Source organism: Pseudorca crassidens, chromosome 3, assembly GCF_039906515.1.
Source record: "Pseudorca crassidens isolate mPseCra1 chromosome 3, mPseCra1.hap1, whole genome shotgun sequence".
In the NCBI taxonomy this organism is placed as follows: Eukaryota; Metazoa; Chordata; class Mammalia; order Artiodactyla; family Delphinidae; genus Pseudorca; species Pseudorca crassidens.
This window is the reverse complement of record NC_090298.1, coordinates 138,222,615-138,366,793: the sequence shown is the minus strand read 5'-3', so window position 1 is coordinate 138,366,793 and position 144,179 is coordinate 138,222,615. Positions and strand designations below refer to the sequence as shown.

At 39.2% G+C, this 144,179-nt stretch overlaps 1 protein-coding gene across 5 annotated transcripts; it reads right to left on the bottom strand.

Moving 5' to 3' along the window:
* Window positions 1-37,273: 37,273 nt before the first annotated feature.
* CNOT6 (CCR4-NOT transcription complex subunit 6) lies at window positions 37,274-104,119 on the bottom strand. Of its 5 annotated transcripts, XM_067732629.1 has the most exons (13): window positions 103,736-104,116; window positions 91,069-91,182; window positions 67,847-67,901; window positions 66,903-67,089; window positions 64,624-64,709; window positions 51,113-51,217; window positions 50,962-51,030; window positions 49,807-49,964; window positions 48,845-48,999; window positions 47,948-48,102; window positions 46,795-47,025; window positions 43,517-43,719; window positions 37,274-41,361 (listed from the first exon to the last, which is right to left on the bottom strand). In XM_067732629.1, the coding sequence occupies exons 4-13, from the start codon at window positions 66,914-66,916 to the stop codon at window positions 41,149-41,151; spliced, it is 1,389 nt and encodes a 462-aa protein (XP_067588730.1). In that variant the 5' UTR covers window positions 66,917-67,089; window positions 67,847-67,901; window positions 91,069-91,182; window positions 103,736-104,116; the 3' UTR covers window positions 37,274-41,148. The 5 variants fall into 5 exon arrangements, with proteins under 5 accessions (XP_067588730.1, XP_067588728.1, XP_067588727.1 ...); XM_067732627.1 differs by lacking the exon at window positions 67,847-67,901 and having other exon boundaries at window positions 37,274-41,325; window positions 103,736-104,119; XM_067732626.1 differs by lacking the exon at window positions 67,847-67,901 and having other exon boundaries at window positions 51,128-51,217; window positions 103,736-104,118.
* Between the last annotated feature and the right edge of the window lie 40,060 nt (window positions 104,120-144,179).

The window sequence follows — 144,179 nt, the reverse complement described above, 5'->3', positions numbered from 1 at the left end:
TGTAAGTAGTGACATGTGGGTGGAGCTCTGCACAGGAGAAAGATTGGTGTGGAAGGCCTTGGGTCAGAAGGAAGGAGGGACCTGGGGGGATGGGTGGAGGTAAAGAGGAGAGGTTGGCAAGACCCCATCCTATGGGTCCTGGGAGCCCAAAATTAGGAGTTGGTTTCTTGTTTTAAGGTGAAGTTTAGAGAAAGTGGTGATGAGCTCTGACTTACATTTATGCTCTGAGAAACACACCTCTTGAAGGAGCAGAACAGGACCTCCTGGGAGCTGGGTGAGGCCTGGGTGGGGAGAGTCTGGGCTGTGAGGGGCAGAAGAGGACAGCTTTGGAAGACGCCAGAAGGGCAGAGGAATTCTGTTCTTAGTTGGGTCCTTATCCAGGTTAGATACGTGCAAAAATCCCTTTTCCTAAATGGTCTTCTACAAGAGCCAGTCCTAAGACCTGCTCCACCCACATTGCCTGAGGCCCAGGGTGTTCTCAGTCCAGGAGGAGGGTCCAGGCGCCTAAGTACCAAGTGAAGAGCCCAGAGGATGAGCAGAGGATGGGGACACAGAGCCTGACCCACACCCAAGGAAGGGTCTTCCTGGCTTCCTCAGGACTGGGAAGTCCAAATGGAAGTCCAAATGGAAGAAGAAATAGTTCAAAAGAGAGGAGAGAGCCAGCACTGGAAGCACCCAGGATCTTCTGGATGAGGTGGTAGTGCTGATGTCCTGGGGGAAGACAGAGGGACACCCAGAGTGGGTAGGTCAGGACTCCAGCCCTGTCAAGCTGGGCTACAGAGTCCCTGACCTTGATGTTCACTGTCAGTAGGTGGAACCCAGGAAACAGCTTCCAGCACAGACACTGGCCTCCCCCACCCCCATGGTGGATCCTCCAGGCCACTTGTCCCTAGGAGGCCTGGGCCAACTCTTGAGGCTGGGCACCTCAGCCCAGATAATCAGCTACAGAGAGTGTCCAAGGTGCTGGCCAGTGCCCATGTCATGGGGTCCACCCCACCAGATGTCCACATGCAAGTTCAGAGAGGGAACTTCAGCATCACCAAGAAGGAGGCCTGCCCTGTGGACCCCTGAGCAAGACCTGGGTGCCATGAGACTCCAGGTAGAGAGCCTGGGCCAGGCTGTGCTCTGAAGGCTGTTCACTGCTGAGAGTGGAGAATGTGGCACCCTGAGGCTGGGTGGCCCTGGGCCAGCCACTGCCCCTTAGGGCCTTAGTTTCTCATTTGTGACTTGCCACCTTGATGATGAGATAACAATTGAAATGCCCCTAGGAGTGACCACACTAAGGAGGAAGCCCTGCCCTCACCAAGTCATGTCCTTCAAAAGCAACATTAAAAGTCAACTGGGAAAGACACTGTCTGCAGTGGTATCCAACCCCAACACCTCCTCTCCATGGACTCACCCACCTACCCATCCCCCAGATACCCACTGCTCAATCCACCCACCCATCCATCCACCGACCTGTCCATCCACCCACCCACCCATGCATCCATCCATGTATCCATCCATACATCCATACATCCATCCATTTCCCCACCCATCCATTCATCTGTGGCTGAATAAACGGGAACTCACCCCACCCACAAATGCCCCTTTCAGGAATCCCAGAGACCTTTTGGGGCTTCAGCCAGGGAGGATGGGGACAGAGTGATTCTCAGCTAATCAGTGAGGGCTTCAGTGAGGAGAACAGACAGGGGAGGTGGAAAGCCTGTTTTTAGAAGGATTAGGGTCAACCTGTTGTTAAAAGAAGAAAATGTATCCCTTGTATGAGACCAAACTGGGGAGTTCAAGAAGTCAGTGAGCAGCCTCTGAGGATCTGCTGGAGCAACTGGCTGCAGGTACCACTGCAGGGCAAGTGAGTCGTTCCTGTCCTGGACCGCAGTGGAGTGGGTGCACCTCTGTCTCTTCAAAGCCAGATAGAAACCTCTTTACTTCCCAGCTGGAGACATAGGCGGCAAAGTTTGTCATAAGCCAAATGTGGGGGGCAGGAGGGATAATGGAGGGGCTGAGGGAGGAACACAGAGAGGTTGGGGAGAGAGAATTGAGGGCTTTGGAAGGTGGTGGGGCAGCATCTTTGAAGGCCTCGGTCACCCTCCATGGGACACGGGGTCCAGTTAGGCAGGTCAGAATGGCTCCCAGGGTGATATCTCTGGGCTGCTCTGGGCTACTGCCAGAAGTCCATCAGAGCTGGTTTGCATGCAGCAAGACAGCCAGGTGTGGACCACCTGGAAGGAGGCTGCTCCCTCTCCCCAGAATGGAAGGCCTGGCCCCCTTGGGCACAGATAGGTATCATGGTTTCCTCCATGGCCTGGAGAGATGGGAGTAACAGAAGGGATTGCTATTAAACCCTTGGGTTTTAACCTGTTGAATCAGCTTCAAAGAGTCCTCACTTTGGGATGGCAGGGAACATTTCTGTCTGTGGGTTGGGCTTTGATCTGCAGTCTGGGCTGGGACATCCCCTGGGGTTTGATCCACAAGCTCCCATTCCTCACCTGGCAGGCAGCTGCTCCCAGTCCCAGTGTGTGGAGGCAGCACAAGGTGCTGGTCAGTGGGGGACCTTCCAGTCCTGAGGGGCAGTAGAAGGCATGGGAAGAGAGCCAGGTGTGCAGACACACCTGGAACTGGCCTGGGGACCCCTGGCAGGTCACTGACTTTCTCTGAGCTGCCTTTCTTCTGACTCGTAAGGGTAATACCATTCCATTTAAAGAATGACTGCTGGCTACACCTTCAGTCCATGGATTGTAGGGCCTCACTCTAGCCCAGGCTGAAACAGGTGGACTGGACTTAATTATACAGGACACAACTTGGCCACAACCACTGCAGTCAGCACAGCCACTTAGAGCAGTGCAACCTGGAGGAACCTCATGGGAGATCTCTGGGGATAGTGGCTTGTCTCCCAAGCCTGAAACAGTGTCTGAGGTTTGGTACTGCTGGCTGCCAGCTTGTCACCCCAGGGGAGACACCTATCTGAAAAACCAGAATTTCAGTCTTTGCTTAAGCCATCACTTTCACCAATGCCGGGAACCCACACAGCAAAACCATGTGGATGGCAGCTGACCCTGTCCACCCTACCCACAGCAGGGTTTTGCGGGGAGGAGTGCCGTGGACAGGAAAGAGGAAGAAGGAAGTAGTTGAGGGAGCCCGATCAGTATTGACCCAAGGGAAGCTGCCCATGGAGACAGGAATAGACATGTTGGTAACACAGTTCAGAGCCCCAGGGCCCAGATGACTGAGCTATGAGGAAGAGAAAGGAGCCCACAGTGGGTTATTGGGATAGATTCATGGCATAACCATGGGCAGGACACCACAGCTCTGAGCCCCGCAACCCTCCTGCTCTGGCCCTGCCCCCAGCCTTCTTACCTTCAGCCATTCCAACTTGTATAAGAGAAAGCCCCAAAGCCTTGCTGGGATGGCCTCATCTGGGCTCCCAGGAGAGCCCTGAATATGTCGACCTGAGTCATGGTGACTGCTCAGAACAGGAGAGGGAGGGGTCTCCTGGTTGGTTGTTGTGGCAGTCCTGGCCCAGGAGGACTTCTCTGAGAGGGGACAGGGTGGCCATATGGGCAGGGGGAGTCTCTGAGACCAGGCTATGGCAAAGGGGCCCCAGGATCCTGGGAAGCCCCTGAGGACTGCCCAACCATGCCCAGCCTCCGTGGGAAAGGAGCACAGAGGAATGAGGAAGGGCACCATGAGGGCTGTTTCCAGGCTTGTGTGTGCACTGGCTTCAGATATTGACAGAGGAGAAGTTTATACTTGAGGAATATCACAGGTACAAGGAGAGTACACCATAGTGAGTTATCGTAAAAAAAAAAAAAAAGTGGGCATTAAAGACCCTCCAACGATGTGCACTAACCAAGGCACCAGCTGCCCACTGGTGTGAAAGGTGCAGCTGGGTCCGCCGACCCAGAGTGTCCATACTCCTCACTGAGAGGTGGAATTGGTGCCCACAGTCCTTTCCATTTTTCTTAATAATTTACTTAGCCAGGTTCTCAGACAGGGCTCAGAAACACAGATGCTGGTCTGACAGAAAGAGAATGAGAAGAGAATAAGAGAGCTCCTGGGACCTCACGGGAAGTGGGTGCCTTGCAAGGTGGCCCCAGCCCAATGTGAAGGGGCTGCTGGCCTTGCTGCCTGTGGCACAGCACAGCGACAACTGCCAGACACCCTCCCCAGGTGTTTGCTGAAGTCAGAGCCACAGGGGAGGCCCAGGCAGATGCTGCTGGCTTCTGCTCGCCTCTGCACCCTCGCCCTGGGCCAAGTGGGCTCCAACATCCCTCTGGGCACCCTCTACTGACCTGGAGGGGAGGAAGTCATGCAGATCTTGGAGGATGTGGTGGCTTGAGAAGTACCCTCAAACTATCCAGCTCTTAATTCCTGAACCTTTGAATGTTACCTTATATGGAAAGATAGTCTTAGCAGATGTGCTGAAGTTAATTAGCTTGAGATGAGGAGATTATCCTGGATTATCCAGTGAACCCTGAATGCAATCACACGAAATCTTATAAGAGGGAGGCAGAGATTTCACACACACACATATAAAAGGAGGAGGCAATGTGACCATGAGGCAGAGATTGGAGTGGTGTGGCCACAAGCCAAGGAATGCTGGCAGCCACCAGAAGCTGGGAGAGGCCCATAGAGCCTCTGTGACAATGTGCTAGGTGTTCTCCAGTTACTTCTACTCAGGGTTGATGGCTTCTCTGTGAGATACATGAGGCCCAGAGCTGAGGATCAGCGATGTACTTAGGGCCATGGAAAGGTTTTCATTTTAATTTCTCTTTAAATCAAAAAAATGTCAGAGTAATGAATACATGTATATAAAATAATGGATCCAGCCTGGATTATATTTTTTTAATTGAAGCACAGTTGATTTACAATGCTGTGCTAATTACTGCTGTATAGCAAAGTGATTCAGTTATACATATATACACGTTATTTTTCAAATATTCTTTTCCATTATGGTTTATCATAGGATATTGAATACAGTTCTCTGAGGTATACAGTAGAAACTTGTTGCTTATCCACTCTATATATAAAAGCTGACATCTGCTAACCCCAACCTCCCACTCCATCCCTCCCCCAATCCCCTTCCCCTTGGCAACCACAAGTCTGTTCTCTATGTCTGTGATTCTGTTTCTATTTCATAGACAGGTTCATTTATGTCATATTTTAGATTCCACATATAAGTGATATCATATGGTATCTGTCTTTTTCTTTCTGACCTCACTTAGTATGATAATCTCTAGGTCTATCCATGTTGCTGTAAATGGCATTATTTCACTCTTTTTTATGGCTGAGTAGTATTCCATTGTATATATGTACCACATCTTCTTTATCCATTCATCTGTAGATGGACATTTATGTTGTTTCCATGTCTTGGTTATTGTGAATAGTGCTGCTATGAACATAGGGGTTTATATATCTTTTTGAATTATAGTTTTGCCCAGATATATGCCCAGGAGTGGGATTGCTGGATCATATGGCAATTCTATTTTTAGTTTTCTGAGGAAACTTCATACTGTTTTCCACAATCATCCTGGATTATATTCATCTTTATGCTAACACAGTCATAAACTGTATTTTTTAAACAGTTTTTATGGAGGAAGACACCCACTTACTAAGGCAAAAGTGCCCGGGGCCCACAAAAGACACAATGCAGGCCTTCCTCCTCTTATAAGTAATTGTCACGGGGGCTTCCCTGGTGGTGCAGTAGTTAAGAATCCACCTGCCAATGCAGGGGACACAAGTTCAAGCCCTGGTCCTGGAAGATCCCACATGCCATGGAGCAACTAAGCCAGTGCGCCACAACTACTGAACCTGTGCTCTAGAGCCCGTGAGCCACAACTACTGAAGCCTGTGTGCCACAACTACTGAAGCCCACGCACCTAGAGCTCCTGTTGCTCTGCAACAAAAGAGGCAACCGCAATGAGAAGCCCATGCATCGCAATGAAGAGTAGCCCCCAATCGCCACAACTAGAGAAAGCCCACGTGCAGCAGCGAAGACCCAACACAGCCAAAAATAAATAAAAATAAATGAATTTAAAAAAATTGTCATGGACGTTCCCATAGGGTATTTTTGTTGGCATGTCTGCTTATATTTGTAGGACTAATTTCTTGAATTAGATTTGCACAGAGCGAGAGTAATGAGGTCCGAATTTGAAGAGTCTAGATCCCTGAGGTCTCTTCAAATCTCAAGAGGGATTTCTATTGTCTGCAGGCCTTTGTAAACACTGGCAATTTTTTCCCCTAAAGTCTTCTCTTGTCTTCTATCAATAAATCATTGAAAATTTCAGGACAACTTTAGTCATTACTTGTTTGGGAAAACGTGGGTCTTGCTTTATCTGTGCTTGATTTGACAGTGGTCATTAGAAGTGAAAAGCTTTGCTCCCATCAGTGTGAGGAGAGCAGGAGAATGGAGCTGCTAGGGAGACACCAGAGACATTTTCAAATTTAATTCTTGTCATTTCCCATTAAGCATAGTAATTTCAACACATGTATTCACTTTACTCTCTCCCAAATTTCTACAGAAAATGGACTTAACAATAATTGTTTTAAGTTGTAAATCCACAAGGGCAAAGAAAATTGGAGATAAAACAGTGACAAAACATGCCAACAAATTCTTGAAAGATAAAAAGTGGATAGAGGTCTCTTCAACTGAACTGATTATACACATGCAAAAGAATGAAGTTGGACACATACGGACGTGTGCTCACTCTCTCTTGCGAGAGCACCAGAATCACAACTAACTGCTGAATGATAATTGACAGGAAGACACTGGAACTCACCAAAAAAGATACCCCACCTCCAAAGACAATGGAGAAGTTGCAATGAGATGATATGAGGGGCACAATGAGAATAAAATCAAATCCCATAACTACTGGGTGGGTGCCTCACAAACTGAAGAACAATTATACCACTGAAGTCCACCCACTGGAGTGAAGGTTCTGAGTCCCACATCAGGCTTCCCAACCTGGGGGTCCAGCACAGGAGGAGGAATTCCCAGAGAATCAGACTTTGAAGGCTAGCCAGATTTGATTGCAGGACTTCAACAGGACTGGGGGAAACAGAGACTCCATTCCTGGAGGGCAAACACAAAGTAGTGTGCACATCGGGAGCCAGGGTGAAGGAGCAGTGACCCTGTAGGAGACTGAACCAGACCTACCAACTAGTGTTGGAGGGTCTTCTGCAGAGGTGGGGGGTGGCTGTGGCTCACCATGGGGACAAGGACACTGGCAGCAGAAGTTCTGGGAAGTACTCCTTGACATGAGCCCTCCCAGAGTCTGTCATTAGCCCTACCAAAGAGCCTGTAGGCTCCAGTGCTGGGTCGCTTCAGGCAAAACAACCAACAGTAAGGGAACTCAGCCCCACTCATCAGCAAACAAGTGGATTAAAGTTTTACTGAGCTCTGTCCACCAGAGCACCACCCAGCTCTACCCACCACCAGTCCCTCCCATCAGGAACCCGGCACAAGCCTCTTAGAGAGCCTCATCCACCAGAGGGCAGACAACAGAAGCAAGAACTATAATCCTGCAGCGAGTGCAGTGAAAACCACATTCACAGAAAGATAGACAAAGTGAAAAGACAGAAGACTATGTACCAGATGAAGGAACAAGATAAAACACCAGAAAAACAATTAAATGAAGTGGAGATGGGCAAACTTCCAGAAAAAGAATTCAGAGTGATGATAGTGAAGATAATCCAGGACGTCGGAAAAAGAATGGAGGCAAAAATCGAGAAGATGCAAGAAATGTTTAACAAAGATCTAGAAGAATCAAAGAACAAACACCTAGAAGAACTAAAGAACAAACAGAGATGAACAATACAATAACTAAAATGAAAAATACACTAGAAGGAATCAATAGAAGAATAACTGAGGCAGAAGAACGGATAAGTGACCTGGAGGACAGAATGGTGGAATTCACTGCAACAGAACAGAATAAAGAAAAAAGAATGAAAAGAAATGAAGACAACCTAAGAGACCTCTGGAACAACATTAAGTGCACCAACATTCACATTAGAGGGGTCCCATAAGGAGAAGAGAGAGAGAAAGGACCGAGAAAATATTTGAAGAAGAGATTATAGTTGAAAACTTCCCAAATATGGGAAAGGAAATAGCCACCCAAGTCCAGGAAGTGCAGAGAGTCCCAGGCAGGATAAACCCAAGGAGAAACACGCCAAGACACATAGTAATCAAATTGACAAAAATTAAAGACAAAGAAAAATTATTAAAAGCAACAAGGGAAAAATGACAACATACAAGGGCATTCCCATAAGGTGAACAGCTGATTTCTCAGCAGAAACTCTACAAGTCAGAAGGGAGTGACAGGATATATTTAAAGTGATGAAAAGGAAGAACCTACAACCAACATTACTCTACCCGGCAAGGATCTCATTCAGATTTGATGGAGAAATCAAAAGCTTTACAGACAAGCAATATCTAAGAGAATTCAGCAACATCAAACCAGCTCTAAAACAAATGCTAAAGAAACTTCTCTAAACAAAAAATGGAGCTGGAGGAATCAGGCTCCCTGACTTCAGACTATACTACAAATCTACAGTAATCAAGACAGTATGGTACTGGCACAAAAACAGAAAGATAGATCAATGGAACAGGATAGAAAGACCAGAGATAAACCCACGCACATATGGTCACCTTATCTTTGATAAAGGAGGCAGGAATGTACAGTGGAGAAAGGACAGCCTCTTCAATAAGTGGTGTTGGGAAAACTGGACAGGTACATGTAAAAGTATGAGATTAGATCACTCCCTAACACCATACACAAAAATAAGCTCAAAATGGATTAAAGACCTAAATGTAAGGCCAGAAACTATCAAACTCTTAGAGGAAAACATAGGCAGAACACTCTATGACATAAATCACAGCAAGATTCTTTTTGACCCACCTCCTAGAAAAATGGAAATAAAACCAAAAATAAACAAATGGGACCTAGTGAAACTTCAAAGCTTTTGCACAGCAAAGGAAACCATAAACAAGACTAAAAGACAACCCTCAGAATGGGAGAAAATATTTGCAAATGAAGCAACTGACAAAGGATTAATCTCCAAAATTTATAAGCAGCTCATGCAGTTCAATAACAAAAAAACAAACAACCCAATCCAAAAATGGGCAGAAGACCTAAATAGACATTTCTCCAAAGAAGATATACAGACTGCCAAAAAACAGATGAAAGAATGCTCAACATCATTAATCATTAGAGAAATGCAAATCAAAACTACACCAGTCAGAATGGCCATCATCAAAAAATCTAGAAACAATAAATGCTGGAGAGGGTGTGGAGAAAAGGGAACCCTCTTGCACTGTTGGTGGGAATGTAAATTGATACAGCCACTATGGAGAACAGTATGGAGGTTCCTTAAAAAACTACAAATAGAACTATCTTATGACCCAGCAATCCCACTACTGGGCATATACCCTTAGAAAACCATAATTCAAAAAGAGTCATGTACCAAAATGTTCATTACAGCTCTATTTACAATAGCCCGGAGATGGAAACAACCTAAATGTCCATCATCGGATGAATGGATAAAGAAGATGTGGCACATATATACAATGGAATATTACTCAGCCATAAAAAGAAACGAAATTGAGCTATTTGTAATGAGGTGGGTAGAACTAGAGTCTGTCCTACAGAGTGAAGTAAGTCAGAAAGAGAAAGACAAATACCGTATGCTAACACATATATATGGAATTTAAGAAAAAAAATGTCATGAAGAACCTAGGGGAAAGACAGGAATAAAGACACAGACCTACTAGAGAATGGACTTGAGGATATGGGGAGGGGGAAGGGTAAGCTGTGACAAAGCGAGAGAGAGGCATGGACATATATACAGTACCAAACATAAGGTAGATAACTAGTGGGAAGCAGCCGCATAGCACAGGGAGATCAGCTCGGTGCTTTGTGACCGCCTGGAGGGGTGGGATAGGGAGGCTGGGAGGGAGGGAGACGCTAGAGGGAAGGGATATGGGAACATATGTATATGTATAACTGATTCACTTTGTTATAAAGCAGAAACTAGCACCCCAGTGTAAAGCAATTATATTCCAATAAAGATGTAAAAAAATAAAAAAATAAAAAATAAAAACACTCTTTTAGAAGTAAAAAAAAAACAAAAAAAAGAAACTTCTCTAAGTGGGAAACACAAGAGAAGAAAAGGACCTACAAAAACAAACCCAGGGCTTCCCTGGTGGCACAGTGGTTAAGAATCCACCTGCCAATGCAGGAGACACGGGTTCGAGCCCTGGTCCAGGAAGATTCCACATGCCACAGAGCAACTAAGCCCATGCACCACAACTACTGAGCCTGTGCTCTGGAGCCCCAGCTACACCTCCTGAGCCACTTGATACAACTACTGAAACTCATGTGCCTAGAGCCCATGCTCCATAACAAGAGAAGCCACTGCAATGAGTAGCCCATGCACTGCAACGAAGAGTAGCCCCTACTCGCCACAACTAGAGAAAGCCCGTGCAGCAATGAAGACCCAATGCAGCCAAAAATGAATAAATAAAATAAATAAATTTATTTAAAATAATAACCAAAACAATTAAGAAAATGGTAATAGGAACATACATATCGATAATTACCTTAAGTGTGAATGGATTAAATGCTCCAACCAAAAGACACAGGCTCGCTGAATGGATACAAAAACAAGACCCACTGTCTACAAGAGACCCACTTCAGACCTAGGGACACATACAGACTGAAAGTGAGGGGATGGAAAAAGATTTTCCATGCAAATGGAAATCAAAAGAAAGCTGGAGTAGCAATACTCATATCAGATAAAATAGACTTTAAAATAAATAATGTTACAAGAGCAATCCAAGAAGAAGATATAACAATTATAAATATATATACACCAACATAGGACCACCTCAATACATAAGGCAAATCCTAACAACTATAAAACAGGAAATTGACAGTAAGACAATAATAGTGGGGGACTTTAAAACCTCACTTACACCAATGGACAGATAATCCAGACAGAAAATTAATAAATAAACACAATCTTTAAATGACACAATAGACCAGATATATTTAATTGATATTTATAGGACATTCCACCTGTAAACAGCAGACTACACTTTCTTCTCAAGTGCACATGTAACATTTTCCAGAATAGATCACATCTTGTGTCACAAATCAAGCCTCGGTAAATTTAAGAAAATTGAAATCATATCAACATCTTTTCCAACCACAACGCTATGAGATTAGAAATCAATAACAGGGAAAAAACCATAAAGGACACAAAGGACACGTGGAAGCTAAACAATGCGTTACTAAATAACCAAGAGATCATTGACGAAATCAAGGAGGACATCAAAAACTACCTAGAGACAAATGACAACAAAAACACGATGACCCAAAACATATGGGATGCAGCAAAAGCAGTTCTAAGAGGGAAGTTCATAACAATACAATCCTTCCTCAAGAAAGAAGAAAAATCTCAAATAAACAATCTAAACTTGCACCTAAAGGAGCTAGAGAAAGAAGAGCAAGCAAAACCAAAAGTTAGTAGAAGGAAAGAAATCATAAAGATCAGAGCAGAAATAAATAAAAGAGAAACAAAGAAAACAATAACAAAGATCAATAAAACTAAAAGCTTGTTCTTTGAGAAGATAAACAAAACTGACAAACTTTTAGCCAGACTCATCAAGAAAAGAGGGAGAGGATTCAAATCAATAAAATTAGAAATGAAAAAGGAGAAGTTATAATGGACACCGCAGAAAAACAAAGCATCCTAAGAGACTACTACAAGCAACTCTATGCCAATAAAATGGACAACCTGGAAGAAATGGACAAATTCTTAGAAAAGTATAACCTTCCAAGACTGAACCAGGAAGAAACAAAAATATGAACAGACCAATCACAAGTAATGAAATTGAAACTGCAATTGAAAATCTTCCAACAAAGTCCAGGACCAGATGGTTTCACAGGAGAATTCTATCAAACACTTCAAGAACTAACATCATCCTTCTCAAACTCTTGCAAAAATTGCAGAGGAAGGAACACTCCCAAACTCATTCTACAAGGTCACCATCACCCTGATACCAAAACCAGACAAAGATAATACAAAAAAACCCCAAAAAACAAAATTACAGACCAATATCTCTGATGAATATAGGTGCAAAAATCCTCCACAAAATACTAGCAAACAGAATCCACCAACACAGTAAAAGGATCATACACCATAATCAAGTGGGATTTATCCCAGTGATGCAAGAATTCTACAGTATACACAAATCAACCAATGTGATACACCATACTAACAAACTGAAGAATAAAAACCATATGATCACCTCAATAGAGGCAGAAAAAGCTTTTGACAAAATTCAACACCAATTTATGATAAAAACTCTCCAGAAAGTGGCCATAGAGGGAACCTACCTCAACATAATAAAGGCCATATACAACAAACCCACAGCAAAATTTTCATTTTCATTGGTGAAAAATTGAAAGCATTTCCTCTAAGATCAGGAACAAGACAAGGATGTCCACTCTCGCCACTATTATTCAACATAGTCATGGAAGTCCTAGCCATGGAAATCAGAGAAGAAAAAGAAATAAAAGGAACACAAATTGAAAAAAAGTAAAACTGTCACTGTTTGCAGATGACATGATACTATACATAGAGAATCCTAAAGATGCTACAGAAAACTACTAGAGCTAATCAATGAATTTGATAAAGTTGCAGGATACAAAATTAATGCACAGAAATCTCTTGCATTCCTATACACTAACAAAAGATCAGAAAGAGAAATTAAGGAAACAATCCAATCACCATTGCAAAAAAAAGAATAAAATACCTAGAAATAAACCTACCTAAGGAGGTAAAAGACCTGTACTCAGAAAACTATCAGACACTGATGAAAGAAATCAAAGATGACACAAACAGATGGAGAGCTATACCATGTTCTTGGATTGGAAGAATCAATATTGAGAAAATGACTATACTACCCAAAGCAATCTACAGATTCAATACAATCCCTAACAAATTACCAAAGGCATTTTCCACAGCATGAGAAAAAAAAAATTTACAATTTGTATGGAAACACAAAAGACCCCAAATAGCCAAAGCAATCTTGAGAAAGAAAAACGGAGCTGGAGGAATCAGGCTCCCTGACTTCAGACTATACTACAAAGCTACAGTATTCCAAGACATCATGGTACTGGCAGGAAAACAGAAATACAGATCAATGGAACAGGATAGGAAGCCCAGCGATAAACACATGCACCTATGGTCACCTAATCTATGAAAAAGGAGGCAAGAATATACAGTGGAGAAAAGGCAGTCTCTTCGATAAGTGGTGCTGGGAAAACTGGACAGCTACATGTAAAAGAATGAAATTAGAACACTCCCCAGCACCATACATAAAGATAAACTCAAAATGGATTAAAGACCTAAATGTAAGGCCAGACACTATAAAACTCTTAGAGGAAAACATAGGAAGAACACTCTTTGACATAAATCACAGCAAGATCTTTTTTGACCCATCTCCTAGAGTAATGGAAATAAAAATAAACAAATAGGACCTAATGAAACTTAAAATCTTTTGCACAGCAAAGGAAACTATAAACAAGATGAAAAGACAACCCTCAGAATGGGGGAAAATATTTGCAAATGAATCAATGGGTAAAGGATTAATCTCCAAAATATATAAACATTTCATTCAGCTCAATATTAAAAAAACTAACAACCCAATCAAAAAATGGGCAGAAGACCTAAATAGACATTTCTTCAAAGAAGACATACAGATGGCCAAGAGGCACATGAAAAGCTGCTCAACATCACTAATCATTAGAGAAATGCAAATCAAAACTACAGTAAGGTATCAACCCAGACCCGTTAGAATGGGCATCATCAGAAAATCCACAAACAACATGCTGGAGAGGTTGTGGAGAAAAGGGAACCCTCTTGCATTGTTGGTGGGAATGTACATTGATACAGCCACTATGGAGCACATTATGGAGGTTCCTTAAAAACCTAAAAATAGAATTACCATATGACCCAGCAATCCCACTACTGATCATATAGCCAGAGAAAACCATAATTCAAAAAGACACATGCACCCCAATGTTCATTGCAGCACTATTTACAATAGCCAGATCACAGAATAACCTAAAGGCCCATCGACAGACAAATGGATAAAGAAGATCTGGTACAGACATACAATGCAATATTACTGAGACATAAAATGGAATGAAATTGGGTCATCTGTAGAGATGTGGAAGGACCTAGAGACTGTCATACAGAGTGAAGTAAGTCAGAAAGAGAAAAACAAATATCGTATATTAATGCATATATGTGGAATCTAGAAAAATGGTGCAGATGAACTGGTTTGCAAGGCAGAAATAGAGACACAGATGTAGAGAACAAATGTATGGACACCAATGTGGGGAAGGGGTGGTGGTGTTGGTGCTGGTGGTGGGATGAACTGGGATATTGGGATTGACATATATACACTAATATGTATAAAATAAATAATAAGAACCTGCTTATAAAAATAAAATTAAATTAAATTAAAAAAAATTAACTCAATAAGGATCAGTGATGAGACATCCCTGGCGGTCCAGTGGTTAAGGCTTCCAATGCCGGGGGCACAGTTTCGATCCCTGGTCAGGGCAGTTCTGCATGCTGTGCAGCTCGGCCCAATAAAGAAAAAATTAAAATTGATCAGTGACCAATCAAAATTGATCAATATAAAGAACTCTAAGACTCACAACAACAACAAAAAACAAACAATCCAATTAAAAATGTGCAAAGGACTTAAACAGAAATTTATCCAAAGAAGATAAAGAAATGGCCAATAAGAACATGAAAAGATGATGTTTGCCACCAGTCATTAGGCATATGCAAATTAAAACTATAATAAAATACCATTTCATAGACATTAGGATGGCTACAATAGAAAAAAAAACAAGAAATAACAAGCGTTGGTGAGGGTGTGGAAAAATTGGAAGCCTCATACATTGCTATATTTATATAGCCGTCCAGGTCCTCTGGAAAACAGTCCAGGCCCTCTGGAAAAGCAGTTAGGAAGTTCCTCAGTAAGTTAAACATAGAATAACCATTTGACCCAGCTATTCCACTCCTGGGTATATATCCCAATGAAGTGAAAACAGGTACTCAAATAAATACTTGTACATACATGTTTATAGCAGCACTATTCACAATAGCCAAAAGGTGGAAACAGCTCGCATCAATGGATAAGTGGGTAAACAAATTGCAGTATATTCTTACAATAGAATGTTATTCAGCCATAAAAAGAAATGAAACACTGACATATGCTACAGCATAAATAAACCTCCAAAATACTATGCTAAGTGAGAGAAGCTGGCCAATACAAAAAATGTCGTATAATGTATGATTCCATTTATATGAGATATCCAGAATAAGCAAATTCATAGAGACAGACATAACCAACTGCAAGTCGCCAGGGGCCGGGGAGGAGGCAGGATTAGGGAGGGGCTGCTTAGTGGGTATGAGGTTTCCTTTTGGGGTGATGAGATGTTCTGGAGCTCGATAAAGGTTATGGTTGCACAACATTGTGCTGCTGAATGGTTTGCTTTGAAATGGTTATTTTTATGTTATGTGAATCTCATCTCAACAATAATTTCTTAAAAACTTTATTAGATGAACAAAAGAACAATCATTTCCTGAGGGTTGGAAGGTGGAGGGATTAGCAGCCCACAGTCTGCACAGGGACTGCCCCGTGCAGGGCTCAGGGAGGCCATGCAAGGGCTGGAAAAGGACTGGCCAGTTGACGGTCCTATGAGGGGGGAGGAGCTGAAGGCCCATGTCCCCCTCCCACCCCACACAGCCAGCTGACCTCCAATGTCCCATCCTGGTTGGAGCCTGTGGTTGACTCTCTGGGGAAGTGGAGGGTAATGGGACTCATACCACCCAGAAGAGAACAAAGGGAATTCCCAGGACGGGACAGCCATGAGAACCCCTTCACCGGAATGGAGCAGGACAGAAGTCTTGACAAAGCCATCTCCATAAACAAATCTACATCCCATAGAGGACCCTGGTGATGAAGCTTTCCACTGGAGAGTTTGGGAAGAATCAGCAATTAGCAGCAGGGAAAACTCCACAAATAAAACATGAGGAACTTGTGTTTAATATCAGAAAAAAAATTACAAAAAATGTTTTTAATGTAACCTCATTAAATACTTTAATTGCCCTTCTCATCTCAGATGTAACATATATTTGCTTGCCCTGGCACCAAGAAGCAAAGGTGAGAGCCAGTTAGGCACACAGTGATGGTGGTGTGGCTCTGGTGAAGAAGGTCATGGAGGTTTAGATCCCAGCACACCCTGGCTCTGTAATTCCAGGTCAACTCTTCAACCATCTTCCCTGGCTGAGCCCCGGCCCTCATTAATTTATTTGATCCAGAAGGTCAGATAAAGCACTAGAAAAAGTCATCTGCCCCTAGTGAAGCCGCTTTTAGGATTGGGGTGCCATTAGATGGGTTTTGGCCAAGAATGCAAGGAATTCTGTCTTGCTTCAGCTGTCCATTTGGGACCCCCAAGGAAGCAATGGCAAAGAAAAGCAAAACGCCAGTGTATTTTGGGTCCTGAACTCATAGGTCTGGTATGCTGGATTGGAGCCCAGAGCCTAGACTGCAGGTCTAAGGAGCTGCTTCCCTGGTCTTGTAGCTGTGAGAGAGAAGAGCCAAGGCACAGAGAAGGTCAGCACTGGATGAACAACATGCACCAGGAAAAAGAGGAAGAGCAGTGGGCTGACTACTGAGGGGACCCACCATCAAACCATCCAAGGCAGGGAACTGGCTGGCAGGAGCCATCTTTTGGGGGAGGCAGTGGCTGGGGTGGGGGCAGGGAAGCAGAGGGTCCGAGATCTCTTTCCCCTGTAGGAAGACTTGGTCCATCTTTTTCTTTCTTCTGTAACCCACTCTTTCTCACAGCTAAGGGTGTGACCTACTGGGCCTGGGGCGGTGTCAGGACCTACTGATCCTGGCCATTAGGGACATGGCTGTGGCTCCTGGTATCCTAAAGAAAGCTGCTTAGATGCAGCCCGAGAGCCGTGAAATGGGTCAGTGATTACGTCGACTCTGAGGACCTACTAACACCGAATTCTGCCATGTTCCAGTTCTGATTGGGAATCATGCTCAGCTGTGTTGTCCAAGCTCTATAGACAGGGTTGCTCTTTGACAACCAGACGACAAAGGGGTCTGTCTGAAGCCGACAATGCCGCGACCTGCAGTCTGCCATTTGTAGGAGTGTAGTCCTTTCTGCAATCCCCACAACAGAATGTCAACTGAAGAAAGTCCTGACTGAAATCCCCACGGCAAATGGCGGTCTGACCTCAGCCCTCCTTGGTCTTTCCATGTGGCCCTCCTGGGCCAGAGACCCCCCTGTACCCACCACTGCTGGCCCACAGTGGGTCTGGGGCACTTCAGCTGTGGGTGGACCTCAGCAGTCGGGGGCCCCTGGGAAAAACTGACACTTCTCCCCAACCCCAAGCTGGCATGAACCATACCTGCTCTTGCAAGTCCCATGTCCCCAAGTCTCAAAGGGACAAGAGGGCATATAAGAACTTTCCGGCACCAGCCAGCACCACCCTCCCAACACACACACACACACACACACACACACACACACACACACACACACACACACACACACACACACACACACACACACATACAGTGAGGAAATTTTACTGACAATTCTCAGCTGCCCCAGCCACTTCTCCTTAGGGCAAATATTCTCCATCCCAAGCAGAGGTGGTGCTCCTGGGAGGGGACATAGAGCAGGGGACTCCACGTCCCTGTCTTGGGCTGAGAAAATGGCAGGAGATTCATGTTGATATGGGGAAGAGGAAGGTGGGGAAAGACAGAATCTCCTCAGTTTGAAACTGGGAGAAACCTCTCAGCTGTGTCCACATTTTCCTTATCCGCCTTGTGCTATCGTCCTCACTTACCCCAGAACCAGTCTCCGCTTTGGGAAGCCCTCAGGACTTCGTTCATGGCGCCTCGCCATGGGCCCCTGACAGTGGTTCTGCTTGTCCCCCTCTTCCACTCCAGCCGGTCCTGACCCTTCTGCCTCCGCACCTGGGGCACCAGGCTCCTCATGCTGGTCCGTCTAGTGCCCTGGAGGAACCAGGACATTCCTCTGCTTACCACCTCCCAGGGCTCCCCATCCCTCTGCGCACGAAGTCTTGCTCATCCCTAAGGTCTTCAAGCCCTGTGGGGTCTGCCCCACCTGAGCCCTCAGGCCTCCTCTCATGCCCCTGCCCACCCCAGTTTCTTTTCTTTACCCAACAACACCAGGCTCTCCCACCCTTAAGCTGGTGCAAGCACGGGCCCTAGTATGGGAGCATTCGTCTGCTCTCTGCTTCATTCTTTAAGGCACAGCCCAGATGTCCCTTCCTCTGGGAAGCCTGCCCTTGCTTGCACAGAGTTCACCTTCTCTCCTTCCACTCTTTTTTTTTTTTTTTTTTTTTTGCGGTACGCGGGCCTCTCACTGTGTCCTCTCCCGTTGTGAAGCACAGGCTCCAGACGCCTGGAGTGGCCAGGCGTCTGGCCATGGCCATGGCTCATGGACCTAGCCACTCCGCGGCATGTGGGATCTTCCTGGACCGGGGCACAAACCCGTGTCCCCTACATTGGCAGGCGGACTCTCAACCACTGCGCCACCAGGGAAGCCCTCCTTCCACTCTTAAGCCACCTCCTATGTCCTTCTGTCCAGCCACCTCCTTGCTGGGCACCAGCTCTCTGCTTATACAGCTGCCTCTCCCAATCGGCCAGGCCTGCCTGGATGCAGCACAGGCCAGCTGTCAATGAGGGAGGGAGTGGGTGGCCAGGGATGCTGGTTAGGCTGTAAAGGCGCCCTGGGCACCTCCTGTAGGGGACACGCATTCAGCAGGCCTCCTTGGGGCCCCAGGTCCAGGGGGGCAGTTCATCTTGTGGATTTAAAAAACTATTCACAGCCTAATGTTTCATTCAGTGGAAATTTTTAGGACTTAAGCCCAGGAGGCAGCATCTCAAGTAACCCTGAGAAAACTGCTCTGAGGAGGCGAGGGGGGAAACCTGGTTATATAGAAGTTTTGCAACAAAGGGCAGGTGGTCTGACCATCAAGAGTTTATTGTAAATTAAAGAAAACCAGATATCCCAAGTTAAGGAATTTAGCGCTTTTCTATATATGGGAAGATGCAAGAGTCTGAGCTCACTGAAATCATTCCTTTGATATGTGCCTCAGCTATCTGGGGCCAGTATCCTGTATTTTCACATCCTGAGTTTCCTCAGGGCTCACTGTAGGAGTGGCTGCAGTCTGATGGCTGCTAGATGGCAGGTATTCTTTCCTTCCTGATTTTCCTCAGGGCTCACCAGCTCACATTCCTGGTGGCTGCATTTGCTGATGACTATGACATCTTTTGTTTAATGATATGGCAGGAAATATTCCATTTCTCAATCTCTACTTGTGTTTGCAGCTGCTGCTTTCTTCGTGAACTGCATAGCCAAGCCCGTGGCCCCACCTTCGGCTGCCCTCTCCCCTGCCGTGGAGACCAGGGCTGGGGCTGCGGCCAACCACTTTCTCAAAGACTTCAACCCTCTGAAGTTCATCCTGGCCAGCCTCCACTGGAAACCCAGTGGAGCATCTCGTGGAGGGCTCCAGGAAGTGTGTGGCTGAGCTGGACCCTGAGGCCATGGGGGCCCTGAAGGCTCTGTGGTAATGTGGGCACCCTCCCCGTGCCAGCAGCCCCCGCCAGCCATCCTCCAGCAGAGTGGAAGTACTTCACTCCTCAAAATCCTACAAGAGGCATCTGGGTCCTATGTCAAGGAAACCTCATTTCCCACCCCCAGGAGAAGCTAGCTGTTCCTGGGCAGGAATCAGGATGATGGTCATATCTGAACGGCAGCGGGGGCTGTGGAGGCCCGGAGGGGTAAGGTACTGGACGTACCTATCACAGGGATGCTGCCCATGCCTGTCCCAGCACAAAGTATGTGTCATGACCCACCTGGGAACCCTCCCTAGAGTTGCAGCTGTACCTTCCTCCCTGAGGTGCTTCAGGTGTCTACGGCCTCTCCTCACTCTCCCAGTGGCAGTGGCTGGAGGGGGAGCACACTCAAGCTTGGCTTCTCCTTTTCAGGGTGCCCTGACATTCTCTGGCTGAGCTGAGGCTGGACTATCCCAGCCTGTGGACAAGATGCTGCCACCTACAGGCTGGGGACCTGCTGCCCAGCCCTGAGCATTCGTACCCTTCCCCTATTCTCTCAATACACATGGATAAGAGCAGCTTTGGGGTTGATGTCTTCTCACCTTTATGCTAATTCCCGTTCCTCTCCCTGCTGTGAACAATAGTGAAGGAAGAGGGGCCTCAGCCTGGGGCTAAGGCTGTGTTGGTCCCTACACCTCAGGAGGTACACCATGCCCTCAGATTATGTGTGTGTGTGTGTGTGTGTGTGTGAGAGAGAGAGAGAGAGAGAGAGAGAAAGAGAGAGAGAGTGTGTGTGTGTGTGTGTGTGTGTGTGTGTGTGAGAGAGAGAGAGAGAGAATTATAATTGACATGTGGTAGGTGGCATAGAGCCAATAATGAAAGGTGACAGGGATCAGGCAAGCATCTGTATTAAACTGGATTTGAAAATTAACGAGGAAACTTTTTCCCTGTTAGGCTCATTATTTTTTAAATTAATTAATTTGTTTTTATTGGAGTATAATTGTGTACAATGTTGCATTAGTCTCTGCTGTACAGTTAAGTGAATCAGCATTACGTATACATATATCCCCTCCCTTTTGGGCCTCCATCCCACCCCACCCCACCCTGATCTCACCCCACCCCACCCAGATCCCACTCATCTAGGTTGTCACAGAGCACCAAGCTGAGCTACATGTGCTTTATAGCAGGTTCCCACTAGCTATCTATTTTACACATGGTAGTGCATTTATGTCAAACCTAATCTCCCAATTCATCTCACCCTCCTCTTCCCCACTGTGTCCACAAGTCCATTCTCTGCATCTGCATCTGTATTCCTGCCCTGCAAACAGGTTCATCTGTTTTGTTTCTAGATTCCACATATATGCATTAATATACGATACCTGTTTTTCTCTTTCTGACTTACTTCACTATGTATGACAGACTCTAGGTCCAACCACATCTCTAAAAATGACCCAGTTTTGTTCCTTTTTAAGGCTGAGTAATATTCCATTGTATATATGTACAACATCTTTATCCGTTCGTCTGTTGATGGGCCTTTAGGTTATTCTGTGATCTGGCTATTGTAAATAGTGCTGCAGTGAACATTGCGGTGCATGTGACTTTTTGAATTATGGTTTTCTCTGGCTATATGCTCAGTAGTGGGATTGCTGGGTCATATGGTAATTCTATTTTTAGGTTTTTAAGGAACCTCCATAATGTGCTCCATAGTGGCTGTATCAATGTACATTCCCACCAACAGTGCAAGAGGGTTCCCTTTTCTCCACAACCTCTCCAGCATTTGTTGTTTGTGGATTTTCTGATGATGCCCATTCTAACGGGTGTGAGGTGATACCTCATTGTAGTTTTGATTTGCATTTCTCTAATGATTAGGTGATGTTGAGCAGCTTTTCGTGTGCCTCTTGGCCATCTGTATGTCTTCTTTGAAGAAATGTCTATTTAGATCTTCTGCCCATTTTTGGATTGGGCTGTTTGTTTTTTTAATATTGAGCTGAATGAAATGTTTATATATTTTGGAGATTAATCCTTTGTTCATTGCTTCATTTGCAAATATTTTCTCCCATTCTAAAGGTTGTCTTTTCATCTTGTTTATAGCTTCCTTTGCTGTGCAAATGCTTTTAAGTTTCATTAGGTCCCAATTGTTTATTTTTATTTCCATTACTCTAGGAGGTGGGTCAAAAAAGGTCTTGCTGTGATTTATGTCAAAGAGTGTTCTTCCTATGTTTTCCTCTAAGAGTTTTATAGTGTCTGGCCTTACATTTAGGTCTTTAATCCATTTTGAGTTTATCTTTATGTATGGTGCTGGGGAGTGTTCTAATTTCATTCTTTTACATGTAGCTGTCCAGTTTTCCCAGCACCACTTATCGAAGAGACTGCCTTTTCTCCACTGTTTATTCTTGCCTCCTTTTTCATAGATTAGGTGACCATAGGTGCGTGTGTTTTATCTCTGGGATTCCTATCCTGTTCCATTGATCTATATTTCTGTTTTCATGCCATACCATGATGTCTTGGAATACTGTAGCTTTGTAGTATAGTCTGAAGTCAGGGAGCCTGATTCCTCCAGCTCCGTTTTTCTATCTCAGGATTGCTTTGGCTATTCGTGGTCTTTTGTGTTTCCATACAAATTGTAAAAATTTTTGTTCTCATTCTGTGGAAAGTGCCATTGGTAGTTTGATAGGGATTGTATTGAATCTGTAGATTGCTTCGGGTAGTATAGTCATTTTCACAATATTGATTCTTCCAATCCAAGAACATGGTATAGCTCTCCATCTGTTTGTGTCATCTTTGATTTCTTTCATTAGTGTCTTACAGTTTTCTGAGTACAGGTCTTTTGCCTCCTTAGGTAGGTTTATTCCTAGGTATTTTATTCTTTTTGTTGCAATGGTAAATGGGAGTGTTTCCTTAATTTCTCTTTCTGATCTTTTGTTTTAGTGTATAGGAATGCAAGAGATTTCTGTGCATCAATTTTGTATCCTGCAACTTTACCAAATTCATTGATGAGTTCTAGTAGTTTTCTGGTAGCATCTTTAGGATTTTCTATGTATAGTGTCATGTCATCTGCAAACAGTGACAGTTTAACTTCTTCTTTTCCAATTTTTATTTCTTTTTCTTCTCTGATTGCCATAGCTAGGACTTCCAATATATGTTGAATAAAAGGGGCAAGAGTGGATATCCTTGTCTTGTTCCTGATCTTAGAGGAAATGCTTTCAGTTTTTCACCATTGTGAATGATGTTTACTGTGGGTTCATCGTATATGGTCTTTCTTATATTGAGCTAGGTTCCCTCATTGACCACTTTCTGGAGAGTTTTTAACATAGATGGGTGTTGGATTTTGTCAAAAGTTTATCTGCATCTATCAAGATGATCATAATGGTTTTTATTCTTTAATTTGTTAATATGGTTTATCATATTGATTGATTTGTGTGTATTTAAAAATCCTTGCATCCCTGGGATAAATCCCACTTGATCATGGTGTATGATTCTTTTAATGTGTTGTTGGATTTTGTTTCCTAGTATTTTATTGAGCATTTTTCCATCTATGTTCATCAGTGATACTGGTATGTAATTTTCTTTTTTTTTTGTAGTATCTTTGTCTGGTTTTTGTATCAGGGTAATTGTGGACTCATATAATGAGCTTGGGAGTGTTCCTTCAGCTGCAATTTTTTGGAAGAGTTTGAGAAGGATGGGTGTTAGCCCTTCTCTAAATGTTTGATAGAATTTGCCTGTGAAGCCATCTGGTCTTGGACTTCCGTTTGTTGGAAGATTTTCGATGGCAGTTTCAAGTTCATTACTTGTGATGTTTCCTCATATTTTGTATTTCTTCCTGCTTCAGTCTTGGAAGGTTATGCCTTTCTAAGAATTTGTCCATTTCTTCCAGGTTGTCCATTTTATTGGCATGTAGTTGCTTGTAGTAGTCTCTTATGATCCTTTGTATTTCTGCAGTGTCCTTTATAATTTCTCCTTTTTCAATTCAAATTTTATTGATTTGAATCCTCTCGCCTTTTTTCTTGATGTGTCTGGCTAAAGGTTTATCAATTTTGTTTATCTTCTCAAAGAACCAACTTTTAGTTTCATTGATTTTTTGCAATTGTTTTGTTCATTTCTATTTCATTTATTTCTGCTTTGATTTTTTTTTTTTTTTTTTTTTTTTTTTTTTTTGCGGTACATGGGCCTCTTACTGTTGTGGCCTCTCCCATTGCAGAGCACAGGCTCCGGACACACAGGCTCAGTGGCCATGGCTCACAGGCTTAGCCACTCCATGGCACGTGGGATCTTCCCAGACCAGGGCATGAACTCGTGTCCCCTGTATCGACAGGCAGACTCTCAACCACTGCACCACCAGGGAAGCCTTCTGCTTTGATTTTTATGTTTTCTTTCCTTCTACTAACTTTGGGTTTTGTTTGTTCTTCTTTCTCTAGTTGCTTTAAGTGTAAGCTTAGTTTGTTTATTTGAGATTTTTCTTGTTTCTTAAGGTAGGATTAAATTGCTATAAACTTCCCTCTTAGAACTGCTTTTGCTGCACCCCATGTTTTGGGTTGTTGTGTTTTTGTTGTCATTTGTTTCTATGTATTTTTTTGATTTCCTCTTTGATTTCTTCAGTGATCTCTTGGTTATTTAGTAGCATATTGTTTAGCCTCCATGTGTTTATGTTTTTTTACAGTTTTTTTTCCTGTAATTGATTTCTATTCTCATAGTGTTTGTTTTTGTCAGAAAAGATGTTTGATATGATTTCAATTTTCTTAAATTTCCTAAGGCTTGATTGTGACCCAGGATGTAATCTATCCTAGAGAACGTTTCATGTCCACTTGAGAAGAAATTGTATTCTAATGCTTTTGGAATGGAATGTCCTATAAATATCAATTAAGTCCATCTGGTCTAATGTGTCTTTTAAGGCTTGTGTTTCCTTATTAATTTTCTGTCTGAATGATCTATCCATTGGTGTAAAGTGGAGTGTTAAAGTCTCCCACTATTATTGTGTTACTGTTGATTTCCCCTTTTATGGCTGTCAGCATTTGCCTTATGTATTGAGGCTCTCCTCTGTTGGGTGCATAAATATTTACAATTGTTATGTTTTTCTTGGACTGATCCCTTGACCATTATGTAGCGTCCTTTCTTATCTCTTGTAATGGTTATTTTAAAGTCTGTTTTGTCTGATATGAGTATTGCTAGTCCAACTTTCTTTTGATTCCCATTTGCATGGAAAATCTTTTTCCATCCCCTCACTTTCAGTCTGTATGTGTTCCTAAGTCTGAAGTGGACAGAATATATACAAGTCCTGTTTTTGTATCTATTCAGCTAGTCTGTGTCTTTTGGTTGGAGGGTTTAAGGTAACTATCAATATGTATGTTCCTATTACCATTTTCTTAATTGTTTTGGGCTTGTTTTTGTACGTCTTTTTCATCTCTTGTGTTTCCCACCTAGAGAAGTTCCTTTAGCATTTGTTTTAAAGCTGGTTTTGTGGTGTTGAATTCTCTTAGCTTTTGCTTGTCTGTAATGCTTTTGATTTCTCCATCGAATCAGAATGAGATCCTTGCTGGGTAGAGTAATCTTGGTTGTAGCTTTTTCCCTTTCATCCCTTTAAATATGTCCTGCCACTCCCTTCTGGCTTGCAGAGTTTCTGCTGAAAAGTCAGCTGATAACCTTATGGGGATTCCTTTGTATGCTATTTGTGCCTTTTCCCTTGCAGCTTTTAATATTTTTTCTTTGTATTTAATTTTTGTTAGTTTGATTAACATGTGTCCTCAGCACGTTTCTCCTTGGATTTATCCTGTATGGGACTGTCTGTGCTTCCTGGACTTGACTATTTCCTTTCCCATGTTAGGGAAATTTTCGACTATAATCTCTTCAAATATTTTCTCAGGCCCATTCCCTTTCTATTCTTCTTCTGAGACCCCTATAATTCAAATGTTGGTGCGTTTCACGTTGTCCCAGAGCTGAGACTGTCCTCATTTCTTTTTATTCTTTTTTCTTTATTTTGCTCCACAGTTTTATCCACCATTATATCTTCCAGCTCACTTATTGGTTATTTGGTCTCAGTTATTCTGCTTTTGTTTCCTTCTAGTGTATTTTTCATTTCAGTTTTTGTGTTGTTCATCACTGTTTATTTGTTCTTTAGTTATTCTAGGTCCTTGTTAAACATTTCTTGTATCTTCTTAAGCAGTGCCTCCATGCTATTTCCGAGATCTTGGATCATCTTTACTATCATTACTCTGAATTCTTTTTTGGGTAGATTGCCTATTTCCTCTTTATTTATTTGACCTTGTGGGATTTTACCTTGCTCCTTCATCTGTAACATATTTCTCTGTTGTCTCATTTTGTCTAACCTATTGTGTTTATGTTCTCCTTTCTGCAGGCTGCTGAGTCATGGTTCCTCTTGCTTCTGTTGTCTCTCCCCTGGTGAGTGAGGTTAGTTCAGGGGTTTGTGTAGGCTTCCTGGTGTGAGGGACTTGTGCCCATGCTCTGATGGGTGGAGCTGAGTCTTTTCCCTCTGATGGGCAGGGCCACGTCAGGTGGTGTGATTTCAGGTGTCAGTGAGCTTAGTACGACTTTAGGCAGCCTGTCTGCTGATGGGTGGGGCTCTGTTCATATCTTGCTTGTTGTTTGGCCTGAGGCGTCCAGCACTGGAGTTTACAGGCCATTGGGTGGAGTTGGTTCTTGATGTCGAGATGAGGACCTCGAGGAGACCTCACATTGATTAATATTCCCTGGGACCTGAAGTTCTCTGTTAGTCCAGTGGCTTGGATCTGACACTCCCACCACAGATACTCAGGCAGAAAGAAAAAAAGAAAAAAGAAACAAACAGAAAAGAGCAGAACAATAACGAAGAATAAAAAATAAAATACAATTAGAAAAATAAAAAATATATTAAGAAAAATAACAACAAAAATGGAACAACAACAGAACAAAACAGCCACAACAGCAAGAAAATAAAGAAAATTTTAAAATAAAAAATTAATTAAAAGATAAGAATAAAAAATAATAAAAACTAAACTAAAAAAAGATAAAAAAATTTAAAACTCCCTGGTGCCTCCTGTATCAGTGTCCTTGCCCCCACAGTGAGCTACAGCCAACCAACCCCTGCCTCCTCAGTAGGCCTCCAAGACCTCTAGGTGGGTTTCTGGATGTGCTGTGTCAGCCCCACCTCTGCATGTGTTTCTCTCACCAGCATCTATTCCTGAAGTTGGACTGGAGCACATGTGCCTGCGCAGGACAGCTGAGATGCAGGCCTCCACAGGCATAACTGCAGGGGCTGGTGCAGCCGGACTAGGACTTGGAGGGGGACAGCTTTCAGCCCGCCAGGACCCACATGGCCAGAGACCCTGTCAGGGGCATCACTCGGGCTGCCAGTTCCCACAAAGCCAGAGGAGGCTTTGGTGGGGGTGGGGCTCAGGCCCAGGGCCCACTCTGCCAGAAGAGGCTTTGTCGGGGTGGTGTGTGGGCTCTTGGGACCTGCAAAGCTCACATCACAGCAGCTTTGTGGGGGCTGGTACTCAGGTCCACCAGGACCCATGTGGCTGGAAGAGGCCCCAGCTGGTGCGGGGCTCAGGCCTGGGACCCACGCAGCTGGAGGGGACCCAGGGGGCGGGGCTTCAGCCGGAAGAGGCCTTGTGGGGGTGGGGCTCAGATCTGGGACTCATGTGGCTGGAAGTGGCCTTAGCAGGATGGGGGGTGGGGGGGGTGTGTTCAGGCCCTGGACTCCATCACGCTCACCAGGGCCCGAGTAGGCAGGGGAGATGCTGGCTGCATCCTCTCAGATCCCCCAGTCCCCCAAAAGTCCCTCTCCATCCCCGCTGATACCCCACCATGAGTGGCCCCCTCTGATCATGGGAACTTCTCTCCCCCAGGCCACCTCAGGGGTGCTGGTCCTGTCCCGCCTCCACTTTTCTTCCCCTCCTCCTTCTCTTGCACGTCCTACCTGGTCACACACGGATTCCTCCCATCCCCTAGGATGTCCGAGGTCCCCCACCAGCTCGTAGGTGCTCTACTTGTGAGGAGATGCGAACTCCACATCCTCTTACTCCACCATCTCGACTGTGCCCCTGCATTCTGTAATAACTTTCAATGTGATAACTTTAAAACTTTAACTTTTATAATCTATAAAAATACTGCATCACTATTTCTGTACACCTGAAACTAATATTTATAATATTGTAAATCAACTATACTTCAATTAAAAAATTTTTTTAAAGTAACATATAAACTTAACTTTGCTTTCAGTGATGGTATAATCAGCAGAGAGGAACTATTTCAAGTAACACAAAAGCACAGTAATTTGGAACTCTGCATCCTGTACCCCAAGGACAAGAAGAACTGTAAAAACGGAAGTTTTCTGGTTGGTGTCATTGCCATACTGAGGTCATTCTTTGCATATTCTAAGTCAAATGAGTAATTATGTTAGTGTCATTGAAACCTGAGATTTCTGGCAAAGTTGAAAGAAGATACTGATATGAGATGATTAGAGTAAAAACCTTATAGCTCAAGATTTGAACTGGAAGTATAATTTGAACTGGAAGTATAATTATCCTGATGTATTTTATCCTTAGGGGGAAAAAACCCCTCTTATCTCTGTCGCCTAAAAGGACCAAGAAACTGACTAATCCTGTAACATGACTAATGAGAACTGTGGCCTCTAGATAACATTTCCCACTAAAGGAACCAAGAATCTTTGGAGGAATGCCTAGTTCCAGGCCTGAAGCAGGAAATGTGAAAGATGAACCTGGAACATCTTTCCATACAGAATAGAAGGAGGCTACCAAACACTATTGGGATTGTGCCAAAAATACACAGGGACCAGTCTGAATAAAGCTCCCACTGGCCAAAGATGGGGTAACTTGAACATCAGTAGTGGTAGTAAAAACAATGGATGAAATTCACTAAATATGTTCAAATCCATATGATTTTGATACAGGGGAAAATAGTCTATGTGGTAACCATTAGAGACACAGGAAATTAACTCAATATTCTGAAAACTGGTATTTTTTAAAAGAATGCTTATCACTTTGAAATATGTACTGAAATATTTACAGATTAAAAGATATGATGTCTGGACTTTGCTTTTAAATAACCTAGGGTGTGCACAACATGTGGGATAGTTGAAACAAGATTAGCTATGTAATGGTAATCAAAGCTTGGTGATGGGTGAATCGAGTTCATTCAGTTGTTCTCTGGACTTCAGTATACATTGGAAACATTTCAAAATACAAAGTCAAAAAAATAAAAAGATTAAAAGTGAGAGAATATACACAACACATATAACTGATAAAAGGTAAGTATCCTGAGTATGTAAAGAATTACGTATCAATCAGAAAAGGACAAAACCCTCAATAGGCATAAAATCATAAGAGGAATCTGAAATATAATTGAAACCACAATGAAATATTATTATATCCACAAGACTGCCAAAACTTAAAAATCAGACAAAAACAAGCATAGGCTAAGTTGTGGAACAATGAAAAAACAAAGTGCTCGTGGGAGAGTAAATGGGAACAAACACTTTGAACAGAGTTAAGCATACCTAGTAAGTCAAACATGTGCATGCTCTATCACCTAACAATTCCAACACTCAAGTTTATACTCCAGAGAAGTTCTTGTACTCCAGGACCTACCAGAATTCTCAGAGCAGAATGATTTGTAAGGGTTGGGGGAACGTGGAAGAAAACTAGAAACTCAAAGACACTTGCAAAGAATGAATAAATATATTTTGGAATATTCACACAATACAATATCATACTACAGGGAAAACAAATTAACTACAGATATTACAACTGCATGCATTAGCATGAATTAATCTCAAAAACATAATGACCAAAGAATTCAAGTTGCAGAAAAAATCATACAAAATGATTTCATTTATGTATTTTTGAGATAATTCATATACCATAAAATTCAGCCCTTTAAAGTGAATTCAGAGGTTTTAGAATATTCAGTGTAGTGCAATCATCACCACTACCTAATCTCAGGACATTTATATCAGCCCCAAAAGAAACTATACCCATTAGAAGTCACTCTTCATTGGAGAAATGTTTATTCAAATCCTTTAACCATTTTTAGATTGGGTTGTCTTTTCACTGTTGAGTTGTAAGAGTTCTCTACATAATCTGGAAACTAGTTTCATACATGATTTGCAATTATTGGGTTGTCTTTTTTTTTCCTTTGAAGCACAAAAGTTTTTAATTTTTAAAAATTTATTTATTTTTGGCTGCATTGGGTCTTCGTTGCTGCTCGCGGCCTTTCTCTAGTTGTGGCGAGCAGGGGCTACTCTTCATTGCAGTGCACAGGCTTCTCATTGTGGTGGCTTCTCTTGTGGAGCTCAGGCTCTAGGCACATGGGCTTCAGTAGTTGTGGCAGGCATGCTCAACAGTCGTGGCTCATGGGCTCTAGAGCACAGGCTCAGTAGTTGTGGCGCACAGGCTCAGTTGCTCCGCAGCATGTGGGATCTTCCCAGACCAGTGCTTAAACCCGTGTTCCCTGCATTGGCAGACGGATTCTTAACCTCTGTGCCACCAGGAAAGCCCAGAAGTTTTTAATTTTGATAAAGTCCAGGTAATCTATTTTTATCTTTGGTTGCTTGTGCTTTAAAATGTGTCTTATCTAAGTTAATTATTGCCTAATCTAAGGTCATGAAGATGTTTACCTATGTCTTTTCCCAAGGGTTTTTGTAGTTTTAGCTTTTACATTTAGATTTTTAAAATTCACTTTGAGTTAACTGTATATGGTGTGTGGTAGAGGTTCAACTTCATTCTTTTACTTGTACATATTCTGTGGTCTAGCACCATTTGCTGGAGACACAATTCTTTTCCCTATTGAGGTGTCTTGGCACCTTTGTTCAAAATCAGTTAAACAATGTAAGAGTTTATTTCTAGGCTCTCAATTCAATTCCATTGATCTATAAGCTTTCCTTGTGCCAACACCACACTGTGTTGATTACTGTAGCTTTGTAATAAGTTTTGAAATCAGGACTTTTGAGTCTTCCAAATTTGTTCTTTTTCAAGATTAGCTGTTGGGGTCCCTTAGGTTTCCATATGAATTTTTAAGATCAGTTTGTAAATTTCTGCAACAAACAAAAAGCCAATGGGATTTTGTGAGGGATTGCATTCACTCTGTAGATCAATTTCGGGAGTATTGCCATCCTAACAGTATCAAGTTTTTCAATCCATAAAAATGAAATGTCTTTCCATTTACTTAGGTCTTTTTTCCATGTTTTATAGTTTTCAGTGTACAAGTCTTGCATTTCTTTTGTTAAATTTATTCCTAAGTATTTTATTGCTATTGTAAATGAAATTGTTTTCTTAATTTGGAATTGTTCATGGCTAGTGAGTAGAAATACAATTGATTTTTGTATACTGATCTTATTATCCTGTAATCTTGCTGAACTTACCTGTTAACTGTAACAGCTTCTAAGATTTTCTTTGTACAAGATTATGTCACCTCCAAATATGGTTTTACTTTTTCCTCTCCAATCAATTTCACTGTTATCTGATTCATCAGCATACATTCGTTCATGGTATTCCATAATAATCCTTTTTATTCTGTAGGGTTGGTAGTAATGCATCCTTTTCATTTCTGATTTTAGTAAATTGTTTTTTGTTCTGTACAGTATGGTTAAAGGCCCATCAATTTTGCTGATCTTTCCAAAGAACAACAAATGCCATATGGTTTTACAAACAATAAAAAATGCCTTTTATTTCATTTTCTTGCCTAATTTCCCTGGCTAGAACACCTAGTAGAATGTTGAATAGAAGTGATAAGAGTGCACATTTTTTTTTTCTTCCTGATCTTAGGGGGAACCTACCATTAAGTAGGATGTTAGCTGTGGGTTCTTTGTAAATGCCTTTATCAGGTTGAGGAAGTTCTCTTCCATTCCTCGCTTGGCAAGTGCGTTTTTATTTTTAAATGAAGCATTGTAAAATTTTGTCAAATACATTTTCCATGTCTAATGTGATAATCCTGTCATTTTGTCCTTTAAACTATTGATATAGTGTATTACATTAATTGGGGATATTAAGCCAAGCTTGCATTCCTGGGATAAGTCCCACTTGGTCATAGTGTCTGATCTTTTAACATTTTGCTGGATTGTTTTGCTAGTTTTTTAAGAATTTTGCATCTATATTCATAAGTGACATTAGTGTGTGGTTTTCTTTCCTTGTGATAGCTTTGTCTGGTTTTGATATTAGGGTAATATTGGCCTCATAGAATGAGTTAAGAAGTGTTCCTTCTTCAGGTTTTTGGAAGTTTGTAAAGAATTGATATTCTTAGAATTCCACCAGTGAAGCCATCTGGGCCTGGGCTTTTCTTTCCATAGTTTTTTTTCATTACTAATTTAACCTCTTCACTTGTTTTAAGTTTACTCAATTTTTTCTATTTCTTCTTGAGTTGGTTTTGGTAGTATGTGTCTTTCTAGGTATTTGTCTATGTTATTTAATTCATTAGCATAGTATTCCATAATAACCCTTCTTCTGTAAAGTTAGTAGTAATGTCCCCCTTTAATTCCTGATTTTAGTAATTTGGTTTTTTTTTTTTGCGGTACGCGGGCCTCTCCCATCGCGGAGCACAGGCTCCAGACGTGCAGGCTCAGCGGCCGTGGGTCACAGGCCCAGCCGCTCCGCGGCATGTGGGATCTTCCCGGACCGGGGCATGAACCCACGTCCCCTGCATCGGCAGGCGGACTCCCAACCACTGCGCCACCAGGGAAGCCCAATTTGAGTGTTTTTTGATTTTGCTGATCTTTCCAAAGAACTAACTTTTGTCTTGCTCCTTTCTCAATTGTGTTCCTTTTCTCCATTTCATTATTTTCTTTCTTCTGCTTGCTTTGGGTTTACTTTGCTCTTTGTCTTCCAGTATCTTAAATTGGAAGGTTAGGATTTTTGTTTTGGTTTTAATAAATCTATGTATTTATAACTATAAATTTCCCTTTAAGGAGTTTTTGCTGCATCCCACCAGGTTTAGTATGTCTTTTCATTTATTTCAAAGTATTTTCTAATTTCACTTTTGAGTTTTTAGACCCATTGGTTTTAGGTGTATTGTTTAATTTCCACATATTTCCAAAGTTCTCAACTTTACATCTAACTTCATTATGATTGGAGAATAGACTCTGTATGATTTTAGTTCTTTTAAATTTTGAAGCTTGTTTTATGATGTAGCCTATGGAATATTGAATAACGTCCCATGTGCACTTGAGAAGAATGTGTATTCTGGTGTTATGTGCTCTACACGTTAGGTCTAGTTGCCTTATAGTGTTGTTCAAGTCTCTTATTTTGTTGATCTGCCCAGTTGTTCTATCCACTGAGAGCAGGGTATTAAAATGTCCAACTGTCATTGTTGAATTGGCATCATTCCCTTCCAGTCAGTTTTTGTTTCATGTAGCTTGGGGTTGTTTATCATTGGTGTTGCTCATCATTATAGACTGCGCCCTTTTATTTCTAACATATTTTGTTTTCAAGCCTATTTTATCTATTAGTATAGCCACTCCAACTTTCTGATAGTTTATTTGCATTTGCATCCTTTTCCATCCTTTTACTTTCACTATTTGTATCTTTAAATCTAAAGTGTCTCCTGTACACAGCACATAGTTGGATCATGTTTATTTTTATCCAGTCTGATCCCTTATTTTTTGACTGGATTAATCCATTCACATTTAATGTTATTATTAGACTTAAGCCTACCATTTAACTTGTTTGTGTCTCACGTCTTTTCTGTTCCTTTATTCCTTATATACATTTTTTTGCATTGACTATTTTCTAGTGTAACATTTTCTTTCATAATTTTTGCAGTTTCATAATTGAGTTCACAGTTGAAAAAGTAGACTCAAATATCCAAATTGCTCCAAATATTCTTCTTTTCCCATAACTGAATCAACTACTGAAAAAATCATTAAAACATTTTTTTGGATCCATATCAACAAAGTGTTTTTATATGAACCTATTTAACATTTTAGCAAAAGGTTATCAATTTCTCTCCAAGTTAAGAACTTTTCTGCTCAAGTTAAGTACTAATTCTTGTGTCAACTCTAGATTAAATCAAATTCAAAGGGAGGGGTATTTACATAATTTCAAAAGCAACTCTAAGCTTATTCAGTATCAACTAAGTGTTTTTCAAATTTTCCTGATAGCTTTTGCAGCAAATTTACAAAATGCTAATTACAATGAAAATTTATGTCAGAAACTATGCAAAATCAGCATTTCTGGATCCGTATCATGATGCTTCAATTTCAACATAAATTTTTGTACCTATCTGTGAAGGTGACAAGCTTTTCTTTTCCTTGGAGTTTTAATTTTGGTTTACTCATATACAGTGTGATATCAGCAAGAAAGTGTGTATTACACTGACATGTTTTGCTCTTGATTACTGAATACTTGGCATTCCTTTTGTTGCAAGAAAATCTGAAACTGGAATAGAAACGTAAATCATTGTTAAAAATTCTTAATTCAACCAATGAGCATTAGTAAGGAAGACAAGATTGTTAAATTGTCTTTTATCACAAACTGGTTATGGTTCCTGGATTTGAACCTATATACTGATCAATTTTAACAATAGTGACACTTTTCAAAGAGTCTGTTTCAGAAAACTTATTTGCAATAAGCATCACTAGGTGAAACAAAACAGTAAGAGAAATCCAGGCTCATTAAAAAATTCCAAGAGATCCAGATTTTTGACCTAACATAGCAGAAGCACTTTCTGTAGTGATAGTAACTTTTTTCTTTGTATCTAGCAAAATTCTTCTGCAGATGTCAAAGATGCAAAAACATGCCACAAGTGATTTTTTTTTTTAGGCTGAGAATTCATATTTTTTTGTAAAATTGGAACTCCTTTAATACAAAGCATACAAAGTATTAACTGGGCAGTGTCTTTTACATCACAGCTCATCTAAAGATAATATAGTTTCAGTTTTTCAATTCTGAATCAACTAATCTTTAGTACTATTAGAAAGGTCTTATATTCTATAGGTAATTACTGGCTTAACTGAAGATATTTCATTTTTGTAAAACACTGCCTTTTGTCATTGTCTTAATCCACCCTCCACAACACTGCTAGAATGACCTTTCTAAACACAAATTGGGTAATGCTACTCCCATTTAAAACCCTGTGTGGTTCTTTACCACCACCTACAGGATAAAGTTCATACTTTAGTACATGGTTCAAAGTTCAAAGGTGCCCACCGTGTTCCAGACACTCCACTAGTGCACTTCCCACTGAAAGACCCTCATCATGTTCAAAATCCATTCCATTCATAGCTATACACATTTCACAAAGGCATTTAATACATCTCCTATTATTCATCCAGTAAACAAGTTCTTAGTCCTTCAAAACCAGTTCTACAGTCACCTGGAAGGCTTTATAGACCCATGTAGACAGAGATTTGCTCCCTCCATACCTGGTGTATCTTCAGCACATTATAACACTAGATTATAATGACCAATGAACAACCTGAAGTCAGAGAACATCTGATAAATCTCTATTTCCAATCTAAACATAGTGTCTGACAAGAAGAAATTCTAAATAAGTATTGATCAGTATGGTGACTAGGAAAAGTAGATTAAGGACAACTCTGATTCATCGCAATGGACTAATTACATATAGTCCTCCCACTCATCAGGTCTGTTCAAAGTCACCACTAGCAAGCATCATGTTAATGGGGAGGGGAGATGGTAACTCCCTATATAAAGCTCAGAATGTGAGCATATACCCCTCACACCTACATCATTGCCCTGAGAAGGAGCCACCTGCATCAGTATGAATATTAAAAGGAAAGCAAGTCCTGCATTTTACAGCTTTCTTCTCCTTGAATTTGATCACACCAGCGTCCCTTTTCAATGTCTTTCATGGATCAGGCTTTCAAGAATTACACAAAGCTTGGGAAAAAATAGTACTAGCAGGACTGCCATGAAGCGGAGATACTGAAATCACCAGGGCTATAGGGTTGGCAGTCAAAAGGCATTAATAGGGCTTCCCTGGTGGCGCAGTGGTTGGGGGTCCGCCTGCCGATGCAGGGGACGCGGGTTTGTGCCCCGGTCCGGGGGGATCCCGCATGCCGTGGAGCGGCTGGGCCCGTGGGCTGTGGCCACTGGGCCTGCGCGTCCAGAGCCTGTGCTCCGCGGCAGGGGAGGCCACAGCAGTGAGAGGCCCGCGTACCACAAAAAAAGAAAAAAAAAAAGCCATTAATAAATTAATGAAGCAGTCATGCTGAGTTGGCTCTCTGGGACCCCACAGCTTAAATTCACTTTGCTAGTAAGCCTGAAAAGTATATGGCAGTAGGAGCTCTTGAGACACCACCTCCAGTCACATTGGTGTAGCGAACAAAGTGTCTTACAACAGGCCCAAAATAATTTAATAGCTTTTGAGATTAGAGTGAATTGAAGTGTGCAGTTCAAAGAAAATGAGAAAATGGACATCTCCCTACTCATTTGATTTAAACTGTCAATGTTGCTAAAGTAACTGCAGAAACTGGTCTTCAAGTCACCTGGTAATCCAGCAGTCTTCTCAATTCCTAGCTATAGACTAGCTGGTTAGACTCATTTGAGGAACAATCTATTTAGAACATTTTTCATTATTTGGAGCAAATTATTAACTTACAGAAATAGCCTAAAATTCTTGTAAAATTCTAGTAAAAACTATCTTCTAAGGACTCTTATAATATATAACCTGTATATTAAAATTGCCTTTAAAGTATTTATGAAAGCTTATTTTAAACTCAATTTAAATTTAAATACATAAATAACACTCAAAGAAGGGAATTCTCAATATATATAACATTTTTACCTAAAACCTGAAAACTTTATTGCATATATATTTCAGTTCATGTTTCCTTAGATACTTGTTCCTCTACAGAACTAGAATTTATAAATATGGGCATATTTCATTAACTTCTACAACATTTTTTTGGCAATCATAAGGAAGAACAAGACTTCTGTTAGAGAGATAAAATTATATATTAAGGATTAGGTAGAAAATGCCTACTTTAAAAACTGGACATCTCAGCAAACATTCATTTTATCTAATTGTGCTGTGATTTTAAAGGATTTTTTTCCCAGCATCTATATAAAAATTTACATTTATTTGTTAAAGAAGTAGTTTCTAAAAATAGACTCAATGCTCTGAAGAGTTGGGAAGTCAGACAATTTTAAAGTTTATATATACAACAAACTATACATGTAACAATTAAAACATTTAATGAATTAATATAACCCCACCAATACAATGTTTGCTACTGTATTAAAAGCATTTATTCAAAATATGTCAACCTCCTTCCAAAGGATGAAAGACACATGAGCCCATTTCTTATACTATGAGGTATATGGTAACAACAACAAAAATCCTAAATACAAAAGGATCATCAGTTGCCTAAATATAAAATTGAACTTTGGCAAAGATATGAGTGTTATACAGAATACCACAGCCAATAAGGAGATCCTTAAGTTTACACCATCTCCCTATATCATAGCACTGTCCCCGTTCACTCTTCCCTTTCAAAGGGTGAGTTATAACCCTGTCCCAGATGACTCAGAATTTTAAATAGGTGGTCTGCTGATTAACACATATTTTCTCAAACCTCAATACTACAGCTATACAAATTACACTTTAAAAATATTTGAAACAGGTAATTGAATTTATTGGTTGACTATGAGTAGGAAAATACATCGGTAAAGAAAAGAGACCCTGTATATAAATATAATACTAGCTAGTTACAATTTGACCAAGAAGGTTCCACTGAAAAGAAGAGTAAAAGCCCTTGTTACCACCAGTCCATAGGTCATATTCAGTTTCCCATTACCCTTATCGAAGAGCTGCCTAGGCAAATGGGACATTCTTTGAGCTTAGTGCAGATAATGTGCTGGGTTTTGTTACATGAATGGTAAACAAAACTTAGTCCAGTGCATTACACAATTTAATGTATTGTAAATAAAGACTAGATATTCTATTTTAAACACTACTTCAACATACTGGTTACTAAAATTTATGTAACCAAAAAGAAGAGCAAAGTGAACATCTCAAAATACTGTTTACAAGTAGGGGAGAAACACTTGCTAAAGGTTTTCTTTGAAATATCTGCAGCATTTGTACCGGGTATTCTTATTGGTTCATTAAAAGAGCAAATTGCTATAACTGCTTTGCTTAGGTTGGCTTTTATACTTATATAGCATGACCCCAAAACCTTAAAAGTCACTATGGAAACGAATTCTATAAGTTTAAATAGTAAAAAATGGAATACTAAAATTGGAGTTTATTATTGAAAACCGGAAATCTTTTAAGAGCTTTGAAATTTTAATTTCAACATTTAGAAGTGCATTCTACCCAATTTAATAATGTCCTTAGGTTTCAAAGTGCTAACTCAAAATAAGTTTTCCTGGCTGTCACCAAATCAAGTAAAAATAAAAGCACATTTCTTGGAGATGTTCCCTGCCTATCTTCTAGGACTATTAAAGTTGCAATCAACAATTTATTTCTACAACTTTAGTTTAAATTATGCCATAAATTAATTTTGATGAACATTGTTTAAATTCTTAAAGCATAAATAATTATCACTAATACAGTAAACTGTACTTCAAGAGATTTACAAGGAACTGAGCGCCTCCAAATTTCTGATCATTAAAAACAGAAAATATACCCCGAATTTTCTGTAAAACATTCATAAAATGGATTTATCCAGTAAGAATACTGAAATTACATTATGGCAACACCACATTAAATATATTTGTTACAGAATTTTTGAAGAAAACCTATACTGTGAAAACATACTAGTTTTTATTGCATTTTAGGGAGTACGGATTATTGGAAATTATTCAGGACACAGAAGATACTTAAAACACAAAATCTTGCTTATCAGTCTATTTTGGTGTGACCATTTATTCCCTGTAGACTTAAAATATTTTTCTCTCTTTTAAAGTTTACAGTTGTAAATCTACACTCTTGGTTCAATTTATCACTATCTAATAAGGTGGAGAAGCTGTTCAAACTGACCCACAGAAGGTAGTCTGCCACAGAATGCAGTCTGCCTAGAAGAGGCAAGAACAAATATTTTCAAGACGTAACAGGCCATTATATCTTACTATGCTGCCCCCAAATTCAAATATTTTGTAGACAGTAACAAACACAGATGAAAACATTTTATGTAAAGCTCAAACCTTTAGCATCTAACAAGTGCACTCTAGTTCCAGCATCTATGAAAAGAATATATCCTCCATAAACAGAGTAAGTGCTTCTCCCCTTCCCCTTCCATAAAGCTCTCTGGACCTGTTATTATATAATGCAGATCATAAGAAAAGCAGTTTCCTTCATCTCATCAGTCCAACCAGCTCCAGCTTGCCCTTGCTGGAAATTGTCATGATGCACATTACCAACACAGTGTTTAGGATAAATGAGTAAACACACCTTTTATTCACACTTTACAAACAAAACAAAAAACCCAAAAAGAAACCCCATAAAAGTTATGCATTGGTTCTATATCAGTAATACCAGCTTTCCAATGTACTGACTATAAACTGGATGTGTTCGGTGCCAGCACAACTTAAAACAAAAAGCAAAAAATAAAAAACCATCACAACAAAATGTTTAAAAAAAAAAAAAAAAAAAAAAACTTCAAAGGAAAAACCAGGTCCCAGACAAAGATTCAAGATCAAAACCTTTTGGAGAATTTTTTCTTTTTTTTTAAAGAAAAAGAAAAAAAAAAAAAAAGAATCATTTACTTAAACAGTATGAGATTTTATTTTCTCTTAAAAACAGAATAAGCACATTTAAGTGCTAAACATTTTTCATAAAATTTTAAGTCATTATCCAAAATGACTCACTCTCTGTATAAAAACTGTTACTAACATTCAACAATTTCTTTTCTTAATGCTCACATACATGGTGTCCTTTTGCTCCCCTGCCTGCAGTTGAAACAAAAGCAGTTAGACCAAGTTCCCTGTGAATTCATTTGATTTTTTTGAGAGAATGAATGAATGAGAACAGAACATATAGGAGTTAACTTTGCAAAGTTAGAGCTGGCTTTAATCTCTACTAACAGCACTATGGGCAAAATACAAGGTATAATATAACTTTTATCTTGGTTGACATGTTAAAATGACTTAGTCACTTTTAAAATGATCTGAAGTATTGTCTTAGGGACCTGTTTTGAAAATACATCTCATTTATTTTATACTGCTTCATAAATGGAAAATTACTTTTTTTTTAAAGGAATGATTTCTAAAAAACATGGAAACTAAGGAATACATAGAAAACAAAAAGAATTCACATGATACTAGTACTCTGGGTGATGAATAGCACTGTGCAATGACACCAAGAAGCAGTGCTTGGGTCTGGTGAGTAAAGACCCAGGGACCCACCCTATGAACATGTTCCAAAATGTGATATTCAATGCTTCACAATGGAAAAAAAGCCACAGCCCATACAAAAGCATTTTCATAAAACTCTGACAAATGTTAAACAGTATTTAAAAATATAAAAGAGGATGCACAGATTTTCTCTGCATGCACAGGCAGTGCTTGGTGAGAACAAATTCAGGCAGGCACAGTGGAGATAGGACAGGAAGTGTCTCAAAAAGGAGTTAAGAAGCTGTCCCTAAGCAGCTGTAATTTTGTAACTTAAAAAAGCTGAGGATTTAAAAATATCAGAATGTACATATATTAACCATTACATTCAGTCCATAATGCCTACAGATCATTCACTGCTCAGCTTATCTGTCCTGGTAGATAGTTTTTTGTAAAAACCCAGGAATTCATGGGTAAGTTGCCTCTGGTCCAAGAAAATGTCCTAAACTTTAAACAGATTTAGATTTAAAGAGCAATGTTCTCAATTTAAAAACAAAGTAGTACAAAAGGGCTAACAAAACCCTAACAGTGCAAATCATCAGCAGAGAAAGTCTGTTGCAACTTCTTTTACAAGCTGGCCTTTATAACACATGAAACAGGTAAAAAAAACTTAGCCTTAGATTACAATACAATCATTTCCAAATCTGATTTTTTTAGTACAAAATTTCATAAATCAGGTCTTCTGTGGATCATATACAATCATAAAGGCTAAATTTAAATTCTATATTTTACAAACAAGTCTGAAAAAGGAGGGAGTAAAGTATGGAAGAATGATCTCTGGATGTTATTACTGGCCTCAAAAAAGTAGTGCTACAGATTTCTGTGCAAAGAGAATATGCTGTTCAAACATTTTCCTATTTCAAGGCATGAAAATATTATATTGGATAGAAGAAACAGGAAAATTACTTGTAACAAATTAAAGATAGGTGCAAACACACCAGTCCCTGTCTAACAGTATATAAAGCATATCGGGCTCAGAATTTGTCTGTTTGCTAGCACCTGGCTTTCATACTATATCCTTATCAAATAATCAGATTGAAAACTCAAATCATCATTAAGGAAAAAAAATCCCTAGTGGCCATACCTCACTCCCCTATATTCAGATTTTTTACGAGTTTACGAGTGAAACTGAGGTCATCCTCTGAAGGTACTTGACTACCTCCTGCCAGGAAGGTGAATGCCGTTAACTTGGGGCAGGAAAGGCAGTAAGAGCTCCAGTTGTGCAAAAAGTGAGAAGTGGTCAGAGGGGATGAGTGGGTGTGGGCAGCCGCTGATATTGTTCTCAACTAGCCAATGGTGGTCCAGAGGTCCCAGGATGCCTAAAGTGTTCAGCTGAGGTTTAGAATAGAAGATGTAGTCAATTATACCCTGAAAAACAGAAGGCAAAAAGAAAAAAAAGACAAGGCCCCACATAAGATAACACTTGAACACTGAGAACTTTCAAGACATATCCTTAGAGTCAAACAAAGAAACTTATTAGCCTGTAGGAAAAGGCAATACTACATAAACCAAATGGCATCCCCAAATGTGAGAATGAAGAAAGTTTAGGGATGATAATCATTCTTCTTCCTATCTGGATCTTTTCAAAATCTTTAACAAGACCTAAAGAATCCTTCATGATAGGGCCTCTGCTTCTCTTTCCTAACTTAATTTGTGACACTTTTCCTTGCTCACTACTCCACTGCCATACTGGCCCTTTTTGGGGAGTAGGGAGGTGCGGTGTGAAGTGGGGTACATTCCTTGTAGGCGTCAAGCTCTTTCCTGCCCCAGGGCCTCCACACATGTCTGGAACACTTTCTTCTACTTGTCAACTGGCTAACTCCTTCTCAACCTTCAAGTGCCAAGTTTAATCACTTTCCCAAGGCCTTCCTGAATCCTGCCCTCACCCACTTAATAGCTCCTACCACCTCTGATTCTTTTCCCTTGCTAACGCACTCCCCCAAGGTGTAACTATATACTCATTTGTGTGGTTGAGACCTATCTCTCCCACCAGAACATGATTCCACGAGGGCCAGGCTGTCTCTGCTCTCAACAACCTCAACAGTACCCAGACACAGCATCTGGCACACAGCTAGGTTACTCTTGGTTTGCTCCTTTCCTCCCTATAACTTCAGACTCTCCTTTACATGCTCCTGGCCAAGAACATTTAAGCATGTTCAAGAGTCTTCTTCCTAACTTTCTATCAGGAACAGGAACAAGAGGAAAAAAAAAAAATCCCTAATCTCTCCCACCTTTTAGTTATCACCCTCACCTCTTCTTCAATCAACCTGCTTGAAATAAGAATCTAAAAGTTGGTTTTTCCTACCTCATTGCTCAGTTATTCTCCAACTCATCATATTCTAGTTTCTCTGACTACTAGCTCTCAAGTGAAACAACTCTTATCAATATCTTTCTGAAGCTTAACACACACACCTCTTTCCCTAGAAAGGCTTTCTTTCCTTGCATTTAAGTTCCTATACTGTCCTGGTTTTCCACCTCTCTGGTTACTGTCATTTACATGTTAGTTTTCCCCAGTCTACTCCAGTCTCTCTTCAACTCTACACACTCATCTGTTCCCAGGGTTAAATCATTATCTACAGTACTGTGGATCCTCCAAAGCCAAATAAAAAAAAATTGTCAGTTTTCAACAGTTTCTCAAAGGAGTCTAAACAACCTCCCCTCTAAAATTAAGAACCAGTTAACACAAGTATTTACACTATTCTAATAGACAATCTAACCTGAATGATTATTTTCTCAGCAGGTTAGAAATGGAAAATTAGGATTTTAGAGAGCGTAAATGCAAAAGGTGGCTAAAAAGGACAGTTGAACACAAGTCCTAAACAACCACAGATAATAAAAATGAGGAGAATTACTAAGGAAAAGGCTCCATATTGTAATCCATTAATTGTGTAACAAGGCATATAAATAATATATATATTAGAAATTTTAAAATGGCTAATAATAAAAGACATTTTGGTTCTCAAGTAGTACAGTTTCAGTTAAACTGAAATAGAGATGGAACAAATTTGACAGCAAATTAAATATGATGGCCCTGCATATCCAGCTGTTAGTAATGAGCCTATAAAAAAAAAAAATTGCCCCAAAAAGGTGACAGTTAACTCAGGATTTACTATCATTATTTCATCTGATTTCTTACCTTGGAAATGATTCTAATAGGTATCTATAAAGTACGGATGGGACTCTAATCACATGGAATTCTACATTAAAAGTAATAAAAGAGGGCTTCCCTGGTGGCACAGTGGTTGAGAGTCTGCCTGCTGATGCAGGGGACACGGGTTCGTGCCCCGATCCGGTAAGATCCCACCTGCCGCAGAGCAGCTAGGCCCGTGAGCCATGGCCGCTGAGCCTGTGCATCCGGAGCCTGTGCTCCACAATGGGAGAGGCCGGTAATAAAAGAATGCTGCTGTCAACTAGTTCGAGATGGCTTAATTCCATTCTGAGCATTAACATTTAAAGCCATCATAAAGTTATAAGACACTTTAAAGAAATGAAGGCTTTAAAAGTTTATTATCTCAAAACTCACCTTAAAATCAAACGTGTAATTTGTGTAAGGCATCAGGCCACTCTCATAGGCACTCTTTAACTTGAAACCATGAGTGATCCTTCCATTGGTTGTCCCATTTTTCCCATTACAGCTGAAGTTTGTAAGACTTTCATTATATCTCAGTTCCTTAAAGTCTTTATGATTTGTTTCTACTCCACCAGTGCTCAAATATTCCACAACACCTATAATGAAAATAAATGTACTTTTTGCACTGTCAAGTATAATACACAGTGTACAACACATAACTAAAAACATAATTCGGTAGTAAAGTTTTAAATCACACATATTCCCACTTTCTAAAATGTTTCACTGTTTTTCACATTTGCCAAAACTTGTATAAACCCATTTTTACATGGTTTTAATCATAGTATACTGAATATTCTATACTGTATCACATGAACTTATGTTCATATGTCTTCTCAATTATTTTTTTTTAATGATTGCATAATACAACTGGGCTGATGTATAGTATTTGTTAAGCTAGTTCCTTATTTTTTTAAATTCATGTTATTTCTACCTTAAAAAAAAAAAGAATACTATAATCAACATCTTAGTATGTAGGTTTCTGCTATGCTTAGTATAAAATACCAAGATTAGGATTCATCGTGCCTAAATATACATTGGGTTGGCCAAAAAGTTCTTTCAGTGTTTTCCGTAAGATGGCTCCAGTAGCACTTAAGTTCATTCGAAACAATTTTGTTAGATTGTGACAGCAGTCATATCAGTGTGCATTTAAAAAGAAACTTCTCAAAATTGGTGAATTTTTGTGTAGCCATTTTAATACTGAAGATGGAAGAAAAAAAGCAACGTTTTCAGCATATTATGCCTTACTATTTAAACAAAGTTAAAAATGCAACTGAAACGCAAAAAAATTTGTGCAGTGTATGGAGAAGGTGCCGTGACTGACTGAACGTGTCAAAAGTAGTTTGCAAAGTTTCGTGCTGCAGATTTCTCAATGTTTAATGCTCCACAGTCGGGTAGATCAGTTGAAGTTGATAGCAATCAAATAGAGACATTAATTGAGAACAATCAACGCTGTACCACGCGAGAGATAGCCAACATACTCAAAATATCCAAATCAAGCGTTGAAAATCATCTGCACCAGCTTGGTTATGTTAATTGCTTTGATTTTTGGGTTCCACATAAGTGAAAAAAACCTTCTTGACCAACTTCCGCGTGCGATTCTCTACCGAAATATAATGAAAATGTTCCGTTTTTAAAACAAATTGTGATGGCTGATGAAAAGTGGATACTGTACAACCATGTGGAATGGAAAAGATTGTGGGGCAAGCAAAATGAACTATCACCAACCACACCAAAGGCCGGTCTTCATTCAAAGAAGATGATATGTATATATAGTGGGATTGGAAGGGAGTCCTCTATTATAAGCTCCTTCCGGAAAACCAAACGATTAAATTCCAACAAGTACTGCTCTCAATTAGACCAACTGAAAGCAGCACTCGACAAAAAGCGTCTGGAATTAGTCAACAGAAAACGCATAATCTTCCATCAGGATAATGCAAGACCGCATGTTTCTTTGATGGCCAGGCAAAAACTGTTACAGCTTGGCTGGGAAGTTCTCATTCATCAGCCATATTCAATAGGCATTGCACCTTCGGATTTCCATTGATTTCAGTCTTTACAAAATTCTCTTAATGGAAAAAATTTCAATTCCCTGGAAGACTGTAAAAGGCACCTGGAACAGTTCTTTGCTCAAAAAGATAAAAAGTTTTGGGAAGATGGAATTATGAAGTTGCCTGAAAAATGGCAGAACGTAGTAGAACAAAACGGTGAATACGCTGTTCACTAAAGTTCTTGGTGAAAATGAAAAATGTACACACACACACACACACACACACACACACACACACACAGAGCCAACTCTGAAAGAGTTACAGAGCAACTTCAGCATCCCTGGACAGTATTTTTCCAATATGCGAAGCATACGATGGGTTCTGCAAATATTTAACTTTCATTTAATTAGTTAACAAGACTGGACATTTTCCCATGTGTTTGCTATTAAAATACTGTATTTTGCAACATGGAAATAGGTCCTAAGATCTGCATTATTTGACAAGAGTCTCTCTTGGCCCCTCAGATACTTTGTAGCTAAAAAGAGGATGCAAGGCATGTAGAGAAATTGCCGGTAATCCCCAGATGGCTTTGAAAGAAGAATTATGGATCTTAGACACCTTTATTTCCCCGAAATTTTTTTTTTTTTTTTTTTTTTTGCGGTACGGGGCCCTCTCACTGTTGTGGCCACTCCCGTTGCGGAGAACAGGCTCCGGACGCGCAGGCTCAGCGGCCATGGCTCACGGGCCCAGCCGCTCCGTGGCATGTGGGATCTTCCCGGACCGGGGCACGAACCTGTGTCCCCTGCATCAGCAGGAGGACTCTCAACTGCGCCACCAGGGAAGCCCTGAAAACGAATTTTAACATAGTTTCTAACTTATTATCTATTCTCTCATCTATTGTGATAGCAGTGATGTGCTACTGAATTTAACCACTCTGAGCGTGTGAATGTGTGTATGTGTGAATGTGCGCATTCTTGCATGCATGTAAGTCCAAGGAAAAGTATTCTTGTGTATGTATGTGAGAAAGTATAAACAAGGAGCCAAAAGACAAAAAGAAATACTTAGTTTGATATTACAAGGACTATGGCTTTTACTCACTGTACTAACTATGGAAAAGTATTTAAGAATAAGGCTTTCTGTATTCTTCTACTTTGTGATTAAAAATCAAGATTCTTGATCTTTTTTTGTTAAAATCACTTGCCTGATCTGTGTAAATAAAAAAAAATCTCAATTTCCACCTGAGGTGTATTTTTCTAATCAAGCCCATCAAAACTGGAGATCCTTTAATATACGGTCAAATTTAAACTGGATTTTATTACCACATGCTGGAATCCCAAAGAGTCTGTCTTAATAACCTTTTCAGAGTGTGCATTACATATAACCTGGGGATAATGAAATACAATTATATGTTCTTTAATAAGTTACTTCAAGTTATCACCTACGTGTTTACTGAAGATGATTAACATCCTTCCTCCTGAGGTTTTTCATAATACCATTTCATTTTCAAAATGGTTCCCCTACTCCACAACACATTTTTTTTAACCTGATTCATAGCTGCCACTATAAATTGAATTTTCATTTTGACTAAATTTGGAATTATAAGAAACAACACATTACAAAAACATTTTAAGTCAGTAAGCATTCTATATAAAATAGCATTGTTTTGTTTTGTTTTGTTTTTACCAGAGTCCGGCAAAGAATTAAGATCTGCACACAACACCAGTGGAATAGTTCCAAATTCTCCCAATGCACTGGACTGGAGGCTTCTCGAGGCTTTATCAATGATGTTCTTCACTTCTGAGAGGAACATCATTGTTTGAACCAACTTCACATCAGAGTATTCAGGGTCCCAGTGCATATGAGCATTAGCCACGAGAATAAGTTGTTTTTCTGTTCCAAGATGTGGCTTTCCAGCTATATTAGACAAAAAGAAAAGAAACAAACAAAACCTGTCCATAACCCCATATATGCTCACAGGGTCTGAAAGCAAGTAATATCTCAGAATCTTGGGAATAATAAAGAAGTCTAAAATTTAGTTAACAATCTCCCACCTGATGACTGAATCTACCCTACAACAAACCTGAGAAATAGACATCTAACCTCTCGGTTGAGTACTTCCAGAATAGGGTATTCACTACTTGAACAGAGACAGCCCATTCTATTTGGGACAGCTTGATTTTTAAATAGTTCCATCTCCTTAAAACTTCTGGTCTTCTAGATGTCCTAAATTGAGCATCATAAAATTAAATTGACACCCTTTTTCTTAAGATATGTTTAAGATAGTCATTAAGTTCCATCTTTCATCTTTCTATCCCTCAGATTAAATATCCCCATTTCCAACTGTTCCTCAAGTGACAGAAGTTTCAGTTCGTAGCATGAAGGTCACTCTAAACACACATTTAATTTGAAATAAGTGGTCCATTTCTCCAAAACTCAAGACCTTTAAAATAATGACTAAAAAGGTCAGGAAGAGAAGTCAGCATACAGAATATCCCTGTTGCCAAGAAATTATGTAAGTGTATGGAGTTCTTCTCTCTGAGCAGTCATTTTAACTAATATTTACACTTCAGCATTTTATGTGAAAAATTCTTGAGGAGAAAAGAAAGCTGTTTTTTTCCTTTGGCTTTAAGCCTTTTAAGATTTGACATAGTTTTCTGGGCAATGTTTCCTCATCTTGAGCTTTGCGGTAGAGATAAATGGATATAAGGTTTTAGAATCTAAGATTTAAATTCTGAGTTTCTTCAGGTGTTAGACAAGACTATTAATATGTAACAAATTTTTTGTTTTCTATTAAATTTTGGAGGTCAATTTCATAGGAAGTGGAAAAGTCACTCACATGACATTTCAATCAATTCCTTTCGAAGTTCTAGCAGTACAGCAACTCCAATGTTATCTTTTGTCATGACTCTATTCAGCATAGCTTCAGACCCTTCTGAATTTGCCATTGCTAGCTGATTAAATTCAACAGTGTGTTTCTGAACCAAAGTAAATCTAAAACAAAAACAAACACACACACACAAATATAAAATAGAGAATACCAAGACATTAGCTTTGTGGAAAATGCAATTTTCCCCAACTTCCTTAACAGATATGATGGCATGTAAATTACATTATGGAAAATCCTCCACACTTAACACCAAGCTTCCCATGTCCATTTAAGTTGTTCTCAGTCTGTTACGGATACAAATAACATTTTGATAAACTTTTACAACTTAAGAAAATGTAGTCATCTTCTGTTTAGGTTTCACATTGGAAAATTCCATCTTATAATTTTAAAATAATTCTCTTCCTAAGTACACGCTTAAGAATCTCTCCACCATCCCAGAGGGAATGCAATTACAAGGTGTTTCAAGTAACAACTGGAGTTAAACCCTAGCAAACACCTGAAGAAACAGCAGCACTTTCAACATGCCCTCCAAAACACTATTTCTGATGAATCAAAGCAAAACCCTCTAAGTCAACAGTACTGTTTTCTTGAGTAATAATGAAACGCCTCATTCTCTTATTTGCCAACTAATTTCCATTCCCTTGGCCCCCATCCTGCAAACAGAGAAAGTTTTCTTTTTAAGAAATAAGATGACTGGGAATTCCCTGGCAGTCCAGTAGTTAGGACTCTGCACTTCCACTGCAGGAGGCAAGGTTCGATGCCTGGTCTGGAAACTAAGATTCTGCATGCCATGTGGCTCAGCAAAAAAAAAAAAAAGAAAAGAAAGGAAGAAAGAAGATGACTTACTTTTCTGTCTTAAAGAATATTGCACAGCCATCAACATGTTTTCTTTCTTGTTCTGACATTGTCCTAGCTCTAGATTTAGGACTAAAGAATCCATTATAGCCACGTTCTTTCAGTTCTACCAGAAAAAAACTGTAATACTGTTCTGTTTCAACCTCCTGAAAAATTGTAAATAGCAGAGTTATTTCATAAGACAAAAATCAGTCCTATGCATTACCTTTATATGTACAGTTTAAGAACTTAAAAGAATTTCAAAGGACTGATCTGCAGAATGAAGAATTACATTTTTTCGATGTAATTTATCTGAAACCAATCAGAACACCTACCTGTCATTTTACAGGTACCAGTTGATAAGGTTAATTCTTTATTGTTTAGGAGTAAAGAATAGAAAGACATATATACCCCTATGCATATATTTTCCCTTATATTTTAGAATTGGCGTAGAACAAAAATCAGAGAGGTAACAGGAACTCCACAGATCAAATTTCACACCACAAGGAGAGTGACTTGCCCAAGGTCATGTAAGTTATTATGAGAGTTGGACTGAGAACTCAGTTACTGTGCACCAGGTTCAATGCCCTTTCTACTTTGACCTAACTATTCAATTACCACTGGTAGTAAAGCAAAATTATACCTTGATAGTGTTACAATTTTAGTAACATTGTCACCCAATTAAAAAATAGTGTACAGGAGCATCAGGGCGGAAAAAGTAAACATTTAGCTGTCATAGCAAACACTTAAAACCCAGCTTAACCCATCTGCTTAATTTGGCAGCACACTGCTACAAAGCACAGCAGGCAGTGAATGCTCCCAGAATTCACTAAATACAGAAAAAGTCCATATTTTAATAACTGCTAAAGCTAGGACTTCATATGTGTCAGTGTAATGCGTTCCCAAGCTGTTCCTTGCTTGATCAATGTTGGGGCATTTCTGCAATTTAAACAAGTGCTCTTCTGATGACTTACCTGAAGACTTATGACATCAGCATTGCAACTCAAGATTTCTTGAATAATGGCCTTTTTCCTGTAGTCCCAATTTAGTGCCCATGATGGACAGTAGCCATATAACTGCCGGGTCGCATATTTATCACAAAGAACATTATAGCACATGACAGAAAACAAGGCTGTAGGAAAGATAACTTTACTTATTCACACACGTGGCAGAAAAAAAAAAACATAATTAATTTCAATAGTTTTCACTTAAATGCTAAGTTTGACTTTATTTATTCAATATATATTCACTGAAAAACTACTATATGCCAGACATGGCATAAGTAATGTTAGAAAATAAATGAAGGACAGATACGTGAACAAATTATAATATAAATAAATAATGTGTTTCCTGCTACAGAGGTACACACAGAAGGTTCAAAAACTAACAGAATACGATCTTAAGTCCTTCAGCCTCTAAGACCAGGGCTCCTCATTTCTATGTTCCCTCCACCACTTCAACTATTGTTAATGTAGAATGTGGAAACCCGACAGGTAGTTTTCTTAACAGGCATCTCTACTTTTCTTCTACAGAGCAACTACTATTAATTCACATGAAAGAAAAGGGGTATTATAGACCAAATCCTGTTGCACACATCACAGAAGTGCTCAAACTATTTTCATACAATTTTAAAAGGAGATTAGAGGTCATTAGTTCAATTTCTCTTTTAAGTAGGTGTTTTGGCTATCTTAAACTTTTGTATTATCAAATACATCTGGAACACAGTACAGTTTGGAAACTTACAGTATAGAAAGATTTTCATGTATTTATTATAACTGAATTTGATCAATACTTTAGAGCAGAGTTCCTCAACAGCAGCACCTCTGATCTCTAGCCACAAGATGCCAAGAGCACTTCTACCAGTTGTTAACAATCAAAAAATATCTCCAGGCATTGCCAAATGTCTTCTGGGGCATAAAATCGCCTCTGGTTGAGAAGTACTGCTTTATACCAAACTTTCCGTAGCATAGTAAAGAGGCCAGGTAATCAAGTCTTCGTTATTATCTCCCAAACCAAATCAACCTTAAGCATTCTACTGTAACACTGCCCAAAATCTAAAGCATACCAACAATACTATTAGGTTTACAAAGAAAAAGTAAAAATAAGATTTAAATAATTAGGCTACCAACCAGTTGGCCGTGTTCTGTCTGGTTCTTGTAACATAATCCAAGATCTTGGAGGTGGTTGTTCTGTTGAAACTAGTTGAATATAAAACACAAAATTAAACAATATTCTTACATGTCTTTCTAAAAAAAATGGTTTAATCAAATGACCACTTACTTCTTTTTGCAGTACCTGCCAAATTATCAAGCAAATAGTTCAGTAGCCTTCTTGTTCCATCTGGTTCCAGATAGAGGTTCAATATATCCTGGGTAAGTGGATTTCCTGGAAATATTTTTTTAAATAGGTAAAATGAAACCAAGACAAATACTAAAATATTTCAAAACTGAAAAATATACCAAAATTATCAGATCATCTATAACAATGTATATTAACTATATATATTAACCATATATAACTGTATATAAAAAACTATATTAACTCAACATACCAAACTAGAATATTATTTTTTTTCAGCTTTTGATGTGAAGAATAAAAAAGATTCATACCACATTCTACAGAAGTATCCAAAAAATGATTATTAATGTACTGATGTCAATCTAGAAGATATCTAATAGTGCTCTGCATCTGACCCTGCCTCATCAACACTTTCAATGATCAAAAGAGAGTAAAACTGGATTGGGGAAGAGTTGGAAGAAGGACTAGGCAAAGGAAAGGTGAGAACCAATATAATGAATCACAGAATCAAAATTTAAGAACGCTACAAAGTTAATAAGAAAACATCCTAATGACAAATCCTGTCTAGCACTTAGATTTTTTAAAATTCTAATGAATAAAGTAACAGGATGGGACAGACCTGGTTTAAGATTAAGCCACTAATGAAGGGGAAAACCCCAGGGCAGTGATCCAACAGTAAATTCAATCACTGTTTCGTAAGTGCCAAAAATGAAAGCTAATGCAATGATTTACATGTATTGTTAATAGTCTCAAATTCTCTCAGAAGGACTTCTTATGTACAAGGAACAGCATAGTACACTGTTTCAAAAGCAAAGTTCCTACCCATGCTCCATTTTAAGAAAGACTAATAAATTCTATAGATGGAAGATAGGTAAAATGATGAGAGATCTTAGCCATTCCAAATTTAAAAAAAAAAAAGGTATGGACTATAAGAATGATCACCACACAGAGAAAAAAGTATTTTTTTCCTTTTCTCTTGTGAAAGAGTAGACTCAAAAGGCAGAATGAGGACCAAGCTCAGAATAGAAGTGTTTGTTAAACATTAGAATTATTTAAGATGAAATGCCCTGACCTGTGAGGTAGTGAAGTATCCTTCATTAAAAGCTGGATTACACGGATGGGAAGAATCCTAAGTTAGGATTTTAAGAACTGTAAAGGTAAAAACATGCTCCTATAAGTGCAAGGTATATATTTGTAGGAAGACAAGTAACAATAGTATCATTCCCCATATGTGTACAGTTCTTTACAGATACCAGAGTCCTAAAATTTTCATTTAGTCACAATCCTATGAGATAGGTAGCTATAACCTCAAAGTTACCAGGACCCTGTTAAGGATATCTTGAGAAAATGAAGTCAACCAAAAAACTTCTCAGTACCAGGTAAGCATCCCATTCTAACTAGACCTACATTACTGCTGTTATTTTTACTACTTTCTAGTGCAAAAAATATTTAAAGGCAACTGCTGAGTACTTATAACTATGTGATCCTCCCTTCTAAGATCTTTCTATAAAATTAAAAACCATCCCCAAACCCAAACATCTATTTTTGACTCTCTAATAAATGCATGAAGCCAAATGGTATATTTCCCACAACATCTGCTTGTTCTTTGGAATTCCTTTAAATTTAATCTACTTTTCATTGCCTGGAAAAATAATACACATAGGGTAAACTTAACAAGTACAATACAATTCTGGAATTAAAACATGATACTGAGTCTCAGAACTAAGGAACAAAAGTGAATGAGAGAAGTCGTTTCTGGAAAGATGAAGTAAACATACTTTTCCCTATTTCTCCTGCTGAATACAACTAAAATCCCATTAATTATGTGTAAAGAAATGTAAGACTCTGAAATGTGGTAAGAAGACAGAATGTTCAGAGACTTCAGGACCTGAGGAACAACACAGTGGTGAATTCCTTGGGTTTACTATTTGTCTCATATATCCCAGACACAGAGCTAAGAAGCCAGCAACACAGAAACACCTGTGGGTACAGAAAAAAAATTCCAACAAACGCCAAAGGGCCAGGAAAGGGCAGCCTAACAAAACAAAACTTTTAGATAGTAACAGCTCTACTACAGCTAAACACCAAAGAAACATACATGGCATCCTCTCTACTCATGCCAGCAAAGACCAAGCAGGGAGCTTAGACTTACACCCTTATGAGGAAGTAAGGAGGTACCCCAACACCCCTAGCAGGGTAGGGTCAGAGAAGGCCAAGAAGGTAGCTGGGACTTTTATCCCCTCCAGGCAGTAACAAGCACCTCCTCCTCCGCCCTGTGGTGTCTGCAGAGACCAAGAAGGGAAGCCTGGACTATCACCCCAACCCGCAGTAATGAGGTGCTCCTCCACCTCCCTTCTGGAGATGACGTCAGAGGAGGCTGAGTAGAGTCAAGACTTTTACCATCTCCCAACAGTAATGAGGTCACCCCAATGCAGTGACTATGGAGACCACATAAGGAGCCAAAACTGCCACCTGTACCCAGCTGACCCTCAGGTGTCAACAAAGGCTAAGTGGAATCTTAACTCCTACCTCCCCTGGCAGTAAGGAGATGGTGTTCTCCATTTTCCCTGCCACAGCAGTGATAGAGAAAGCCAGCAAAAAAGGTTTAAATAAGAGCCAGAGTCTTATAACATAATGTGAATATGTCCAGCTTCAAGTGAAAATCACTAATCATACCAAGAACCAGGAAAATTTCAAACTGAATGAAAAAGATAATAGATTCCAATACTGAGATTATAGAAACATTAGAATGATCTGAGCAAAACAGAGAAGGCATGATAAAAATGCTTCAATGAAAAATTACAAACATGCCTGAAATAAAATGACAAAAAAATAAGAAGACTCAGTAAACAAAGTTTTGGTAAACAAATGAAATGTAAAAACCAAATGGAAATATTAAAACTGTAAAATAGGATAAATGAAATAAAAAACTCAGTTGGATGGGTTCAACAGCAGAATGGAGGGTCAAAGGAAAGAATCAGCGAACTGGAAGGTATAACACTACAATTATGCAATCTGAACAACAGAAAGGAAACAGATTGAAAAAAATAAATGAACAGAGAGCCTCAGGGACCAGTGGAACTACAACAAAAAATTTAACATTCATGTCCTCAGAGCAACGGAAGCAGAAGAGCACAGGGCTGAGGAAGTACTAAAGAAATGGTGAAAGTTCCCCCAATTTGGCAAGAAACCTAAACCTACAGATTCAAAAACTTCAAACAGGACAAACCCAAAGGAATCTATACCAAGCAACATCATAATTAGACTTCTGAAAACTAAAGACAAAGAAAAAAATCTTGAAGGCAGCCAGAGAAAAACAACCTTATCTGTAGGGGAAAAACAATATGAATAACCACAAATTTCTCATCACAAACCAGTAGAAAGTGGCATGGTATTTTTCAAGTGCTGAAAGAAAAGACCTGTCAACCCAGAATCCTATATCCAGCGAAAATATCCTTCGGGAATGAAGGAGAAACAAAGACATTTTCAGATGACAGAGAACTAAGACACTCTGTTGCCAGCAGACCCTCCCCTAAGAGAACCATTAATGAAAGTTCTCTAAATGGAAAGGAAATGATAATAGAAGGAACCCTGGAATATCAGGAAGGAAAAAAAAAGATTATGGTTTAATAAAAGGGGGGGCAAATATAATAGGCTTTCCTTCTCAAGTTTTCTGAATCTTGTTTGGCAGTTAACTGGGGGAACAGGCAAATAAAAGGTCATAAAAAGAGCTATGGTTTTTATATGTCACTCAAACTGGTAAAGTAGTAACACCAGAAGACTATGATAAATTAAGTTTATATACTGAAATACCTAGAGCAACCACTGAAAAAGATAATTCAAACACATCACAGACAAATTAAAATGGAAATGTAAAAAGATGCTCAAATAACCCATAGGAAAGCAAGAAAAAGAAAACAGAAAAACAAAAGCAAGGAGAACAAACAGAAAACAAAAAATAAAGTGGCCGATGTAAGCCCCAATAAATCAACAATTATAGTAAATGTAAATGGTCTAAATAGACCAATTAAAAGACAGAAAATTGGCAGTGTGGATTTAAAAACATGACCCAACTATATGCTATCAACAAGAAACCCACTTCAAATATAACAATATAAGCAGGTTGAAAGGAAAAGGATGGAAAAAAAATCATGCAAACATTAGTCAGAGGAAAGCAGGAGTGACTATATTAATATCAGATCAAGTAGATTTCAGAGAAAATCACCACACTGCGAGTGGCCTTATGTAACGATAAAGGGCCAATCCCCCAAGAAGAATTAGCAATTCTGAATGTGTATCTATCAAACAACAAAACTGCAAAATATTTTAAGCAAAAACAATTCCATCCAAAAACTGATGGAACTGAAAGGACAATAGAGAAGTCTACAATTACAGCTGAAGACGTCAACACCCCTCTCTGAAAAATTGACAGAACCAGACAAAAGTCCACAAACCATCAATCTAATAGATATCAGACAAATATATTGGATCTAACTATTTATACATCATCTACACAGTAACAGCAGAATACAAAACTCTTGCCCAATGCCCAAGGGACAAATACTAGGATAGATCATATCCTGGGCCATAAAACCAAACATCCACAAATTTAAAAGAACTGAAATTATGTAGAATGTACTCTTCAACCACAATGGAATGACACTAAAAATCAGTAACTGAAAGACAATAGGAAAATGTGCAAACACTTGGAAAATTCTGACTGATCCATGGGTCAAAGAGGAAGTCTGAAGGGAAATTTCAAAATGCACTGAGCTAGTGAAAATAAAATTTGTTGCTGGACACAGCTAAAGCAGGGCCAAGAGGGAGAGTTACAGCACTAAATGCATACATCAGAAGAAAAAAGTCCCAATTCAATAATCTAAGCTTCCACCCTAACAACCGAGAGAAAAAGAGTAAAATAAACCCAAAGAAAAAGCAGCATAGAAATACTAAAGAGCAGAAATCAGTGAAACTGAAAACAGAAAAATGGAGGAAAAAAATTTTAAAGCTGTTTCTTTGACAAGATCAATAAAACTGACGAACCTTTATCCAAGACTGATAAAGAAAAAGAGAGACAAAAATTACTAATATCAACAACGAAAGGGAATAAGGGTATCACTACAGACCCTACAGAAATCAGAAGGATAAGGGAATACTATAAACAACTCTACATACATAAATTTAACACAGATGATATGGGCCACTTCCCTGAAAAACACAAATCATCACAACTCACCCAGTAGATAATTTAATAGCACTACACCTAGTAAAGGAAATGAATTCATAATTTTAAAACTACCAGAAAAGAAATCAACCCAGACTGTTGCACTGAAAAATTCTACTAAACATTTAAAAAAGGATTAACTCTAATTCTACAGAATCTCTTCTGGAAAACAGAAGATGAGGGAACACTTTCAAATTCATTTCATAAAGCTAATATCACCTTGATACCAAAACCAGGCAAAGTGAGTATAAAACAAACAGAAAACAAAACTACAGACAAATATCTCTCATGAATACAGTCAAAAATCATTAAAATATTAGCATACACTTACCAGCAATAAACAAATTGTACACCATGATCAAGCGGATTTTATTCTAGGAATGCAAGCCTGGTTCAATATTCAAAAATTAATTATCAGGCTAAAGAAGAAAAATTATATATCACATATCAACTGATGGAGAACAAACATTTGACAAAATTAAATACCCATTCATGATTTAAAACTCTCAGAAAAAGAAGGATAGAAGGAAAAATCCTCAAATTGATAGGGCATCTACAAAATACCCATGCTAACATTATACTGAACAATGAAGACAGAATACTTTCTAAGGTCGGGGAAAAGGGGGGATCTCTGCTCTCACAAGTCTTATTCAACATAGAGCTGCAAGTTCTGGTCAGTGCCATAAGGCAAGAAAAAGGAAAGAAAAGCATACATATTGGAAAGAAATAAACTTCTCCCTATTTGCAGGTGACTAATTTTCTACATAGAAAAAAATTTTTTAATTACTAAAAAACCTACAAAAAATAGAAAAACCAACTCCTAGAACTAGAATTGGGTTCAACAAAGTAGAATGATACAAAATCAAGCCTTGGTAAATTTAAGAAAATTGAAATAGTATCAAGTATCTTTTCCGGCTACAACGCTATGAGACTAGATATCAATTACAGGAAAAAAATCTGTAAAAACTACAAACACATGAGGCTAAACAATACACTACTAAATAACCAAGAGATCACTGAAGAAATCAAAGAGGAAATCAAAAAATACCTAGAAACAAATGACAATGAAAACACGACGACCCAAAACCTATGGGATGCAGCAAAAGCAGTTCTAAGAGGGAAGTTTACAGCAATACAATCCTACCTCAAGAAACAACAAATGTCTCAAATAAACAAACTAACCCTACACCTAAAGCATTAGAGAGGAGAAGAACACCAAAAAAAACCCCCAAAGTTAACAGAAGGAAAGAAATCATAAAGATCAGATCAGAAATAAATGAAAAAGAAATGAAAGAAACGATAGCAAAGATCAATAAAACTAAAAGCTGGTTCTTTGAGAAGATAAAACAAAATTGATAAACCTTTAGCTAGACTCATCAAGAAAAAAAGCGAGAAGACTCAAATCAATAGAATTAGAAATGAAAACGGAGAAGTAACAGCTGACACTGCAGAAATACAAAGGATCATGAGAGATTACTACAAGCAACTATATGCCAATAAAATGGACAACCTGGAAGAAATGGACAAATTCTTAGAAAAGCACAACCTTCTGACACTGAACTAGGAAACTGAAAATACAAACAGACCAATCACAAGCACTGAAATTGAAACTGTGATTAAAAATCTTCCAACAGGACTTCCCTGGTGGCGCAGTGGTTAAGAACCCACCTGCCAATGCAGGGGACACGGGTTCGAGCCCTGACCTGGGAAGATCCCATATGCCGCGGAGCAAGAAAGCCCGTGCGCCACAACTACTGAGGTCCATGCGCCTAGAGCCCGTGCTCCACAACAAAGAGAAGCCACTGCAATGAGAAGCCCGCGCACCGCAACGAAGAGTAGCCCCCGCTCACTGCAACTAGAGAAAGCCTGTGCGCAGCAACGAAGACACAACGCGGCCCAAAAAAAAAATAAAGAAGTTAAAAAAAAAAATCTTCCAACAAACAAAAGCCCAGGACCAGATGGCTTCACAGGCAAATTCTATCAAACATTTAGAGAAGAGCTAACACCTATACTTCTCAAACTCTTCCAAACAATCCCAAACTCATTTGCGGAGGGAGGAACGATCCCAAACTCATTCTATGAGGCCACTATCACCCTGATACCAAAACCAGACAAAGATGTCACAAAAGAAGAAAACTACAGGCCAATATTACAGATGAACATAGATGCAAAAATCCTCAACAAACTACTAGCAAACATAATCCAACAGCACATTAAAAGGATCATACACCATGATCAGGTGGGGTTTATCCCAGGAATGCAAGGATTCTTCAATATACACAAATCAATCAATGTGATAAACCATATTAACAAATTGAACGAGAAAAATCACACGATCATCTCAATAGATGCAGAAAAAGCTTTCGACAAAATTCAATACCCATTTATGATAAAAACCCTCCAGAAAGTAGGCACAGAGGGAACTTACTTCAACATAAGAAAGGCCATATATGACAAACCCAGAGCCAACATTGCTCTCAACGGTGAAAAACTGAAACCATTTCCACTAAGATCAGGAACAAGACAAGGTTGCCCACTCTCACCCCTATTATTCAACATAGTTTTGGAAATTTTAGCCACAGCAATCAGAGAAGAAAAGGAAATAAAAGGAATCCAAATTGGAAAAGAAGAAGTAAAATTGTCACTGTTTGCAGATGACATGATAATATACATACAGAATCCTAAAGATGCTACCAGACAACTACTAGAGCTAAGCAATGAATCTGATAAAGTAGCAGGATACAAAATTAATGCACAGAAATCTCTTGCATTCCTATACACTAATGATGAAAAATCTGAAAGAGAAATTAAGGAAACACTCCCATTTACCATTGCAACAAAAACAATAAAATACCTAGGAATAAACCTACCTAAGGAGGCAAAAGACCTGTACGCAGAAAACTATAAGACACTGATGAAACAAATTAAAGACGATACAAGCAGATGGAGAGATATACCTTGTTCTTGGATTGGAAGAATCAACATTGTGAAAATGATTATACTACCCAAAGCAACCTACAGATTCAATGCAATCCCTATCAAATGACCAATGGCATTTTTCATAGAACTAGAACAAAAAATTTCACAATTTGGGGCTTCCCTGGTGGCACAGTGGTTGAGAGTCCGCCTGCCAATGCAGGGGACACGGGTTTGTGCTCCAGTCCAGGAGGATCACACGTGCTGCGAAGCGGCTGGGCCCGTGAGCCATGGCTGCTGAGCCTGCGCGTCCGGAGCCTGTGCTCTGCAACAGGAGAGGCCACAACAGTGAGAGGCCTGCGTACCGCCAAAAAAAAAATTTTTTTTCACAATTTGTATGGAAACACAAAAAAACACGAATAGCCAAAGCAATCTTGAGAAAGAAAAACGGAGCTGGAGGAATCAGGCTCCCTGACTTCAGACTATACTACAAAGCTACAGTAATCAAGAGCGTATGTTACTGGCACAAAAATAGAAATATCAATCAATGGAACAGGATAGAAACCCACGCACATATGGTCACCTTATCTTTTTTTTTTTTTTTTTTGCGGTACGCGGGCCTCTTACTGTTGTGGCCTCTCCCATGGTGGACCACAGGCTCCGGACACGCAGGCTTGGCAGCCACGGCTCATGGGCCTAGCCGCTCCGTGGCATGTGGGATCTTCCCAGACCGGGCACGAACCCGCGTCCCCTGCATCGGCAGGCAGACTCTCAACCACTGCGCCACCAGGGAAGCCCAGTCACCTTATCTTTGATAAAGGAGGCAAGAATATACAATGGATAAAAGGCAGCCTCTTCAATAAGTGGTGCTGGGAAAAATGGACAGCTACTTGTAAAAGAATGAAATTAGAACACTCCCTAACACCATACATAAAAATAAACTCAAAATGGATTAAAGCCCTAAATGTAAGGCCAGACACTATAGAACTCTTAGAGGAAAACATAGTGAGAACACTCTATGACATAAATCACAGCAATATCCTTTTCGGCCCACCTCCTAGAGAAATGGAAACAAAAATAAGCAAATGGAACCTAATGAAACTTAAAAGCTTTTGCACAGCAAAGGAAACCATAAACAAGACCAAAAGACAACCCTCAGAATGGGAGAAAATATTTGCAAATGAAGCAACTGACAAAGGATTAATCTCCAAAATATACAAGCTGATCATGCAGCTCAATATCAAAAAAAACAAACAACCCAATCCAAAAATGGGCAGAAGACCTAAACAGATATTTCTCCAAAGAAGATATACAGATTGCCAACAAACACATGGAAGGATGCTCAACATCACTAATCATTACAGAAATGCAAATCAAAACTACAGTGAGGTATCATCTCACACCTGTCAGAATGACCATCATCAAAAAGTCTACAAAGAATCAATGCTGGAGAGGGTGTGGAGAAAAGCGAACCCTCTTGCACTGTTGGTGGGAATGTAAATTGATACAGCCACTATGGAGAACAGTATGGAGGTTCCTTACAAAACTAAAAATAGAACTACCATACGACCCAACAATCCCACTGCTGGGCATATACCCTGAGAAAACCATAATTCAAAGAGTCATGTACCACAATGTTCATTGTAGCTCTATTTACAATAGCCAGGACATGGAAGCAACCTAAGTGTCCATCAACAGATGAATGGATAAAAATGTGGCACATACATACAATGGAATATTACTCAGCCATAAAAAGAAACAAAATTGAGTTATTTGTGGTGAGGTGGATGGACCTAGAGACCGTCACATAGAGTGAAGTAAGTCAGAAAGAGAAAAATAAATACCATATGCTGACACGTATATATGGAATCTAAAATAAGAAAAAATGGTTCTGAAGAACCTAGGGGCAGGACAGGAATAAAGACACAGATGTAGAAAATGGACTTGAGTACACTAGGAGGTGGAAGGGTAAGCTGGGACAAAGGGATAGAGTGGCATGGACATATATACACTACCAAATGTAAAACAGATAGCTAGTGGGAAGCAGCCACATAGCACAGGGAGATCAGCTCGGTGCTTTTTGTCCACCTAGAGGGGTGGGATAGGGACGATGGGAGGGAGGTGCAAGAGGGAGGAGATATGCGGATATACGTATATGTATAACTGATTCACTCTGTTATACAGCAGAAACTAACACACCATTGTAAAGCAATTATACTCCATAAAGATGTTAAAAAAATCAAATAGTGACAATACCAAACACTGATAAGGATGCAAAGAAACTGGATCACTCATTTATTACTGGTAAAAATGTAAAATAGTACAGCAGTCTGGAAAACAACCTGGCAGTTTCTTAAAAAAAACTGACCATGAAATTAACCTATGACCCAGCAACTGCACTCCTGGGCATTTATCTTAGAGAAATGAAGACTTACATTCACACAATAACCTGCACACAGAATGTTAACAGCAGCTTCATCTGTAACAGCAAAATACTGGAAACCACCCAGATGTCCTTAAATAGGTCAATGATTAAACAACCTGTGATACATCCATACCAAGTAATACTACTCAACAATATAAAGGAGCAAACACCCACAACCTGGGTGAATCTCCGAAGAATTAACCTTGGGTATGAGGAGGGGAACCCAATCTCAGAAGGTTACACACAGCATGATTCTATTTATATATTATTTTTTAAATAACAAAATTATAGAAATAGATAACATATCAGTGGTTGTCAGAAGTTCAGGAGTGAACTGGGGCAAGAGGAAAGCAAGTGTGCCTATCAAAGGGCAACATGAGGGATCCTTTGGTGATGGAACTGTTCTGTACCTTGACTGTATCAATGTCAATATCCTGGTTGTGATGCTGTACTACAGTTTTTGTTTTGTTTTGTTTTTTATTTTCTGGCTGCAGTGGGTCTTCGTTACTGCGCGGGGGCCTTCTGTAGTTGCAGCGAGCGGGGACTACTCTGTTGTGGTGTGTGGGCCTCTCATTGCGGTTGCTTCTCTTGTTGCGGAGCACAGGCTCTAGGTGCGTGGGCTCAGTAGTTGTGGCTCGCGGGCTCTAGACTGCAGGCTCAGTAGTTGTGGCGCACGGGTTTAGTCGCTCCTCAGCATGTGGGATCTTCCCGGACCAGGGCTTGAACCTGTGTGTCCTGCATTGGCAGGCGGATTCTTAACCACTGTGCCACCAGGCAAGTCTATGTAGTATAGTTTTGAAAGATGTTATCACTGGGGGGAAATTGGTAAAAGGCACATGGATTGTTCCCTGAATTATTTCTTACAGGTTCACATAAATCTCTTATCTCAAAATAAAAAAAAGAATACACTATCTAAGGTTCTAGTCCTATCTTTCACAGTAGAACAATTTTGAAGAACATGGAAAAATGTAAAAAAAAAAAAAGTGACGCATGCTAGCCCTATGCAATCAACTTTAAAGAAAATGATATGAACTGATTCATGAGGCAGAAGTACTTCGGCTCTGTACAAATGGATAAAATAGCAAATAGACATGATTTTTGACTAAGTGATACATTTTGTCTTCCAAATAATTAACAGGTGCCATGAGAAATCATTAAAGAAGTTTTCAGAGAGCAAGGAAAATGTAACTGTTTTAAGAAGTAGCTAGCACAGCATTAAAGTGTAAGTTGCAAAGTCAGGAAAATAACATAGGATTTGTCTTAAAAAGGTGAAATCAAGTGAAAAGACTGCTATTGCAGACAGACATGTAACAATGTCCAACAGAATAGCTGAGATAAACGAACTATCTCGGTGAAACTATACTTCCAAGAAAGAAACATAAAGGCATAAATGTTGAACAGTAAAGGATCTTTCTGAAGTGGAAGACCAAGGACTAATCAAAAACAAATGTGCCATAAAGACTTCCCTACCTGGCCCCAGCGTTTACTTAAATCAGTGTGAAAATTTGTGAGCAATGACCCTAACTTCAAATAAAGTTTGTAAATCCTTAGAGAAATGAATACAGATTAAGGTTTGTAAAATATATACTGTAAGATTACAAAACCTTGAACCAGAGGGACACACAACAGTAGCTGCCTCTGGGACGAAAAAGAGACTAGAAGAGGAACAAAGAGGGCCTTAATGTTCTGTAATGTTCTATTTCTTTTGCATTAAAAAATGGACACAAAAGTGAAAAAATATTAATTGTTAATTCTGGTAGTCTGTATATGAATTACACTTTGCCACATTTTATATATTTGTTTTTCAAATTTCAAAATAGGAAAATAAGAATAAATTAGACTTATCATAGGGAGATACAACAGAAAAGGCATTTGCAGCTCACATTTCCCTGACTTCCATTTTAAGAGGCCTCAGCCAGTGTAGCCCATACAGACAAAAACTTTCCAAAGAATGATTTATAAAGCTGATGTTTGTTGAACATGGTTTTACATATATTTGTAAATGTATTGTTTGCAATTTCCATTTGTTTTTGTGAACAATACCATTACTTTTATAATATGAAATGGATTTACAGAAATAAAACCTCACTTTATAACTGTATTTTTAAGAAATAAAAGTACACTTCCTGAAGACTTCATCATGTGATTTTTTTGGGGGGCCACACCACATGTGGGTGTGGGATCTTAGTTCCCCCACCAGGGATCAAATCCATGCCCCCTGCAGCAAAGGGCAGAGTCATAACCACTGGACTGCCAGGGAAGTCCCCCTGTGATCTTTTTTAAGGAATCAATTATAGAGTAAGCTGGATACATCTACAAGACTGGTGAAGAACCACAATGTGATAAAAAAATTTATAGGTTTTGACATATTATTAAAATGGGACTTTTAACCTTGCTGGTTTAAAAAAATATTTCCCAATAGTTCTTACTAGGTTAATTATGTCTCCGAGTTCTAAAATATTAGTAAAGTCCTTATAAATCAATTTTATTTTTGAGTTTTAAAGAAATGCTTAAATACTGGTCTTTATTAGAGGATCCAAACAGATCAAAATTTTCTACTTGCTTTCTGCATTTTGTGAGAATCTCCATTTTTTGAGATTTGAACATAAAACAAACAAACAAAAAAAGCTGTTTTACAGGATGATGAAATAAAGTCTGACGTCAGGAATGTATCACCAAAACATAGAGGTGACTAAAAGAAAGGCTAGAAAAGCAAGGCTGGGCTAGGAGCAAAAAATAATAAGAAGACTAGCAGACAATCTATAGGTGAAAAAGAAAGAAAACCATTGGACTGTATCTAACAAAATGATGAACTCTGGGGAAGAGTGAACCTGCAAATCCCTGGCAAAAGGATTCCCTTTAATGGCTTCTTTAGACTCAAAAGACATACATACAAACCACAAGAAGCACAAATATGGGAAGTCATACCTTTCAGGCCTAAAGTCTGCAACTGAAACAGTTTTCCCAGCTCAAAAGGTAGAACTCGTAACAGGTTGTTATTTAAATGGAGTTCCCTGTTGATGTAAAAATTCCAGGAAGTCAGAAGATATATTAACCTTTAACTAACAGCTAAAATCAACAATATAATTTCTAGGAATATAAGATGTAAGTTCCTAAGAATACAAAATTTAGTATTATATGCCAATGTCTAGTATAGTGCTTCTTAAATCATATGTGGTTAAAAAAACAAACAAAAAGACACAACAAAAAAACCCCAAACTGCCACAGACCAATACATTTGTAAAACATAGGAAAAAAATCAATTACTATAAAAATGTGATGAGAAAAAAAAAGACCAACAAAATATAAGCCCCAATTTTTTTAAGGGTATTGGATTCAAAAGACACTTGCTGTGTATCTCACTGCAGGCTGGTGACACACTTTGAAAATGGCACAGTCCAGATACCACCCTGAGAGCAGAACTGGTCTAGCATACATGGAGGTCTAATACACATGTTTAAGAAAGTGGAAATGATAAAGCAGCCTAACATGTGAATTGTTAAAAGAAAATTTAAATGATCATATAGTACCAAATCAAAATAGTTTATGGTAGTTGCACAATATGTTTATGATTAATAATACTAAAGTTTTACTTTAGAAATAATGGCAGCTATATTAATAACTACTGATTATTTTAATGATTTGTTTTGTATAGAAAATATAACTATGAAAGGAATCTTCAGTAGGAAAAAAAGAAAGACCCAATATTAAGATATTGGCAATGTCCTATGATAAGTTTTTTTTTTTTTGGTACGTGGGCCTCTCACTGCTGTGGCCTCTCCCGTTGCGGAGCACAGGCTCCGGACACGCAGGCCCAGCGGCCATGGCTCACGGGCCCAGCCGCTCCGCGGCATGTGGGACCCTCCCAGACCGGGGCACGAACCCGTGTCCCCCGCATCAGCAGGCGGACCCTCAACCACTGCGCCACCAGGGAAGCCCCTATGATAAGTTTTATTTGTCAGTGTTTACATGTGAATGTGAACTACTGATACTTCTATAGCCCTTGGTTCTTGGAATTTAAATGAAGCTTGGTTACCACTGAGTAAACCAGAGGTTGGTGAGGCCATAAACTGAATAAGAAAAACTCACTCTGAATACTTGGTTCCTGTTTATTTCCAAATATATCACACAGGAAAGGAGGTCCTTTAAGTAAATTTGGTTCAGGGGATTAAAAATAGTCATGGTATACACTCAATAATTAAGCCTAAAAAATGTCAAAGGGCTGGAATGGAAGCAATAGAGGTAAAGAAACTCTCACAAGGTCCTTATTCCTTTTTACTATGCAGCAAATGATAGAAGGCAGCAGAAAAGCCAGTGGAATTTTAAAAAAAAAGGGGGGGGGAGGTAATATGAAATGGGGCAAGATTTTCTATTGGGATTAACATAATAGCTGGAAATTAGCTTTATATTCAATCTGGGTAGATCTCATCTATCTTATAAAACAGAGGTTACAGCAATTACCATTTACTAATACAATATGTACCAAGCAGTGTTGCTAGTAGTTTCTTAGTCATTATCTCAAATACCTCTAATCTCATCCTTAGTTGGGTCATTATCATAGCAACTTCATGGATGAAGAAACACTCTGCAAGGTTGTAAGAAGCTTGCCCCAAATCACACAACTTGTAAATGACTGAGTCAGGTTTCTAACCTGAACTCTGTGTGACTCCACATCCTATCAACCTCCTATAGCCCACACTATAGGTCCCCATATTCAATCACTAATTCTAGCTTCTTTCAAGTCCTGGCTTTGTTACTGTCATGCATACAAGCCCTGGGATGGCCAAAATGGGATCATTAATTGTCAATGGCTTCCTGGATCCCATATTAAGGATGGTATAGGGCCCCAGAATTTAGTGGGGGAAAAGCATCTCAACTGTCTGTCACAGGTGAGTGAATATATGGGATAATACAAGTGCCTTCTATTTGTTTGCCCCACTTTGTCCAAAAATTTTGTTTCAAAAATAAAGTATATTACACAAAACAGCAGTAAAGTAAATTTTAGGCAATGGATCTAAATGACTTATTTATTAGCTGACATTCAATTTTCCCAGAAAACTTTACCTGAAGAACATAGTCATGTTTAATTGTGTTCAAATACCATTAAATTGACAATGTCGTTTCCCAACAAAGTGGTGTTTCCTAACAATATAATAATATATTCTTTTAGGGGGTATATAGCTATGTACTAAGTTGAATCTGTATACCTGAGTGATACCATGTTTCCGAGTTCTGCCGGTAAACTCCGGATTTTATTAGAGGACAGGTCCAGATACACCAGATTGTGAAGCTTGGCAATGTCTGAAGGAATGCGGGACAGGGAATTGTCACTTAGATACAAAGCTGTCAAGTGAGTTAGTGACCACAAAGATGAGCTTAAGCTTCTCACTTTTCCTGTAAAAGAAGAAAAAAATGGGGTAAGAATTATATAGTGTTCTATACCAAATGTAAAATAGATAGCTAGTGGGAAGGAGCTGCATAGCACAGGTAGATCAGCTTGGTGCTTTGCATCCACCTAGAGGGGTGGGATAGGGAGGATGGGAGGGAGATGCAAGAGGAAGGAGATATGGGGATATATGTATATGTATAGCTGATTCACTTTGTTAAACAGCAGAAACTGACACACCATTGTAAAGCAATTATACTACAATAAAGATGTTAAAAAATTATATAGTGTTCTCTACAGTTTGGTCCCTGGATTAAGTAACATTTTAGATATTTTATTGAGTAATAATTTTTTTTAAATAAATTTATTTATTTATTTTTGGCTGTGTTGGGTCTTCGTTGCTGCACATGGGCTTTCTCAAGTTGTGGCGAGTGGGGGCTACTCTTCATTGTGCTGTGCGGGCTTCTCATTGTGGTGGCTTCTCTTGTTGCGGAGCACGGGCTGTAGGAGCATAGGCTTCAGCAGTTGTGGAGAGGGGGCTTCAGTAGTTGTGGCTTGCGGGCTCTAGAGCACAGGCTCAGTAGTTGTGGCGCACAGGCTTAGTTGCTCCGCAGCATGTGGGATCTTCCTGGACCTGGGCTCAACCCATATACCCTGCATTTGCAGGTGGATTCTTAACCACTGCGCCACCAGGGAAGTCCCATATTGAGTAATAACTTATCACACAAAAAATTGTGAGAAAGGGGTCAATAGTAGAAACCTTACCGATTCTAGAACAATTCACTGCTATGATTAAGTTATAAACTCTCCACTTGGCAGACTAAAAAAAAAAAAAACCCATTTAAGGCAATATATCAATATTTAGATTCCAATGTTATTTTTAAGAATACAATAGTTAAGACTTTATCCTTTAAATTAGCCTCAGCTATGACAAGAAAAAGCATGAACAATTTATAGTAATGATAAGTCCAATATTTCAACATGAATCATTTGGACTTATGCAAAAAAAAAATCAAATCTAGTATCTCAGAGGCTATTCATAATCTATACTCCAGAAAACAAGAATTTTGCCTAAAAACAGAAGATACGTGAGATATTCTCAGCTTAGCAAACTTTTAAAACCAAGAGTACCAAAGTAATAATTTCATCAATAATCATGTAATTAGACAAATCTGTACTGTATAATTAAAAGGAAAAACACCTGCCCAGAAGCATTTCAGATATTAAGTCATAACTATACATAATCAAACAGTAACAGACATAGGATTCAAGAGGTAAGAGTTGTAACTAGAAACAATAATTTCTTTCAATGCAGTATTAAATCTGTACTTTGGCAGTTCCTGGTAAGATGACAATTGTTTCTAAATTCACCTAAGAATTTTCCCCATAATATTTTTTTTTTTTTTTTTTTTTTTTGCGGTATGTTGGCCTCTCACTGTTGTGGCCTCTCCCATTGCGGAGCACAGGCTCCAGACGTGCAGGCTCAGCAGCCATGGCTCACGGGCCCAGCCATTCCACAGCATATGGGATCTTCCCGGACTGGGGCACGAACCTGTGTCCCCTGCATCGGCAGGCAGACTCTCAACCACTGCACCACCAGGGAAGCCCTCCCCATAATATTTTTAATAGTGCAGGTTAGAGAGAGAATGAAACAAATGGATGTAATGAAAATGTAAGTCTTTGAAAACTGATTTTCTATTGGCTGAAAAAGCAGTCTAGAGACTTCTAATCAAAATGGAATAACAGGGACCAAATTTACTATCCCACCTGAACAAGTATAAAACCAGACAATATACATGAATCAACAAATATCAGAGATCAATCAGGAGATTGATCCAATAGGCACAGGAGAGTGATCCCTGAAGGATGAAAAACAAACAAGACAGGCCAACAGCAGCACAGGGAGGGGATTCCAGGGAAAGAACACTGATCTCCCGCAAGTTCAGGACACAGAGAGAATGTCCAGGGAAGCCAGGATGACTAGAATTTACAAAGGCAGAGTACCAGAGAGGAGAGAGATGAACAGAAAGGTCTGGAGATTTGAGGTTCCCCTCAAGTTGTCAACTGAGTACTGATCACCATATGTATGTGAGAAATTGCCTGAGCCAGAGGAAAAAAACACCCAAAAGGAGTAAAGGTAACAACCCCTAGGTTCACACATCACCCAGGTTCACACATCACTCAATAAGGTAAAATTCACAATATCTGGCACCCAATTAAAAATTACTAGGTATGCAAAGAAACAGGAAAATATCATCCATAATGAAAAGTCAGTCAATTAAGACCAGTCCAGAAAAGATAATGATGATAAAATTAGTAGACAGACATTAAAAGTTACTTTAATTACATTCCATATGGTCAGAAGCTAGAAGGCTAAACATAGTAACTAGTGATACAAGATAGCACACTCAAATTGAATTTCTAAAGTTGAACACCATGGTTAAGAGGAAATGGGGAATGACTGCTAATGTGTTGAGGGGACAGTGAAAATGTTCTCAAATTGACTATGGTAATGGGTGCACAACTCTGTAAATATATAAAAACTACTGAATTTGCACCTTAAGTGGGTGAATTGTGTGAATTATACTGTTACCAATTACAGCTGTCACCAAAAGAGAGGCAGACAGACACACACATACAGAGACAGAAAAATTTCCACATTAATGCACTGAAGGAAAAATGTCCTATTGACCTAGCAACCCAGAAAAAAACTTTCAAGAGTGATGGCAAACTGCAAAATGAAAAGAGCTATGGAGATGGATGGTAGTGATGGATGCACAACATTATGAATGTATCTGATAAAAAAACCTTCCCACAAAGAATATTCTAGAACCAGAGAGTTCATTGGCGAATACTACCAAACATTTAAGGAAGAATTAGTATCAATTCTACACAAATTCATCCAGAAAACTGAAGAGGACACTTCCCAACTCATTCTATAAGGTCATCATCATCCTGACACCAAAACCAGACAAAACTAGTACAAGAAAGTTACAAAATGACATCCTCATGAACGTAAATGTAAACTGACAAAACAGATCCAACAATATATTAAAAGGATAATGACCAAGTAAGATTTGTGCCAGAAAATGCTAGGTTTGTTGAACATTCAAAAAATATAATTTAAAAAATGTTTTCTCAGAAAAGAAAATCATCTAAATAAATGCAGGAAGAGCATTTGACAAAATCAGCATCCATTCCTGATTTTTAAAAATCTCATACCAGCTGATTTTTCAGCAGCAACTCTACAGGCCAGAGGGGAGTGGCACAATATATTTAAAGTAATGAAAGGGAAAAACCTACAACCAAGAATATTCTACCCAGCAAGGCTCTCATTCAGATTTGGAGAAATCAAAAGCTTTACAGACAAGCAAAAGCTAAGCTTTACAACAAACCAGCTTTACAACAAATGTTAAGGGAACTTCTCTAGGTGAAAAATAAAAGGCCACAACTAGAAAGAAAGTTATGAAAATGAAAAAGCTCACCAGTAAAGGCAAGCATACAGTAAAAGTAGGAAATCATACACACACACAATCCTAGTAGGGAGGCTAAAAAACAAAAAGTAGTAAAATCACTATGTCCACAATAAGCAGTTAAGAGATACGCAAAAAAATAAGACGTAAAATGTGATATCAAAAACACTAATTGTAAGGGGAGGAGAGTACAAATGCAGGGTTTTTAGAATGCATATACACTGCTATACAAACCTCATGGTAACCACAAACCAAGTATCTATAATAGATATACACACAAAAAAGAAAAAGGAATTCAAACGTAACACTAAAGACAGTCATCAAATCACAAGAGAACAAAAGAAGGGAAAAAAGACCTAAAAAACCGAATCTAAAACAATTAACAAAATGGCAAATAGAATATACATATCAATAATTACCTTAAACGTAAACAGACTAAATGCTCCAACCAAAAGACACAGAGTGGCTGAATGGATGCAAAAACAATACCCTATATACGCTACCTACAAAACACTCACTTCAGAACTAAAGACACACACAGAATGAGTGAATGGAAAAAAGGAATTCTACCCAAATGGAAACCAAAAGAAAGCCAGAGTAGCAATACTTATATCAGACAAAACAGACTTTAAAATAAACATTGTTACAGAAGACCAAGAAGGACATTACATAATGACCAAAGGATCAATCCAGGAAGAAGATATAACAACTGTAAATATATATGCACCCAACATAGAAGCACTTAAATATATAAGGCAAATATTAACATACATAAAAGGAGAAATCAACAATAATATAATAATAGTAGGGGACTTAACACCCCACTTACATCAACGGATAAGTCATCAGAGAGAAAATCAATAAGGAAACAGAGACCTTAAATGACACATTAGACAAAACGACTTAACTGATAAATATATAGAGCATTCCATCCAAAAACAGCAGAATAAACATTCTTTTCAAGTGCACATGGAACATTCTCCAGGACAGATCACATGCTAGGCCACAAAACAAGCCTTGGTAAATTTAAGAAAACTGAAATCATATTAAGCATCTTTTCTGACCACAATGCTATGAGACCAGAAATCAACTACAAGGAAAAAAAATGCAAAAAACACAAACAATATGCTATTAAACAGTCAATGCACCACTGAAGAAATCAAAGAGGAAATCAAAAATACCTAGAGACAAGTGAAAATGAAAATGAAACTGAAAACACAATGATCCAAAACCTATGGGACACAGCAAAACCAGTTCTAAGAGGGAAATTTATAGTGATACAAGCTAACCTCAGGAAACAAGAAAAATCTCAAATAAACAACCTAAACTTACACCTAAAGCAACCAGAGAAAGAACAAACAAAACCCAAAGTTAGTAGAATGAAAGAAATCATGAAGATCAGAGCAGAAATAAATGAAATGGAGACTAAAAAAATAATAAAGATCAATAAAACTAAAAGTTGGTTCTTTGAAAAGATAAACAAAATTGATAAACCTTTAGCCAGACTCATCAAGATAAAAGGGGACAGGGCCCAAATCAATAAAATCAGAAATGAAAAAAGGAGAAGTTACAACCGATACCACAGAAATACAAAGGATCATAAGAGACTACTATGAACAACTATATACCAATAAAATGGACAATCTGTAAGAAATGGACAAATTCTTAGAAAGGTGTAATCTCCCAAGAATTAACCAGGAAGAAATAGAAAACATGAACAGACCAATTACCAGTATTGATTTTGAATCAATAACTTTAAAACTCCCAACAAACAAAAGTCCAGGACCAGATGGCTTCACTGGTGAATTCTACTAAATTTTTAGAGAAGAGTTAACATCTAACCTTCTAAAATTATTCCAAAAAATTATAGAGGAAGGAACATTTCTAATCTCGTTCTATGAGGCCAGCAACACCCTGATACCAAAATCAGACAAAGATATAACAAAAAAAATTACAGGCCAATATCACTGATGAACATAGATGCAAAAATCCTCAACAAAATAATAGCAAATTGAATCCAACAACACATTAAAAGGATCATACACCATGATCAAGTGGGATTTATCCCAGGGATGCAAGGATTTTTCAATATCCACAAACCAATCAATGGGATATACCACATTAACAAATTGAAGAATAAAAACCATAGGATCATCTCAATAGATACAGAAAACACTTCTGAAAAAAACCAACATACATTTATGATAAAAAACTCTCCAGAGGTTGTGGATATAGAGGGAACTTACCTCAACACAATAAAGGTCATATATGACAAACCCACAGCTAGCATCATACTCAATAGTGAAAAACTGAAAGCATTCCCTCCAAGATCAGGAACAAGACAAGGATGCCCACTCTTGCCACTTTTATTCAACATAGTTTGGAAGTCTTAGCCACAGCAATCAGACGAGAAATAAAAGGAATCAAATTAGAAAGGAAGAAGTAAAACTGTCACTGTTTGCAGATGACATGACACTATACATAGAAAATTCTAAGGATGCCACCAGAAAACTACTAGAGCTCATCAATGAATTTGGTAAAGTTGCAGGATACAAAATTAATATACAGTAATCTGTTGCATTTCTATACACTAACAACAAACTACCAGAAAGAAATGAAAGAAACATCATTTTGCATCACATCAAAAAGAATAAAATACCTAGGAATAAACTTACCTAAAGAGGCAAAAGACCTGTACTCCAAACAACTATTAGACCCTAATGAAAGAAACTGAAGACAACAAACACAGATGGAAAGATATATCATGTTTTGGATTGGAAGAATCAATAATGTTAAAATGACCTTACTATCCAAGGCAATCTACAGATTCAATGCAATCCCTATCAAATTAACAATGGCATTTTTCACAGAACTAGAAAAACAAATTTTAAATTTGTATCAAAACAGAAAAGACCTCCAACAGCCAAAACAATCTTGAGAAAGAAAAACAGAGTGGGAGGAATTATACCCCCTGACTTCAGACTATACTACAAGCTACAGTACTCAAAACAGTATGGTACTGTGACAAAAACAGACACATAGATCAGTGGAACAGGACAGAAAGCCCAGAAATAAATCTACACACTTATGGTCAATTAATCTATGACAAAGGAGGTAAGACTACACAACAGAGAAAAGATGATCTCTTCAAAAAGTGGTGTTGGGAAAACTGGACAGCTATATGTAAATGAGTGAATATTAGTACATTCTCTAACACCATGTACAAAAATAAACTCAAAATGGATTTAAGACCTAAATTTAAGACCAGATACTAAAAACCTCCTATAGGAAAACATAGGCAGAACAATCTTTGACATAAATTGCAGCAATATTTTTGGGGGATCTGTCTCCTAAAGTAAAGGAAATAAAAGCAAAAATAAACAAATGCAACCTAATTAAACTTAAAAGCTTTTGCACAGCAAAGGAAACCATCAACAAAACAAAAAGACAACCTACTCAATGGGAGTAAATATTTGCAAATGATATGACCTATAAGGGATTAATATCCAACATATATAAAAAGCTCATAAAACTCGATATCAAAAACAACCAACCCGATTAAAAAATGGGCAGAACTGATTAGTTTTCCAAAGAGGAAATGAAGATGGCCAAGAGGCACATGAAAAGATGCTCAACATCTCTTATCATTGGGAAATGCAAATTAAAGCCACAATGAGATACCCCTCACACCTGTCAGAATGGCTATCACCAAAAAGAACACTAATAACAAATGTTGGTAAGGATGTAGAGGAAAGGGAACCCTCCTACACCGTTGGTGGGAATGTAAACTGGTGCAGCCACTGTGGAAAACAGTATGAGGTTTCTCAAAAAACTAAAAATAGAATTACCAGATGACCCAGCAATTCCACTCTTTAAACACTAATTCCAAAAGATACATGCTTCTCAATATTAATAGCAGCATTATTTGCAATTGCTAAGACATGGAAGCAACCTAAGTGTCCATCAACAGATGAATGGATAAAGATGTGGTATATAGATACAATGAAATACTGCTCGGCCATAAAAAGGAATGAAATTTTGCCATTTGCAGCAACATGGATGGACTTGGAAGGCATTATGCTAAGTGAATAAGTCAGAAAGAGAAAGACAAATGTTGTATGATATCATTTATATATGGAATCTAAAAAATATATCTAGTGAATATAACAAAAAGGAGGTACACACTCACAGATATAGAGAACAGACTAGTAGTTACCAGTGGTGGGAGGGCGGGGGCGATATACGGGTGGGAGGTACAAACTACTGGGTGAAAGACAGGCCACAAGGATGTATTGTACAACACGGAGAATATAGCCAATATTCTATAATAACTGTAAATGGAGTGTAACCTCTAAAGATTGTATAAGAAATTTGAAAAAAATTTTTAATAGAAATAAAATAAAATGAATCCTCTTGTACACTAAAAAAAAATTTTTAAACTCTCAGTAAGCTAAGAATAGAGAGCTTCCTCAATCTGGATAAAGGGCATCTACAAAAAGCTTAGTGGTTAAGGGATAAATCCTTTCCCTAAGGTCAGAAACAAAGCAAGAGTATCTACTCTCACCACTACCATTCAACATTATACCAGAAGTCCTAGCCATTCCAAGAAGACAAGAAAAATTAAAAACTGAAAAGGGAAAAGTAAAGCTCTTTATTTGCAAATACCAAATCATCTATTTAAAAATCCTATGGAATCTATAAAAATGCTACCAATATGTGAGTTTAGCAAAGTCATAGAACAAAAGATCGATATACAAAAATACTGTATTTCTGTATGCTAGCAATGAACAATCAGAAATTGAAATTTAAAAATCATAACATTTACAATTACTGTATTATATATCAAAATTATGAAACATTTAGGGGTAAATTTGACCAAAAAAATGTGCAGAACCCATGTATACTAAGAACAACAATGCTGAGAGAAATGAAAGAAGTCCTAAGTAAGTGAAGAGAGATACAGTGTTCACAGATCAGAAGATTCAATATTGTTAAGATGTTAGATCTCCCCAAAGTGGTTTACAGAGTCAACAATCCCAATGAAAATACCAACCAGTTTGAAACTGGCATGCTGATTTTAAAATTCATATGAAAATTCAAAGGACTCAGAAAAGCCAAAGCAACTCTGAAAAAGAACAAAGCTAAAAGACCAACACTACCTGATTTCAGGACTAATTATATAAAGAACTCTCAAAACTCAATAAAAAGAAAACAACCTAAAACAGGTAAATGATGTGAACAGACACTTCACCAAAGACGACATAGAGATGGCAAATAATCACATGAAAAGATGCTCAACATGAGTAGTCATTAGGAAAATTCAAATTAAAACCACAATGAGATACCAGTGTACACCCAGAAGAATGGCTAAAATTAAAAACACTTGCCTTGCCAAGTGTTGGTGAGGGTATGGATCAAAGACATGTAACAGGAATGTAAAATGAGACAACCTCTTTGCAAAACTGTCAGTATTTTTAAAAGTTAGACATACACCTATCATATGACCAGTTCCATGCTTAGGTATTTGCCCAAGAGAAACAAAGCTATGCCCACACAAAGACTTACACGTAAAATGTTCACAGCAGCTTAATTTGTAATACCCAAATACTAGAAATCATCCAAATATGTTCATCAACAAGTGAATGATAAACAAATGTTGGCATATCCAAATAATGGAACAATACTCAATAATAAAAAGAATGAAGTACTGACCAACAAAAATGGATAAATCTCAAATTAAGTAGAGTAGACAAAAATAAAAGAGTACATACCTTATGACTTCATTTACATAAAAATTCTACAAAATGTAACCTATGGTTATAGAAACCAGAACAGTGGTTGCCTGTGTATGGGAGAGGTGATGAAGAAATGAGGGTGGCAGGGAAGGATGGATTACAAATATAGGGGAATGATGGGTATGTTCATTCTTGAATGTGGTGATGGTTTCAAAGATGTACACACAGATCAAAATATATCACATTACTCAATTATTACATGTCAACTATACCTCAATAAAGTTGTGTAATAAAATCTATCTTGATCTAAGAAGGTGTTTTTCCTTACTGTATAATAAGAGTAGAATCTGTGACACAGACTATTTGTAAACTCAATTTGATTTACTTAATTTTCAGGTCATAAAACTGAAACACACAGCTAATATTCAATATGAATAAAGCACTTAAAATATAATAAACTATTTACTGAGAGCCCACCACGTGTTTCAGCCCCCTACACTCAAGGTACTACTTAAGAAGAAAAGGTAAAAGGACTTGAGAAATGTATTTTTATACTTCAACTTAATTGGAAGGATATAAAATTCTCAAACAATAAGGTAGCCTAAAAGAAAACCAGAAAGTCTGTGAAGAAGGGAAGGGAAAAATAAAAGTCAAGTATAAGGAATCATGTATAAATACATCAATCATACAGGGGTTGGAGACAGAAGGGAAGGGAAGACTCAGATCTCTACCATACGCCAAAAAGAAAAGTTCTGGAATAAATTTATAAACACCAAAACCCAGAAAAGAAATGGAAGAGAATATATCTAAGCATAACTCATATCCTAGAATCCAACAATGAAAGCACTGTCAGGTTTGAATTCATTAAAATTTAAAACCTCTACAGTTGACCTTTGAACAATGTGGAGGCTCCACACATAACCTGCAGTAAGTCCTCTGTATCTGCAGTTCTGCATCCTCGGATTCAACCAACCTTGGATCGTGAAGTACTGCAGTGTGCATTTACTGAAAAAAACCTGCATATAAGAGGGCCTATGCAGTTCAAACCGGTAATTTCAAGGGTCAACTGTATATGGTGGAGATGTCAACATGTTCGGCAGCCAAAGAGATAACATCCATTAATTCAGCCAACTTTCAGTGACTAGTATGCTGGTGTGGGGACAGAATGGTAAATAAGACAAAGTTCCTACCCTCAGGATTTTTTATGTGAGCTCCATAATAAAAAATAAAACAAAAAGTATGGGCTTCCCTGGTGGCACAGTGGTTAAGAATCCGCCTGCCAATGCAGGGGACATGGGTTTGACCCCTGGTCTGGGAAGATCCCAAATGCTGTGGAGCAACTAAGCCTGTGCGCCACAACTACTGAGCCTGTGCTCTAGAGCCTGCGAGCCACAACTACTGAGCCCATGCACCTAGAGCCTGAGCTCTGCAACAAGAGAAGCCACCGCAAATGAGAAGCCTGCGCACCGCAATGAAGAGTAGCCCCTGCTCGCTGCAGCTAAAGAAAGCAGCGCGAAGCAACAAAGACCCAACACAGCCAAAAATAAATAAATGAAATAAATTTTTAAACAATAAAACAAAAAATAAAGCAATCAGCAATAGGAAAATGAACAACAGATAAGAACAAGTAAATCAATCAATAAAAAACAAAGGATCAGTAATTTTAAAAAGTTCATTTCAGTAATGAAAGAGATGCAAATTTAAATAAAACACTTCTACCTATGAAAATAGCAAAGAAGATTAATACCCAGTAATGACAAGGCTAAGGGGAAAAGAGATGCACTCATGCATTATGGGAAAAATACAACCATATTTTAAACCATATTTTAATCCTGTAGTAACAGCTACTAAAATTTTAAATCTGAATATTCTTTGCCCCACCACAATTCCACAATTAGAGGTTTACCTTATGAAAATGCTATTCAAGTATGCCAAGATATATACTGTTAGTAGTAGGGAAAAATTTGAAATAACATAAATGATCATTAATAGGGCATACTTAAATTTTGGATCACACATACAATGCAATTCTGCAGCCATTAAAGAGGATGCAGTAGAGCTATATACATTGATACGGAAAGATTTTTTTTAAAAAAAGAAAGTAGGAAAAAAGCAAATTTCAAAGCATTATATTATAGTACTCCATTTTTGAAAAAAATTTCGTTTAAAAGATCAAAGGTTGGGCTTCCCTGGTGGCGCAGTGGTTGAGAGTCCGCCTGCTGATTCAGGGGACACGGGTTCGTGCCCCGGTCCGGGAAGATCCCACATGCCGCAGAGCAGCTAGGCCCGTAAGCCATGGCCGCTGAGCCTGCGCGTCCAGAGCCTGTGCTCCACAATGGGAGAGGCCACAACAGTGAGAGGCCCGTGTACCACCAAAAAAAAAAAAAAAAAAAAAAAAAAGATCAAAGGTTATAGAAGCAAAAGAATGTAACATACTGTAGAGAAAGATAAATCTCTACTAGTAGAACTAGGTTATCCAAGAAATTAAGGTTCCTAATTTTCTGGTAGAGGGCAATGAACAAGGAAGACAACTTCTGAGGTTCTGATATCTATTTACTTCTCCATAAACTGAACATATTCATGAGCACTCAAAAATTTGCATTCAAGTTTAAGCAGTTTAGTGACTTGAGAAAAGCTGGGATTATCCTGGTCTAGGTTAAGAGCCCTGTTTTGATAAGTAATTTCATTCTAAAGTGCCCAGAATCCTTTATTGCTAAATATCAGGAGACAGAAAGAATCTAATTAGTGCTCTCTGAAATGAGAAGGGTGATTAGCAAGCACTAAAGAGATCAGGTGTAATCACGGTTACCTACAGAGAGATCACTACCTCCACATTTGCAGATTCAGAAAAAAACCCGAAATCTTGACTAAATCTCTAAAACTCTGACATCGTAGAAGAAATAAGAATTACAGTTGATCTTCATTACTCCTGGATTCTGTATTTGCAATTTGCCCACTCCTTCAAATTTATGTGTAATTCCCAAATCAATTCTTACAACGATTTCACAGTCATTCACAAATATGCGCAGAGTAGTAAAAACTGGAGTTGCTCAAGTTTCCAGCTGAGGTCCAACAAGGCAACACTCTTTCTTCTTGTTGCAGCTCTCACAATGTAAACAAGTATCTTTTTCACTATTTAGTGCCACAGTTTTTGCATTTTTGTGCTTTCTAAGTGATTCTGATGTATAAAATGGCCCTCAAGTGTAGTGCTGAATGCAAGGCTGTGTGATGTACCTTAGATAAAGCATCCTTCAGGCACAAGTTACAGGGCTGCTGGCCATGAGTTTAATTTTAATGAGTGACAATATACATTAAACAAGGTGTCTTTAAATAGAAACACACAAAACAGCTTAAGTATTGATCAGCTGACAAAAATGTTACCACCAGAGGTTCATAGTAACCTAACTCTTTATTTCCTCTGGGAGTAATGGTTCAGTATTTGCTAACTCAGGTAGTTATATAGAACATAACTACAGCGAATAATGAGAATCAACTATAATTGGAAAAGGTGGTAATTTGAATTTTTCTCCAGTCACAACTCCTGATGAAGTTCAAGACTAGGATTTCAGGCTCCTAGCAAGGGAAACTGCAACCTCACAAAAGGAAGACTCTGTTGTAAGATTTGGAAAGAAACTAGATTAAATTACACAAAGGGTGCTAAGGAAAACATCTGGCAGATTAAATATAGCAATAATGCTTAGTTTAAAAATAGCAGCGTTGACATGGGAGGAAATGAACTTAATGCACCAAGTGTTAAGTTCATATGAGTTAACAAATGGAAGTTTCGATCGATAAAGGAAAACACAATTACAAAGGTACATACACATCTGTTGAACTGTGGTGGGAAGGAATTCATGTCCTCATAGCAACAGAGAGATGCAGCTTGTTCAAATTAAACAGATCTAATAAGTAAAAGATTATACCTGAAGGTAATAAGCCTAGAACCTGAGAATGGAAAGACTAAGGCCAAATATTAGGAAGAAGACAAAAAGTGAGAGAAAGGGGAGAATGTTAGTTCAAAATAAAATGACCACCACAGTGTGATGTAGAAAAGAATGACACATTCAAAGTCAGGGGACTTACATTTTACAGTTCTGTGCTCTACCACTAAGTAGCTCTACCACTTAATAACTGCCCTGAAGAAAAGAAGATGTTTAGGGGCTTCCCTGGTGGCGCAGTGGTTGAGAGTCCGCCTGCTGATGCAGGGGACACGGGTTCGTGCTCCGGTCCGGGAGGATCCCACATGCCGTGGAGCGGCTGGGCCCGTGAGCCATGGCTGCTGAGCCTGCGTGCCCAAAGCCTGTGCTCCGCGGTGGGAGGGGCCACAGCGGTGAGAGGCCCGCGTACCACAAAAAAAAAAAAAGAAAAAGAAAAGAAGATGTCTTTTTGCAAAGCTGAATCACTAACATCTAAACTAGTTAATCTTACACTTTTCTTAAAAACATAACATTTTTTAGATGAACATGCTTATTAAATAATACAGCACCATTAAAAAAAATTCTATCACCCAGCATAACTACCATTATATCACATTCATATTGTTAATATAAAAAATAAACAGGAATCAAAATGGACTGAACTATACATGCTTCTTTAATTTGATTTAATAAAAGGAAAAATGAAAAACTAATGGAACTATATAGACCTTCAACCTTTTTTTTCTTTTTCTTTTGCTACAAAAGATTTTCTAAAATCCCTCTAAGTTTAAGAGAAGTTCTAAAACACATTAAAGGTTAGAGTCTTTATAGTTTTAACTGCATGCTTCACTTTTAAACTTGACTCCCTATAATAAAACAGAAAGAGATCATCGTTTTACATTTCTTCCCAACGAGTCATTACATTACTTCTGTCAAAATTACAAACGCATATACCATTTGACCTACAAATATATCAGCAGAAATACAAAATAACCTACAAGGTTATTCACTACAACACTGTTTGTCACAGACTGACCATCAGTACTGTACCACGGAAATAAATTACAGTAACATGTGATAGAACATTATGGAGCTAAAAACATATAGGAAAGCTATCTATATACTTATTTAGAAATCGCTCTAAAACATGTTACATTAAAAAAAAGAGCACAGTGCAGAAATATGTGTATAATATACTACCTTTTGAATTAAAAATAAGGTATGGAATAAGAATCTATGTTGTATATGCACAGAAGGATTCCAAAGGGATGCAAAAGAAATTAATAAAGCTGTATGTGAATGGCCACATGCCTGTGCATGCTAGGAGGTTTAACAGGGGGATGAGAGACTTCCACTGTATACTTTTTTATATTCTCAAATGTCCCCTCTTCCTAAGATGTGGTTAACTCTGCCTTCCTCTGACTAACATCATTAACTCAGGAGTCAGCTATTCTAAGGATGCTTTCCATGATTTCCCCTGTTTAAGACAATCTTAAAGATGATAAATGGTTCAAGCTTTCTCCCCTGTATTTATCATGGTTTGATAATTACCTTATTGTGGGAATTTCCTCCTATAGCCTGCTGGATTCCTGAAATCTTATATCCCATCAGAAGTTTCAGAATAAATGAATGAATGAGTGACATGTAAGTGATTCCAATGAGTTCATGATGGCCTCAGAGCCACCATTCAGTATCTGTTATCTCTACTTGGGTTTCCCTCCTCCCCTGTTTACCCACCCCCACTATGAACTTCCATATAGCAGACACCAGGGTTGTCCAGGGGGTGGGGGGGGGGCAGATGCACAAGCTGATAACATAACTAAAGCTACCTGACTCTGGAGCTACACTTCTCACATTACCAAAACAGAGCCAAATATAATATTTAATTTTTTAAAAAAATCAGAAGTATTTGATCCAGAATTTGAGAGACATGGTCTATCACTCTCCTATGGAAAAACAGTAAGAGTGAATACAGATTACTTTCATGATAAACTCAAGCTTTCAAAATGTTGGAAAATGTCACAAAGTAGAAAAGACTAATATGCAGCCTACAGCCAGGGCACCTGATTCAAAGATCATTTAATGACCAAGGAGTCCAGACCCAAGCCCCTATTTCCTGGAAGGTTCCTGGATGTGGCTCTGGTTAGTACATTCTCCTTGCCCTACACTGTTACTTCAAGAGCCTGGAACAAGTAGTTGTTCTGGAATACAGATGTATCTCAAAACCAGGTAACCAGTGTTGCGCCCATACAATGAAAAAGCAGTAAGACCACCACCAAATGAGGAATCTGAGAGTTGTTTGGTATCTGCAGATTCTTTAAGCAGAATTTTCAAATCTGTGCACATCTGGATTTCAGTTTCCTATAACAAGAGAGTAATTTGTTGTTGACCAATCATCCCACTGGGGGAAAGAAAAACTAGGTAAAAATAGAAGAACCCCCCCCCCGCCCCAAAATGAGCTCAAAAGCAATGGAGGACTACAGAGGCAGCAAAGATGTGAGAGACAAAGAACCTGGAGGAAAGGGAAGCAAACAGAAGTAATGAGCAAGACACATCCCACCACATTACTTCTGGAAGAATATGTTAAATCACAAGCAGTAATGAGCGAGACACATCCCACCACGTTACTTCTGGAAGAATATGTTGAATCACAAGCAGCAGAAGCAAGTAGATGAGGTGAAAACTGGGGCTGAAAGACTGAGTTGTTGAGCACAACTTTAAGTCCTCTTACACATTTGGGAAGACAAAATGGGAACTGAAGAACCACCAAGTAATTAGACTCTGTTAACCATCAAGATTCCAGTTGGCATCTATAAATGGAATAGGGTTGACCCTGCAGTAAGTCAACTCTTACAACCACTGAACACCAGGCTTAAATGAGATGAATGAATCCCTGATTAGATTAGGGTCACCCACCCATTCCTATCACAACTGCCTGACAAACACAGAAGCAAACTCACTCCTAAGAAAGAGAATACCATCCAGACCATCAAATTATTCTACCAATTCATATATAATTGCTAGTATTTAATAAAAATTACAAGACCAAGGGAGTGAAAAACAGAAGAAAAAGAGAAACAACAAAACAGAACCCCTAGGAGATTCAGATACTGGAGTTACCAAACACAATTTTTTTTAAAAATTGATATAGACTTATATTTTCAGCAAGATAGAGTAATATGGACTGGATTTACCCTCCCACCTAAAACAACGAAAAAACCGGACAAATATATGAAAAATTGAGTTTCAGACACTGGACACCAGGCAGCACAGGACAGTGATCGTTGATACATGGGGAACAAACAAGGTGAGCCCTTAAGACTGTTCCAGTTTACTGCTACAGTTTCCAGAAAGTAATGCAGGGAGACAGAAACCAGGTGGAGTCTGGCGATATTATGTAAGTTGAGGAGATAAAGCTGAGAGTCCAAAGATGCCAAGGTGGCTATAGTTCACAGGGCAGAGGGCCAGAAAGGAGAGACTAAACAGATAGAAAGCTCTGGAGATCTGAAGAGAATACTCCCACCCACCCAGCCACTTTATCACAACTGGGAGGAATTTAGTGCAATTCAGTAATGAGTGCAAAGTGTCCACAGTAAGTCTGAAAGTAGTCTGGGCCCCAGAGATTCTCCAAACTGAGCAGCCAAGGCCCCACACTGAGAAAAAAAAGCTCCAAAAATGGAAATAAAATTAAATAGGATAGGTATAAAAAGAGATGAAGGGAAAAAAAGGTCCAGATAAAAATGAGAGAAGGGAACAGAACCAGAAAGTTTCAGAAAACAATTTCCCCACATTGTGAACACTCTGCAAACAAACAAAACACAGAAGAGGGAGCTCGGAAGTTAGAAAAAGTATCCTGAATCACAACTAGAAGTTCAGAAGAACTAAATTTAAATAAAAATGAACAACAGAAAAGTTTTAAGGTCAAATCCCGTAAAAGTAGTTATATATTTTTAAAAGATAGTATAAGAAAAAAGAGTGTAAGGACTAGAATAACTCCCTATAGGCAACAAAAACATAACACAAACACACTCCAAAAACTATCACCTACAATTTCAAAATGAGCTGAAAGGTATTAAGAAATGATAATGCAATAAAAGAACATAAATCAGATTTAGAAAAACTCAGTAAAGGAAAACTAAACTACAAAGAACTTAATAATGCATAACCACACAAGAGAACACTTTTAGAAAAGAGAAAAATTTTTTTAAATCACAAAGGAAAAAATAAAAAAGGATTAAAAAACCAATCACTTTCTTATATACCAGAGATAAACAAATGGAATTTGACATTAAAAACACAATACCATTAGCACCTCCCAAAATGAAATATTTAGTTATAAATCTAACAAAATATGCACATGCTCTATATGAGGAAAACTGTAAAACTCTGATGAAAGCTATCAAAGAACTAAATAAATGTAAAGATATTCCATGTTCCTGAATAGGAAGACTCAACTTTGTCAAAATGTCAGCTCTTCTCAACTTATCTATAGATTCAATGCCATCTCAACTGAATGCCCAGCAAATTATTTTGTGGATACTGACAAACTAATTCTAAAGTTTATATAGAAAGGAAAAAGATACAGAATAGCCAACACAAAATTGAAGGAGAGAACAAAATTTGGATGCTATCTGACTTCAAGACTTACCATAAAGTTACAGTAATCAAAGCTGTGGTATTGGCAAAAGAACACATAAATAGATCCATGAAACAGAGCCCAGAAATAGACCCACATAAATACAATCAACTGATCTTTGACAAAGGAGCAAAGGCAATGCCATGGAGAAAACTCATTTCAACAAATGGTGCTGAACAACCAGACATCCACAAGCCAAAAAAAAAAAAAAAACAAAAAACTAACCTTACACTCTTCATAAAAATTAACTCAAAATAGATCATACAACTAAACATAAAACACAAAACCATAAAACTCCTAGAAGATAACACAAGAGAAAATCTACATGATTTGAGTTTGCAATGACTTTACAAACACCACCAAAAGCACAATCTGTGAAAGAAATAATTAGTAAACTGGACTTTATTGAAATTAATAACTTCTGCTCTATGAAAGACACTGTTACGAGAATGAGAAGACAAGTCACAGGCTGGGAGAAAACACTTGCAAAGACATAGCTGATAAGGAACTGTTATCTAATTTATACAAAGAACTCTTAAAACAAGAAAACAAACAACCCAATTAAAAAATGGGCAAAAGACCTGAACAGACACTTGCCCAAAGAAGATACGTACACAGTAAATAAGCATATGAAAAGATGCTCTTAGTCATATGTCATCAGGGAAATAAAATAACGAGATACCACTACACATACCCACTAGAATGGGCAAAATCCAGAATAACAATGTCAAATGCTGGAGAGGATGTACAGCAATAGGAACTCTCATTCATTGCTAGTGGAAATGCAAAACGATACAGCCATTTTGGAAGACAGTTTGGCAGGGTTTTTTTTTTTTACAAAATTAAACATATTCTCACCATATGATCCAGCAATCGTGCTCCTTGGCATTTACCCAGGAGTTGAAAACTTACATCCACACAAAAACCTGCATGTGGACATTTATAGCGGCTTTATTCATAATTGCTGAAACTTGGAAGTAACCAAGATATCCTTCAGTAGGTGAATGGATAAACTGCGATACATCTAGACAATAGAATATTACTTAGCACTAAAAAGAAATGAACTATCAAGCCATGAAAAGACATGGAGGAACTTAAACTCACATTACTAAGTCAAAGAATCCAATCTAAAAAGTCTACATACTGTTTGATTCCAAGGATGTGGCATTCTGGAAAAGGCAAAACTATGGAGACAGTAAAAAGATCAGTGGTTGCCAGGGGTTCAGGGGGAGCAAAGTAGGAAAGAACAGGCAGAGCACAGAGGATTTTCAGGGCAGTGAAACCATTCTGTATGATATGACAATGGTGGATACGTGTCATTATACATTTGTCTAAACCCCAAAATGTACAACACCAAGAGTGAATCCTAATGTAAACTATGAACTTTGGGTGATAATGACGTGTCAATGTAGGTTCATGGATTGTATCAGATGCACCACTCTGGTGGGGGATGTTGACAGTGGAGGGGTCATGCACTGTACTTTATGTCAAAGGTGCCTGTAAACCGAAAACTGCTCTAAAAAATAGTCTAGTAAAAAAAAAAAAAATTAAAAATCAGCAGTTGCGAGGGGCTGAAAGTGGGGGGAGGGTCTGCCTACAATGGAGCAGGGGGAAGTTTTCTGGGGGGAATGAAACCATTCTATATTGTAATTGTGATGGTGGTTACACGACTGTCTGTCTGTACTTGTACAAGAATGGTACAACAGTAAGGGACTGAACTTACTGTACTTTTAAAAAATTTTTTTATTTTTTTGCGGTACGCGGGCCTCTCACCGCTGTGGCCTCCCCCATCGCGGAGCACAGGCTCCGGATGCGCAGGCCCAGCGGCCATGGCTCACGGGATCCTCCCGGACCAGGGCACGAACCCACATCCCCTGCATCGGCAGGTGGACTCTCAACCACTGCGCCACCAGGGAAGCCCTGTACTTTATTTTTAAAAGTGATTCTGAGACAAATATGGAAATACTCAAATTCAGAGAATAAATCTCTCTGAAAGAAAAATTAAAGCAAGGGATCAGAACAAATACTAAAATTATAATCCAAGGAAACTTTCCTGAAATTAAAAGAGAAAAAATTGAAACTACACACTGAAAGAGTATATTATACCTGAGAATATCAAGGCAGAACAACCTATACCAAAATATATTCAAGTAAAATTACTTATTTTAAGGGGAAAAAATCCTTTGGGCAAATCACTAATAATGAAAAAAAAATCACACTGTCATCAAGCCTACAGCAAAACTGGGGTAACATATTTAAGACACTTAAGGAAAGAATTCACATTTCCTTAATCCCAAGGAATTTCATTAAACCAAACTGACTCTCAAATATAAACTCTCAAATGAGTTTCTTGCAAGTTGTTATCAACTTGCAAGAAACTCAGAATATTGTTCCCATGAGCCCTTTCTAAGGAAACATCTACAGAACAAGCTTCCAGAAAACCAAAATGATTAGGAAACAAATGAACTGGTAGGAGGTACTGAATATATAGTTACTTGCAAAACTAATTCTAAATGGGAGGGTTTATGCAAGTTAAATGGGAAAGCTGATAGCATGTAATGGCTACATACTATGACAATGTAGATTAAGTACAGCTATTTAATTGGGCAGGTGGATAAAAACTCATATTACTGGCGGTATTTTTAGTTCTGTTATTGTAAGATTATTGTGTAATATGGGATAAAGCAATTAAGTAATTATGGGATACTCAAACTCCAGCATCCCATGACCCTGAGAACTGGGACTCTCAGTATGAAAGAAGATATAGATGTAATTATAAAAAAGGTTAATTAAAACTCCTGTTATTCTGAATTTGAGTCAAAAATAGTATATTTTCTTAAGATATTTTAATTTTAAATATACAAATATATTTTATAGCTTTAAAGATATTTTATCATAAAAGTACGTATATATTTTTTATCACATCTTTCATCATAAATGTATATAACCACATACATATATGTCAAATTTCCTAGCACTGTCCAGTGAAAAGACCTACAATGACCAACCCAGTAGCAATGAGCACTCCTAGCAATAGATATTATGGTCTTGAAATAGCATTTCCAAGTAAAACAACCAATTCTTCCTTGGGAAAAAATGACATACTTCATGTTTGAGGCAGGAAATACAAGATGAGGCAAGAAAATCTTGCCATTTAATCTTTCCAGATAGCAAGGAAACTACCAAAGACAACTAAGGTTACATCAAAGAACCCAGAAGTCATTTAATGAATCTCTCCCATTTGCCAACAGCAGGACAATTTTAAGCAACAAAGTAAGAGTAATCATGACAACTCATGGCGTATGTTTGAAACCAAAATATACTAGTTAATAATGATACTTTAAAAATCTAATTGGTCACCCTCAAAGGACAATAGTTTATCCTGAAAACTAGTAAATAAAAGGAAAGAAATAAGCATTCTTTTCTGCCTTTCCTATACAAATTGTACCTTGAGTAATCAATTAGTAAATGAGGGAGTAAATCAACTATACTCCAATATAAAATAAAAATTAAATTTTAAAAAAATGAAGGAAATTATCTCTTTACAGATGCAGCTCACGTAATTAAAAAAAAGACAGAATATCGCTATTTTGCAACCCTCAAAGAATTAATGGCTCTAGGCACTGCACTGAACATCAGTAGGAAAGAAGGCCTTTTTACCTTATCTGCCTCCTGAAGTAAAAGGACAATACCACATACACAACACAACCTTCAGTCCTGTCAAGGGTCTTAAATTCTGAGTCTGATCAAGCCTCTGCATCCTGCTGCCCATATGGATGAGAAATATGTTGAAATGCATGTAGCAAAATATAGACTGTGGGGTAACAACAGGTCAAACTGCTCAGGTTCAACAGATAAGTTGTAAAGAAAAGGATGGAGGGGGAACATGTAAATTAAGACACATCAAATAAAAAAGGGGGGGACCAAACTAAAATGCTTAGGTGTACATAACTTGGTGTTAAAACTATAAGGAAACAAGTGATTACTATAAAAGTCAGGGTAACAGTTACTTTTGGGGAGCAGGGAAGGGCTTATGATTGGCTGTGGTATGGAAGGGGTTCTGGGATAAGTGAAAAACTTCTAATTCTTGACCTGTGTATTATAAGGCTTCTGGCCTTATAATAATTCACTAATATATCTGTGTGGTTTTCTTGAGGATTTTTTTTTTTTTTGACTGCAGCACGCAGCTCTTTGGGGGGTGGGGTGGGGGAATCTTCGTTCCCCAACCAGGGACTGAACCCGGGCCCTCGGCAGTGACAGCTCAGAGTCCTAATCACTGGACAGCCACGGAATTCCCGGCTGTTATCTCTGTTTATCTCTGTTTCATTTTATCTCTGTTTCATTTTACAATAAACAAGGTTTTCTTTAAAAAGTAAATGATTAATAGTCATTTGGCTTATCTGGTTACCTCCAAATGGCACAAGGATCTAACCACCCATCTCCCTAGAACCAGAAGAGTATATTAGATTACTGCAGGTCCAGGATTCAATGACCTCAAATCCCTGGAACTTTATATCACAGATCTTAAGGAACTGATGCTAGAGCATATTCATGAAATAACTGTCTTAGCATGAAATGAACTCAGCCTTGAAAATTTCTACACACAGGAGTTTATGTATTAGGGATTGACTAAGACAATAAAGTGACCTTCCTGATAGTGGCTTTAATTATAAGGTCTTGTTCCACAGACCTATTCAATCAATAGTTTATCCTCCATGATACTTGGTAAAGATAAGACTTTGTTAAGAATGTTACTTTAGAGGAATCTCTCCTCTTCCTTCCTATCTTGTACACAGATTTCTTCCCAAAGTTTAGAGTAAGCAGAGAACAGTGACTCAAAATTGCCAAGGAGTTCCCAACATGAGGTAGAGGGAGGAGAGAGCGAAGAATCCCCTTAACCTCAGACATACAATCTCACTGACCCAAGTGAGCACTTTCTAGATTACCTAAACTTTCTAGAAGCAAAGGACTTGTAATTCAAAAACTGCTAATACAGACTGAAAAAAAAGAAAAATATAGTTAAATACCAATGCGGCAGAAATTAAAAGGGGAAGTTGGAGTGGTGACTGCCTGTGCTTCAAAGGCTCCCCTGACATAGAAAATCAAATTTGACAGGAGAGGCAAAAGAAGAGAGAAATTTCACTCTCCATCACACCATACCAGCTCTCCAAAAATCGAAGAGGGAGAAAAGGAGAGACCCATGTGGGCACCAACCTCTACTATGGCTGCAGAGGAGGGTGTTTAGGTTTACTCAATAGATTAATCAGAACTTTTAAGCTGACAAGGGAGAAATACTATCATCATTACTTCCTTTTTGCTTTCTGTACAGCACCCTTCTGCTTAGACTTAGCAGTTATATTTTGTCTATTAGTTATTTACACTGGTTTATTCCCTTCTTCTCACTCCCTAATATGCCATAAGCTTCAGAATGAAAGAGGATATGTTTTTTTCATCTATATATTTTCCATATGCCTAGTATAGCACCTGGCAAAATGTTTTACACATAGCATATACTCAGTATGTTTGCTGCATTAATTAAAAAAGAAAAATCAAGGGCAGTCAGGTGAAAGAAGAGAAAACTTGATCTGTATTATTTCAGAAGGCAAAACCAAGACAAACTAGAAGGAAAGTATGGGGAGGCCAACATGAACACAAACTTTCTTTAGCACTGGTTGCCTTGAGAAGTAATAATGTCCCTTTGCCACTTCTGAAGACTGAATTAAAGGCAGAAGGGAACTTTGAGAGCTGTTCCAATCGCTTTTAAGATTTTGTTTCTGAATAAGGCTGTCCCCAGAGACTAAGACTGAAAAAGCAAATGAAGAAAATAAGGAGAAACAAATCTATCCCAGAACCTATAATAGAACCGGCATTTCCCACTTCATTGGAAACCTGTAATTTGATAATGTAAAAGCTCTATCCTACTTTATTAGAGAATTAAGTATCAGAACAAACCTTTGTACACTAGGCATTTCACATGTGTTATTTTCATTCCATCCTTGATATTATTATCCCCATTTTATAAAAGGACACTGATAGTGAGAGAATAAGCAATGAATGGGTTTTGAACTTTGACACAAACCATGTTCTTTCTACTGAAACTTCCAGCTTCTAAGATAAATTAGCACTGGTAAAACATAACATTGCTTTCCTTGTGTATTAGCATTAGAAAACAATTTTCTACCATATCTTAACTTCCATGCCATAAATTTTTGCTTGCATGTCTTACCACTTATTTCAAGCTCCACCCAATGTGATTTCTTTCCATTTGCTGCTTCCTCAGAGGACATAATTGTGTACATCCTCCGAGGGTCAGGGGGCTCATATTTTTCTTTGGGCATGCCTGTTGAATTAAGAAAAGAAACCAATCAATACCCAGAAGAATCAAATAACTGAAAATAACATCTTTTTTAAAAGTAGACACCCATATTATATCTCTAAACACAATTTCCCACTAAAAGGAACTAGGAGCTCCTTGGAGAAATGGAGGATTTCACGTCTGAGATAGGAAAAATACAAACAAGTCTGGACACTAAGAAAGATGCTGTGGCTGTGAAGGACACAGGAGCCAGCTTGAAGAGGTCCACTGGCCACAAACATGACAATCTGAACATCAAAAGAAAGACTACATTTCAAACTGCATGAATCCAAAACTTTAACAGGAGAAAAAAAAAATGCAGTCACCTGAAAATTGGAAAATAAAGGGAACGAATCAAGCATTTATCCTGCATTTCTGGCAGAAACTAGATGAGGAAATGTTCTTAACAGAATTCTAGCTAATAAATGTAAAAAGAGTTACATAATTAGAAAAAACACTATTTCACAATCGCTAATGAAAAAATGGATGACCATCAATGGCTAATAAAAGTATTAGGTGAAAAAAATCCAATGAAAAAATTTTAAATAGATAGATCAGGCTGTAGGACCTCAACCCAAGGATCGATCTCAGTATTAGGACAACTAGACTTACAATGCCAACACTATGTATGCCCTTGCCCCTTCATCCAAAAAATTAAAAGTAAAATTGAACCTGAATCAAATCAGCCTCTCTAGATCTAGTACCAGTTTACACTAAGTAAGGGAGACAGAGGAACATGTTAAAAATAACACGAGGCACAACAATGTGAATATACTTAACACTACTGAACTGTACACTTAAAATGATTATTAAGATAGTAAATTTTGTTATAATTTTACCATGATTAAAAAATTTTTTCTTAATTTTAAAATAATGCCACAAGAATACAGCCAGCCAGACACAGACCATGGAAAGTTCAATATGACAGAAGACCCAGTTTCTTCAACAAATGAATGATATGAAAAAGGAGGAGTAAGAGGAAGTTGATATTAAATGACTTAAGAGGCACAACAATCAAATGAAATGTATAGACCTTGTTTGGGTCTGATCTGACCAAATCAAGTGTAAAAAACATTTTTGAGAATTGGACAAATTTGAAGAAGAACTAAACCTAAGTTGATATTGGGACTATTGTTCATTTTGCTTGTGGTTATTTTTTAAATTCTTATTCTTATAGAAACATTCTGAAATATTCAGGTGAAATGAAATCTCACTTCCTTGCATATTCTCCCAAACGCCTTGCTCCAGTCTCACTTCACCTTATGTGTTTGGATGAGCCATAATCTGCTTTAACCAAGTCTCTACCTACTCTGGATACCTACACAGCTAAATAAAGCTGGAGAAAAACCTACCATCATGTGAATTTAAAGTAAGCCAGTCAGCAATCACTTACGTCAAATGGACTTACTGTTGAACGGGTTCGATGTTTTAGTTTTACAAGAAGAAAAGTTATGGAGATGGATGGCTGCACGACATTATGAATGTATTTAATACCATTGAATGCTACACTTAAAAATGGTTAAGATGGTAAATTTTATGTTATGTATATTTTCTACAATAAAAAAAATGGAAAAAAGTTAAAGCAACTTTCATTATGCTATGCTGCTCCTCTAATGATGAGAAGTAGAGCTATCTTTCAAACATAGAAATGGTTTTGACCATGTAGTCAAAACACAGGAGATAAGTAATCCTGAAAAGCTTTTTGAAGAAAGTAAAAATATAAATGGTGAGACTAATCATCTGTATAAGAAACAGCACGTTTTTGTTTTGTCAAATACTGTTAATAAAACTGTTCTCCTACACGTTAATTTCTCCAAAACAGAAATACAGTGCCTGAAGTTTTTAGACTAATACAAAAAATACCTAACAGAGAAAGCTATACAGTCAAGAACTGTTCCTGTTCCATCTAGAGGACAATATGGTGAAGCAAGTGCCCATTCTGAATCATATGAATATACCAGTAATAACAAAATGCTGTGTAAGGTTACCAGAGCTTGATGACAACATCCCTTAAGATTCCTTAAGATCACCCAAATGCCACTATTCTGACTAGATTTTACTTACGACCGTGTGATCTTCACTGGCTTTTCCAAACAGAATTTAATAATGGTAAGCTGCTCTCTCCAGCTGAGCTTAGTATTTTGAGTTACTATTAATTATTAATCATTTGACTTCTTAGTGAAAGTTCAGAAGTCTGATTTACCTCTCTCATGTGAGCTTATTTAGTGTGAATCAATGTCCGGAGTTTGATCACACTTCAGAGAATAAATACAAGTATTACTGAACTGAAATCTGAAATCCAAGCCCTAGACCTGGGGTCATTCCATCAAAGAGTCATGATTTCTGCCTAAGCGGCCAACCATGCCCTTTCTTGGTTTTCATGACATATGATGTGTTGCCTTAAAATTTAAGAGACAGCTCATTACTTGAAAGCAGTGAGGAGATCTTCTTTATTTTCCAAATCCCTGACAGTGCAGATTAGGAAGTGGGGGGAAAAAAAGAATATGATAGAATAAAAGAAACGGCAGCAAATTAGACAATCAAGCCCTTCTGAGGAGCCTATCTGCCCAGTGAGCAACCCCACCCATTTTTCTTGGAGTCCAACCGAACATAGTATTGGAAACTAAGTAGAGAAAAGGATATAAGAATACAAACAATTTAGGATTTTTCCCAAGGCTTGAAATCAACAAGCAGATCTTACTCTCTAAAAAATACAGTATGCCACTGCAGATTACTACCTAAAAAGAATAAAATGTTTCCAAAAGAGGCTTGAAAACTGTCAAGTAGAATTAAAAGACTTTTAAAAAATAGGTAGGCCAGAGTCAGCAGGTATACAGCCCCTGACTATTCAATCTCTAATTCCTCCAGTCCAGTGCCAAACATCACTACTGATCCTGGCAGCATAAAATCTGTCCCTGATCTAGATCTCAGAGAAACAGTTTTTCAGTATCTTAGAATAATTATTTACCTTAAAGAAATACAGGACATTATTTACCAGCAGAGAAAGATATGCTTTCATTATTAAACATTTTATGAAATGGCTTAAAAAATACACAGGGGAGGGGGGTAAGAGGGAAGACGCAGGGGGGCGCAGGGCGGGGGAGAGACCATAAGTGCAAGTCAGCCACCATTTGAGGCAGCTTTTAAACTAAGAAAATTGGTACTAAAGAGAAAGATTTAAGTCTTTATCCTTTCAGTGGGTACTGTAAATAGTCATCAAATAGCCCCAGGTGAAAACGTGTCCTATTTTACAAAAGAATAAGTGAAGAATTAAAGAATTAATAAAAAAAACAAAAACAACATCATTTCATAATTCCTAATGAGCCTTTTTAAAACAGGATTTATAAACTGGGTTAAAACCATTAGATGACTCATTGGCACTGGCATAATGCTAAGGTAACACCACCACCCAGATTGTTTTTTAATTATAGGGTAGAAAATGTTCAAGAGAGGAATAAACTGTTACCCCCTTCATCAATCTTCCCAACACTAATGGAGGCAGAACCAGATACTGTGGGTCTTCGGATCTGACAGAATATGAAATACACACCAACAATGTTTATGTTGATTAAGAGCTAGAGGAACTAGCCAGATGACACCAAAGAAGCAACTGGAATGCAGGACTTTCTGCAGGGTAAATGGTCTGCTACCTTTAACAAGCTGGTGTCAGGACTATTCTAGACTTAAAGAGAATTAAGGGATATATAGAATGAGATGCAATGAATGGTCCCTATATAGGATCCACAAATCTGCAACAAAGGACATTCTGCGGACTGTTCGAGAAACATTTAATACCTAGTTCATATTTTGAAATATTAATGAATTATTATGAGATCATGTTATTTTGGCAATGTACAAAAATACATTTCTTGTTAAAAGGCACTCTGAAGTTAAATAATTTATTTTAAATTGTATTGGCCAGGTTTTTTTCCAAGGGAAATGAGGCTGAGTTATAGCCAATCTTAACTGACAAGATAAAATGCTAAATTCCTCTTTTCCTTTCCTTGCTTGTTACATTTTCTCCTCCATTCTTGGTGCTTTACTTCTTTTACATATACAAAGGAGAAAAAAAGGAAAAGGCGCAGAGGAAAGGAAGGGAGGGGAGAAGGAAGAAATAAACTCATGTGCAGAAAAATCCTTTTATTTGATGATCAGGAGCCTCACAAAGCTACAAGTTATGGAATATATGAAAAGGTAGTGCCACTAGCCTTGTTGCCAATTTACTTCTTCCTATCCAAATTTTCACTACGTCTTATCCAATTTTTCACTAAATCCCACTGATTTTTACCTCTTCAGGACTTCTAAACCTGTCTTCTCCATTTTCACAGCTACTGAAGTTAATTTACACCCTCATTTCTCAGCTACAACTTTTAAACAAACTTCTCTATACCTTCCTGATAGATGCCTGCTCATGTCACTCTCCTGCTTAAAAATCTAAGATGGCCTTTTCTGCCTACCTAGCTAAAGTCCTTTACAATCTGGATTTAGGCCAACTATTTTCTCACTCATCTTCAGCCACTGACACACAAGTTACCCTATAAAGTCTTAAATTAATCAAAGCAAACCTACTTCTAAGGCATAGTCTTTCAATAACACATGCTAATCCCTTCACCAAAGGAAACCTTCACCCTAAACTCCTACTCACCCGCTTCACGGCAACTCAGGTTAGATGTCAGAGTCCCTGTAAGCCCTTCCCAACAAAGGCACAAATTCACTACTCTTTCCTCTGCACACCATACATTTACTACAGCATCTATCACCCCAGTTTGTATCTCCCAGTGTCTTGTGTAAGACCTAGCATGTTGTACTAATAAACTGGTCTAAACATTCCTTCATGACTCAAAATCAGGTTTTCAAAGAAAAATCCAAAAAAAACAATTCAATACATCCAAACCATGCTTCCTTAAGGGAGCTTTCTTTACAGAATCATTCATTCAACCAATATATACTAAGCACCTTCTGCCTCTATGTGCCAAGCACTCTGCCAGGTTCTGGGAATAAATAATAAATAGGAAATACGTACATGATCTTGGATCTTAATCTACTGGGGAGTGCAAACAAAAATCTTACGACGGTGTAATCACACTACAACCCTTTTTACAAACATCACTCTAATTTAGGACTTCTTCCCTACCCCTCATAAACACAGGAGTTTATCATTCCCAGCTTTGAGCTATCCTGAACCTTGAAGATATTTCTAATGTTATATTCTTTAATCCCACCTTAATTTTTTTTGACATGTCTCATTCACCTACTCTAATACAGGGTCTTTGCACTTACATTTTAAATATTTTTATATTTTCAGAGCCTGGCAAATAGTGTTTGGTGAATACTTATAAGAATTAAGGGGATAAGTTGGGACAGTAGAAAAAGCAAACATTGTGTAAGAGATAAGTATGCTAACAGAAGCAGTGCCCATGTTACCAGGAGTAAGAAAAACTAACATAGGCCTCTAATCTTGAAGGCAAAATCTAGAGAAACCAGACAGAAAGGACCTAAGTGACCAAAGGCTGAGAATATTCGCTCTAGGATAGGCTGGGATATGAAGCAAAGGGACAAACTTAAAGGTAAAACTGTATAAACATAATCTTAGTGACATGCTATGGCAAAATAAGAGCAAACCTCAAACAGGTGGGGGTAATGGCAAAACTGTGTTGGAGTGCCTATCTGCCATACTCTAAACTAGGCACATAACAGCTAACATGTTTTGAGCACTCTCCAACTGGCAGGCCCTTCACATGCATTATCTCATTTAACCCTCAGGACTCCTATGAGTAAATACTATTGTATTATTCTCCATACATAAAGAAAGAACGGTCCAGAAAATAAGTCATTTACCTGAGATCACAGAGATCCTACTGGCACAACTGTGATTTTAACCCAAGTCTGATCCAAAAGTCTATGCTTTCAACCACTATGCAATAATTTACTGGTAATTATCTCGATTTAATTCTCATAGCGATCCATGAAGCAGACACTATCCTCATTTTATTTTAGATGAGGAAACTGAGACTCTGAGTTTAAATAACTTGCCCAAGGTTGCACACACTTAGTAAGTAGTAGAGCTAGGATTTGAACCTGGGACAATCTAGCTGCAAAGCTGTACTCCAATGCCTCACACAAGTCTAGAATTCTGTCACTGATGAAACCAAGATCTTGTGTTCATTCTCCAAATATTATGTTGCTAAGACCATGAGCCCCTGAGTTTCCTTCTCAGATGTATCACCTTTCCAAACTACTCTTTACCTGTATTCTCTACTCCCAAACTCTGCCTAATACTTAACACAACAGACCTCAAATGCTATCATCTCAGGACCCTTATACTCAAGTACCTCAAAGACCTTTCAATTGTGTGGGTTATATCTATCAACATTTACCATACTAGAAATTAGAAATAAGGAATTTTAAAATATGTATTACTCATTAAATATAATAAAACCTATCACATGTTAACATTTTTATGAAAAGTAACTACTTTCAAGAACAAAGTAGGGCTTCCCTGGTGGCGCAGTGGTTGAGAGTCCACCTGCCGATGCAGGGGAGACGGGTTCGTGCCCCGGTCCGGGAAGATCCCACATGCCGCGGAGCAGCTGGGCCCATGAGCCATGGCTGCTGAGCCTGCGCGTCCGGAGCCTGTGCTCCGCAACGGGAGAGGCCACAACAGTGAGAGGCCCATGTACCGCAAAAAAAAAAAAAAAAAAAAAAAGTAAAATTTTGTGAGAAGAGTGACACTGTCTTACATTTTTGCAAATCTTTAAGGTCTGACATGCTAGAAGACAGCTGGATTCACCTATCTGCTCTGAATTCAACTGATCAGATATTACATATCATTTTGTCATTCTCTGGAAAACTCCACTGTATACTCATAAGAGGAAGAGAATGAAAAAGGCAAATAATCTTAGTAATATTTCTAAGAACTTAAGGTTTCTGTAGCCACCTCCTCCTGCCTCCCAAAATCTCAATTCCTTAAATCCTTTTCTCAAGTAGAATAAGAATAAATTTAAGTCCATATTGGTTTAACTAAAATTTCCAATCAGTAAGACCTCTGCGAAAAAAAATTTTTAAATTATGATAAAATATTCCTCCAAAACAGAGTCAAACAGCAGATGTAGTAGTTAGTCTAAGCTCTAAAAGAAGACCGGCATACCCATCTGCATCCGCAGTGCCCAGCCAATAACCAACAGCCCATAAGAGTTTACTAGACTGCTGTTAAAATGCAATTCTAATCATGTGCCCGTGCCTAATAACACGAGTGAATATAAAATACAGTCAGAGAGAAGCCTGAGTGTACTGCAACACCACAGGAAACTACCAATTTTGAAGGTCAAAAATGGTCAAATACTAGCAATTTCATTCAACTCAATAAATTAACTCAAAATAGAACTATAAAGATACACCAAGTATAGGTCATCCACAAATTTCAATTTAAAACACAAACACTTCTTAGCTTAAAATTTTTAATTTCTATATTTTAAGTCAAATATAAAGTATGGAACAAAAGAACATATTAGGACAATTTAGATTTATGATCTAGCCAGCAAAGCTGAGGGCCTACTAACATTAAGTCAAACCATGATTTGTGTGATGAAACATCACCGAGATCAAAAAGGAAAGGAGAGGGAGCCATCAATATTAAATCTGTTCTCTTAGTATGAGACAAGCAACAGCCGTCTAGTTTACACCTTCAGCAATGATGGCTACCAACAGAAATCTTTTCATTTCTTTCTTATCTTTTGCCAGTTACCATAATCTATTTGCTCCTCCCACTCTTACAATCACAGTATTCTAGCTACCCTTATCTAGTTGGAATTTTGGCCTTTTGAGGCATTCAACATTTATTCTAGCTGCTAATTCATGTATACAATCATTTTGGGAAGTTCTAATATAGTAGCAATGAGTTTTGACCCACTAGTCTTTTTTTCCCCTAAAAACTGAGAAAGAAAATTATTCATGAAATGCTGACCTTATAAATCATCAAGAAGCCTTTAACAACTCTAGAATATTTCTCTCACAGGGCTTAAATGAACTCTCTGACCCCAGTTTCTTGGCCCCGCCTCCTTCATCCAGCCTTCACATTTTTACTGTGTCTCCTGAAAAAGTATGTCACACACACAATTTCCCCACCCCTATCCACCTAAACTCTCAATGAATCCCTATTATATACAGACGAAAGTCTCAACACTTTAAGAAAAAGCCTAAGACTATTCAGACTGTTTCTGGTCACTCCTCCTGTCCCTTTCATCTTTGCATCCTATGTTTCACAGCCCAAGTTGTACGTAACTTGACTTTGCACATGTTCTTTCTTCTCACTAAAAGGTCCTACTCAGTCTAACAAACCTCTATTCAACCTTCAAAGCTCAGCCCAAAGACCTCTGAGATGACCCCCTCAAGCTTCCCAAGCAGAATTAGTTGCTCCTTCTTTAGCATGCCCCAAATGCTTTGTGTATTTCTCATTACTATATAACTTGATGAGCACTTTATTGGTTTATCTGTTTTTCTCTCCATACCATTATAAACCCATTTAGAATAAAAGAGCATAAGCCCTATTAGAGGAGCAAGTCTATTATGGTGCCTGACACATGGGTGTTTCCAGTATTTTTGGAACTGAGTTTTAGCCCTATTTTAAAATGCTGTGTTCAAGTATAATCAGTTCTGCTGTATCACTTATTCTGAAAATAATCTGTTCCAACGTAACCGATATATTAGAAAATTTGAGCTTAACACAAAATTCCCATTTGCTTATGTGTGATTTTTTCTGTGGAAAAAACTAGACGAAGGTAGAAACCTGCCCCCAGCTGAACTGAGCTGCATAGAAATACACAAAATACACACACCTTAAAACACCTACCAGCTACATCAGTTCACTCTGTGTGTGTGCACAAGAGCTGAGCCACACCCACCCACCTCTGGTGTTACTGTAACATTCCATTCGATTTCAGGTAACTCTCCTTCCACCACTGTACAGTAACTCACAAGCAGCAACCTTTCTGATGCCCATTAACACAAGCAAACCAGGTCTTTTTCAAGGTAAAGTGACACATTTATTGTAGTATTTATGTATACCATAATCATTTAACATGTGTAAAACTATGCTACCATTTTTACCAGGTTCCTTTTTTTTTTTTTTGCGGTATGCGGGCCTCTCACTGTTGTGGCCTCTCCCATTTCGGAGCACAGGCTCTGGACGCGCAGGCTCAGTGGCCACGGCTCACGGGCCTAGCCGCTCCGCGGCATGTGGGATCTTCCCGGACCAGGGCACGAACCCATGTTCCCTGCATCGGCAGGCGGACTCTCAGCCACTGTGCCACCAGGGAAGCCCACCAGGTTCCTTTTTATTAAAGTAAGTCACTGACAAAGTTTTGAGTGTTGTGCTTTAGTTCCACTTTTCCCAAAAGGCCTGTAGTTTTTACTGCACAATTTTCCATATCATGGTGATTTTTAGGAACTCACATGTTGCTTTACAGCAGAACTGACTATATAAATTAACAGCTGTATGAGGAGTTCTTAGGTTTTAAGAAATTTTCAATATTTCAATTCCAATAATATACAGGAGAAAAAACTCTGCCCTCTCCCCAATTTCACAAAATGTTTACAGTCCATATCCTCACAGACCATTAGGACAGCCATAACCGTTAAGCTTGGTGGCTCTCATTTCTGGTGAGCAGAGAGTTGATTTTTCCAGCTTAAGCTCTACAGTCTGCCTAAGCCTAACTCAGAAGACAAGTTCTGAATGCCTGAACTTTCACATGTACCATTATATGGGTTTCATTTTTTTTATTGCTCTTAACTTTTTTCCAAAACATTTTGATTTTAAATTACCCTGTATTATAGAGCAATTGAACCGAGCCCTCAAGCCCACTATAAAATGGATCAGACACAAAAGACCCTATATCCAAGTTTAAAATAGATTCAGAGTCACTAACTCCACAGTATCTCAAATGTGACTTTTTTATATGTATGGCTCCACTTAATTCTCCACACTGATGCCCAAATGATCTCTAAATCACCTTGTTCCCCTATGAAAAATATTTTGGCTCACTCCTTTGCTACAGAATAAAGATACAAACCTCACTTTTAGCTTAGTAAGTATGGTTCTTCAAAATCTAGGATGGACACACCTTTGCAGGCTCATCTCCAGTCTCTCCAGGGAGAGATGAGAGAGTGTCTCATCTCTCCCTGTTTCAGTAACACATCGATATTGGCCTTACCCCAACACTTGGCACCTCAGTGCACCCACAGTTCCTTTTGTCTGAAATGACCCCATCTCTCCAGTTTGACAAACACCTATTCCGTGCTCTTTTCTGTAAACTGCTCCCACACATTCTACAAATTTCATCGTTCTCTACTGTTCTCCCCACAGCACTCTGTACACCTACTAAGACAACAACAAGAAGACAGCAAATGAGTGTTATTCACTTTTTAATTCCCAGGGTCTAACATTATGTCCAGCATATACTATTCCTTGCACATAACTTACCAAGAAAATAAAAATGGATGAGGGAGAGGTAAAGCCCAGAGAAGGGTAAGATTAAGGCAGTCTAAATGAGTCCCCATCTTACATGCAAATAAACACTTTAAAAGCAGTTTCCCAACCAGTATACCTTCCATATGGGAAAGTTACAAGTGTGCTGAAGACGGCCCTCACCTCTCATGGCCCAAAGGCTACAGCTGTGAGCAGCCTTGACCATTTATTCCAGGATGCCTTCCATATATTATCCCTTTCTGTTGCACTATGATATGAAAAAGGTTTATGCTTTAAATATAAAAAAGGCTAATATGAACGTGGTGGAATGCCTACACATTAACCAAAATAAATGCATTATTTATGAACCATAAGTACAGAAGCAAATGCCTTTATTTGTAGCCAGGACCAAATTCTGTAACCAACTCATATCTGTTCAAGAGTCTGAAAAGTTTTACTTTGCCACCAAGGTTTAAGAAACCTGAAAATACCTACAAATCAAACAGGCATTCAAAAGAGCTTCCTCATCTACGTTACCAATGATCAAGACACTTCTGAAACTATGCAAAATATTCTGAGTCTCACAGGAAACTTTGTCTTTTGTCACATCCTCGTTTTTTGACCATTTCATTAAGTATCTTATTCACCTACTGAGAACTGACCAGACTCAACTACCTCAAATAACTTCCAGCCATTAAAACGCACTCCGCCCTCCCAAAAAAACTAATCTCCATCAAGTACCTCACTCCCATGTGCCCTCCCATTTACACAAAACCTGGTCCTTTCCCTCTTAACTGTAATATCTTGGGCAAGTCACTTTAACCTTTCTAGGCCTGTTTCCTCAACAGCAGCTATTCAAATATTTTGTTTAAAGCAAGCTGACTGGACTAGATCACTGGTCTAAAAATATTAAGCAATTTTTATTCTACAAGTCATCACATTCTAAAGACTGCGATAATTGCTCTGATAGCAATTATAAAACAAGTCTTCAAAACCTTTTGATCAATGGACACAGCTCCTAAAGCCTACAAAACTGTTTTGGGATGATAAATTCTAGTGCACTGTGAAAAACACAAAGTGCTATTATATGCCATTTTATTTTTCACTTGTTCATATTCACTCTCTTCCTCTCCAAAATTAAAATCCCCAGACACAAAGAGGCAAGATTCCACACTACCACTAATGGGGCAATCCACCTGGAAAACAGGTAAGTATGGGAACTCATGTTAAAGGAGATTATTTAAACGTCAGCTTAACACAATAACAAATCCAAAAAGGAAAAGCAAGATGACCATTCACAATGTTGTCATTTGCAGTAACAGTTCAAGAAGAGGTTACAGGTGTTCATTAGCAGGCTCTTAGGGGACGCTGTAGGAGAAAAAGTCAAAAAAAAAATTTCCAAAGAAAATAATGATTGGTGTTTAGAAAAAAAGAAAAGAGATACGATTCAGGTTATTACACAAAACTTAAAGTAATTAGAACTATCTCTGAGTCCTCAGCAATATCATAAATCTCTTCATCTGGTGCTAAGGGTTTCTTTAACCATGTCATTCCCATCCCCCCACCCCCCAAAAAATTTGTGTTAAACTGAATTTTAAATACATTTGCGGGAGGGGGTAAACAGTTGGTTTCCCGCTTTGCGGTAACTGCGAAGTTCCACACTCCACTCCGCGCAATCCCACACCGCCACTTCTCCAAAGTTGCCACCCATCCCAGCCAAGAGTCCCGGACACCAACTCCCCTCCTCCGGGTGACCAGAGCCAGGGTCGACAGCCAGGGCATCCCCCAACCCTGGCGCCCCCTGCGCGGCCCCGCCCCCGTCGTCAAACAACACCCCCCAGCCCCGGACTCGGCGCGGGGGCGCGGTCCGGGGACCAACTGGATGGCGACAGCCGCGAGTCTAGGGACCCCCAACAGCCACCATCTCCTCCAGTCTTCGGGCCCGCTGCACGCAAAACTCAAGGTGTTCTTGCTCGAGTCCCCCGCGCTACGGTCCCGGGGACACGACCGAGAGGGGCCCGTGGGCAGCAGTGTGGGGAGCAGCGCCCAGCCGGGCCTCGGACTGGTCTCGCTCACCTCTTGGGGTGCGCCGCCTTCCTCCGCCGCTGCCGCCGCCTCCTCCCTGTGAGTGCAGCGGGGTCTGACCTGTGAAACCACCATACCAGTCCCGCCCGCTGCTGCAGCGCCGCCGTCGCCGCTCCTCTGCCGCCTCAGCCGCCGCTCTTTGTTCTCCCTCCGAGATCCACCGCGTCAGCCGCCCTCTTCAGCCGCCTCGATGGGCCGCCACTACGGCCTCCCGGCCTCTCGGCCTCCGGCCTCACCCTCCTCACTGCACCCACCGCTGCCTTCCCCTTCGCGCAGCCGACGCCGCCGCCACCGACGCCGCCGCCTCCTCCTCCTCTGCGCCCCCCTCGTTTTCATTGAAAGCAAACAAGCATCATGGCGGCGGCCGCCGTCCCACCCCTTCCCCCTCCCCCCACCCACCCCAAGCCTGCGAGCGCCGCGACCGACGCTGCCGCTCCAACATCCCGGCCGCCCATTGGCCGCCGCCGCCGGGCGCGACCATTCAGCATCCGGGGAGGTCGCTCTCCGCTCGTCCCTCTCTTCCCCCACCCCCGCGATGGGGAGCAGTGAGCCGGCCGGGCGCGCTCCAGGGTCAGACCTCCCTCTCCTCTTCCCGCTCTCCTCGCTCGTTTCCTGCCTTGTTGCTTCTACTTTCTCATCTTCTTAACGCTCCTACGCTTTTCAACTAGCTCTTTTTTTTCCCTTTCTTTCTCTTTTTTTTTTGTCTCACGCTGTTCATTTTTGTTCCTCTCTTCCCTCAATTTCCTTCATCTTCCTCCCTTTCGTGTCGCTTATTACATGGAAACAGGGACAAGCTCTCAGACTTTTGACCCTTAGCCAGTATCTTGAGCTGCCTAAAGACAAGACATGCAGTCGTGAACAGTGACTTGATTCATCCTGCCTCAGATATGAAGAAAAAACTAATTAATGGCACGTTTCGGTCCATTAATGGTCATTCAGTCCAGTAAATTCAGGGACAATTCTGGTGGGATCCTAGCCCGGAGTAACTGTCCGCAGCTGTGTTCAAAGAGCAAGATGTTCTATTCAGGTGGAGATTGAAAATGAGCAGAGAAAGGATTGATGATGCTTGCATGAGTGCACATTAGTTGACTGGTGGTCAAGGCCCTGTGCTGGGACCGAGGCAAAGAGATGAATCAGGCCCCGGCCTGCCCTCAGTAAGCTCACAGCTTAGGGACAAGAGAAACACTCAACAGACTGTTAAAACTCATTAGAGGTGCATGAGGACAGGCATGGCCTGAGGAAAAAGGAATAGCTGTCCACTCACCTACATGGCAAACTAGGATGGGCTCCTGGCTCTTTCCTGGAAAATCAACTCTGAAGAAATGAGAGTGAAACGGGTTCCAGGAACTAACAATAGGAAGAAAATGAGACACCCTCTCTTGCTATACTGGGCTAGAGGATATGGGAAATGGTTGGCTGCTTTGGGGGCAGAGGAGGGCTAGAAGGGCAAGGAAAAGATTGAGACCGTAGGACTCCTGGGCACAGAAGCTTTTCAAACGGTTGCTAATCAGGGAAGGGAGGGGTTGCAAAGACAAGGGAGGAGCAGCCAAGAAATAATAGTGCAGCCTTGGGGCAGGGTCCTGGTACTACCTCAAGGGATACACATAACTATCTTTGAACTCTTTACAGAACTAAAACCCCCAACAAATAGAAGATGTCAGCATTATCATTCCAGAGAAGACCACTTGAGGCCAGATTAAAGGAACCAGAGAAGCTCATCAAGAGATTACCAGAGACCAGATTAAAGGAGTGAATGCCCTGCACACACCCTAATCTTATCAGCAACCCTGCCCTTGAACCATTGCTATAAAACTCCTCACCAAATCCTTCCAGGTTGGGACACACAGTTTTTCAGGGGCACAACCCTGCTGTGTCCCCCGTTTGCCTGGCAAAGCAATAAAGCTATTCTTTTCCTCTTCACCCAAAACTCCAAGATTCAATTCAGCACCAGTGCACGAAGGCTGAGTTTTCAGCATCAACGGTCCAGTGCTCTAGTGTCAGAGGACACTAGACAACAGCAGGGTAACATGAAAGCGCAGGAGAGGTAGGGGGTTGCTAAGAACAAGTGCAGACTGACTGGCTGCCTGTGGGCATCCCTCCACAGCCTCCAACCCCAGGCTTCTGAATACTGGGGTTGTGCAGTCCCTGTGCTCTACAAAGTCTCACCAGACTGAGGGAGGAGCCAGTGGCACTCTCTGCACCCCATGAGAATGCTGTGCCCTGGCAACCTGTGCTCCAGCCTGGAGAGAGGGGTGAATTTTTGTAATTCATCTGCCCAGAAGGAGCTACTTTTTGTGATTGGTACCATGTGTATGGGGGCAGGGAAGTCCAGTTGCATAACAAAAAAACTTGCATAGAACCATGAGTTTATTACATCTCATTATTCTAGTGCTCCAGGTCTCACTTGGGGTCTCTCATGCCTCTACTGAGATGGTGGCTGGGGTTGGATTCTGGCACCTCCATGTCCCCAGCAAGCCCTCCCTTTGTAGTGTTTTATCCTCCCACTTTTCTTTGTGGCTTCTCTCTAGCAGGTTATCCTGAATATCTTTCATGGCAACCCAGGGCTCCAAGAGAGAGGAAGTGGAAGACCCTTTGAAGAATGTCACTTTCTCTGTATTCTATTGGTCAAAACAGTCACAAGCCCAGTCCAGATTTAAGAGAAGAGGACGTAAGCAGTGCAGGAGCTGCATGCACATAAAGGGAAGGAGAGACTTATTTGGGGCCATCTCAGTAGACTAGCTACCACAGAGAAGGAAACTATGGTGGCCCTGCCTGTGCACATCCTCTTCTTTCTGAATATCTGAAGAGAACCCCACCAAATGCCTTTCCAGATCCAGATCAAAGTGCCCCTCATATTAGGCAAGACTTCCCTGTGTAAGTTATAAAACCCAAACTCAAATAGGCTTGATGAAGAAAGAGGTCATTTATGTATTCAGGTATCACATAACTGAAAAGTTCAGACATCTTAAAATATCAACAAGAATCAATCCAGGGGCTTCCCTAGTGGCACAGTGGTTGGGAGTCTGCCTGCTGATGCAGGGGACACGGGTTCATGCCCCGGTCCGGGAAGATCCCACATGCCATGGAGCAGCTGGGCCCGTGAGCCATGGCCGCTGGGCCTGGGCGTCCAGAGGCTGTGCTCTGCAGCGGGAGAGGCCACAGCAGTGAGAGGCCCGCGTACCGCAAAAAAAAGAATCAATCCAATCTCACTCTTCCACCCTCCAGTCAGCTTTCCTCCCCACTGGCTTCACAAGGACTGTGCAACCAGGCAGGAACGATGGCCACTAGCATCTACAGGCTTAGATTCTAACAGCTCCAGCTGCAAATGCATACCTCATTTTATTGTACTTCACTTTATTGTGCTTCAAGGATAGTGCATTTTTTACAAATGGAAAGTTTGTGGGAACTCTGCATTAAGCAAGTCTATTGGCATCAGTTTCCATCAGCATTTGCTCACTTCATGTCTCTATGTCATGCTTGATAATTCTCACAATATTTCAAACTTTTTCATTGTTACTATATTTGTTACGGTGATCTGTGATCAATGATCTTTGATGTTACTCTTGTAATTGTTTTGAAGCACCACGAACTGGGCCCACGTAAGACAACAGATTTAATAAGTGTTGTGTGTGTTTTGACTGCTCCACTGACCAGCCTTTCCTCTGTCTTTATACCTCTCTTCAGTCCTCCCTAATTCCTGAGACACAACAATATTGAAATTAGGCCAGTTAATAACCCTACAATAGCCTCTAAGTGTTCAAATGAAAGGAAGTGTCACACATCTCTCACTTTAAATCAAAAGCTAGAGATGATTAAGCTTAGTGAGGAAGGCATGTCAAAAGCTGAGATAGGCTGAAGGCTAGACCTCTTATGCCAAACAGTTAGCCAAGCTGTGAATGCAAAGGAAAAGTTCTTAAAGGAAATTAAATGTGCTACTTCAGTGAACTGATGAACGACCAGAAAGTGAAACGGCCCTGTTGCTGATATGAAGAACATTTTAATGGTCTGGATAGAAGATCAAACCAGCCACAACATTCCCTTAAGCCAAAGCCTAATCCAGAGCAAGGTCCTAACTCTCTTCAATTCTATGAAGACTGAAAGAGGTGAGGAAGCTGCAGAAGAAAAGTTTGAAGCTAGCAGAGGATGATTTACAAGGTTTAAGGAAAGAAGCCGTCTCCATAACATAAAAGTACAAGGTGAAGCAACAAGTGCTGATGTAGGAGCTGCAGCAAGTTGTCCAGAAGATTTAGCTAAAATAATGAATGAAGGTGGCTACACTAAACAGATTTTCAATGTAGACAAAACAGCATTATATTGGAAGAAGATGTCATCTAGGACATTCATAGTTAGAGAGGAGAAGTCAATTCCTGGCTTCAAAGCTTCAAAAGACAGGCAGACTGTCTCATTAGGGGTTAATGTAGCTGGTGACTTGAAGTCAATGCTCATTTACCATTCCAAAAATCCTAGGGTCCTTAAGAATTATGCTCAATCTACTCTGCCTGTGCTATATAAATGGAACAACAAAGCCTGGATGACAGCACACCTGTTTGAATCACAGTTTACCGAAAAAACTACTGTTGAGACCTACTGCTCAGAAAAAAAGATTCTTTTCAAAATACTGCTGCTCATTGACAATGAGCACCTGGTCACCCAAGAGCTCTGATGGAGATGTACAACATTAATGTTTTCATGCCTGCTAACACAACATCTATTCTGAAGCCCATGGATCAAGAAGTAATTTTGACTTTCTAGTCTTCTTATTTAAGAAACAGATTTTATAAAGCTATAACTGCCATAGATAGTGATTCGTCTGATCAAGGCAAAGTCAATCAAAAACCTTCTGGAAAAGTTTCACCATTCTAGATGCCATTCATGACTCATGAGAAGATGTCAACATATCAGTATTAATGGAAGTTTGAAGAAAGTTGATTCCAACACTCATGGAAGACTTTAAGGGGGTTCAAGACTTTAGTGGAGGAAGTAACTGCAGATGTTACGGAAGTAGCAAGAGAACTTGAATTAGAAGAAGAGCCTGAAGATGTGACTGAATTGCTGCAATCTCATTATAAAACTTAATGGATGAGGAGTTTTTTCTTATGGATGAGCAAAGAAAATGGTTTTTTTTAGATGGAATCTACACCTGGTGAAGATTCTTGAAATGACAACAAAGGATTTAGAATATTACATAAACTTAGTTGATAAGGCAGCAAGAGTATTTGAGAGGATTAACTCCAATTTTGAGAGAAGCTCTTCTTTGGGCAAAACACTATCAAATGGCATTGCATGCTACAGAGAAATGGTTCATGAAAGGAAGTCAATCAATATGGCAAACTTCATTATTGTCTTATTTTAAGAAATTGCCACAGCCATCCTAGCCTTCAGCGATCACCACCCTGATCAGTCAGCAGCCATAAACATCAAGACAAGACCCTCCACCAACAAGAAGATTATGACTTGGGCTTTCCTTGGTGGCACAGTGGTTGAGAATCCACCTGCCAATGCAGGGGACACGGGTTCCAGCCCTGGTCCGGGAAGATCCCACATGCCTCAGAGCAACTAAGCCCGTGCGCCACAACTACTGAGCCTGCACTCTAGAGCCCGCAAGCCACAACTACTGAAGCCCGTGCGCCTAGAGCCCATGCTCTGCAACAAGAGAAGCCACTGCATTGAGAAGCCCATGCACCACAACAAAGACCCAATGCAGCCAAAAATAAATTAATTATTTTTTTAGAAAAAGAAGATTATGACTTGCTGAAGGCTCAGATGGTTAGCAATTTTTAGCAGTAAGGCATTTCTTTTTTAAAAAAAATTTTTTTTAAGTCTTTATTGAATTTGTTACAATATTGCTTCTGTTTTATGTTTTGGTTTTTTGGCCGCGAGGCATGTGAGATCTTAGCTCCCCCACCAGGGATTGAACCCACACCCTCTTCATTGGAAGGTGAAGTCTTAACCGCTGGACCACCAGGGAAGTCCCAGCAGTAAGGTATTTCTTAATTAAGGTATGTACATTTTTTTAGACATAATGCTATTGCACACTAAATACACTACCGTGTAAACATAACTTTTATATGCACTGGAAAACCAAAAAATTTGTGTGACTCACTTTAACGTGATATTTGCTTTAGTGCAGTGGTTTGGAACTGAACCCAAAATATCTCTGAAGTTTGTCCATATATAGTTTTTTTCCCTAAGATTAAACCACCTTATTCATTGTGATAAAAATAATTTGTGGTCATGGTTTAAAAAAAAAAGACTAAATTACAGAAAGACATGAATAAGAAAGTGGAGGTCTCATCCCTGGCCCGACTCCAGCCACACTCCTCAAAGATTTGAATTGTTTACAAGGCTTTGGCCTTAAATAACAAAATAAAATAAACAAACCAAAACATTCTCAAACATGCGTACTGAATAAGGATATTTACTGACTCCCATCACTGAAAGTCCAAATGTAGGGCAGCCTTTAGGGCTGTTTGATTTAAGACCTACAGGCAGATTAATCATTGATACTGCCCTGGACAAAAAATATTTTATTACTTTGCTGCTTATTATGGGATATAGGGTGTTGGAAACCTGACTTGAAGTAATTTAAGCAGAAATAGGAGTGTATTGGCTCAGGATAATACTAGCTTCTCTAATAAAGATACAAAATTTCTTGCTCATGTAACCATTCAGCAGGTGATTTTTCTTCCTACTAGTGACTCAGGGGCCTTTCCTCTTACGGCTCTGTCATCCCCTAGGACAGGGGTTCTCATTCTGGGGTCCATGTACCCCCAAGAGATCTGTGAATAGAAATCAGGGAGGGGTGCAGCAAACCCAGATGGGTCAAGTTTAGCTTTTCCTGCCATTTTGAGTCTAAATAACAAACCACAGTAGGATGTGACTATAACCAATGACAAACCTCAGCCTGATATTTTCATATCCTCTCACAATTGTACAATAGAGATCATTTCCTCCAATTTCATTTTTTCTTTTTTTAATTGAGGTAAAATTTACATAACTTAAAATTAACCATTTTAAAGTGCACAATTCAGTAATATTTACTACATTCACAATGTTGTGCAACCATATCTCTCTCTATTTCTAAAACAGTTTCATCATCCTAAAGGAAAATGTTAGGTATATCTAGAAATATCATTTTCACTCATTTACGACTTTGAAAATGTGGTAGATATTAGACCCACCAGTAGAACATGCATTTAACATGCTATTTAAATGCATAAATACTATTATGTCATAACACTTAAAATATTTTGGTAACTATTTCAATATAACTGGTTTCCTTTGTAATCCTCTGTATTGGGTTGGCTAAAAGTTCATCTGTTTTTTTTCCTTAAGGTGGCTCTGGTAGCTCTTAGTTGTCTTTAACTTCATTTGAAACAATTTTGTTAGGTTGTATGTGACAGTTGTCATATCAGAATGCATTTAAAAAAAGCTTCTCAAAATTGGTGAATTTTTGTGTAGCCATTTTAATATTGAAGATGGAAGAAAAAAAGCAACATTTTTGTCATATTATGCCTTATTATTTCAAGAAAGGTATAAATGTAACTGAAATGCAAAAAAAGATTTGTGCATTGTATGGAGAAGGTGCTGTGACTGATCGAACGTGTCAAAAGTGATTTGCGAAGTTTCGTGCTGCAGATTTCTCACTGGATGATGCTCCACAGTCGGGTAGATCAGTTGAAGTTGATAACGGTCAAATTGAGACATTAATTGAGAACAATCAACGTTTTACCACCTGGGAGATAGCCGACATACTCAAAATATCCAAATCAAGCACTGAAAATCATTTGCACCAGCTTGGTTATGTTCATCGCTTTGATGTTTGGGTTCCACATAAGTTAAGTGAAAAAAACCTTCTTGACTGTATTTCTGTATATGATTCTCTACTTAAACATAATGAAAACTTTCCATTTTTGAAACAAATTGTGACGGCTGATGAAAAGTGGAACTGTACAATAATATAGAATGGAAGAGATCATTGGTAAAGCGAAATGAACAACCACCAACCACACCAAAGGCCAGTCTTCATTCAAAGAAGGTGATGTTTTATATGTGCTGGGATTAGAAAGGAGTCCTCTATTATGAGCTCCTTCCAGAAAACCAAACGATTAAATTCCAACATGTACTGCTCCCAATTAGACCAACTGAAAACAGCTCTTGACAAAAAGCGTCTGGAATTAGTCAACAGAAAACGCGTAATCTTCCATCAGGATAACACAAGGCCGCATGTTTCTCTGATGACTAGGCAGAAACTGTTACAGCTTGGCTGGGAAGTTCTGATTCATCTGCCGTGTTCACCAGACATTGCACCTTTGGCTTTCCATTTATTTCAGTCTTTACAGAATTCTCTTAATGGAAAAACTTTCAATCCCCTGGAAGACTGTAAAAGGCACCTGGAACAGTACTTTGCTTAAAAAGATAAAAAGTTTTGGGAAGATGGAATTATGAAGTTACCTGAAAACTGGCAGAAGGTAGTGGAACAAAATGGTGAATATATTGTTCAATAAAATTCTTGGTGAAAATGAAAAATGCGTCTTTTATTTTTACTTAAAAACCAAAGGAAATTTTTGGCCAACCCAGTATTTTATTTAATGCTTTTTTAAATTAATTTTTTTATTGGGGTATTGTTGATTTACAATGTTGTGTTAGTTTCTGTTGTACAGAAAAGTGATTCAGTTATGCATATACATATATCCACTCTCTTCTAGACTCCATTCCCATATAGGTCATTACAGAGCACGGAATAGTGCTATACAGTAGGTTCTTATTAGTTATCTTTTATATATAATAGTGTGTATATGTCAATCCCAAACTCCCAATTTATCCCTCTCCCCCTTATTTTATCATTTTAAAAAACATTATTATGAACAGGGTGTCTGCCAAGAGGCTCATATCATAAAAACTGTCAAGAACTCCTGCCCTTGGTTTGGAGACCTCTGTATCCACTGGTAAAGAGAGGAGAGATGCAGAGAAAGCACAAATGCTTCTTAACTAGCTCAACCTCAAGTCACTCACAGCACTTCTCCTCACACTCAATTGGCAAGAACTAGTCACATATCCCCACCAAATGTGAAGAAGACTTGGGAAAGGTTTTCACAAGCTTGGAAATAACTTAATTCCATCTGAGCAGCTGCTTCTCAGCAACAATGGAAGGAAAAAATGAATTTTTTTGAGCAGATAAATATCTCTGCCACCATCCACCCCTGTGACTACCAAATATCCCCATTTATGCTTCTTCCAACAAATGGCACCTATTCTTCCTGTCCCCAAAGAAGGCCCCATCCATTGCTGCAACCTTCCCCTTAGTCCTTCTTCTTTCCTGCTGCCTAGAATGTGGAGCTGCTGTCTTGGACCACGAGAATGAGGCCCATGATATCAGAATAAGAAAGGGAGCTGAAAGAAGCCTGGTTTCTGAACATTTCATGGAGAAGACACCACACCAGTTCTAGGTTGAATTCCTCCAAAATCATGGTAATATTTGGCAGGAGATAAGATTGATGCCCTGCCATTCAGAAACCAGAAGCTTGCTGGCAGAAAGTAGATTGAGAGTGTTGCTTTACAAACTAAGCTGATTAATTTAAAAATGGCCTCAGATTCATTAAGCCATGAAATTGGGTAATGAGCAGACCACAAAGGCAGATGATGCAAGTCTTAAAATTTAAAAACTATGTCCAGGCAGACCTTTGGCTATGGGTACTGTCACATGGAACTAATAGGATGAGAGTAGACTGGAAGCCTACTAGGTTTTTTAGGGAAATGTCAAAGAGACCACCTACAGTTCTATAATCTTTTAACCCCCAAAGATGTGCCCAGTCTCCCACACATGCACCAGCAGGAAGCAGATGCCTTAATTCCCAAGTCTTATGTGACCATGAAAGAAAATATAACTGCCAGAAGGCAGGGACAAAGCTTTAGAAGCCAGTGGACAAAAGACTGCTAGGTGGGCTGATCAATAACACTACTTCCAGAGAAGGGAGACTGTGGTGTTCCTAGAAAACCAAGTGGGCAAGAACCAGTGACTACTGTATGTCTACCATCCTCCCACTTTCTGAATTAGACTGTGTTTGTTTGTTTGCTACAATTGTCCTATTCCTACCGACAGTTATATGTTCTGTGTGTTGGAGGCAGTCGTCTTTTAGTTCCCAGGTTACTGGACCACAAGAAGCCACATTGGGACCTGCTGGCTACTCTGAGCTACACTGGCCTCTATGTTGCCCCCTTGGGGAGAGTGCTCTGTGTATGGGAAGAAGGGTGCACATGGATATATAGGAGGCCAAAGAGAGAAGTTGTACCAGGACTGCAGGATAACTCTTTTTCCAGCACAAAGATGAAATTTCCCACCCTCCCTTTACTTGCCAGCATTCTTAGAGTTGAGTAGGAATAAATATCTAGAAAACCCTCTGCTTTACTCTCAACAGAAAACAAACCCTCCGAGTAGGGAGGGGCAGACACCTGGCTAAGCAGAGGGAGGGAGAGAATCGGAGGTCTAATTTCCTCTCAAAGTGCTTTCTCCCGTCCTTCTTGATTTTATCCTCCCCTACACTTAAAAAAAAGTATAAATTTCAGATGCAGCTGTAGCTGATGCCAATTTCTGAGACCTTTGAAGATTTTGAAGTTTTTTTTTTTTTTCCTTCACAGGAGTCCCCTTTCCCCTTAAAAAAAACTTTTCATTTTGAAATAATTATAGATTCACATGAAGTTGCAAAGAAATGTGCAGGGGGTCCCATGCACCCTTCACCCTACCACCCCTGATATTTACATCCTGCAAAACTACGGAACAATATCAAACCCAGAAAACTGACATTAGGTACAAACCATTGAGTTTATTCAGATTTCACCAGTTAGTATATGCACTCGTGCGCATATGTGTGCATGCATGCGTGTGCATGTGTAGCTGTATGCAACTTTGTCACATGTGTAGCTTCAGGGAACCAACACTGTAATCAAGATACTTAACCGTACCACCACTTCAAGTCTCCGTTGTGCTCCCCTTTACAGTCACATCCTCCCCTCCACAGCCAGCCCTGGCCTGGTTAGCCACTAATCTCTATAATTATGTTCTTTTACAAATGTTATATAAATAGAATTATGCAGTATGTATCCTCTTGAGATTAGTGCAGTATAATTTCCATTATGTTCATCTGAGATGTTGCACGTTATCAATAGTTCCATCCTTTTTATTGCTGAATAGCATTCCATGGTATGGATGTGCCATAGTTTAAACATTCGTCAGTTGAAAGACATTAGGGTCATTTCTATTTTGGTGCTATTATGAATAAAGCTGCTAGAACATTCATGTGGAAGTTTCTGCATAAAAACAAGTTTTCATTTCTCTATGCTAAAAGCCCAAGAGACTAATTGCTGTTCATATGGTAATTTCATTTTTAGTTTAATAGAAACTGCCAAACTATTTTCCAGAGTACCTGTATGTTTTAATCATATTACCTTGAGTGGGATATGGTGAGGCCAGACACAGGTCAAGAGAGAAAAAATGGTTAATCAAAGTTCAATAGGAGAGAACAGAGCACTTCACACAGGGCCACACAAGGAAGTACTAGGGTCAGTTAGGAGGCAGAGGGACGGGGGAATTGTGGGCAAACATATTTATTGTGGTTTCTGCAGGAAGGAATGGTTCAGGCAAGGTAAGCAGGTTTAGCACTGGATAATTTGAGTAATTTCAGTCAGCCCTGGGGCATAGGGTCTGTCCTTGGTTGTATGGTACCCGGCCTTGGGGTGATTAGGGCAGGTGTATAGTGTCTAATAGTATGAATGAAAGCCCAGTAAACTCAATAGTTGGGAGTATGGGCTTAATTGGCTGCTCAAGAAGGAGAACTGACCAACCTCTAGCCAGGGCCTCAAAACTGGGTCAAGACAGCATTTTAAAAAATTATATTACACTGTATTATTTTACATTCCCACCAGTAATGTATGATGGACCCAGTTTGTCCACATCCTCACCATCATTTGTGTTATTACTATTTTTATTTCTGTCATTCTCAATGGTATGTAGTGATGTCTCATTATAGTTTTTTGGGGTTTTTTGGGTTTTTTTTTTGCGGTACGCGGGCCTCTCACTGTTGTGGCCTCTCCTGTTGCAGAGCACAGGCTCCGGACGTGCAGGCTCAGCGGCCATGGCTCACGGGCCCAGCCGCTCCGCGGCACGTGGGATCTTCCCGGACCGGGGCACGAACCCGCGTCCCCTGCATCGGCAGGCGGACTCTCAACCACTGCGCCACCAGGGAAGCCCTCATTATAGTTTTATTTGGCATTTTTCTAATGATGTTGAACATCTTTTCATGTGCTTATTTTCCAACTGTATATCTCATATATCTTTATCTTTGATAAAATGTCTACACATTTCTTTTGCCTATTTTAAAAATTGGATTGTCTTTTTAATGTTGGGTTTGAGGAGTTCTTTGTATATTCTAGATACAAGTCCTTTGTTAAATATGTGATTTGCAGATATTTTCTTCCAGTCTGTAATGTGTCTTTTCATATTCATTAATAGGGTCAATTTCTCAACAAAAGTTTTAAATTTTATGAGGTCCAATTAATCAAATTTTCCTTTTATGGATCATGCTTTCAGGTAAGAACTCTTTGCCTAATCTAGGTCTTGAATAGGTCTTCTCCTATTTTTTTCCTAGAAGGTTTACATTTTTCGTGGTCCATGGTCCATTTTGAGTTAAAATTTGTATAAAATTGGAGGATTAGTTCAAGGTTTTTTGTTTTTGCTGTGGGTACCTACTTGCTCCAGCACCACTTACTGAAAGGCTCATCTCTCTCTCTTTGAAATGCTTTGTTCCTTTGTTTAAAAATAAATGAACATATTTGTGTAGGTCTGTTTCTTCATTTTCTATCTGTTCAATTAATCTATATGACTATCCCTCTGCCAATATTATACGGTTTTTATTACTGTAGCTAATAGTAAAAGCTTAACATCTCAAAGAATGATTACTCCTACTTTTCTTTTTAAACTTTGTTTTGGCTATTGTAGGGCCTTTCCTTTTCCATCTAAAATTTTGAATAAGGCTTTCTGTATCTATAAAAATAAAGTTTGTTAAGATCTTGATAGAGATTGTGGTAAATCTGTAGATCAGTTTGGGGAGAATTAGCATCTTTGCTGTGTTGAATCTTTCAAATGTTGAACAAGGTGTATATATCTTTATGTCTTCACTGATTTCTTTCATCAGCATTTTATAAATTTTACCATACTGATCTTGTGCATGTTTTGTTAGATTTATACCTAAGTATTTCATTTCTTTGGAGCAATTCTAAATGGTATTTTTAATTTTGGCTTCCACTTGTGTGTCATCAGTATATAGAAGTACTTTTTCATGGTAACTTTGTATCCTGCCATCTTACTGAACTCACTTATTCTAGATGATTTTTATACATTCCTTGGAATTTTGCAACATAGACAATCATGTTGTCTGCAAGTAGAGACAGTTTTATTTCTTTCTTTCCAATCTGTATGACTTTTTTTTTTTTTTTGCCTTTTCTTGCCTTGTCACAGTGTTTAGAAATTCCAGTATTATGTTGATTAAGAGTGATGAAAGCAGACATCGTTGCCTTGTTTTCTCAGTCTTAGAGGAAAGGTCATGCCATTAAGTATGATGTTAGCTATTGATTTTGTAGATGCTCTTTGTGAGGTTAAATCCCCTTTTATTCCAGAGAATTTTTACCATGAATGGTTAGGTAGTTGAATTTAGTCAAATGTTTTTCCTGCATAAATTGGAATAATCATATGACCTTCATCCTTGATTTTTGAATATTTAACCAACTTTTATAACTGGAAAAAAATCCCACTTAGTTGTGGTGTATCGTCTTTTTATATGTTCTTGTATTTAATTTGCTAAATTTTTCTTGAGGACTTTTGCATCTAAATTCATGAGGGATATTGGTCTGTAGTTTTCTTTTTTGTGCTATCTTTTCTGATGTTGGGATCAGAATAATACAGGCTCATAAAAATAGTTGGGAAGTGTCCTTCCTCTCCTATTTTCTGAAATAGATTAAAATCAGTTATTAATTATTTGAATGTTTGGTAAAATACTCCAATGAGAGAATGTCTGGGCTTGGAGATACTATTTTTTCCATCCTTTTTCTTTGAACCTACCTCTGTCATCATGTTTGAAATGAATTTCTTATAAACAACATATAGTTGCGTTATTATTTTTTAATCTACTCTTCCAAATATCTGTCTTTTTTCCCAAAGCTCTATCTTTTAATTGGTGTATTTAGACGATTTACATTTAAAGCAACTGTTGATATATTAAAAGTTATAACACCCAGTGGTGCTATAACTTTTGCTTCATTCATAAAATATAATAAAGGAAACTCATGAGGTGAAGGATAATCTATTGTGCTTACTTCTGTTTACTAATTTTATTGTTCTTTATTGTTCTTCTTTCCTTTCTGAGGGCTCTCTTCTGTCATCATTTCCTTTCTTTCTGGAGAGCTCTTTTTAGCCATTCTTTAAGGATAGGTCTGCTGGCAGTAAATTCTGTTAGATGTTCTTTATCTGAGAATGTCTTTATTTCCTCCTATTTTCTGAAGGACAGTATCACCAAATTTATGCTTCAGAGCTGACAGTTTTTCATTCATCACTTGAAAAATTTTGTGCCACTTCCTTCTGGCCCCCATGGTTTCAGAGGAGAAATCCACTGTCATTTGAATTGCTGTTCCTTTGTAGGTAGTACATTATTTCACTTTAGCTGTTTTCAAGATTTTTTCCTCTGTTTTTAGTTTTCAGAAGTATAATTATGATGTGTCTTGGTGTAGATTTCTTTGGGTTTTTCATATTTTGGATTCTCTCTGATTCTTGAATCTGGAGGTTTATGTCTTTCACAAAGTTTGGGAAATTTTCAGCTATTGTTTCTTTGAATGCCTTTTTGGTCCCACATCTTCCTCCTCTCCTCTGGAAACTTGATTATATGGATCCTTTAATATAGACCCACAGGTCCCTGAGTCTCTGTTCATTACTTTTTCAGTCTAGTCTCTGTTGTTCAGATTGTCTTCAAGTTCACTAATTTTATCTTCTGTCATCTCCACTCTACTGTTGTGTCTATTCAGTGAGTTTTTAAATTTTGGATGTTGCATTTTTCAGTTCTACAATTTTCATTTGATTCTTTTTAAATAACTTTTTTCTTTGCTGAAACTTTCTATTTTTTCATGTGTCTCCAGACAATTTGTGATGGATTGTTGAAGCATTTTTTTATGCCAGCTGCTTTCAAATCCTTGTCAGATAATTCCAACATCTGATTCATCTCAGTATTGGCCTCACTTGATTATCTTTTCTCATTTGGATAGTGGTTTTCCTGCCTCTTGGTATGACAAGTGACTTTCTATAGCACCCTTCCATTTGGGTTGTTATGTGAGGGAACTGTCAGTCCCATTCAATCTTCCATGCTATCAGGCAGTCACCAGGTTTGTCTGTGGGTTCTGTCTACTTTTGTAGACTTTAGTTCCAATGACAGTTTAGTTTTCTGAGCCCTGCCATGCATTCTGGTCAGCTTTGTTCTTCTGGTACTGCTGGGCTCCTGCTCAGCACTGGCTGGTGCCGTCTGTGGGGGCAGGAGGTGCTTACTGGGTTTACCTGCTATTTCTGGGTGTCTACAACAGAAGATACTGGACCTGGGTCACCTTAGGCCACCAGGTGAGGGGCAGGGGGGCATAGCTTTTTTCCTGGTGGTGCCATTGCAGGGCCAACTAGTCCCTGGTTGTAGAGTGTTATCCAGGACACACCAAGACTTTGCTGCTGCTGCAAGCAGATATCACCATCATCTGTGCACTGGTTGTGGCGTGGAAGCTGGTGTAACCAAGGGGCTTTGCTGATCTGCAGCTGCTGGTGGATCACATGGTCCATGTTGTGGTACAGGGTTTTAATCTAGTTTGAGGTTTTAATCAAGTTTCTCAGCTTTCCTCACTCCTGGCTTATTGTTTTGATTATCTGGAATGTAAGTCAATTATGATTCAAATATCTGCTTTCTAGCTTCCAAATTTTTATTGATGTTTTTCCCTCTCAATTCTCCCCCTTTTCTTTTTGTGGGTTTATTTACCTCTTTTCATCCCTTTATTGTGGTTTTCATGGCAGTGAAATCAAATACATACAGACAGTACTCTATCCAAACAGAATTCTTACAGTTATAATCTCCTATAAATCTAAGGTCATATTCTTTCCCAATATTGCTCATTTCTGTTTCTAGCTTCTACCCCCTTAAAGGTGCATTTGTCAGAGTTTTGTCTATTTTACTGGCATTCAAAAAATAGTTATTTATTGGGGCTATTTTTGTTTCTTATTTCATTGATTTCTTTTTAAATTTTTATTAATTTCCTCCTCTTACTCTTGGTATTTATTTTATTATTTATTTTCTTTCTAGAGTGAATGCTTACCTCATTTGTTTTAAATTTTCTGGATTTTATAAAATTTCATAAGATTGTTGTGGGTTTTTTTCCTGTGTTTTCCTTTGGTTGTACTCTATATCTTTTAATATATAATATTATTATTAATATTACTTTATAAATTAATATTTCACTCTATGTTACTCCTTTTAAAAAATAGTTACTTGTTAAATTTTAAAATTCTGGTGGCGGGGCTTCCCTGGTGACACAGTGGTTGAGAGTCCGCCTGCCGATGCAGGGGACGCGGGTTCGTGCCCCGGTCCGGGAAGATCCCACATGCCGCGGAGCAGCTGGGCCCGTGGGCCATGGCCACTGAGCCTGCGCATCCGGAGCCAGTGCTCCGCGACGGGAGAGGCCGCAGCGGTGAGAGGCCCGCGTACCGCAAAACAAACAAACAAACAAAAAATAAAATTCTGGTGGCTTTGGAATTCTAGTAGGTATGAGAGAATAAGGGTGGGGCAGGAAGAAGCTCTCTTTTTGTAATTATATTCTCAATTATTCCTTCTTGGTAAGAAAGTACTCTGCACAATTGCTATATTTTAAAATTTACTGAGGTGCTCCTTATGGCTGAGTAAAACAATTTTGGTAAGTGTTCCGTGAGTACTTGTAGGCAGTGATTGTTTCTGTGAGAGAGACTCATGCTTGTATATAGAAAATAAGAAAAAGAATTTTCACTGCCACTCTTGAAAAATAACTAATATTCACTGAGTGCTTATTTTGCGCCATGCACTATTCCAGGGTCTCTCAACTTTGGTGATACTGACATTTTGCGCTGGATAATTCTTTGTGCATGGGAGCTGTCTTGTGCAATGTAGGATGTTTAGCAGCATCCCTGGCCTCTACCTACCAGATTCCAGTAACAGCTGCAGCCTCCTTCCCCAAGTTGTGACAACCAAAAATGTCTCCAGACGTTGCCAAATTTTCCCTGGGTACAAAATTGCCCTTGATTGAGACACATTGTTTACATTTATGAATTCATTTAATCCTAATCACAAACCTACTGCTACCCCCATTTTACAGATAAGTAGCTATAAGCCTAGCTTCTGTAAACAGAAGCCCAGAGAGGTTCAAAGTAACTTTCCAAAGTCACAGGGCTATTAAGCATTATTTGTAATTGCAGAAACCAAAACAAAGCAAAACCAAATCAACCTAAATGTCATTCAATAAATTGTGAAACGTGCATACAAAGGCATTTTGAAAAACTTAATTACTTGATTTATTTACAATGAGTAAATCTCAAAAACCACACCGAGAGAAAAAAGCAAGTTGTGGACATCTTTTAGGTGAGGATAAAAAATGCAATATGAGGATTCTAATTAGTTTTTCCTCAAGTGCCAGGTGGCTCCTGTTCTTCCGTTCGCATGTACAGGGAAGAAACAACCAGTATATTGTGCACAGGGCTTGCTGGCTGGCAGCTGCCACCACAGAGCTGACTTTGTCCTGGGAGAGGGCAGGTGCCCCGGCCTTGGCCAGCCTGGTACTATTGGGCCCCACAGACAGCTAAGCTCCCGAACTCCCCCTGGGTTGGGTGGGCTTGAGGGTCCCAGGAGGTTCTGCTGCAGCCCAATTCACACACTCCCGAATCCTCTGTGGAAATCTTTAACTGTCAACACTCTCTTTCCTTTTTTTCCCTTTTCTTTTATTGAGGTATAATTAGCAAATAACATTATATTAGTTTCAGGTGTACAACATAATGATATTTGTAGATAGTGCAAAAGGATCATCACGATAAGGCTAGTCACCTCTATTCTCTGAGTCTTATTTTCCCCATCAGTGAAACAGGATGAGGATATCACATGTAAGGAGTTTTGGGGAAAATTAGAAGAGATACTGTGTGTAACGAGCCTATCCCATGTCCAAGAAGGGGACTAACTGGTAACCTCCCTTTAGGAGCGCGTGTAACTCACCCTAAGACCGCCAGGTGGGGCCATTGACATCAGTGAAGAAGAGCAGCCAGCACCAAAGTTGGGTGGGCATCTGCATCTCCTGAATTGCTTTTGTTTTTTTCTTTTAAAATACTAACTCCCCAAGGGAGACAGAATCAGAATCTTTTTGGGGGCTAGGGCATCTGTATTTTAACAAGTGATTTTAGTCCACACTACGAAAATCTGAAACCCACTGATTGAGCACGTGGGGTGGTTTCCCTCCCAGAAACTAGCACCCAGCAAATATAGGTATACTTTACTGAGGGATTAAGATGTACTTTAAAAACTTGAAAAATTAGGGAGGGTGGGAGGGAGACGCAAGAGGGAGGAGAGATGGGGATATATGTACATGTATAGCTGATTCACTTTGTTATAAAGCAGAAACTAACACACCATTGTAAAGCAATTATACTCCAATAAAGATGTAAAAAAAAAAAACTTGAAAAATAATTTGCAAGCCTTTCAAAATTTACATAGTGGAAATAGTCAACCTATATTTCCATAATTCTATGTGTATTTTTATTTTGAGTAAACTGATAGAAGTTTGCAGTTTTAAATTTTTTTCTTACCCCGATTCAAAATGTATTGTCATTTACAGAGGAATGGATAAAGAAGATGTGGTACATATATACAATGGAATATTACTCAGCCATAAAAAGGAAAGAAATAGGGCTTTCCTGGTGGCGCAGTGGTTGAGAGTCCGCCTGCAGATGCAGGGGACACGGGTTCGTGCCCCAGTCCGGGAGGATCCCACGTGCCGCGGAGCGGCTAGGCCTGTGAGCCATGGCCGCTGAACCTGTGCGTCTGGAGCCTGTGCTCCGCAACAGGAGAGGCCGCAACGGTGAGAGGCCCGCGTACCGCAAAAAATAAATAAATAAATAAATAAAATAAAAAGAGTGGATATATGTATATGTATAACTGATTCACTTTGCTGCACAGCAGAAACTAACACAACATTGTAAAGAAACTATACTCCACTAAAAATTAATAAAAAAAGAAAAAAAACAGAATGTATTGTCATTTAATATAACCTCTTTTTAAAAAAATCTGCTAGGGTTAAAAAATAAAATAAAAATCTTTGCTTTAAATATGTCCTGTAAAATTATTATAAATCAAGTGAAAGGTGACAATGCCAGAAACATACCATTAACTTGCACTACTAGGTTAGGGTGGACTGAGGGATGTTTCCTGTGCAGTATGTACTTTTCTTTCTTTTTTTTAATGTATGATCGATCCTGTTGGTATTTTCATTATCACATTTCTCAGAGCTAAGAGGGTATGTATATTCTGGCTACTTGGGAGGGAAATAAATTAAATTTCCACACTGAAAAAACCCAAAAAACGGAAAAAACAAAAAAGGCTCTCTCTTGCTTTGGCTCAGGACCTTCAGGCCCACTGTCAGAGGGTTGATGGGATGACCCCATTAGAGTCCATTTCCTGGCTTTGATCTTGATAGTCCCTCCAGGACTCTGCCTTGTGCACATCCTCCAGGCTTGTACAGCATGAGTGGTAAGGAGCATCTTGGACAGCAGCCTGCCCTTGGTCATAACCCTGTTGGCAACTGTGGCCAAGGCGCCTGGATAAGTAATACTTCTCATGGAACATTTGATTTCTCCTAGGAACACTACTTAGCAACATGAACTAAAGGAAGACTGGTCAGGAGGTGCTGAAACAATCCAGGTTAAAGACCATGGGACCTGAACACAGGTGTGGTAGGAGAAGGGGAGAGGGGACAGATTCAGGAAGTATTCAGAATGTGGAGGGGGAGATGAGGGAGAGGGAAGACCAAAAGCCACCCTCTTCCAACTGGGCTCCGAGGACCAATAGCATTGGGGATTTGTCAGAAATGCAGAATTTGGGGCCTCCCAGAACTGCTGAATCAGAACCTGTATTTAGGTGATTTATGTGTACCTTAAAGTCTGAAAGCCCTGGTCTAGAGTGCTGACTAGTTTTCTGGCTTTTGTGACATCACCCTGATAGAGGATGCAAGAGGAGAAGCAGGAGCCAGCAGTGAGCAGGGGGTTGGGGGTGGGGGAAGATTATGTAAGTTTCATTTGGCCCTATGGGATTCAGGGGTGCCTGAGGACGCCTGGGTGTAGTGTCTGGGAGGATCCTGGGAGTAGGTCCGGATCTGGCAAGAGGTGCAGGGTGTGGGAACTGGGAGCATACCTGTGATGGCTAAGTCCTGAGTGCAGATGAAATCCGTCTGGAAGGGTGGGTAGCACTGAAGGATTTCCCCAAATCCTTTTGCTTCTTATTCCCACCGCCACCACCCTGGTCCAAGAACGTCATCTTTACCAGACGACTGCCATGGCCTCAGGTATGTCCCAGGATCCAGTCTTAACCTCTCCCATTCTCCCCACTCCCAGCAGCCAGAGTAAGTTTCCCAAACGCAAATGGTTCCTACACATTTCCCAGGAGTCTACCCGTGGTTTCCTATTGATCTAAGAACGAAACCCAAATGTGCTACCAGGTCCTCAGCACATGCAACCTGTCCCACTCTGCCTGGACCTCTCCCCTCAACAAGCAGCACCAGCCTCCTACCTTCCTGCTGCATCTCAGGCCCACTCAGGAATGCCAGCAGATTTCTGTAGCAGGCTCCTTCCCCACCTCCCCACCTCAGAGAGGCCTCAGCTCTCATCTCCATTCTCAGCACACTGATCATTCCCTTCATCACCATGTCAAAGTTGCCATGGTATATTTGCTCCTTTCCCTGCTTGTCTGTCTCCCCCACAACTGTCAGCTCCAAGAAGTGAGGATGGTGGGTGCTCTTTTCTCCATGAGTGCCCAGCATACACTAGTTTTTCTGCCAGTGTTGAGTGATTCACTGACATGTTCCAGGATCCAGAGAAATTCCAGGTTCCTGTGGTAGGAGTGGTCAGGAAATGATCCCTGGAAGCCCTTCCTGAGATAAAGCTGGAAGTAGGGGACAGAAGCTCAGGGTTTTAGTAAGCTGTAGTTTGTAAGTACAGACTATTTCAGGCGGGGTCAATTGTGAGATGAGATGGAACTGTGCTTATGGAGAGAGAAGAGACTGACCTATAAAGGCAGAATCATGGGAATGACTGGAGGGGTTCAGGGATGTGAACACAGAGGGCCTCAAACACTGGGTGACCATGTCGGGCCCAGGAAGCCCCAGAGGCCTCTGAGTGGGATCCAGGTGATACTCCTGGGCCACTCCGATGCCCTGCCTCCTGACCTGACCATGCCCTTTGGGTGAGTCCACAGCACAGCTCTGACCCTGCTGGCCCAAGCTCACCTTGGCTTCTGTGCCCCTGACTCCTGTCGGCCTTCCCGACTCTCAGACCTCCTGTTCTCCAGGTCAGTAATTACAACTGCTGCAGAGGTTTGCCCTTTCCCAGCATGAGCCCATCCAGCTCCTCCTTCCACAGCCCAGTGTCAGCAGTTAGCAACCCTGGGCTGCTTCCAGCCTGCTCCCACCTGCCTGGTCCTTTGGCTGCTTTATTGACTCCTTGAGTTCCAGTTTTCTTGTCTGTAAACTGGGGTGAGAATGTCTTCTCCCTGACAATGAGAAATGCTTCTCTTACCTTCCATACTTCAGATCTTCTGGGCCAGTGAGGAGGGGGCCTGCTGGGGCTGAGCCAGGACCAGAAAACAGTTCCCATTAGCCCTGAAATTTGACCAGAGACATTCCTTTCTTCTTGCACAACAGCTGGATGGGGTGGCCCCCTTTGTCACCCTCTCCCCTTAGCTCTGTCGATTCTTATCTTGAGTGCAGGGCAGGGCCTTGGCTCAGGGCCCCAGGTTCTCCTCCCTCCTGTTAGTCCTTGCAGCCCACCTCCATCTCTGCCAAAAGCAGAGTGTGCCAGCTGCCCAGGGCTTCCAAGCTGAGGTCGGTGCATGAAGAACAAGACAAGACCCATGATAACCTGGAACTATGCAGGGATGGAAATTCTGGGAAACAGTTTTAGTTTGGCTAACTCGACACGATACAAATCTATCACACTTCAACACAGAGAAGCCACTGCCTTGGTTTCCCTCCAGTCACTTGGGCCCTTGGCCTCCATGCCAATTCACAGGTCTCCTGATCCAGACACAGTCACACAGACTGAAGATCCGCAGTAATCAGGGCCCGTCATCAATTCTTGGTGCACAGCGGCATTCTACCTGTATCTATACTCCATATGCTTTCAAGGAAACAATGCTCTGAGGAAGGCAACTGAGGCCATTTTCCCAGGCAGGCTTACTTCTCTGAAGAAGAGGTCCAGACCTGCTGTAACCTTTTCTTATGAAAATGTTCCCTCTTTTTCTCTGGAAGAGTTAAGTGAGATGATTGCAGTTTCTTCCTTAAATGTGTGGGACAATTCACCAGTGAAGCCAACTAGGCCTGCAATGTTTTGTAGGAAGGTCTTAAATTATAGATTAAATCACTTTAATATTTAAACTCTTCATACTTTCTATTTATTCTTTCTATTCTTTCTATTCATTCTTTCTATTTATTCTTTATTCTTTCCATTTTGCTAAGTTGTACTTAGCACAACTTATTTTCGGTTGTGCTTTTTTCAGGAGTCTATTGTATCTAGATTTTCAAATTTATTGTCGTAAAGTTTTACATAACATCTTATGATATTTTTAATGTCTAAAGAATATGAGATCCTGCCGTTTGTGACAATGTGGATGAACCTGGAGGACATTATGGTAAGTGAAATAAGCCAGACACAAAAAGACAAATATTGCATGACATCACTGACATGTGGAATCTAAAACTGTTGAATATATAGAAGCAGAGAGAATAGTAGTTACCAGAAGCAGGGCGGTGGTGGGGGAAATGAGATGTTGGTCAAAGAGTACAAAGTTACAGTTAAGTAAGATAAATAAATCAAGTATGCACATTATAGTTAATCATACTGTATTGAATACTGAAAAATTGCTAAGAGAGTAAATTTCAGGTGCTTTCACCACACACACACACACACACACACACACACACACACGGGTAACCCTGTGAGGAGAAGAATGTGTTAATTAGCTTAACTGTAGTAATCATTTCACTATGATTTGTATATCAAAACATCATATTGTATACCTTAAATATACATGATTTTTATTTATAAAAAAGAATATGTTGTAACATTCCCTTTTTCGTTACTTGTTATTTGTGTCTTCTTTTTTTTCTTAATCAATCTCTCTAGGTGTTTATAAATGTCATAATCTTCTAATAGCTAATATTTTCGGTTTCTAAATTCTCACTATGTGTATGCTTCTTTTATATTCATTCATTTTTTTCTCCTATCAGTATTATTTCCTCCTCCTATGTTCTTTGAGTTTAATTTGCTATTCTTTGCATTTTTGAAAGCCTGCTTATTTTCATTTTAGTGGGATGTTTATATGGAGCAGAGGTCTAATGTGTGTGTCAAGCTAGCATTTTTAACTAAAAACCTAGGTTTATTTATAATATATAAAACTGGAAAATAGTTAATTACTCAGCCTTAGGCCTAACTCAAGGTCACAAATATTTTCTCTTGTGTTTTCTTGTAGAAGTTTTATACTTATGCATTCTACATTTAGTCTCAGATCCATTTTTTGTTAATTTATGTGTAAGATGTGAGGTATATGTTGAGGGCTTTTTTCTTCCCAATATGAACATCCCATTTTTCCAGAAACATTTGTTGAAAAAAACTATCCTTTTTTCACTGAATTGCCTTCACATATTTGTCAAAAATTAGTTCTCCATACATGTGTGAGTCTAATTTCTCAACCCTATTATGTTCCATTGGTCTATTTCTCTATATGCAAATACCACACAATTTTGATTATATAGCTTTGTAACTAGTATTAAAATCAGGTAGTGATAGTATTCTAATTTTGTTCTTCTTTACCAAAGTTATTTTGACTATTTTGTGTGATTTTAATATTTTCCTAAATTTTACAATTTTTTAAATTGTCAATTTCTACAAAAAAGCCCTGCTGGATTTTTTAAAAAATATTTATTTATTTATTTCGTTGAGCCAGGTCTTAGTTGTGGCAGGAGGGCTCCTTAGTTGTGGCATGTGGGCTCCTTAGTTGTGGCAAACGAACTCTTAGTTGCGGTGTGCATGTGAGATCTAGTTCCCTGACCAGGGATCGAACCCAGGCCCCCTACATTGGGAGCATGGAGTCTTATCCACTGCACCACCAGGGAACTCCCAGCTTGCTGGATTTTAATTGAGATTGCATTGAATCTAAAGGTTAATTTTAGGAGAATTAATATGTTAATCTGCAATAGTTCATTGCTAATATATAGGAATAAAATTGACTTTTGTATTTGGATCTTGTATCCCACAACCTTGTTAAATTCATTTATTAGTTCCAGTAGCTTTTTTATAGATTCTACCAGATTTTACATAGATAGACAATCATGTGGTCTCTGAATAAAGACTTTTACTTCTTCTCTTCCAATCTGGATTGGTTTTATTTCTTTCTCTTGCCTTAATGAACTGGCTAGAACCTCCATAGTAAGAAATTGAAGATTTTAAAGGAACATTTTTAATGGCAACAAAAAAGTGAAATACAAATAAATCAAACAAAAGATGCATGACACCTGTACACTGAAAACAACAATACATTGCTGACAAAAAATTTAAAAGATCTAACTAAATGGAAGCATATACCTTGTTCATGTGTAGGAAAATGAGTTGATCTATTCAGTCAGTCATTACACCAGAAGAAATATATGGGTGTCAAATAAGCATGTGAACAGTTGCTCAACCTCATCAGTCATTAGGAAAATGCAAATTAAAGTTATGATGTGATGCCAACACTCACCTAACTGAATGGTGTATTATAAGGACTTGACATCTTTGAGCCTCATGGGAACCAAAAGGCCTAACTGTGAATTCCCTGCTCTTGTCAGACATGCCCCCATCCAGAGGGAAAAGCTCCCCACCCAGCTAGCTCCTCTATCAGCTAGACCAGCTACACCCCACCCAGTCCACAGCCTAAGCGGTTTCATCTCTCTGCTAGCCCATGAAGTTATTCAAACAAGCCAATCACAGCCTCCCACAGGAGCAAAGGGTCAGTCCACCCTCTTGTCACTACAAATCCTGTGTCCCACAGCCCCTGCTGGTTCACTCTGCTCCTGAGTGCAGGCCCCATGTGGCCCTGCATGGCATATGACGTCCTCTTCCCCTGAGCTATGAGTATATGTGACTAATAAACTGTTGTCTGTCTCATCTGTCCAGTGTTAGGTGTCATGTGTTCGGCCAGCTCATGCTATTTGAGGTGGGAGTCCCTCCCTTGCCAAAAGGGTGAATAGGAGACAATCTGAACAAATGGCTAGAATTAAAAAGACTGACCATACCAAGTGTTGGCTGAGATACGGAGACACTAGAACTCTCAAAACTGTTGGTAGGAATGTCAAATGGTGTAATAATTTTGGAAATAAGTTTGACAGTTTCTTAAAAAGTAAGATATGGGTGGCATTACAGAAAATGGTAGAGTAGGAAATTCTGGGGGTCCATTCCTCCCCCAAAACACTGAAAAAACTTGGCAAAAATTTCTGAAAGCAACCTTATCAGAACTCTAGAAAATAGTCAAATATTTACAGCAACCAAGAAAAAACCTAACCAAAAGAAAGGCCACTGAAACATTATGGGAGAGCTTTGTGGCAGTTTAACATACCCTTTCCCAATTCCCTTCTTGGAGTGGCAGTAGTTGAAAACAGCAGTCCGCATTCCCAGTGTGGTATCCAGGAACAGAGTGAACCCTGTTCCCAAGGATGTATGTTTGCCTGTTTTGACGTATCTATGAGGTTCCCTGAAGGACAAATGCAAGGGACTTGCCTTTGTTTTGCCAACTTCAAACTCTCTGGGTGGAGAAGTGGCTGCATTGAGGATATTCATCAAAAACATTGAAAGGCAAGTGAACCAAGTTGCTATCACCTGAGGAAGAAAATAACAATTGGGGCAAACAATAGACATGCCAGAAACCTGGGAAGAAAAGTTGGAAGATGAGATACTATGAAGAATAAGGGCTTTGAAAAGCTCCCACATATAATGAGGGACCTAAAAAACCTTGTGTATACCCAAGGAAAGATTTGTGCTTAGAAAATTCCTGAGAAGACCCTAAGCTTTTACCTCTTGATGACCTTAGGCTTCACAAAACCATGAAGTGAAAGCCAAGATGAAGTTGTAAATGACCTTGCTAAGCATTGACAGGGTGCCTCAACACAGAGACAATCTGCAAAGACCTGAACAGTATTTTGTTCTTTTTTCTTCTCTCTGTCTCTTTCTCTCTCTCTCTCAGCTCAAGGCATCTGAAAAAATTTCTACTGAACCACTAGCTGATGCCTAACTTAAAGAAACAGAGACTTGAGAGGCCACACATAACAAAGAATACAGTTTTTACAAAAGTAGTTTTAAAAAGTCACTAAACAAACAAGCAGCTGAAACTCACAGCAAGCAACAACAAAAAATCCTGATGAAGAGGTAGAATCTGATTTCCAGATTACCACAGCATAGTATTTTAAATGCCCACTTTTTTAAACAACAACAAAAAAAATGAGTCATTCAAAAAACCAAAAACTATGGCCTATTAACAAGAAAAAAAATTAACAGAAAGTGTCCCTGAGGAAGCATACATATTGGAATTACTAGAAAAATACTAATTTAACTGTCATAACTATACTCAAAGGAAAATAAAAAAAGAAGGAAACTATGGACAAAGAGTGAATGGAAACCAGGAGAAGGATGTCTCAACAAATAGAGAATATTGATAAAGAAATAGAAAATATAAAAAGGAACCAAATAGAAATTTTAGAGATTGCTTTAGACTCAATGTTTTTGTCCCCCCAAAATTCGTGTTGAAACCTAATCCCCAATGTGAGGTGGAACTTTTGAGGAAAAGGAGTGCCCTCATGAATGGGATTACTGCCTTTATAAAAGAGACCTTGGAGAGCTTGCTTGCCCCTTCCACCATGTGAGGGTATAGTGAAAAGATGGTAGTCTGTGAAACAAAAAGTGGGCTCTCATCAGACACCAAATCTGCTGACACCTTGCTCTCAGACTTCCACCCTCCAGAACTGTGAGAAGTACATTTTGTTTGTTCGTTTGTTTTTGGCTGTGCTGCGTGGCTTGTGGGATCTTAGTTCCCCCACCAGGGATCGAACCCATACCCCCTGCAATGGAAGTACGGAGTCCTACCCACTGGACTGCCAGGGAATTCCTCCTAAATTTTTTTTGTTTAAAAGCCATCCAGGGGCTTCCCTGGTGGTGCAGTGGTTGAGAATCTGCCTGCTAATGCAGGGAACACGGGTTGGAGCCCTGGTCTGGGAGGATCCCACATGCTGCAGAACAACTAGGCCTATGAGCCACAACTACTAAGCCTGTGCACCTGGAGCCTGTGCTCCGCAACAAGAGAGGCCGTGATAGTGAGAGGCCAACGCACCGTGATAAAGAGTGGCCCCTGCTTGTCACAACTAGAGAAAGCCCTCGCACAGAAACGAAGACCCAACACAGCAAAAATAAATAAATTAATTTAAAACAAAAGTACTAATGCCACCGTGGATGTGAGGATTAAATTAGTCAATGCTTAAAAAAAAAAAAAAGCCATCTAGTCTATGATATTCTGTTATGGCAGCCCAAATGGACTTAGAGATGAAAAGCACAAAACCTAAAATGAAAAATTTACTAGTGGGGACCAAAGCAAATTTGAGCTAACAGAAGAATAATAAGAGAACTTAAAAATAGTTCAAATAAACTAAATGTCTTACAATTAGAAAGAAAACAGAATGAAGAAAAATTAACAGATCCTAAGAGATCTATGGGACACCATAAAGCATACCAACATATGCATCATAGAAGTCTCAGAAGAAGAGAGAGTAAGGAGCAAAAAGAATATTTGAGGAAATAATGGCTAGAAACTTACCAAATTTAATAAAAACACGTAAATCTACACACCTGTGAAACTCAACAAATTCCAGGTGGGATAAACTCAGAGATCCACACTGACACACATAATGAAAATGTTGAAAAACAAAGACAAAGAGAGACTCTTGAAAGTAGCAAGACAGAAGTGACTAGTCACATATAATGGAACCTCAATAAGATTAATAGGTTATTTCCCATTAGAAACCATGGAGACCAGAAGGTTGACATATTTAAAATGCTGAAAGAAAAGAAAAACTGTCAACCAAGAATTTTTTATCTAGAAAAATATAGTTTAAAAATGAAAGAAAAATTAAAACGTTCCTAGATAAAGGAAAGCTGAGGGAGTTCATTGGTAGTAGAACTGTCCTACAAGAAATGCTAAATGGAATTCTTCTAACTGAAATGAAAAGACATAAGCAGTAAGTCAAAGTCATATGAAGAAATAAAAAACACTGGTAAAGGTAAATACATAGGTAAATATAAAAGGTAGTATATTTGTACTTTTTGTTTGCATCTCCTCTTTTTTTCCCTATATGATTCAAAATACAAATACATAAAACAATGGTTATAAATCTATGTAAGTGAGCACACATGTATAAAGATGCAATTTGTGACAATAAATAAATAATAAAAGGGGAGGGATGGACATATACAGGAGCAGAGTTTCTGTATTCTGTTGAAAAGAAGTTGGTATTAATTAAAACTAGGTTGTTATAACTTTAACATGTTAATTGTAATCCCCAAAACAGCCACTAAGAAAATTAACTACATGGTGTACGGAAAAGGAAATAAAAAGGGAATCAATAGTAGACTACAAAACATCAATAAAGCACAAGAGAAGGCAGTATTGGAGGAATTGAGGAACAAAAAAGGTATGACATAAGGAAATAAACAGAAAAATGGCAACATTAAGTTCTTCCTTATCGTTATTACTTTAAATGTAAATGAATTAAACTCTCAAATTAAAAGGTAGAGGTAGCAGAATGGATTTTTTAAAAAAGTGATCTATCTATATGCTGTCTACAAAAGACTCACTTTAGATCCAAAGACACACATAAAAATTGAAAGTGAAAGGATAGAAAGAGATATTCCATGCAAATAATAACCAAAGGAAAACTGAAGTGACTCTACTAATATCAGAAAAAATAGACTTTAAGTAAAAAAATTTTACATGAGACAGAGAATGGCATTATATACTGCTAAAAGTTTAAATCTATCAAAAAAGATATAACAATTATAAACACCTATGCACCTAACAATAAAGCTCTCAGGCATACTGTATAAATAAAAATACAATACAATAATAGTTGGAGATTTCAATACACCATTTTCAATAATGATAGAAATGTAAGCAAAACAAAAAGACAACCCTCAGAATGGGAGAAAATATTTGCAAGGGATTAATCACAAAAATATACAAACAACTCATGCAGATCAATATCAGAAAAATAACTCAATCAAAAAATGCAGAAGCTCTAAATAAACATTTCACCAAAGAAGACATACATGGCCAAAAAGCACATAAAAAGATGCTCAACATCTCTAATATTAGAGAATTATTAGAGAAATGCAAATCAAAACTACAATGAGATATAACCTCACACTGGTCAGATGGGCCATCATCAAAAATGCTACAAACAATAAATGCTGGAGAGGGTGTGGAGAAAAGGGAACCTTCCTACACTGTTGGTTGGAATGTAAATTGGTACAGTCGCTATGGAGAACAGTATGGAGGTTCCTTAAAAAACTAAAAATAGGACTACCAGATGACCCAGCAATGTCACCCTTAAGCATATACCCAGAGAAAACCATAATTCAAAGAGATACATGTACCCCAATGTTCACCACGTCACTATTTACAATAATCAGGACATGGAAGCAACCTAAATGTCCATCAACAGAAAAATGGGTAAAGAAGATGGGTACAATGGAATATTACTCAGCCACAAAAAAGAACAAAATAATGCCATTTGCAGCAACATGGATGGACCTAGAAATTATCATACTTAGTGAAGTAAGACACAGAAAGACAAATATCATATGATATCACTTATATTTGGAATCTAAAAAGAGGGTAAAAATGAACTTAGTTACAAAACAGAAGTAGTCACAGATGCAGAAAACAAACTTATGGTTACCAGAGGATAAGGGTTGGGGGATAAATTGGGATATTGGGATTGACATATATACATTACTATATATAAAATAGGTAACTAATAAGAACCTATAGTATAGCACAGGGAACTCTACTCAATACTCTGTAATGGCCTATATGGGAAAAGGATCTAAAAAAAAGAGTGGATATATGTATATGTATAACTGATTCACTTTGCTCTACACCTGAAACTAACACAGCATTGTGGATCAACTATACCCCAATAAAAATTGTAAAAATAAAAAGATATAACAGTTATAAACACATATGCATCTAACAATAAAGCCCCCAAACATACCAAACAAAAATTGAAGGGAAAATAGATAGTTCTACAATAATAGTTGGAGACCTCAATACACCTCTTTCAATAATGATAGAAACATGAGACAGAAGATCAATAAATAAATAGCATACAGTTAACCCTTGAACAACCTCAGTTTGAACTGCATGGGTCCACTTATATGTGGATTTTTTTTCACTAAATGCATACTACAGTACTACATGATCTGCAGTTGGTTGAATCCATGATGTGGAACTGCAGATACAGAGGGCTGGCTGTAAAATTATATGTGGATTTTCAACTGTGTGGAAGGTTGGTGCCCCAACCCCTGTATTGTTCAAGGGTCAACTATACTTAAACAATAGTATTAACCAACTAGACCAAGGAGAAAATATACATAACAGTCCATATAATGACAGCAGAATACAGTATTCTCAAGTGCACATGGAACATTCTCTAGGACAGAGAATGTCCACATGGAATGAAACTAGAAATCTATAACAGAAGGAAAATTCACAAATATGTGGAAAGTAAACAGCATGCTCTTAAGCAATAAGTTAAAGAAGACATTACCAAGGAGATTAGAAAATACTTTGAGATAAATAAAAATGAAAACACAAAATACCAAAACTTATGAGATGCAGTAAAGGCACTGCTCAGAGAGAAATTTATAGCTGAAAAGAAACCTACATTAGAAAAAGAAGGTCTCAAATCAATAACCTAACATTCAACCTTAGGAAGTGAGAAAAGAAACAAAGTAAAACTAAAGATAGTGGAAGGAAGGAAATAATAAAGATTAGGGTGAAGTGAAATGAAACAGAAGATACAAAAACAACATAGAAAATCAACAAAACCAAAAGTTGTTTCTTTGAAAAGGTTAACAAAATTGACAAACCTGTAGCTAAATTAGCTAAGAAAAACAAAGACGCTGATTATTAAAATCAGAAATAAAAGTGAGAACATTACTACCAACATTACAGAAATTTAAGAGATTATAGAAGAATACTACGTACCATGAATACTATGTATGCCAACAAATTAGATGAAATGGACAAATTCCTAGAAACACAAACAACTGACTAAAGAAGAAATTAAAAATCTGAATAGACCTATAACAAGTAAAGAGATTGAATTAATACTTAAAAACCACCCAGCAAAGAAAAGTTCAGGACCAGGTGTCTTCACTGGTAAATTCCACTGATCATTTAGAGAAGAATTAACATCACTTCTCAAACTCTTCCAAAAAAATAGAAGAGAAGGGAACACTTTGAACTCATTATATAAGGGCAGCATTACACTGATACCAAAGCCAGATAAAGATATAACAAGAAAAGTACACACCAATATTTCTTATGAAAACAGATGCAAAAATCCTCAACAAAGTACTAGTAAACCAAATTCAGCAGCTATTAAGAGGGTTTTACACCATGATCAAGCAGGATTTGTCCCAGGAATGGTTCTGTATGAAAATCAATACAATACACCATATTAATAGGATAAAGGATAAAATGACCATCTCTATTGATGCAGAAAAGGTGTTTGATAAAATGTAACACCTTTTCATGATAAAAAGTGCTGACCGTACAGTAGTACAAAAGACTAGGAAGAGAAAGGAACTTTCTCAAATTGATAAAAGCCATATATGGAGACCCAACAGCTAACAACATATTCAACAGAGAACTGATCCCAAAGATCTGGAACAAGACCAATGAACTTGTTTTTGCTGCCTTAGTCAACATTATACTAGAAGTTCTAGCAAGAGAAATGAGGCAAGAAAAAGAAAAAAAGATATGCAGTTGGAAAAGAAGTAAAACTCTCTCTATTCACAGATAACACTATCTTAAGTGTAGAAAATCCTGAAGAATCAAGAAAAAAAAACATGCTAGGACTAAAGAAAAAAAAAACCTCAGTAAAGTTGCAGGATACAAAACACCCCCAAACAAAAACATACAAAGACTAGTTGCATGTCTGTATACTAGCCTGAACAATCTGAGAAGGAAGTTAAGAAAAATAATTTTATTTACAATAGCATCAAAAAGAATAAAATACTTATGAATAAATTTAATCAAGGAGGTTTAAGACTTGCACACTGAAAACTACTAAACATTGCTTAAATAAATTAAAAAAAACATAAATAAATGGAAAGACAACTTGTGCTCATGGGTTAGAAGACTTAATATTGTTAAGATTGTGATACTACCAAAAGCAATCTAGAGATTCAATGCAATCCCTATCAAAATCCTAATGGCATTCTTTACAGAAATAGAAAAAAAAAATCCTAAAATTCATATGGAACCACAAAAGACCATGAATAGCCAAAGCAATCTTGAGCAAAAAGAACAAAGCTGGAGGCACCACAATTCCCCATTTCAAAATATGTGATAAAGCTACAATAATCAAAACAGTATGATGCTGGCATTAAAAACAGACATATAGACCACGAAAAGAATAGATAGCCCAGAAATAAGTCTAAACATCTACAGTCAATTGATCTTTGACTAGGGTACCAAGAATACAAAATGGGAAAATGATAATTTCTTAAATAAGTAGTGTTGGGAAAATTGGATATCCACATGCAGAATAATGAAGTTGGATAGTTATATCACTCCATACACAAAAAGTCAAGCCCAAATGGATTAAAAACTTAAACGTAAGACCTGAAACCATAAAACTACTAGAAGAAAACATAGAGGAAAAGCTTCTTGACATTGGTCTAGGCAATGATTTTTTGGAAAATGACACCAAAAACACAGGCAACCAAACCAAAAAGAAAGTGTGATTTCATCAAACCAGAAAGCTTCTGCCCAGCAAAGGAAACAATCAACAGAATGAAAAAGCAATCCATGGAATGGGAGAAAATATTTGCAAACCATATTTCTAATAAGGGGTTAATACGCAAAATAAAAAAGGAACATGAACAACTCAATAACAAAAAACCAAATAACTCAATTGAAAGATGGACAAAGGATGTGAATAGACATTCTCAAAATAAGACATAGAAATGGCCAACAGGTATATGAAAAGATGTTCAGCTTCACTAGTCATTAGAGAAAAGCAAATCAAAACCACAGTGAGTTATCACCTTATATCTGTTGAATGGCTATTATCAGAGAGATGAAAGATAACGACTGTTGGTGAGAATGTGGAGAAAAGGGAACCCCTGTGCACTTTTGGTGGGAACATAAGTTGGTATGGCCTTAATAGAAAACATTACGAAGTTCCTCAAAAAATTAAAAATAGAACTACCTTATGATCCAGAAATCTTTCAATTTTGAGTATATATACAAAAGAAATGAAATCAGAATTTCAAAGAGATATCTGCACTGCCATGTCCATTTCAGTATTATTCACAGAAGCCAAGTTATGGAAACAACCTAAATGTCTATCAACAAGTGAATGGATAAAGAAAATGTGAGATATATATATATATACACATACAGATACCTATATATATATATATGTCTCACATGGAATATTATTCAAGCCGTAAAAAAGAAGGAAATCTTGTGATTTGTGACAACATGGAAACATGAATGAACCTGGAGGATATTACTCTAAGTGCAATAATCCAGATATAAAGACAAATACTGCATGATCTCACTTACATGTAGAATCTAAAATAGTTGAACTCATAGAAGCAGAGAATAAAATGGTAGTTGTCAGGAGATGGGGGATGAGGAAATGGGGAGATGGTTGGTCAAGGAGTACAAAATATTAGTTATGCAAGATATATAAGTACTAAAGTTCTAAAGTATAACAATGTGACCGTATTAACAACACTTGATTGTATACTTGAAATTTGCTGAGAGGTTAGATCTTAAGTGTTCTCACCACACACAGACACAGACATACACACACACACACACAATGCTAACTATCTGAAGAGATGGATATGTTAGCTTGAATGTGGTGATTATTTCCCAGTGTATATCAAATCATCAAATTGTATCTAAATTAATCATCTTAAGTATAGAAAATTCTTAATTTTCAATTAAACCTCAATTTAGAAATTAATTTTTAAAAAAGAGAGTGAAAAGACAACCCACAGAAGAAAATATTACAATTCATATATCTGATAAAGGTCTAATATCCAGAAATATAAAGCACTCTTATGACTCAACAAAAAGGACAAACAATCCAATTTTAAAAATGAACAAAGCGGCTTCCCTGGTGGCGCAGTGGTTGAGAGTCCACCTGCCGATGCAGGGGACATGGGTTCGTGCCCCGGTCCGGGAAGATCCCACATGCTGCGGAGTGGCTGGGCCCATGAGCCATGGCTGCTGAGCCTGCGCGCCTGGAGCCTGTACTCCGCAATGGGAAAGGCCACAGTGGTGAGAGGCCTGCGTACCGCAAAAAAAAAAAAAAAAAAAAAAAAATTAAAAATGAACAAAGGACTTGAATAGACATTTCTCCAAAGAAGAAGAAGGTATACAAATGGCCAAGAAACACATGAAAATATGCTCAACATCCCTAATCATTAGGAAAATGCAAATCAAAACCACAATGAGATGCCACTTCACATCCACTAGGATGGCAATAATAATAATAACAACAGAAAATAACAAGTGCTGGCGAGTATGTGGAGAAATTGGAAAATGATGCGGTCACTGCGGAAAACAGTTTGGTGGTTCCGCAAAAAGTTAAATGTCATACAGTAATATGGCCCAGCAATTCCACTCCTATGTATATACCCAAAAAAGTTGAAAACAGGTACTCAAGTAAATACTTGTACACTAATGTTTATAGCAGCATTATTCAATATGGCCCAAATGGGTAAATAACCTAATGTCTGCCAACAGATGAATGGATAAACAAAAGGCAGTTTATGAATACAATGGAATATTATTCATCTAAAAAAAGAATGAATTGCTGACACTTGCTACAACTTGGATGAACCTGAAAAACATTATGCTAACTGCAAGAAGCCAGATACAAAGGATGACATATTGTAATCCATTTTAATGAAAAATCCACAATAGGCAAATCCATAGAGATAGAAAGCAGATTAGTGGTTGTCAGGTGAAAGTGATTGATGGTTTCCAGTGGCTGGAGCCAGGGAAGAATGGGAAGTGACTGTTAATGGGTGTGGGGTTTTCATTTGAGATGATGAAAAAGTTCTGGAACTAGATAGTAGTGATGGGTGAACATTATAAATATACTTATTGCTACTGAAATGTATGCTTTAAAATGGCTTAAATGGTAAATTTTTGTGTATTTTACCACAATTTTTAATAAAAGTAAAATACGAATCTATCTTATGATACGTCCCTTCCATGATCAGTAGTCAGGGCTCAAGTCCTTGTTCCTCCACTTCCTTGTGGAAGACCCTGTACATGACCCATCTCTTAAGTCTCCTCTCTGAGACCCTCAGAGATGACAAGTGTGATCAGCAGAAAGCTCTGTAAGCCTTAAATCCATACTTAAATGGGACATAAGGGCCCAGAACCCTGACAGTAGGGTTTGAAATCAGATTATGGGGTAAGAATCGAGGAAGCTGGAAGTGCAGTCACCTGTGCACGCCTGTAAGGGTTTGGCCTCAGTTTCCTGTTCTAGAAGTCCCAGAGGACACCGTAGAGAGAGACAACCTGGTGAGGGCTGGTTCTTCATGTCTGTTTATCTTCAGTGCCTGCTCCCCAGAGCCTGACCCCAAAGACACAGATCTGGGTTAGCATCTCAGCTTTACACATGAAACCAGTAAACTTAGTGAAATTACCAATCTCTTGGAGCCTCAGTTTCCTCATCTGTTTCCCATCTGACATGGGGATAATAATATCTACTGTGGACTCATGTTTCCTCTGTATCCTCATGTTTCCCATTTGACATGAGGATAATAATATCTACTGTAGACTATGGTGAAGAAATGGTGAAGAGAGATTTTATGCCATGCCTCATTCTAAGGTTTTGAGGTAGCAGGATAACTTGTGCCAAGGACCTAAACCAGTAAGTCTACTTTATTCTGTTCCCTCTCCCCTCTATGGGCCCTCACTCCTCCCCTCCTTTTCCACCCAAGATTTCAGGAGAGGGTCTGACAATCTCACCCTAGTGGGGAAGGCCTGTCAGAGTTCCAAGACTGGCGGAGAAGGGCTCTTGGGAGAAATGGGGCAAGGACAGGGCTTCCCAGTACCCCTGAAAGCCCAGCTTTGCCCTATTGAAAGTCGCTGTGCTGGATTCTCAACAAGGGAATAATCACAAGCCACTCCAGGCTCACAATCCATTTCCAAGGAAGTTATATTTGTGGCCAAGACAGCATGGTACCAGCTTGGAAAAACCTCCAGCTCCTGCTTCCCAGCAGGGCTGCCCCTTCCCCAGACGTGGCAGCACTCTCACTCTCCTGGCTCTCTGCTGCCATGGACCCCAGGCACACGTGCCTTCGTGTGGCTGTAATCACAGTGCATTGCTCAGGCCTCCAAGTTGCGACACAGCTCTTAGCACTTTGCTTTCCAACGCCATCAAGCCAAAGTATGTAAGTCAAACAGCCATGCCTTGCTGTGAGAGGTTCCCCCTCTTTTGGATTATTTCATCAGAGTAAATTCCCAGAAGTGAGATTCTTGGGCTAGAGGATATGAACAAACATTTTTACGGCTCTTGCTGCTTATTGCCAAATTATCTTCCCATATGCTTGTACACTCTCACTATCAGTAAATGAATATACTTGGTTTCACTACGGTATTACTGACTTTGATTCTTATTTAATTTTTCAATTTTTTTGCAGACAGCTTTATTCTTCCATTTTTAGAAATAAAAATTGCTTCTTGTAATATTCTTACACTATGGATGAATAAAGAGGCCACTGGTAATTAGACATCTTACAGAAAATAACTAAAATCCTAAAATCCCCTATATACCTCATAAGGACATTTTCCTACATAAATACCATTATGACACTAAGTAATCAAGAAGCCTTTGGTGTCATTTAATGCCCAATCCACGATCATATTTCCCTGTTGCCTCAGAAATAAAGTCTCTTTTCTTTTGGGAAGAAAAGATCTCACACAAAGACCATACAGGATATTTGGATGTTATAATTCTTAATTTCTTTTAATCTATAGTGCTCCTCACCCTTTTGCTTTTCTTGCCTTTGATTTACTGCATGAGCCAGATGAGTCATCCTCTAGAGTGTCCCCTCCTTCCCAATTTGTCTGGGCTGCCTTGCAGTGTCATTTAACTGGAATCTTTATCTCCCCCTCAAGGCTCAGATATGGTCCTGACTGGCAAGGGGGCCCAGAGCTGGGAAGAGGCAGGGCAGGATGTGACCCAGGTTTCTTGCTTTCTGCAAGGCTCCTCCTTGAGGTGCAGGCTGGGTCATGTATCACAGCTGGCCCTGGCATTGGCTGCCCTCCACAGTGGCGATCGAGGAAACCTTCGGTGTGTAAACATGCCCCCCTAAGGCTGCCCTTAAAAATTTCTTCTAGGGCTTCCCTGGTGGCGCAGTGGTTGAGAGTCCACCTGCTGATGCAGGGGACACGGGTTCGTGCCCTGGTCCGGGAAGATCCCACATGCTGCGGAGCGGCTGGACCCGTGAGCCATGGCTGCTGAGCCTGTGCGTCCAGAGCCTGTGCTCCACAACGGGAGAGGCCACAACAGTGAGAGGCCCGCGTACTGCAAAAAAAAAAAAAAAAATTTCTTCTAGAAGGACACAGCATGACCAACAGTGTCTGGCTCAACAATTGTTTATTGGCCACTGTCCCTTATGAAATGTAGAGGCTAGTGTGTTGGCAGCTATGCCCGGAGGCAGTCCAGTAGAGGTGGCCAGATAAGGTTCCCACTGGAGGTGGAGATGTGGGCTCGCTGGCACAGAGGTAAAAGTTGCGGCAAGGCAGTGGAGGAACCAGCCATGGAGAAGGTAGCGAAGAAGGAGCCAAAGGGGTTTAGAGATGCCCTACAATAATGGAGGAGAAACCATCTAACCCAAGGAAGGGAACTGCAGAATCTTACCCAGACCCCAAATATCCATCAGTAGGAGAAACACTCCACCAGCCAGTCGGTCATACTGGGGAGTACAGCAGCCATTAGATGAACGGCAGAGAAGCATGCACTAACATATACTCCACTCGACAAGACGGTTGATGTTGAAAAAATCAAGCTGCAGAAAAATAGGAACAGATTATGCTATTTATAACATACACACAGAGATGCTTGCATATGCTACAGGTGGATGCACGCGTCTGTAAATGCATAGGGAAGACCAGCAAGGAGAGTCAGCAAATCCAAACAGTGTTACCTGGGGCCTGAGATTCGGCAAGGGGCAAGTGGTCAAGGAGTCTTGGCTTTACTGAAATAATTTCATTTGCATAAGAAAAATGTATTCATGTATTACCTGAGTATTTAAAATTAATTTAACAATATAAATGGCAAGCTGCTCAGAGATTTCGTGGTAGCTGCTGTTACCTCAGCATAGAGGCTGCCAGGACTGGGGATGCTCCAGGGGTAGAGGAAACCAGGATGGACAGCTCCCTGGACCCCAGACCCTGGTTAGCACCCCGAGCACTGGGAAATGCAAACAAGGACACGTGCCAGGCTCCCAACACCTGTCCAGGCCTGCAGCAGGCCCTCCTGCATAGTGACTGGGGCTCTTGCCCTAGGCCTTCTCTCCCTGGCTTTCCTCCCAAGGATAAGGACACTGGGGACTGAGGGGTCTAGACTCTGGCTGAGTGTGTGCTGGGAAGGGCTCCCCAGTCCACCTGTGCCATGGAGAAGTCTCGAGGTGACTCTAACCCTGGGCTGGGGACACTGGTGCATTGGCTGCCACAGGCCCGGTCTAGGGTCACTCTTCCAGGTCCAGTGCACATCGAGGTTGTGGCCAGGGTGTAAGGAGGTGCTACCAACCCCAAGCCAACACCACCACCTTGGTCAGAACAGACCCAGATCTGGCCTCAGGGACACCCGTTGGAGGCAGAGCCTGGGGAGAGATTTCCTCCCTCACAAGAAGGTATCTTCCTTCCTGATTCATGCTCTGGACCCTGGACTGCAGCTTGAAGTGGGTGCTCCTGCGGCTCTGGAGGGCTGGGGCAGGACTAACTGACCAAATGAAGCTGCAAAGTAAAAAAGAAGAGAGAGCCCAGGTGCTCAGCATCTTCTCAGGCCCTCTGACAACTTTGACACTGAAATTTGGTTTCCGTTCACTCCTGTGGCTTGAGTCTTGTGGGGGGACATCTGTTCCTCACATCTAAAGTGGCCCATTGTTAAACTGCCCTGCAGAGAGGAGGTGCCAACTGGCCCCCACCAGCAACTACATGATATATATAAAATACTTCGATATGAGGCGGGAAGTAGGGCATGATAACAGAGTAAGGCTGATTGCTGTCGCTTGCATCCCCTGGTCCGCCCCTTTCCAGGAATGGAACTGTACAGACACTGCCAGTGGGTGCCCTGTCCACAGCCAAGGCCTATCCTAAGGTCACATGGCACGCCCAGGTCTCGGTCTATGAGGTCATTTGATTATTCCAGACATATCTCCGCCTCTGGGTAGGGCAGGCCTGAGATGTTGAGGAAGTGACCCCCCCCCCCAGGATGAGAGTGGGGGTGTCAGTGTCCCAGCCTCCTTGCTGCTCAGTGGGACCTCTCAAAGAGTGTGCCTCCAAGTGTCTGGAAGGTCCCCAGGGGACTGAGCCCCAGCAGTAGCCTGCTCATTAACACACTGTTTATGGATGTTTCTCCCTTCCTCACTCCCTCAGAGTGCTTCCCACAAACTTGCACCCAAATAACCTACTGCAGCACTCAGTTAACTATTAACACTAGTACACAAATCCTTGTCTCAGAGTCTGTTTCTGGGGAAACCAAATGAGACAGCAAACTTTGGTAAATGGCTCCC

What these genes read in the sequence shown, in the direction of transcription:
- CNOT6 (XM_067732625.1), bottom strand. Translation starts at nt 91,180, where the DNA reads ATGCCCAAAGAAAAATATGAGCCCCCTGACCCTCGGAGGATGTACACA. An exon ending in CTGATGTCATAAGTCTTCAG is followed by an intron (nt 49,000 to 49,806) that starts GTAAGTCATCAG and finishes ACAATTTTTCAG; the next exon opens with GAGGTTGAAACAGAACAGTA. An exon ending in TAATTCTTTGCCGGACTCTG is followed by an intron (nt 43,720 to 46,794) that starts GTAAAAACAAAA and finishes TTTTCATTATAG; the next exon opens with GTGTTGTGGAATATTTGAGC.